The following is a 140,213-nucleotide window of genomic DNA, read 5'->3' on the forward strand; positions in this document are numbered from 1 at the left end:
CTATTTCATTTATTTTTCTCTAAAACTTATCTAAATGCACGGTAAAATAAGAAATGAAGCAACTAAAGACTCCATCGATGATGATCATATCAACTCGGAAGTGTAACTGAAGTTGCTCTAATTTATGAGCTCATCATTTTGGTGTAGTTTTCTTGATGATTTTCAAGATTCATATTTTCAAAATTTTTATTGAGGTAATTGTCATCTTACAACCTCTTTATTCCATGTCCTAGTATCATTTTTATAGATTTTCAAGCCGCATGGTGTTGTCTTTGATATTGTTGTTGTAGGAAGCCCCATTTTCTAAGTTAGTTGGATGTTATTATTGTTTACTGATAGTGTTAAGATGATGGAGGGAATGGGAGGTTGGTGTGATTCCTATTTTAGTTGCTTATTATGGTTCTTGGATTGAACGGTGTGAATAATGCATAGTTAAGTTACCTCGGGAGCTTGTCGCTCCTTCGAGATGTTGCTAGAATTTCTTTATTGGATATTAGTTATTGTTTATTGTTGTTATTGGCCTCATGTGATGTATTGGACTTAGCTATTCATTATTTTGACACAGGCACCTTAGCGATGAGTTATGGCTTGATTTTGCAGCTTTGTTGATTTTCATATTGTTGCACTATTTTATGTCGGCCAAGCTTCATGGCGACATCTTTTGAGCTTTGGTTAGAAGGTATGTTAAGTCTATTTATTTCTCTTCTGGCATGATCTTGATGGAATGAGCTTGTCATGACCTATTTATAGTCGTTATATTAATTGTAGTCTTATCCTATTGAGTTGGTACCACCGTATGATTAATGTCTATCACGGACACTCTACTACTGGCCTAGTAGCATAGAAAAGCATGATATGATTATATTTAGATCAATTATGATTACTTGTTATTGCTGTGATGTTTTATCATCTAGCTGCCACCTATGAGCTTGTTTTAATATTACCAAACACTGACACTGTAGTATAATTGAGCATACAGATTGATTGTTATACTGAGTCTACAGGTTGGGTAGACCGAGCCTACGCGCTGGGTAGCCCGAGCCTATGGGTCGGTTAGACCATACCTATGGGATGGGCAGGCTGTACCTATAGGGATGCTTATATGTGTTGTACCTTAGAGCTTCAGAGTTGCATTTTTTCATGACACATGTACATTCAGACAGTTCAAATTGGATTATCATTGGGATCCAGGTGAGGGGGCTAATATGGGTACTTAGTTATTGTTTACACTCATTAGGACTTATTTTGATTGTGTTCTAGTTGTACGTACTAGGTTTAGAGGGGCCAGGTCAAGTTATTACTTGTTATGTGTTATATTGTATTTTTATAGGTAGATAAGGTATTGTACTTTTGTTTCACCCGTTCCTTTTTATTTAGTACATATACTTTAGTTTTAGCTTTCTATTTGCCTTACATGCTCGATACATTTTCATTTAGTTACCATCAGACAAACCTGCCGAGTAGCATAGCCGAACTTTAGCGGGTTGGCAGGCTCCTTTCCTTTTAGGGGTTGCCAGAGACTTAGAGGTTTGCCTTTTTACTATATATAGTCTTTGGGTAGTTTGGAGATATGTCCCACCAAGTATTGTATTCATAGAGGCTTGTAGTCTAGTAAATTTGGTTGTATAGCTGCGATGGTGGCCATTTTGGCTTTATATGTTTATGAGTTGCATCTTGATAGCCAATTGGGGCTTGTTGTTGTCTTGATAGTAGTTAGCAGCTTATTGGCCTAATTACATTATGTATACATGTTTTCAGTTATTGTATAAATATTATGGAGGCCTTGTCGACCCGTATAGTACTTATGCTTTTCTAGATATCATGGCGGCCTTGAGGCCAAAACAAGACTTGTGTGCTACCTGCTTATTTCTTTATATGACCTATTGGGAGTAGTTATTTTATTTCTAGAGTTGTTGATAGGGGACTTGCCGAACAAGGTCTTTCTTTTAAAGTCAGATATACTTATTTTCTTTCTTGATTGTGTGTGGCTGCCACACCCTTTAGCAAGTGGCTCAGCAAGGTCTTCTTTTGTCTAAGTTTTGGCAATAGGTTTCTGTTGCACCCCATGATTTTGGGGTGTGACAACATAATTGTCAGGATCCAACCCTATAGACCATGACTGGGGTCCGACCTGGACCCTGTATACATAACTATCAGCTGTAGTCAAGTCAAACTATAAACAATGTGGTACTATACATAAGTACCATATATAAGAACCCCAATAGGTGATAATGTCTTCATATACATATAACTTCTTTCATTTGTCTCTGGAGCAGTTACACTAATCATGTCATGAAAGGGCATGCAAGCCGACAAGGCTGCCATAACATATTAACATTTATAACACATCATGTAGACACAACTGAACAAAACTTATATACAACCCATATACACATATATCTACAGACCTCTAAAAGTGTCAACGGTAACATATGGAGGTAGAGGGACGACGCCGTACCCCTGAATGAATGAACATATACATCAATAGAACAATACCAACAATTTAGGCTCCGGTACAATGGAGCTCTTCCAATATCGCTGAGTGGAAATCTGTTGATATATACTGAGTATATAAATAATAACATATCAGAAAAGGGATCAGATCTGAAATAAAGGTTCAAGAGACAAGTATGATTCTCAAGAAATCACTGTACCCTTGCTTTATGAAGTAAAATTATGCATGCTCATATCATATATCATTTTTGTCCCTTTATGGACTCGGTGATTTATATAGGACCCATCTTGGGGCCAGCACCATCATCACATCATTATGTCATTATATCATCATATATAACTATACCGAGGAACGTATGGGCCAATCCTTATATACATATAATAATATTGAGGAATGTACGGCCTGATCCTTATATAGTAAAATAATACTGAGGAATGTACGGCCTGATCCATATATACATATATCATACCCGGCCTCTAGAGAGAGACTCGGTGAACAATGTAGGAAATTGAGCACGATAACATATCCATCTCGGGACTCAATGAAAGATATGTTACAGTATACACGAGCAGAGTGGTGAGTAACCATACACAATTTAAATCATCATTTGAGACTCGATGAAGTAATCAAGTAAACCATCAATTGAAGATTAGGGTAGTAATCATCTAAAGTATCCTCTGAATGTCACTAGGGATCATATCAAATGGAGCCTCAAAAATCATAGACATGAAAATGCTAAACAACTTATTTATCAAAGGTATTTGTCATCGTAGAGTCTTTAGGGATAGGATCTTATACACCACATTATTATTCAACACATAGAAGACTCGAGGTTAGTAGCTCAACTACTTTAAGAGTTTTCATATTCAGACGTGAATAAGAGTCACAGATCATGTCCAGAACGTATGAATAGAATTAGCCAGAAATTTCATATCACACAGCACTTATCTCTAAGGCATGCCAAAAGAAAAGAAGGGATAGGCTTTACATACTTACTACTTTCCTTCATATATAAGACTTGAGAGACAATAACGCAACTATTGTTGGATTTCTAACATAAAGAAATGGGTAAGAGGCATGAATCATACTCGGAGCTTTATGAATGAAATTATCTCCACATTTCATAGACAAACCATTTATGGCTAAGACATTCCAAGAGAAAAGAAGGATAGCTTTACATACCTTGAGCGCTTATTCACCGCCTAGAACGTATGCTGCCCAATGACATTTTAATCTATATTAAGGCATTAAGCACTATAGTTAAGTTACAGAAGGGAATTGAACATGCTTCATTGTTAGTAGGTTATTTCTAGAAAATTGGACAACACCTACCCTATATTACTCACTTTCCTTACATCCAAATCAGCCACACAACTACCACAACCTTATCCGTTTATATACAAGACAATCATGTCAATATTACGGTAAGTTCCGCAACAGCCCACAAGTCCAATTCAATTTCAATTTTAACCATTCAATCCCTTTCTTCTCATTACATAATTTATGCTAATAACAAACAAATGATAATGAAAATTGGATTGCCATGTCTAACTACAACCAGTTCCTACGTGGCTTTCAACAACATTTATCAAAATAGTAATTTAAATGGATTCACCATTTCCAAGTACACAAACAGCCCTAAATGTCTTCCAACAACACCCAATTCAAACGTACAATCATTTATACTTACAATCCACATTTACACATTTGCAATATGTCTAAACCCTTACATAAAATGTGTAAAATGACGATTACATCTTACCTTAATAAGTGGGTCTCTCAAGTTGGCTGAAATGTATGGTGTACATGTTAAGCTCCTGTTGCTTCCCCAACACTTAATCCAAGTTATTAACTCCCTTCAATTGATCAGAAAATACCTTAGAAAATTAATTTATGGAGCAAGGTTCGAGGGCCTAATTTGGAGCAGCCATGGTCACTCCTCTCTTATTTTTGCTTTCTCTCAAATTTTCTCTAAGTTTCTAAGTGTGAAAGAATACCAAAATTAAATCATTAGTAATAAATTAGGTTTATATACACTTTCTTTGGGAGTGACACATGTCAGCCCCTAAGGGTGCCACGTGTCCAATTTCTAGGGAGCCACCTCATTCATGCATCCACCCCATTGCTACCACGTATCCTTGGTGGGGTCCACCTAAGCAGGTGAATCACCTACTCATGCCAAGAAGGTGCATAACCTAATTGAAGTAGGTGCATCACCTGCTTGCTTCTTTTCGTAGGTTTGAAATCTAGTTTTTTCTCCTTTTTGTAGGTTCGTAATCTTATCTCAGTTTAAGAACCTATGTAATCCTGGCTACTTAAGCTCGACATGTACTCTAGTAGATTAATTAGGTAAGACATTCAAATTAGTAGCTTACGCAAGTAAGTCTATTTCCACGACTTGTTATTTGGCCTCCAACTCCTTTCAAACCCTTACGCACCTATTTCCACCCTTCCCTACTCGCACAGAATTACTCTATGCCAAAGATGGAGCATCACATCCTCCTTTACTTAGAGTTGTTTGATATGATAGATAGTATAGATCACATTTCACTTTTAAAAAGCTTAAGAAAATGTTCCAAAGTACATAAATATGGGGTATAACATCTTTTCCCCTTTTAGAACATTCATCCTCGAATGTTAAACAAAATTTTCCTCAAGATTTATACTGATATTAGGGAAGTCTCTTTTATTGCTATAACACACAATTTCACCTAGAAATTGATGTAATAATTTCAGAAGTTTAGATTACTTGAAGACGTAGAGAACAGGTACGGATATTTCTTCTCTATCTCTTTTTCGGCTTTTAGGTCATCTCTTCTTTATTCTTATTTCACCACAATACTTTAATGGAAGCCACGTCCTTGGTGCGCAACCTTCTGACTTGGCGATCAAGTATGTCTATAGGGTGTTCCTCATACGAGAGTTCCTATGTCACCTGGACATCATCCATGGGGAATACTCTAGAAGAATTACCAATACATTTGCAAAGCATCGACATATAAAAGAACGAGTGTACTGCTTCCAAATCTGATTATAGTGTCATAACCCAATCTTATTGACCGCGACTAGGTTTTGACCTGGACCCCCGTATATGTATCTATCAGCTATAGTCAAGTTAAGCTATGTAGAATGTGATACTTCTCACAAAAACCCCAATGGTTCAACACTTTTTCATGTACATACAACCTTTTTCATTCGCACTATATCATGAAAGGGCACGCAAGCCAACAAGGCTACCATAACATAAAAACATTTACAACGCGATGTATAGGCATAATTGAAATGACTTTTAAACAACCCAAATACACATATCTACAAACCTCTAAGTATAGTAATGGTAACATATGGTGGGATAGGTCCCCTATCGTACCCCTAAACAAATAAATATGTACATAGGAGGACTAGTACCCAAGTAGCTAGGGCGGATCTCCGTAATGAACATCTGTATCTATGGGCATGAAATGCAGCCCCCTAGAGAACGGGGGGTCAGTACGATATATGTTATGTTGGAAAGTTGGGGGAAGAGTGCATTTCCATCATGAAAGATTCAATCCAGCCACAGGTTCCCCTAAGGCTACCTTGTTACGACTTCTCAGTATATAAAGCATAAGATAACATAACTGATATAACAACTAAAATAGAGATGCAGGAAACAGGTATAACATTTAACGATTCACTATACTTGCATCTTATAAAATGAGGGCATGTATATCATCCTCACATACCACACCCAGCCTGCTGTGGGACCCCGTGTTACCATATCATCGTATACGGCATAATCTCATACATGACAAATACATCATTATGTTTTAACATACATGACTATTTATTATATCCGGCCCTTTAGTGAAGGACTCGGTGAAAGAGTAGTGTACATATCATACCATACTCGGCCCTTTAGTGAGGGACCCAGTATCATTATTTCATCATATCATCGCATATCATGCCTGCCCGACCCTTAATGGGATGCGATCATGCCCAGCCCTTGATAGGATGCAGTGAATAATCATTTCATCATATATCATGCCTGCCCATCCCTTTATGGGATGCGGTTATGCCCGGCCCTTTATGGGACACGGTGAATAATCATTTCATTATATATCATGCTTGCCCGACCCTTCATGGGACGCGGAAGTGCCTGACCCTTTATGGATGAGGTGAATAATTATTTCATCATATATCATGCTTGCCCGGCCCTTCATAGGATGCAGTGAAAGATGTACTAACAGCATGCACGAGCAGAGTAGTTGTTACACCCTGCACTCTCGAGCTCGGAATGTCTTCTTAAGTTCCTTAGACACTATCATATGAGTCGGATAAGCTACAACACTATCAAATAACTCTAAGGAAAGAAGATTGTGATACCTCATGAGAAGGAAAGTTGGAAATGGAGTCATAAGAATCCGAAAGGAATTGGAGGCCAAGTAATGAGTCGTAGGACTCGATTTACCTACGTAAACCACTAAGTTAAGAGTCTTATACACTTAAGTTTCTTAAGTATATATCAATCTTACGTAGTGCGGATTACATCGGCTCTTAAGACAACACGAGATTACGAACCCACAGGGGAGAGAAGAAGGCGACACATGGAAGCAAAAGGAGGAGCCACATTGCAGCCTAGGGAAGTGCAATGTGGAAGAAGGTGACCCACCTGCTTGGGCCACCTACTTGGGGGTGGGCCCCACCAAGGACACGTGGCAGCCGTGGAGGCTAAGGGTGGATCCGTGGCCCAATAAGGGCTTGACATGTGTCACCCTTAGGGGCTGACATGTGTCACTTCCTAAGGAACCATATATGTATGTGTTAATGACTCTTAAGTCATTTGAAGTCCAAAAACATGAGCCAAACATAGAGAGAAAACGTGAGAGGAAGAGAGTACTAGGGCAGCCATGGTTCAAGAAGAATTAAGGTAAGTTCTTCACTTTTCTTCCGTGAATTAATTATCTATGGTGTTCCATAAGCACGTGGAGGTGTATATATGTATTTTACGATGTCTACAGAATTAATTCTTCAGCTTGGAACTTGAGAGGAAGCTGAAAGAACAAAGAGGAAAAATGTTAAAAACTAGTTAACAAACCCATTTTTGGAGGGGACAGTTGTTAGTAATATTGGTATAACTTCTTCTGTATAGCTTCGTTTCGAGTTATTTAATATGTTTTAGAAATTTATTTCATAGGTATATAACTTTTATTTAGACTTTAAAATCCAGTTTTGCTTTTAGCTTCTCGAAAAAGAGTGATGAAGTGTAGAGGAGGTACTGCCCAGATTTTGGTTTTGGAAATCTTACACAGACTGCTGTTGGTGTTTTGGGCATATACTTTTGTACAAAATTGATGTAGGGGTGATTTGAAATATTATTCAACCCTAAGACACATGTATATAACTTTCATGAAGGACGTAAATCCTGTTTCCCTCCATTACCCCTTCGAAACGAAGCGACAAGGTAAAATAGTAAGCTGTCCAGAATTCACGTTTTGATAGTTTTGAGTGAGTTGTTGCTGTAGGGGTGTAATGTATTGTTGCAGGGCCTAAATGCATTCTAAAAGGAATGTGGATGCTGCTGGTTGCATCCACACGACCTCTCATTGCGTATAATGAAAGGCGTTACAAAATAAAGGCTAGACGCCCTATTGTGATATCGTATTTTTGAATAAGTCGTTTGGAGTTTATGTTGTATATTATTGGTGTGAATTGCTGCAGGTTGTTATTTTTAGTTGGCTGTAGGTCTTAGGGACCTAATTGGAAATTTGGATAGGGCACATTATAGGGGAGGTGCTGCCTAATATTCGTCGATGCCTTAGCGAATAACAAAACTAGTCGGGGAAACGACTAAGGAAATAGATTCCATTAATACTAAGGTGTAACCTAGGGTGCTGGAAAGTAAAAGGGGTTGATATTCATATTAATTTCATGTTGAATAGGTTCAAAGGACGGCGAGGCAAGCAGGATAAGGAATAATTCAGACAAGGTATGTGAAGCTTTCTTTTGGCGCATTTTTGGAATAAGTATGTAGAGCTATTCTTATTTTCTTTTGGCATGTCTTAGATGTAATCTATAAATGATATGTATATGACATTTGGGATTCAATCCATTCGTAAAGCCCTGAGTATGAGTCGAGACTCTCGTTTACTTCTTGATATTAGAACTCCTGCAATAACTGAGTCATTGCCTTTAAGTCTTCTATGTGATGAAAACTAGTACATGTAAAGCCTATCTCTTCTTTCCTTTGGAATGGCTTAATTTTAAGTGAAATGAGATATGATATAGATTTGGGGAAAATTCCAATTATGATCTCTGAGTATAATTCGTGACTTGTAGTCATTTCTGACCATTAAAAGCCTGAAAGTAGTCAAACTATTATTCTCGAGCCTGCTATATAGTGAATAGTAAGTGGAGATACAAGCTCCTTTTCTTGAAGGCTCTGAAATGATCAATGTCTCTGATTGCATAACTGTGTCTCTGATTGCATAATTGTGTCTCTAATTGCAGAACCATGTCTCTAATTGCATAAACCATGTTTCTGATTGCATAAGCTATGTAGCATTGTCTTGATGCATGTCTGTGATTCCTGATGCCCCAATTGATGTAACCCCTAATGACATCTAAAGGGCACTTCGGATGAGTACCTTCCTGGTCTTCAGGTGACGGTTCACTTGAGTATTTCATTGAGTCTTAAAGGGTGACTTAGTTGCATAAAGTTTCTCATTACTCTGCTCGTGCATGCTGTAACCCTTCTTTCTTCACATCCCACGATGGGCCGAATATTATGTCGGGCGTAGCTTTACTACTTCTTCACCGCATCCCGGGCCAGATGTGTATAGTTCCATGCACGAGGAGATGATGTCTTACGTGAGGTGTGATATATGTTATATTTTATGACGATACAATTATTCACCGAGTCATGGGCCAGCTGTAATATGATAGTATATGTGGCAAAATAAGGAAGGAACACCGAGTCCCTCCTTAGAGGGCCGGGTATGATATGTATATTATGATGGTACGCTATAGACGTACACCACTCCATTCAATGAGTCCCTCACTAAAGGGGCCGAATACTTTATGTAGGCATGCATATGAGATTAGAGTGATATATTTGCGACCCCGAGCCCCGTAGTGAACCGAATGTAATACGATGACATACATGATAAGATTATACTGTATACGATTATATGATACCGTATATGATGATATGAAACCGTATATGATGATATGATGAAATAAAATACATGATGATACGATGACATGTGAATATGAGAAAATGCTTATGACACCAAATTCACTAGAGGGTCGGGCACAGCATATGATGATGTGTATGATTTACGTGTCCTAAGGTACAGGTACAGTAATTCATTAAGTTATTATACTTGTCCCCTGCATCCCTATTTCAGTTATGGCCTCAGTTATGATATTATGCTTTACATACTCAGTACATATATCGTACTTACCCCCATTTTCTCGGGGGGCTACGTTTCATGCCCGCAGGTACAGATGTTCATTCTGGAGATCCGTCAGTTTAGGAGTTCCTCTTAGTTATGTCGGAAGTGCTTTACTGTTCTAGAGCCTAATTTTTGATACTGGTCACTTAATGTATATATTTGTACATTCAAGGGTACGACGGGGGCCCTGTCCTGCCATATATTGCTGTTACTATTCCTAGAGGTCTGTAGACATATGGATGTGGGTTGTTTATAAGTTTGTTTCGACGGTGCCTATACAGCATGTTCTAAATGTTTTTTATGTTATGGCAGCCTCATCGGCGCATGCCCTTTCATGATATGATACGAATGAAAGAGGCTACAGGTATATGAAAAAGTTTTAAACTATTGAAGTTTTTATGTATAGTATCACATCACACACGGTTCAACTTAAGTGTAGCTGATAAATATGCATAAGAGGGTCCAAGTCGGACCCAAGTCGCGGCCTATGGGGTTGGGTCATGACAGTAGTAAGAAACCATACAAAATTTAAATCATTATTTGAGACTCAATGTAGTCATCAAGTGAACCGTCACTTGGAAACCAGGGTAGGAATCACCTACAATTGGATCATCCTCTGGGACTTGATAAGACAATCGTAATGAATGATCATTTGAGGATTCGAATAGTATTCATCTCAAGTATCCTCTAAATGCCCTTCGGGCCATATCAAATTGAGTCTCAAGAATCATAGAGATGTTTTAAAACTAAGCTAAACAACTTATGAAATCAGAGATATTCATCATTGTCGAGTCCTTAAGAATAGGAGCCTATGCATCCAATTATTATTTCACATATAGAAGGCTCGAGGGTGATAGCTCAACTACCTCAAGAGTCTTAACATTCAGAAGTGAATAAGGGTCATGAGTTGTACTCAGAGCTTATGAGTAGAATTACCCTTAAGCTCATATCATTCATTACTTAACTTGAAGATATGCCAAAAGAAAGGAGAGATAGGATTTACATACACTACTTTTCAGCATATAGAAGACTTCAAAGCAATACTCAACTATTGCTGGAGTTCTAATATCAAGAAGTGGATAAGATTTATGAATCATAGTTGGGGTTCTATAACAATCACTTATGGCTAAGACATGCCAAGAGAAAAGAAAGATAGCTTTACATACCAGTTATGGGTTTATCACATTCAAACTCTCTTACTACTCCTTTAACCTATTTAACACGAAAGTAATACTAAGGTTAGTGACCTTTGACTTTCCAGATTGTAATTCTAACACCAATTACCCATAGGAACCAATTGCTTATTCGTCTTTCTTGACTAGTCTGGACTAGTCTATTAGTTAGTTAGAAGTTAACAGAATTCGGGCAACATCTTCCCTATAACTTGCCCTATATGAATTTCCAATTATACCTCTGATTATTAAAGCCATATCACAACAACAACCAGCAGCCAATACACAATTATACCACTTCAACATTACACAAAACAAGTCCCAAACAACTCGCCCAAAACCATGATATCAAAATAAGGTTTTCTATCTCTATTTTGTAAAACTTTTAACCACATGAACCAGGGGGTTATGTGGATGAAACCAGCAGAAACCATACCCCTTTTACACCATGTTTCAGCCCTGCAACACACAATTAAACCATCTCCAACCACAACACCACAATCGCAATAACACTACTCAACTTTAATTTAACTAGAATGGCTCCAATTTAGTTTATTTCTCACGTCAAGTATACTTGTGCAAGTTTCCTACTTTCAGCTTCATTCAACACATGTAACATACTCCATAACAACATCATTAACTCAAACTTGAAAGGAGGGATCTTACCTTGCTGAAACTCAACTTTAGAAGCTCCTTAACATATTGAAAATTAGTGGACTGTTTGTTGCACTATCCTGCTGCCCCAGATAATTAATTTACTCTATTAAACACCATTATATCACCGTATGATACCTTAAATAATTAATTCATGGAGTGATATCAGAGGACTTACTTTGTTTTCTCTTTGCCATGGCTCTCCTCTCTCTCACACACTTTTTCTCTCTTTTTTGGCTAAGTAAAGCTGAAAATGAGACATACTTTAGAGACAATATATATAAAGATATTTATATGTACCATATCATATCACAACCATACAGGGCTCCCAATATCAACAATGGTATGAAAATAATGAACTTACCTCGTATAGTGAACTCAAACTGCACCTATTATTTTCCATGTTTACTTCCCTTTAGATCTTCAACCTTACATTTCCATCGTACTTCAATACCTTACCCGACATATATCTTTTGTACCGTTGCTTACCTGCGTACTTTGTAACTTCCAACATCATCAATCATCTTCTTCTATAGATGTCCTTTTTCTGCTGCAATCAGAGGTTAATATAAAGAATCTCATTTTCTATAACTCGGCTCTAGCTCACGATCTTAAATATGAAAGAAACGTAATATTCTAAATTTCATGTAGCCTCCTAGTTATAGATGTGATGCACAATACACCAATAAATAGGACTCGACTATACACGTTCTATAGACACTAGGATGAACTGCTCTGATACCACTTTTTTTAGGACCAAACCCCATAGGCTGTGACTGGGATCTGACCTGAACCCCCGTATATATATTTATCAGCTGTAGTCAAGTCGAACTATAAACAATGTGGTACTATACATAAGAACCATATATAAGAACCCAATGGGTGATAATGTCTTCATATACATATAACCTCTTTCATTTGTCTCCTGAGGAGTTACACTAGACATATCATGAAAGGGCATGCAAGCCGACAAGGCTGCCATAGCATATTAACAATTATAACATATCATGTAGACATAGATGAACAAAACTTACACACAACCCATATACACATATGTCTATAGACCTCTAAGAGTATTAACGGTAATATATGGCAGGACAGGGCCTACACCGTACCCCTGAATCAACTAATATATACATCAATAGAACAATACAAACAGTTTAGGCTCGAGTACAATGTAAATCTTCCAACATCGCTGAGTGGAAATCCTAAGCTAATGGATCTTCAAAATGCATGTCTGTACCTGCGGGAATAAAATGCAGTCCCCTTCCCCCCCTCCCCCAAAGAGAGGGGGTTAGTACGACATATGTACTGAGTATATAAAGCATAACATATCATAAATGGGATCACATCTGAAATAGAGGTTCATGAGAAAAGTATGATTCTCAAAAAATCACTGTACCCATGCTTTATGAAGTAAAATCATGCATGCTCATATCATATATCATTTTTAGCCCTTTATGGACTCGGTGATTCATATAGGACCCATCTTGGGGCCCAGCGCCATCATCACATCATCATGTCATCATATCATCATATACATTTATGTCAAGGAACATATAGACCGATCCTTATATACATATAATAATACCGAGGAACGTACGACCCGATCCTTATATAGTAAAATAATGATGAGGAATGTACGGCCCAATCCATATACACATATATCATACCTGGCCCTCTAGTGAGGGACTCGGTGAACATTGCAGGAAAACTGAACACGATAATATATCTGGCCCAAGACTCAGTGAAAGATGTGTTATAGTATACACGAGAAGAGTAGTGAGTAACCATACACAATTTAAATCATCATTTGAGACTCAATGAAGTAATCAAGTGAACCATGACTTGAAGATCAATATAGTAATCATCTCAAGTACCCTCTGAATGTCACTAGGGATCATATCTAATGGGGCCTCGGGAATCATAGACATGAAAATGCTAAACAACTTATGGAATCAAAGGTATTTGTCATCATAGAGTCTTTAGGGATAGGAGCTTATACACCCCATTATTATTCAACATATAGAAGACTCAAGGTTAGTAGCTCAACTACTTTAAGAGTTTTCATATTCAGACGTGAATAAGAGTCACAGATCATGTCCAGAACGTATGAATAGAATTAGCCAGAAATTTCATATCACACAACACTTATCTCTAAGGCATGCCAAAAGAAAAGAAGGGATAGGCTTTACATACTTACTACTTTCCTTCATATAGAAGACTTGAGAGACAATAACTCAATTGTTGTAGGAGTTCTAACATCAATAAATGGGTAAGAGGCATGAATCATACTCAGAGCTTTATGAATGGAATTATCCCCACATTTCATATACAAACCACTTATGGCTAAGACATGACAAGAGAAAAGAAGGATAGCTTTACATACCTTGAGTGCTTATTCACCGCCTAGCACGTACGCTTCCCAACAACACCCAATTCCAACGTACATACTTTTATACTTCCAATCCACATTTACACATTTTCAATACGTCTAAACCCTTACATAAAATGAGTAAAACAACAATCACATCTTACCTTAACAAGCGGGTCTCTCAAGTTGGCTGAAATATGTTGTGTGCACGTTAAGCTCCTCTTGCTGCCCCAATGCTTACTCCACATTATTAACTCTCTTCAATTAATCAAAAAATATCTTAGATGATTAATTTACGGACTAATATTTGAGGGCGTAATTTGGAACAGCCATGGTCGTTCCTCTCTTATGCTTGCTTTCTCTCAAATTTTCTCTAAGTTTCTCAGTGTGGAAAAAGACCAAAATGAAATCCTTAGTAAAAAATTAGAGTTATTTACACTTTCCTTGGGAGTGACATATGTCAGCCTCTAAGGGTGCTACGTGTCCAGCTCCTAGGGAGCCACCTTATTCATCCAGCTACCCCACCGCTTCCACATGTCCTTAGTGGGGTCCACCTTAGCTGGTGCATTACCTACTCTGTCCAAGCAGGTGCATCACCTACTTAAAATAGGTGTGTCACATGCTTGCTTCTTTTTGTAGGTTCGGAATCTAGTTTTTGCTCATTTTCATAAGTTTGTAATCTCGTCTTAGTTTAAGAACCTATGTAATCCTGGCTACTTAGGATCAACATGTACTCAAGTAGCTTAATTAGGTAAGACATTTAAATTGGTAGCTTACACAAGTAAGTCGAGTTTTACGACTTGTTATTTGTCCTTCAACTCCTTTCAAACCCTTACGCACCTATTTCCACCCTTCCCTACTCGCACAGAATTAGTCTATGCCAAAGATAGGGAAACACATCATCCCTTCCTTAGAGTTGTTTTATAATGTGATAGATAGTATAGATCACATGGCACTTTTAAGAAGCTTAAGAAAATATTCCAAAGTACACAAGTACGGGGTATAACAATAACTATAAGTAAAGAAATAAGTAATTTTGTATAACTCATCAAACAATACTTACAAAGATATAGAATATCAACACATGAACCCAACAATGTAAAACAAGCAATCAAAAACTTGAGTCAATTCTCAAAAAATAGCCAAGAAAAACAAGTTGCCATTTTATTTCTCTTGCTATAGTCCAGCATATTTATTCAAAGAATGAAGTCTCAATTTTTTTTTGTTTAGGTTGTGTATTAACGCATTCAAAAAAGTAGTAAAAATGTAGGGAAAGAACATATTAAACCTAGAACAAAATAGCATATTTATAGAAGTTGAATCCTAATCCTAAACCAACTAGGAAAGCTAAAGTTTCTATTGGATTCGCGTGGTCACTGGACGGAACCACCACCACTAGTAGTGAGCACCTCGGCTCATTGTGGTGTTACTTGCTATTTTACTTCGCATTTTGTGATAGGCCACCCTTCCACAGAACCCACAAAGGCTAGTGGTGAGAACCATGGCTCATGATGAGGCCTTTGGTGGACCACCTTAGCCATGTTGCTTCTTACCTTGACTCCTTATGGTTGTATTGGAAATGTTACTTCTTACCTTGGAATTTGGTGGCTGGACACACCACCACTATACCCATCATGACCAATGGTGAGCACTACGGCCAGGGGTGGTGCTTTCTTGGTTTGAGCCTTAGCCAATTTCTTCGCAACATTCTTAGGAAACAATCTTCATGACTGAAGGTACTTTTTCACAGCCAGTATTGCACACCGCAGCTCGTAATTGCTGTTTTTGTGTGTAAACTTGGTCAAGACATGATGATTCAGCCTCTATATATCCAGTACAAGGTCCTTTATGACATGGTGACATTCGTTCCTTGCTTTTTCCTCTCAAGTTGTCCAAACAACTCATAGGAAATATATATAGCCGTACAACATAAACCATAGGCCCCACTTCACTCGTGCTCTAACCAACTTACAAGGATTGCTTTATAACATCATACTATTTATAGCTAACCAAATTAATGCAAACAGTCATGTACTAGTTAATAAAGTAACCAAACAACACAATCACAGTTCCATCACCATAAAGAAATCTCTCACACAGTGTATAAAGGATAAACAGAGACTGCAACAAAACTACTTGCACTCTCAAAAGAAGTACAAACAATGCAAAAGTAAAGACCATAGGCTTGCCCTTATTTTGAACACTTCCACTCTTGAAAAACCTTTTTAGGAACACAATAAGACTTTTTAGGCTTGTAACATGGGCTCATGCTTTGGTAGGGTATATTTAAGATAAAAGTGACTACTTTTCCATTTCTAACACTACTTTGGCTTAGATATTTGTTTTCAACCCCCCAAATTCTTGTGTTCCCTTATTTTCTCATTCTTTTTTCTTTGGAGTAGTTTTCACTTTTGTTCACTCTTATTCTTTCTTTATGACTCATGTTTGCATTTTTTTACTTTTTACAATTGCGGCCACAACCCATACAGTTTTCTTTTCTTCTCATCCCACCATTCTTTTTAGACCCTAACTTTTTTATTTTTTCTTATGGTAGCCACCCTCAACTTAGGCTTTTACCTTGAGTTGAAATACATAATCTCCTAGGAGAAACCATGGCAAAGATAAAGGTTCACAAACTGATTCTTCTTATATTAGCCACCCTAAACATAGGCTTTTAGTCTGAGTTGAAGTACATATTTTCCTTGAAGGGACCAGGGCAAATATTTGGATTCACCGTCTCAAATGGAAAGTGAATTGTGTTTAATCAAAGAAAAGGTCTATTAAAGCTTAAACTTTTGGTTCAAAGGGTATAATTTCTTTTGGTCGGTTAATTTTAGGTTTAATGACTCATTATCACAAAGGCCTATGTTACACCCTATACTTGTATACCTTGGAACGCGTTCTTAAGTCTCTTGAAAGGCTCTTAAGTTTCATGGAAGGATCGTAAGCCTCTTAAGTTTCTTAAGGTTTCCTAATTTCTTAAAGCTTCTAAAAGCTTCTTAAGAGCTCTTAATCTTCTTAAGAGTTTCCATGTGAGATGGATAATCTATAATGCTATCAAACAACTCTAAGGAAAGGAGAATGCGATACCCAATAGTAGGGAACATTAGAAATAGAGTTATAAGAATCCAGAAGAAGTTGGAGACCGGATGATGAGTCATAGGACACAAGTTATTTATGTAAGATATAAACTTGGAAATCTTACATACTTAAACTACTTGAGTACATACCAAGCTTACGTAGCAAGGATTACATAAGTTCGTAAATTAAGATGAGATTACGAAGCCACGAGGAGAAGAAAAGAGCAACACGTGGAAGCATGGGGGAGTGCCATATGGAAGTAAGATGGAGGTGCCACGTGGCATCATCTGCAGCAAGGGGGTGGGCCCCACTTGCCACTTGGATGCCCCTAAGTGGAGGAGGTGGTGCGTTGGCCCTATGAGGGCTTGACACGTGTCACCACTTGGGGTTTGACACGTGTCACCTCCTAAAGTGGCCTCTATATATATAATTTATGAGTTTAAGTTCATATTTATCCAATAAGTCTCATCTTCATCCAAGAATAGTCTAGAAAAACAAAAAGAAGAGAAGAGGTACTTAAGCTAGAAAGAAGAAAGAGCTATAGTTTTGGGGGGAGAAAAAGGTAAGTTCTCCAATTCTGTTCTGTGAGTTAATTATATGGGGTATAAACCAAAGGTATTAAGGTGTCATTAATGTAAATTTATGGTTTGTAGCATCCCCAAATGGACAACAAACAGCCACGAAGTTTCAGTCAGGCTAGAAGATCTTACGAGGTAAGTTTTGGCGAGTTTTGGACAAAGTAAGGCTTTCCATTTCATCATAAAGTTTATGATGTGTTTATGGGGTCTTAAATAAGTCTGGAAGTGGAAAAATTGCATAAGGATGCTTGACATTAGAAACAAACTAAATTGAAGTCGCTAGCGTTAAATCGAAGTCGAGTAGTGTGTTGTGATTGTGGTGCTGCGGTTGTAGCTGGTTGGATGGCGTGTTGAAGGGATGTATAGTTTTTTAATAGGGGTGTGGGTACGTCTGGTTGTATCCACATGACCCTCCATTTCATATTGTTAAAGGTTTTATGAAATAAAGATTAAAAATTCTATTTTCGTATAATAGTTTTGAGCTAGTTGTTTGGAGTTGTATTGTGTAATGTTGAGGTGGTTTACTTGTATATATGACGCTGGTTGTTGTTGTTGGTATGGTTTTTGACACTGTGGATGAGTTGAAACCTTGGGGATGTTGAAGTTACAGGGGAAATGCTGCCTGATTTTTGGTTGCATCAGAACTAGTAATAAGCTAGTCGAGAGTAATGGATAAGGAAATGACTCCTATTAGTACTTGGTTGTAGAGTGGGATATTGTAAAGTGAAAGGCTATTAATCTTAGTATTACCTTCATGTAAAATAAGTTAAGTATGTGAAGCTTACCCTTTCTTTCTTTTGGCATATCTTAACCATAAGTGATTGATATACGAAATGTGGGGATAATTCCATTCATATAACTTCAAGTATGACTCATAAGTCTTATTCGCTTCTTGATAGTAGAATTCCTATACTAGTTGAGTTATTTCCTCTCAAGGCTTCTATATGATGGAGAGTAGTAAGTATGCGAAGTTATTTCCTTTCTCCTGACATATTTTTGCATAACTACTTAGAGCTACCCTTTTTTCCTCTTGATATGTCTTTAACATAAGTGTGGTTATATGATGGTAAGGTAATGCAATAATAAGGTTATGATACCGAGCCCATGATGGGTCGGGTACAATATATGTAATAATGACTCCTTGAGGAAAGGTAAAGACTAGGTAAAGCTTATTCTTTCTCTTCTTTTGGCATGCCCTAATTGTAAGTAAAATGTGATACGAGTTCTGGGGTAACTCCACTTTTAAGTCCTAAATGTAATCTGTATATCTTATTCACTCCTAAATGTCAAACTCTTGTAGTAAGTTGAACTACTTTCCTGGAAATCCATAGGTTGAGAAGTACTGGACGCATAAGCTTCTAGTTCTAAGGACTATGTGAAGACGGGTATCCCTAATTCTATGAACTATTAGTAAAACTTTAGTACATGTCTAGGTTCCCCGAGATCCTAAGTGATATAGGCCTCAATGGCATTTAGAAAGCAATCGAGATGGCTACACTACTATTCTGGTCCTCGGACGATAGCTTAATCTTCTTACATTTTCGAGTCTCTGATAATGATTTAGATTGTATATGGTTACTCACTACTTGATTCATGTATACTATAATACATGTAACACCGAGTCCCATAAAGGGCCGGGTATGGTATATGATGATTATGACACCGAGTCTCATGAAGGGCTGGGTATGATATATGATGATATGATGACACTAAGTCCCATAAAGGGCCGGGTACGGTATATGATAATGTGATGACACCGAGTCCCATAAAGGGCCGGGTACGGTATATGTATGCAATGATATAATATGATGATGTCGATCGGACCAAACATTCCGCGGCATTACTATATGATATATGGATCAGGTCGAACATTTCTCAGCATTACTATATAATATGTGGATTGAGCCAAATGTTCCTCTGTATTATTATATGATATCTAGATCTAGCCGAATGTTCCTTGGTATTATTATATGATATCTGGATCGGGCTGAATGTTCTTCAGTATTACTATTTGATAAATGGATTAGGTCGTACGTTCCTCTACATTATTATATGAGATAGAATTAATAGTATATAGATGCTTATGATAACAGAGTGATGTAGTTGTTACACCAAGTCCCCGAACAGGCCAGGTACGGTACGTGATTATAGTATGTATGACTTTATGTTATAAGATACAGCTACAGTAAATGATTGATGTCATACTTGCCCCTGCATCCTTACGCCAACTGTAATTTCCTTATCATGTCTATGTTTTACATACTTAGTACATATGTCGTACTGACCCCCCTTATGTGGTAGGGGGCTGCGTTCATGCCCAGAGGTACAGATACACACTTTGAGGATCTGTCAGCGTAGGAGTTCCACTCAACAGTCTAGAAGTGCTCCATTATGCCGGAGCCTAGTTTTGGTATTAACCCTCGATGTATATATTTATTTGTTTGGTGGTACAGCTGGGGCCCTGCCCTGGCTTATATTACTGTTCTTACTCTTAGAGATTTGTGGATATGTATGTGGGTTGTGTATGAGTTGTATATACATATATGTACGGTGGTGCCTATGATAAGCCTCACCGGCTTATATGTTATCCTGCCTATTGATGTGCTATAACTTAAATAGGGGACAAATTTATTTAAAGATAGCAGAGATATACGCGAGTGCCCAGTTTGAGCACCCATCATGGCCTACGAAGTTGGGTCATGACAGAAGTGGTATCAGAGCGGTTTGGTCCTTGAAATGTCTATAGATCGTGTCTAGTAGAGTACTATTTATCGGTGTGTTGTGCACCACATCTATAAATAGGAGACTACAAGATATTTAGGATGTTACCTTTCTTTTACATCTAAGATCGTGCGATAGATCCAAGACATAGGAAAAACTCCTTAAACTAACCTTGGATTTGAACAGAAGGGCGGCATCAAATAAGAAAGTAATTGATGATGTTGGGAGTGAAAAAGCACGCAAGTAAGCAAAGGTATGAAAGAGATATATTGAGTAAGGTAGTGAGCTTGAAATGTAAAATTGAGAATTGAAAGGAAAGTAGACAGGAAAGTATAACAAATGCGGTTTGAGTTGGACACATGAGATAAGTCCATTATTTTCATACAGTTATTTATATTGAAAGCCCCGTGTGGCTGTGATATGAATAAATATATGTTAGTCCTGTGAGGCATTGTTAGTATTTTCTGAGTACAGGTTTGGGATAGTAAGGAATATAGAGGAAACTCTGCCGAATTTGTTTTTTGAAAATAGAAAGAAAATGAGATATAAGGTTGTAATGTATCTTGAGAGATCGTATCCACGATAACGATAAGATCCGACGAAACTAGGAGTACAACTAACTTTGGGAAATAAGTTAATTGTGATATGGGTGGTAAGAAGAAGGTCAATACTTATATGGTTAGAAGGATGGTGATGGATATGAATGTCTTAAGACAGCTTGCGAGGTATTAAGGATGAGAATGACGAGAAAGGATAAGGGGTTAAGTAGGCTTGCTCTACCAGGTGGAATTAACCTAGTATAAGAGTTGTGAATAAAGGTTAAGAAATATTACCCTCTGGGATTGACCATGAACAGGATATAGTGTGAATACAATGAAGATCATCATGGAAGTACGTAGAGCCTAATAAAGAAGTAACTAAAAAAATATGATTGTGAGTAAGGTTAGGAGTTAGCATCGAGTACACGATAAGGATGAAAGCTCATAAAGCATAAAGGGGTATTGTGTATATGTACCTCCACTTTGGAAAATAGTGGGATCCCTTAAAGATAGGGAATAGAAATTGCAAAACAACTGAGGCATTGTGAAATTATCAAAGGAGCAAGTGGTATCCATTGGAAAAAAATTGTGATAAACAAAATGTGAGACATATGTCATCAAAGTATAAGTGCCCCGAATGGAGAATCGGATATGATTATAAGCACTAGTGACGAACTGGTTGGGATGAATGAAATGTGGCTTTGGCTAAACTAATACATTAGTTATATGACTCAAGTACCAGTACTTGGACTAGATTGGGTACTAGTTATTGAGAGTTCTGAGCACCCCATGGTTATATTAAGGTTTCTTATAGGGGCAACCTAAAGTATAGATGAGTTAATAGAAGGTGTAGACATGGTGCAGTATGTCAAATGTGTTGGAAAAGAATCATATACGTATGAACAGTTGAAAATAAATAGAGGATGACATGGGTACACCCTAAAGAGGGGAAGTGGACAAAAGAAATACAAGTGTGAGAGGAAGTCAACTAACACTATCAGTTGTAGATAAGACCGCTTAAATTTCAAGTGAGATCCCATACTGGCACGAGTTAGCAAGAGCTCAAGGTTAACAATAAATAGATAGAAGTTGCGGTATTTGAGACCGTGCGAAAAATCATGGGTGCCTACAAAAAGGGGTAAATACGATAAAAGAGTAGGACTGAGCAAACTAAGGGCCGCGAAAAGGGTAGTAGAGCCATGTTTGAGTAAAGATTAAGATATGACAACAGCATCATTGGTCTCTAATATCGAGACATACAAGTAGCAAGGAGAATAGAAAATCCCCTACAGTAGGAAATAAGGAAATCAAGGAATACGTAAAGGAAGAAAAGAAAGAAGTAGGACAAAATAGCATTAGCACGAGCAAGTCCGAGTGTGAAGTCGATATGTAAAGCAAGATGGGACGGGAGACGAAAAGACTGCGTTTACCTCATACCAGTGGTATAAGAGTAGTTGTGCAACCTATGAATAGTTATATACAACATAAGACTAAGTGGAGGAGTACATGATGAAAATGAGTTATGATGTTTTAGAGACGTTATAGAGAAATACGAAGAGAAGTTAAATCAAATAGCCAAAAAAGACACAATCATGGTTGAATTAAAGATCTACCTCGACACCGGTTGTAAGAGAGAAGAAGAGAAGGCAAGGCAAAACATGAAGAATAGCGAGAAGATGCTAAGGTAAATCTTGGGCTAAGATGAGTGCCTTCACACATTATTGCAAGGATAGCAAAGGAACATGACATGAGGACTTCCCAGAAGGGTCACCCATCCTAGTACTACTCTCGCCCAAACACATTTAACTTTGGAATTCTAGTGGGATATGGTGCATTAGTAATGCTATGATCGCACGAGATAGGAATCCGAACTAGCGGAGAAGCAACGACACGAGATTATGTACCTAGAGTGTTATAAGTTACGATAAGCGAATTGTAAAAGAGCTTAAGAAACATAAGCAGGATAAGCCGATTACTAACAAATGGCACACTTGTATGCCATAATTCTTCAACATAGTACCAGTTAATGATAAGGCAAACCACGGAACGGCTATATAGGTCATTGTGTGAGGGGACTTCAACACAAGTTGGTAGCCTACTTTGATGGGAAAAAAGAAAAACCCCAAAGGCGAGGGTACTAGTTGATATCATCTAAAGAAGGAAAGAAGTAATATATGAGGTCAAAGATTCCATAATACGACCTTGTCTATAAGACTCACTTTGCACTCCTTGGACATATAATTTTATATAAAATGTTATCCGCAGATTAACAATATCAGCCCATGTTCCTTCAATCAAAGACTACTTGTCTAGTCGAGATTGTGTAAAATTATACATCAAGAGGGTGGTAAGACTTTACGGAGTTCCCATAGCTATTGTCTCAGACGAAGGAGCCTGAATTACAATTAACTACTAAAGATCAGCCCAAGAAGAGATTGGGAAGACAGATAGGTCTTCGTACACCATTGTACCCTCAGACCGAAGGACAGACTAAGCTTACTAGCTAAACGCTAGAAGAGGTGTTGCGAGCCTATATAGTTGACTCCAAAGGTAGCTTGGATAATTGCCTACTACCTATCAAGAGTATTTACTACATCAACTATCATTCTAGTCTCCAGATGGCCCCAGAAGAGACATGGTATAGCAAAAAGAGTAGGTCGTCAATTGGTGGGTTGATGTTGGTAAAATGCGACTAATGGGCCAGGCATAGTTCAATAAGCCATTGAGAAGGTGAACCTTATTCAGGAGAGAGTGTTAGCAGCTCAGAGTCGACAGAAGTCATATATAGGTTATCGACATCGACTTCTAGAGTTCAAGTTAATGATTGGGCATTTCTGAAGGGACCCCCCCCACACACACAGAGAAAGTAATGAGATCTAGCAGGAAAGGGGACCTTAGTCCCGGATACATTGACCTTATCAGATCCTCTGCCGAATAGGCAAGGGTGCCAACGAGCTAGACTTACCAGCGAATCTGGAAGCGGTACATCCAATCTTCCATGTTTCAATGCTTTACAAGTATGTTGGTAATCCAACCCAGGTATATCCCGTAGAGGGTATCTAGGTCATATAGGAGTTATCCTACGAGAAGCAACCTATCGCCATCCTGGGTTGGCGAAGTAAAAGATTGTGAAATAAGGACGTAGCTTCTGTTAAGGTATTATGGTGAAATAAAAATTGTGAAGAGATGACTTGAGAAGCGGAGGAGGAAATGAACCACAAGTATCCGTACCTATTCCATATGTCTACAGGTAATCCCAACCTTTGGTACTCTGATCGTGATGGCTCAATGAAAGTATATGTTATTGCAATGGAACAGAGAAACTTTTCATATAGTCTGTATAAGATCTCGAGGAAGGTTTTGGTTCTCATTCGAGGACGAATTTTCTAAAAGGGGGAAAGATGTTACACCCTGTACTTTTGTACCTTGGAATGCGTTCTTAAGTCTCTTGAAAGGCTCTTAGGTTTCATGTAAGGATCGCAAGCCTCTTAAGTTTCTTAAGGTTTTCTAAAGTTTCATAAAGCTTCTAAAAGCTTCTTAAGACTTCTTAATAAATCTTAAGCTTCTTAAGAGTTGCCATGTGAGCCAAATAATCTATAACACTATCAAACAACTCTAAGGAAATGAGAATGTGATACCCCATAGTAGAGAAGATTGGAAATAGATTTATAAGAATCCAGAAGAAGTTGGAGACCGGATGATGAGTTGTAGGACATGAATTAGTTACGTAAGCTACCAACTTAGAAATCTTACATACTTAAGCTACTTGAGTACATACCAGGCTTACGTAGCAAGGATTACATAGGTTCGTAAAGCAAGAAGATTTTACGAACCCACGAGGAGAAGAAGAGAGAGAAGCATGGTTGCATGGGGGAGCTACACATGGCAGCAGATGGAGGTTCCATGTGGAAGAATCTGAAGCAAAGGAGTGGGCCCCACTTGCCACTTGGCAGCCCCTAAGTGGAGGAGGTTGTGTGTTTTCCCTATTAGGGCTTGACACGTGTCACCACTTGGGACTTGACACGTGTCACCTCCTAAAGAGGCCTATATATATATAATTTATGACTTTAAGTTCATCTTTATCCAATAAGTCTCATCTTCATCCAAGAATAGTCTAGAAAAGCAAAAAGAAGAGAAGAGAAACTTAAGCTAGAGAGAAGAAAGAGCTACGGTTTTGGGAGGAGAAAAAGGTAAGTTCTCTGATTTTGTTCTGTGAGTTAATTATATGGGGTATAACATGATGGTATTAAGATGTTATTAATGTAAATTTATGGTTTGTATCATCCCCAAACGGACAACAAACAACCACAAAGTTCCAGTCACGCTAGAAGAGCTTCCGAGGAGAGTTTTGGCGAGTTTTGGACAAGGTAAGGATTTACCTCTCAAATTGAAGTTTATGATGTTTTTATGGGGTATGTTACATGTCTCAAATTATGCTGTAAGTGGAAAAATTTCATAAGGATGCTTGACGTTAGAAACAAACTAAATTAAAGTTGCTAGCGTTAAATCAAAGTCGAGTAGTATGTTGTAATTGTGGTGCTGCGGTTGTACCTGGTTGGATCGATTGTTGCAGGTATATAAAGTGTTCTAATAGGGGTGTGGGTACTTATTGTTGTAGCCACATGGCCCTCCATTTCTTATTGTTAAAGGTTTTATGAAATAATGGTTAAAAACTCTATTTTCATATCATAGTTTTGAGCTAGTTGTTTGGAGTTGTATTTTATAATGTTGAGGTGGTTTAATTGTATATATGATTCTGGTTGTTATTTTTGGTATGGTTGTTGACACTGTGTCCTAGTTGAAACCTCGGGGATGTTGAAGTTACAGGGGAAATGCTGCCCGATTTTTGGTAGAATCGGAAGTAGTAACAAACTAGTCGAGGGTAATGGATAAGGACATGACTCCTATTAGTACTTGGTTGTAGTGTGGGATATTGGAAAGTGAAAGGATATTAATCTTAGTATTAATTTCATGTAAAATAGGTTAAGCTGGTATCAAGGCAAGCCGGATTTCAATTAATCCCAAAAAAGGTATGTGAAGCTTTCTCTTGGCATGTCTTTGACATAATTATGTGAAACTTACCCTTTCTTTCTTTTGGCATGTCTTAGCCTTAAGTGATTGATATACGAAATGTGGAGATAATTCCATTCATATAACCCCAATTATGACTCATAAGTCTTATTAACTTCTCGATGGTAGAATTCCTATACTAGTTGAGTTATTGCCTCTCAAGGCTTCTATATGATGGAGAGTAGTAAGTATGTGAAGTTATCTCCTTTGTCTTGTCATGTTTTGGCATAAGTACGTAGAGATACCCTTCTTTCCTCTTGATATATCTTTGACATAGTATGGTGCTATGATGGTAAGGTAATGCAATAATAAGGTTATGATACCGATCCCATGACGGGCCGAGTACGATATATGTAGTGATGACTCCTTGAGGAAAGTTAGAGACTAGGTAAAGCTTAATTCTTTCTCTTCCTTTGGTATGCCCTAATTATAAGTAAAATGTGATATGAGTTCTAGGGTAACTCTACTTTTAAGTTCTAAATATAATATGTATCTCTTATTCAGTTCTGAATGTCAAAGTCTTGTAGTAAGTTGAACTACTTTCCTTGAACTCCATAGATTGAGAAGTATTGGATGCAGAAGCTCCTATTCCTAAGGACTATGTGATGACGGGTATCAATAATTCTATGAACTATTAGTATTACTTTAGTACATGTCTAGGGTCCCTGATATCCTAAGTGATATAGGCCTCAATGGCATTTAGAAGGCACTCGAGATGGCTACACTACTATTCTGGTCCTTGGACGATAACTTAATCTTCTCATATTGTCGAGTCTCTGATAATGATTTATATTGTATATAGCTACTCACTACTTGATTCGTGTTTATTGTAATACATGTAACACTGATTCCCATAAAGAGCCAGGTATGTTATATAATGATTATGACACCGAGTCCCATAAAAGGTAGGTACGATATATGATGATATAATGACATCGAGTCCCATAAAGGACCGGATACGGTATATGATAATGTGATGACACTGAGTCCCATGAAGGGTCGGGTACAATATATATATGCAATGATATAATATGATGATGTGGATCGGACCAAACATTCCTCGGCATTACTATATGATATATGGATCGGGCCAAATGTTCCTCAGTATTACTATATAATATATGTATCAGGCTGAACATTTCTCGGTATTATTATATGATATCTAGATTGGGTCGAATGTTCCTTGGTATTATTATATGATATCTAGATCGGGCTAAACGTTTCTCTATATTACTATATGATAAATGGATCGGGTCGTACGTTCCTCGGCATTATTCGATGAGATAGAACTAAAAGTATATAGATGCTTATGATAACAGAGTGATGTAACACGCTTGTGGTGGGTAACACGCTCGTGGTGGGGCCCTTGGTTGTAGCCTTAGACATGTTTCTTCTTGCCTTGGCTCCTAGTGATTGTATTGACCATGTTACTTCTTACCTTGGCATTTGGTGTCTAGTAACACCACAACGACAAATGGTGAGTACCATGGCCATTAGTGGTGCTTCCTATGTGTAAGCCTTAGCCAATTTCTTGGCAGCTTTCCTGGGAAATAATATTCACGACTAGAGGTACTTCTTCACGGCTAGTATTGCATACCACGGACCATAATGGTTGTCTTGGTTGGTAAAATTAGTCAATATATGATGCTTTAGCCTCCATATGTCCAGTACAAGGTCCTTCATGCCATGGTGACATTAGCTCCTCGCCTTTTCCTCTCAAGTTATCCCAAAACATAAACAAAATCACATATTTGAATAGCTCTAGTGAAATTTTGCTTTCTTTGTTCTCTCTTCTCAACACTATCATTCCACCATAGCCAAATTCAATATAATTTCCTCATAATCCAGTCCAAATACCATCAACTCAAGCTCACCTGAATTTCTCTGAAAAGTAAATAAAAACGCATATCAAACTTAAAAAATGCGCTTATACACTTACAATAATTCTTATGTTTTGGCCGTCATAAATGTCATCTTTTGGAGATACATAACTTCTTACATACTTAGTGAATTCCATGTGCTAACTCATACTTTTTTCCTATAATGTATCATAATGTAGTATCAGACAATCATTACACATACTCCACTCCTGGCTAGAGCTTGAGATACCATTCTTATTGTTGGTCAGTCCTCATGTTTTAAGGATGTGACATTTATGATCTCTATCATTTTTATGAATTTATCTCATATTATGGGTGAGCTAGGAGTTTGTCTTATGCCTCTTTCTAAACTAGTAGAAGCATGTTAGATGCTATGGAGTCTACGTTGTCTTTCTTCCATTGGTGTTTAGAGTTTGATTCCTCTTTTATCGAGAATCTATGTTTAGACTTTTATTCTTTTTTATGATAATTCTTATTATGTTTTAATTACCTTATGTATGCTCATGAATGATATGCTGAGAGGCTTGGTTGGAGTTCCTTGGAATTACAAGTGTTGTGTCGCACCAAGGGCCTAGCTTGTGTCATGACAATATACATTTATTAAGCAACATGGTTTTGTTTGTCCTAATTTTTGGTATTTGAGTAGGTATTAAAAGATTGGTTATTTTGAAGGGGTGGTTGATGATATGATTTAGGTTGAACTTAATGTATGATAATGATTCTGAATATCTCTATCTTAGATTGTTATAATCATAAGTGTCTTTGTTTGAGTAGATTTGTTTGCATTGGTGTAGCTATCATGACCCAAGCTAGGTCCTAAGTGTGACATGATGATTATGATTCCTGAGGAAATCCTTACCAAGCCTCATAGAATATCATAAGCATACATAAGATAGTTAAATCGATAGTAGGAAGTAAAGTGATACTTTTGTCTCAAAATAAAGTCTAAAGATAAAGGTGAAACTTAGGCCTCATTAAACGGACTTACACATTTTATTTATCTAGACAGGCCTCTACTATACTAACAAAGGTGGGGTCATAGAACAATCCACTAGCTCACCCAAACAAAAAATTAAATGTTCTCAAAATAACAACATAATCTAGAGATAGTGTAAGACCTTGGAAATATGGAAGGTGCTAAACCAAGAACAAAGAATGAATTATCAGAAAGTGCAAAAAACTGGCACCGAAAGCTAACCATAGAAAACATCACAGTTTGAGGTTATCATCACAGACCGTGGTGAGCAACCGTGGTAGAGATTCAAAGACTCAGACATACAAGGGACGAAACACGATTGAGTACCATAGACCGTGGTGAGCACCATGGACCATGAAGCTCTCCATGGTGACCCCTTCATAAGACCCTCAGCATATTTCCCAAAGCAACGTTCATGGATGACCACCACAGATCATGGAACCCTCCAAGGATCTTGGTGTGTCTTTGTGGTGGACCCTCTACAAGTCCACCTACAGGACCTGCACCACGGCCACCTTTCATGGCCCGTCATACCCTTCACGGACCATGAAGGGGTTCCATGTTGAAACTTTAGAGACTACCCTGCAGGCTTTTCAATAATATTTTTTCCAAGTCCCTTACTTCAGGACTTCACCACGGACCATGAAGGGTCCCTGTGAAGCAAATTTTGGTCAGATTTTAAGTGGGACATTTCGGTCTTTTTCTGCATTTTATTTTGAGGGATGAATTCTTCCATCTAAAGAACTTAAACCCTCCAAAATCTTCATTCTAAACAATTAGACTTAAGGCACTCAAATCCTGTCTTCTCAAGCTCTCCAAAGAACTTCATGCCAAGCTAGAGTTTTCTCAAGGCATCTTCAAGTCTCCATTCCTTGCCAATTTATCATTAGGGATTTTGTTTCACCAAGGTATGTGGGTTTCCATCTATATGTTCTTCCACCCATGGAGCTCAAATATTTTTCTTAATTTGATGTTTCAAATTCTAAATGATGAATTCTTATGGGCTTCTACATGATGACTCTAAATGCATGGATTTTGATATATTTTAAGTTTATTCACTTATATTGATGTATATTGACCCTCAATTTCATGAAAAGAATGATTTGTTAAAGTTCTTATATGAAGGCTTGAAAGTGGTTTTAAAGTGTATATGGTGGGTTATTTTTACATGTTTAATTTGATACATTTCCATCACTCTCATGCATATAAGTATTCTTTAAATACATTTGAAGATTATGAAATGAACCCACCTAGTTTCCTTATTTTAAAGTAAATTGAAATGAAAGATTTGACTCCATATGAAAGTTTATGAAGCAAGTGTTTATGTTTAAGGGAGGCATATGAAATGATTAAATCATGAGGAAGGGGCTTCTTAGCCAAAGAAAGTATTCAATGTGAAAGGACAATTCTCATATTTTAAATCAAATGAAATATTTTAATGAGCTATTTCACCTAATGATTATTTGATGTTTAAGTTATATAAATACCTATGCTATTATGATATTCGAATGTATTCTGTGGGATTGACCTAACACTGATTAAGGGGTCCTTAAGTAAGTCTCACATTGCATTAACTATCCGCCAATATAGGAGCCCTTGTAGGCAATTTAGCTTAGTGGATCCACGTTTAGTCATTCAAGTTAAAGTTAAAGAAATGATTAAAGTTGACAGAGTTCTACTGAGAAAGTAGTCTCCCCGTTCCAACTTAGGGGGTTATGTTGGATTTCATGTATCAGCTCGCATGGTCTTAAATATTGGTTAAGGTCATCTTTCTTAAAAATAAATGACTTAAGGCTTTATATGATGATTTCTCGTGCATGCATTCACTTATGCATATTGATTATAAATGTCTTAACATTCTTCATTTTATATCATGCTACATTCAAAGTCCTAATACATATTTTTGCCTACATGGCATCACCATGTAGGGATCGGCATTGATCCACACTTCTTCCCCGTGGCTAAGTTTGTCGTTGAAGGCTAATACTAGTTGGTGAGTTCCTATATTTTGGGAACAACATCCCTATCTTTCTAACTTATGTTTTGTATAGACTATTGAGTTAATTTTGGTGCTTCTGACTTATATCTTGAGGGTGAGTTAGGTACATGTCTTAGCCCCTGCAATGTCTTAAATGAAGAAGGTATTATTGGATAAGAAAAATGTTTTGATATTTGAGATGACTTGATTCTTATTCTAGGAGTAGTCCCTTAGTCCTATTACCCCTTATACTTTTTCTACTTTTAATTATCATTACCAATGAAAAGATTGATGAGTGTTAAGAGGCTTGGATGAGGTACCTCCATATGCTTCATTCACCGTGTCTAGGCCATAATCTTGGATTATGACAAACTTGGTATCAGAGCTTGAAGTTTTGAAATTGTCCTCGGAGTTCAACATACCACATCAAATTGGGTCTTGTTCATAGTTATGAAATACACCACAACTACGAATAAGAGACTATGGGACGTTTAGGAAAGTTTTCACTTCTTTTAAATTCATGTCGTGCCCTAGAGTTTTCTAAGCTTTCCTCTAACTAATGACCCATCTTTTGTTCTCTAGATAAAGCCTTGAGAAAAAGCACCTCCAAGAGTAAGGGTTGATGATGAGGAGCAAGTTCCTTCGGTTCTTGTTTCTCTACATCATGAAGAAGTGGTAACTCGTGCAGAGTTCTGTAATATCATCACATTGTTGACTCAAGACATACCCAACCAAGGTAACCAAGGCTTCCCTCTACCTCAAATAACAAATGTGGCTTCTAGGATTTGAGACTTCCAAAGGATGAACCCAGCCGAGTTTAATAGTTTAAAAATATATGAGGACCCTATAAATTTCATTGATAAGGTGCACTAAATTGTGGCTATCATGGGTGTGCCTGTAATTGATAAGGCAGAGCTAGTGTCCTATCAACTCAAAGGTGTGGCAGAGTTTGGTATGAAAAATGGGTTGTTGAGAGGGATGAAAAAATGGGGCCTATAGGATGGGAAGAGTTCAAAGGTTCCTTCCTAGACCACTTTTTTCCATTGGAGGTAAGGGAGGCAAAAATACAAGAGTTCATTAACCTTCATCAAGGGAGTATGAGTATGAGGGAGTATGCCCTCAAATTCACTAAGTTGTCTAAGTATGCTCCTTTTATGGTCTCCGACCCAAGGGCAAGGATGAGCAAGTTCATTTACAGTGTCTTGGTGTCCAAATAATACAAAATGACCATGTTGGTCAAAGAGATGGACATCTCCTGACTAATGAGATATGCGGAGCAAATTAAAGAAGGGAAGTTGAGGAAGAGCTCGAGGGGTTCAAGAAGGCTAGAGTGAATGGTGGAGAGTTCAACCTGCTAAGGTACGGTTATGGTAACAATGGAAAAGGCCAAGGTAGGCAATGTTTTATGGGGGAAAGTTCCACCAATACTCCTCCTCCAAGGTTCAACAAGTATAAGGTGCCAGCCCAATAATACCAAGAGAGAATGTTGGTGCTCAAGTTTTCCCCGCTTGCAAGAAGTGTGGAAGTACTAACAATTATGCTTAAAATATGGCAAGTCGGGTCTTTATGCTCGGGATTTTAGAGGTGGTGTTGGTGGTTGGCCTCAAGGACAAATTGTTCATGGTCAACAAGCTCAAGGAGCTGGTCAACACACTAACTGCTTATATGCCTTGCATGAGAGGTAACATATTGAGTAAGCACCAAATGTTGTTACTGGTATGTTAAAGGTCTTTTCTTTTGATGTATATGCATTGTTATATCTGCGTGCAAACTTGTCATTTGTTACTTCATTCTTAGCTAATAGATTTGATATATTTCCTGAAATGTTAGTAGAGCCTTATTTGGTGTCTATCCTCATTGGTGTATTGGTTATGGCTAGAAAAGTCTATAAGGGTTGCCCCTTGTCCATCATTCATAAATTTGTCCATAGTGATCTTATAGAGCTTGGCATGGTAGATTTCAATGTTATACTTTGGATGGATTGATTACATGCATCTTATGCTTAAATAGATTATAGGACTCATCGAGTCAAGTTTCAAGTCCCGAATGAGTCCACTCTCGAATAGGAGGGTCATGATTCGGTGGTAAAGGGTATGTTTATCTCTTGTATTAAAGCCCAAAAGTTAATTGCTAAGGGTTGTAGTTACCACATTATGAGGGTTAGAGATATCGATTCTGAAAGTCCTCTTCTTGAGTCGGTGCTCGTAATCAATGAGTTTCCTGATGTCTTTTCTGATGACCTTCCTGGTATACCACACAAAAGGGAAGTTGATCTTTGTATCAATCTCCTCTAAAAAAAACCAATCTATCTCTATTCCTCCTTACCAAATGGCATCGATAGAATTAAAGGAGTTGAAGGAATAATTAATGGACTTTTTAGAAAAGGGATTCATAAGTACAAGTATTTTACCGTAGGGTGCTCCCATATTATTTGTGAGGAAGAAGGATGGTTTACTTTGCATGTGCACATATTACCTCCAATTGAAAAAGGTAACCATTAAGAACAAGAACCCAATCCTTAGAATAGATGATTAATTTGATTAATTGCAAGGGGCACATCACTTCTACAAGATCGATCTTTGGTCCGGCTATAACCAACAAAGGGTGAGGGAGTGTGACATTCCCAAGACTGCATTCCGCACAAGGTATGGCCACTTTGAGTTTGTAGTGATGAGGTTTGGGTTGGCAAATGCACCGGCGGTATTTATGGATCTAATGAATAGAGTATTCAAAACCTACCTTGATACTTTTATTTTGGTCTTCTTTGATGATATCATGATTTACTCATAGGGTGAGAAAGAACATAAGAACTATTTGAGATTTGTGCTTCAAATCTTGATGGATAGTTGATTGTTTGCAAGGTTTAGTAAGTGCGCATTTGGTTATAAGAGGTGGCTTTTCTTGGTCACATAGTATCCGGTGATGGGATGTAGATTGATCCTAAGATGATGAAGGCAGTCAAGAATTATCCTAGACCATTATCTTATTTGAACATTAGGAGCTTCTTAGGTCTAGTAGAATATTATAGAAGGTTCATTGAAGGGTTTTCTTCCATCTCATCTCCTATGAAAAGTTTACTCAAAAGAAGGAAAAGTTCATGTGGATGGATTAGTGTGAAAGGAGTTTCCATACTTTGAAGGATCGACTTACCTCTGCTCCTATTTTGACTCTACCGGAAGGATTAGAAGGTTTGAGGTCTATTGTGATGCTTCAAAGATTATCTTGGATTGTGTCTTGATGAAAAATGGTAAGTTTTTAGTCTATGCTTCTAGGAAATTGAAGGTGCATGAATGTAACTACCCTACCCATGATCTTGAGTTGGCGGCCATTGTTTTTGCTTTAAAGATTTAGTGGCATTACCTCTCTAGGATACAAGTAGATGTGTTCACCGATCATAAAAGTCTCCAATAGGTATTCATCCAAAAGGACCTTAACCTAAAGCAAACAAGGTGGCTAGAACTCCTCAAGGACTATGACATGAGTATGCATTATCATCCAGGTAAAGCTAATATAGTTTTCGATGCACTTAGTGGAGTGTCTATGGAAAGTGTGGCCCATGTGTATGAAAGGAAGAGATAATTGGTAAGATATGTTTACCGGTTGGCCAGATTAGGGGTGAAGTTGAATAGTACTAATGATGAACGTATAGTTATTCATAATGGTTTTGATTCATCTTTAGTGGTAGACGTCAAGTCAAAACAAGACCTCGACCCAACTTTTTGTAGATTTGAGGAGGTATATGAAAGAAAATATAGTGTAAGTCTTTTCACAAGAGGGAGATGGGTATTACACTACCAAGGGCGGTTCTGTATTCCAGAAGTTGATGGACTAAGGAGTTTGATTTTGAAGGAGTCCCATAATTCTTCATACTCCATTCATCCCAGTTTGAAGAAAATGTACAATATTTAAAGGAGTTTTATTGGTGGGGTGGTATGAAAAAGGACATAGTAAGGTTTGTGTTCGAATGTCTGAGTTGCCAATAAGTGAAGGCCGAATATCAAAGATCAGGTGGCCCAGCACAAGATATTGAAATACTTACTTTGAAATGGGAAGATGTGAATATGGATTTTGTGGTGGGTTTGCCTCATACTCGGAAATGTCATGATTCGATTGAGGTAATTGTTGATAGAATTACTAAGTTGGCTTACTTCCTACTAGTCGAGGATTATGCTAAGTTTTATATTCTGGAGTTGGTGAGGTTCTATGGTATGCCATTGTCAATTATTTTAGATTGTGACACTCAATTCACTTCTAACTTTTGGAAATCATTTCAAAGGGCCTCGGTACTAAGGTAAAGTCAAGCACAACATTCCATCCTTAAACTGATGGGCAAGCCGAAAGGACAATTCAAACATTAGAGGATATGTTAAGGGCTTGTGTGTTAGAGTTAAAAGGGAGTTGGGATGATCATCTACTGCTCATCGATTTTCCTATAATAATAGCTATCACTCAAGTATTGAGATGGAACTATTTGAGGCCTTATATGAAAGATGATGTAGGTCTCTGGTTGGCTGGTTTGAGGTAGGTGAGATGACCTTATTGCACCCCGATTTGGTTCTAGATGCTTTAGAGTAGGTGAGAGTTATTAGAGAAAGGTTGAACATGATCCAAAGTTGTCAAAAGTCCTATTCCGATTCTAGGAGAAGAGATCTTGAGATTATTGTGGACAATTGGCTGTATTTGAAGGTTTCACCCATGAAAGGCGTGGTTTGGTTTGGTAGGAAATGGACATTGAGCCTTTGAAATGTAGGGCCTTATAGAATCTTGAGGCATGTTGGCAAAGTCGCTTATGAGTTGGAATTACCTTTGAAAATGACCATAGTTCTAGACAATTCTGAGTTGGAATTGCCTTCTGATGCAATGGGGCCGAGATATTACTTATGCTTCTAGATAGTTGAGAGCAAATGAGCACAACTACCCCACTCATTACTTGGAGTTGATGGCGGTAGTTTTTATGCTAAAGATATAGAGGAACTACTTATATGGGGTCCATTGTTAGATCTATATATATCATGCAGTCTCCAGTACATTATGAGTACAGGGACCTTAATTCTAGACAGCGGCACTAGATTGGGCTATTAGCGGATTATGACATTTCTATCCACTACTATCCGGGAAAGGCAAATGTAGTAGCGAACGCCTTAGGCCGAAAAGCGGGGAGTATGGATAGTTTAGCTTACTTACCTGCTGTGGAGCGACCCCTAGACTTTGACATCCAGTCTTTGGCTAATATAATGGTCAGGTTGGAAATCTCCGATTATGGATCAATTTTGCCTTTTGTGGGAGCTCGGTCATCTCTATTGGATAAGATTCATGGCCGACAATTTGAGGATGAAGCATTGGTAGAGCTCAGAGAGATGGTATTTCAAGGCAAAGATAGGCAGGCTTCAATAGATTTAGATGGGGTACTATAGTTTGATGGTCGCCTTTGTGTTCCTAGAGTTGGAGAGTTTATTTAGTTGATTTTGCACGAGGCCCATGATTGCAAGTACTTTATTCATTTAGGCACTATAAAGATGTATTAGGATTTGCGATAGCATTACTGGTGGTGTGCCATGAGGAGAGATATAGTTGAGCATGTATCCTATTATTTAATTTGCGAGCAGGTTAAGGTCGAGCATCAATAGCCTGGTGGAGTATTTCAGATATTACCCATTGTCGAGTGGAAATGAGCTCGGATTAACATGGACTTCATGATGGGATTACCTCGGACCCCCATAGGTAATGATGGTATTTGGGTCATTTTTGATTGATTGACTAAGTCGGCACACTTCCTGCCAATACATCTAGCTCGAATGTATATTCAAGCGGTGGTCCACCTGCAAAGGGTATTGGTGTCAATTTATATCAGATAAGAGATCTTAGTTTACTTCTAATTTTTGGAGTTTTTCAAATAGAGTTGGGTACTTGGGTTGATCTTAGCATGATATGTCATCCACAAATCAATCAACACTCACAGCATACTATTTAGGTTTCAGAGGATATGTTGCGGTCTTGTGTATTGAAGTTTGAAGGTTATTGGGAGCAGTACTTTCCTTTGGCAGAGTTTGCGTACAACAACAACTACCACTCTAATTGATTGGTTTGATTCTTCACAGCCTGGGCCGTACAATACATATTTACTTCAAGATACCGCAGTCAGGTCTTAGTTATTCATGATAGGCTGCGAATAACTCAGAGTAGGCACCAGAGTTATGTTGAGCGCAGGAGCCGGCCCTAGCACTCTAAGATTGGAGATAGGGTGTTCTTGTGAATATATCCCTTGAAGAGAGTGATGAGGTTTGACAGACGGGGTAACTTAGCCTTAGGTATATTGGGCCTTTTGAGATTCTAAGGAGTGTTGGACAGGTTGCTTATGACCTGTCCTCGCCTCCAGTATTTTCAGCTGTACACCCTATTTTCCATGTTTCTATGTTGTGCTGGTACATCCAAGATGAGTCCCACATACTTTAGTATGAATCTGTTGAGTTGGATGATCGCTTGACTTTTGTTGAATAGTCGGTTACTATTCTAGCTAGAGATGTTTGCCAGCTTTGTTCTAGGTCCATCTTGTGGTAAAGGTCTAGTGGTGCCATCATCTAATCAAGGAGGCTACCTGGGAGATTGAACGGGAGATGCGACAGTAGTTCCCCAGCTTATTTGAGCCTCCTAGTATATCTTTGTCCTTACTTTTGCGAGCAAATGTTGTTTTACTAGTGGATATTAGAATGACCCTCCAGGTCATTTTCCTAATACTATTTTTGGTTCATCATTTAGAGCATTCCTATAGTGACCCCAATTCATTTGTGACCTAATGTGCCAGTAGCTCGATCACCTGGTCGTTCATTTGGGTTTTAGATCTATTTCTCTATTTTTGAGCTTTTATAACTTGAAAAGTTGACTTTGATCATAACTTAGGGAAAATAATCTCATAATTGAATTATGATGGTTCCATTAGCTCCGAAATGGCAAAATTAGGCTAGTAGCATGGCCAGCATGATTACCGCGGCAATCGGTATGAGTTTGGGGCCATTTGGCCCTTTTGCCTTGGAAATTTAGCCCATGCTTGACTTTGGTCAATATTTTTGGAAAATGCACTCGAATCAAAATTATGACATCACGGTTAGCTTTAGAATGTCGAGTTTGGTCTAAAATGACCCTTCGTTCACTTCTTGAGGCCCATTGTGGAATTAGGCTCTAAATGGCAATTGTGTGACCCACATTCAGTCGTAGAGACCTCATATGGAAATTTGAGTATGCCATATGAGGAATTTCAATTGCTCATATCTCTCTCAATATCAGCTAAAAATTGGCGATTTAAGGGTCTAAATTCAAGAGAATTTCATGGGGAATCTATTGGGGTGATCGAAAACTTATTTAGGAGCTTCGTGTGAGGAAAATTGTTAATTTAGTTTCTACATTTAGTCATTTTCGAGTGGTAATTATGTTGAATTTTGGAGGACTGTATCTTGACCATTTTAGCTCCGTTTTTAGTGACTTTTGAGGGTAAGTTGTGGGGTTTTACGCAAGGAACTTTGTGGTGTAATATGTTTTGAATGGGAGAGCTTTATTTTTGAGAAATTACTGATTATATATACTGCCATGTTAATTTTTTTGCTTGAAATATGAGAATTTCATTGCGTTACCTTCTTGTGTTGTTTTCCAACCCCGAAATGTGTTGTAATTTGATACTTGAGCTTGGGGTCCTATTTTGGACTAGTTTTTAGGGTCAATTCCAAAATTTTAGATGCAAGTCCCACATTTTCCATTTTAGACCCCAAAATTGGACCATCTCCAAAAATTATAAAATTAGTGTCCAAACAACTGTAACGACATTGTGATTTTTTTGATAGTGTGGCAATATTTTGAGGCCATTTGGAAAGGAAAAGCTTAGACATAGTGATTTGGAGCGTGCATTTTCAGCCTACAGGTGGGCTACGACTTTCCTTTCTTTAGATTGACCTGAAATATGTTAACTCATGTTGAAATAAATGGAATTTGGATTTCGTAGCTTATTTGTATTTCTCAAGTGTTAGAAATCATATTTTAGGCTTTTATTGGGTTTTTCGGGTAATTAGAAGTATGTGATTCCTCCCATTATTTGTTAGCATTGTAAGTGGAGTTGAATGCATACGATGTTGGTATTGGGGAGTATGTTGGCCTTAGTATAGGATGTAAACTTGCTTTAGTTGCCTCGGCATCACTCCGACGGGCTTAGATCCATGTAGAATGGTGTAGTAGGCTAGTGCCTGATAGTTGGGCCTTAGCTAAGTGGTAACCTTGCTCTTATGAAAACCCTTACTCATATATCGATATGATTACGACTTTTAAGATGCATCAGTCATACTAGATTTTGTGGTTATTCTGTTTCGACTTCGATTCAAGTTTTGGCGGCATATCGATTGATTCACTGGGAAGAGATTTTTAGTAAGTGTGGCATTCAGCTAAAAGATCTAGCCTATTGCAAACAGCTTCAGAGACTAGGGATCTAGAAGGGATATTTAGTTGTTTATATTAGGTTTTGGTTTTATTTCTGCTTATTTATTCTATCTATGTTAGATGTTTCCATTCATTATTAGTTTCTACCTTCAAACCCATAACTTGTCGTTTCAGGTTTAAGGGTTGGCTTACCAATTGATGGTTTATAGTAGGTGTCATCATGACTTGAAAAATAGGGTCATGACATTGTGCAACAATGAAACGTGAGGGAGATATAAGAATTTGCTATGGCAAAATGCATCACAATAGTATGCCGCGATGACTAGTGCAGTAAAGTTCACCATGGGGTGAGGTAAAAGGTGATTTGATATTAATTTTAGTTGAGTGCAAATATGAATGGAAGAGTCCATCGGGAGGTTTTTCAAACTCTATAAATATCACAACCCAAGCCTAGACGTGACACGGCGAATGAGACACCCTAAGGTACCTCACCCCAGCCTCTTAGCATTCATTTTACTTTTCATAGGTAATGAAATTTAATACAAGTATAAATAAATGGGATAATGGGACTAAGGGAAATGACATAGAATAAAAGCCAACAAAAATCTTAAATCATTATAAATTTTTATCGAAACATACCTCTAATAATAAAATTGGCGGGGGCTAAGAAATTTCCTTTGCTCACCCTCTACATAAGTGTCAAAAGTACCAAAAGGGTAACCAAAAGTCTATACATATGATTAGCTAGAAAAGGTAGGGATATTGTTCCTGAAACATGGGAACTCACCAAAGTAGTAGACTTCAACATAATCAACTAGCCACGTTGAGGTAAGTGTGGTGCAACGTCGGTTCCTACATGGTGATATAATTTAGGCAAAAGAGTACGCGTTATTACTTTGAATGTACTAAGAATGTAGGCATGGATGAACATTTAAGAAATATTAAAACCTTAATGTAGTATAGAATATAATGCAATGCATGAATAATGTCACGAACCAACCCTGTAGTCCATGACTCGTGCCCCAGATGGACACTCGTGTATACCTCATTTAATGATAATCAGACCACGTATAACTTTAACTTAACGAAATAGAATGTTGTCTCAAAACTATTGTAACTTATCAGTAGGTAACACAGTACATAAGCCGACGAGGCTAGCACTACGAGTGGGAACATCCCAAAACATACATTATATAGACATAACCGAACACATATACACACAACCCACATGCATTGTAGCATCACCTTTGGGAAGATGCCACTTACGAAGCAAAAGACAGTTTTTTTTATAATCTTAAATAGTCAACACATTTAGAAAACTTGTTTTGGAATTCTATTTCCAATTCAACACCATTGTGGGTCTATAAAGTACATAAAACTCAAACTAGTAATTATCACAAAACTATTATCTTACTTTGTGCATAATGACAAGTCAAAGTATAAACCTACCACATGGCATGACTTGAGTTAAAAGCACACTCCAAAAATAGCAAAACTAGTCACCCTGTTCAAGTTACAAGCATCTAGTTTTGTTTTCACAAGCCTTTAAAATTTCATACATAAGTGCCACATGTATCATGTACAAGTCTCCAAAATATTTACAAAACTAGATGCATATGCAAATGTGATCTTCACACAAGGGCTCCAAAAGTCTACTCTAAATGACCATCCTCACATCTCGTCCCGCACATCACCTATGATAGAAAATAACTATCACTAAGCATAAAGCTTAGTGGTGTATAAACTTTAGGCTTGGAGCCATTAAATTCTTCAACTCCCTGGTTCGTCGCAGATGGATCAATAAGGTAAAAGTAAACCTAAGTGAACAAGTATATCAAAGTATCAAATTCAAACCTTGAATAGTTTCAAAATAAATATCAATATTCGAAGGCTCAAGTATCAAGAAACTTGTAATTCAATTCGAAAGAGTTGTTAAATAATCAGTTTCGCCCAATAGGTACGTCATGCCTTCACACTAAGCACAATCATTATCAAGATGGACCAAAGCCCCAAAATCAATAAGGGCATCATCCAATATCAAGAAAATCAAGAACCATGTGGAAAGTAGATTTCCACTCGTACTCGAGAATGGACGAAACCCCATCGTCAAGACAAAATGTAAATTCAAAGTCAAGATGGGTAAGATCCGAATTGAGAGTCCTATCAATATCGATGACAAGTTATCGTATCAAGAAGGAAAAAGTCCCAACAAGAATGTAAAATGATCAAGCAATTCGTACAAGTAGGCTGTTTAGCAAAAGTTTTGCAATACTTGAGATAATAATCATACCATGATATAAGACGAAGTGTAAGGAAACAAACCATTAAGATACTTCAAATTTCAGAAAATAAAATATTCCAAGTTCAACTTTATACACAAATCTTGGCATTTTAGCACATAACAAGTTCGACCACAACTCGAGGAGTTCAATTCATCTACGCCATAGACCAACCAAAGTCCACTTTGTCAAACAATTCTGTTTAGCTTGTATAAGTGCATATACATCTTAAATACACAAGAAAATATCTACTTAAGTTTAAGAATCTCATCATATCGAAACTAAATATGAAATCAATAAAAATCATCCCAAACTATCAAAATATGAATTCTGGACAGCCTACTATTTTGTTTTGTTGCTCAGTTTCAAAGGGGTAAATGTGGGAAGTAGGCTTTGTGGCCTCAATGAGAGGTGTAGACATGTTTCTTAGGGTCGTATAAAATTTAGAATCACCACTACAACAATTTTGTACAAAAAGATATGCCCAAAATACCAATAGCAATCCATGTAGAATTTTCAAAACAAAATCTGAGAAGCACCTCCCCTATACTTCATCACCCTTTTTCGAGCAGATAAAAGAAAAATTGGATTTTAGAGCCTAAATTAATATCCCTATGAAATAGCTTTCAAAACATCTTCAATCACTAGAAACGAAGCTTTACACAAGGATTTATACTAATATTACTAACAGCAGTCCCATCAAAAAATGGGTTTGCAAAACAAGGTTTATTCCCCAACTTTAGACAATAACATCAACAACAATATCATTAACTTCAACTCGAAAGGAAAAACCTTACATTGTCAAAACTCGACCTCGAAAGCTCCTTAATTACGGTTGAAAATTGGTGGTTGCTCATTACCCTTGCTTGTTGTCCTTATCAATTTATTTACATTATTAAACACCTCCATTTGATTGAAAAACACCTTAGATGATTAATTCACGGAACAAAATTGGAAGGCTTACCTTTTTTCCTTGTTGCTGTCGTAGGTACTCTCTCTTATTCTCTAAGTTTTCTCTCAAACTCTAAGTGTAATTTTGCTGAAAAAATGACTTCTTAGTCATCTTAACATAAATATATATGCTCCTTTAAAGTGTGACATGTGGTATCCCCTAGGGGTGACATGTGTCCATCCCCTAGGGCGCCACCTCATCCATGCGCCCAATTTAAAGCTGCCACGTGGATGCATGGGTTCCACCCCAAGTAAATGTGTGTAACCTACTTGGTCCAAGTAGGTGCATCACCTAATTAGTCCAAGTAGGTGCATCACCTACTTGTTTCAAGTAGGTGCATGACCTACTTGTTTCAAGTAGGTGCTACGCCTCTTTTCCCGTCTTCCGTGCTTTGTAATCTCGTCTCACTTTAGGAACCTATGTAATCCTTGCTACTTAAGCTCGACATGTATTCAAGTAGCTTAATTATGTAAGACATACCAATCAATAGCTTACGCAAGTAGGTTGATTACCATGACCCATTATTTGGCCTCCAACTCCTTCCAAATCCGTCGACCTATTTCCAACCATCGCTACTCACATAGAACTTCATAGATAACATGGATCACATGGCAATCTTTTAGAAGAAAACATAAAAAGAAAATTAGGGTATTACATTCATGTCTACATACCTCTAGGAATAACAATAGTAATATATGGTGGGACAGAGCCCCCACCGTACCCCTGAATAAATGAATATATACATCAAAAGGTCAGTACCAAAATCTAGGCACCGACACAATGAAGCACTTCCGAATCGCTGAGTGGAACTCCTAGCCGGCAGATCCCCAAAGCACGTACCTGAGTGTACTGAGTGTTAGTAAAATATATGAACTAAAGTAGAGGGTCAGTAAAATATATGTACTGAGTGTATAAATCATAACATATCATAAGTGAGATCATAACTGAAGTAGAGATTCAGCAGATAAGTATGTTACTCAAGGAACCACCATACCTGTATCTTGTGAAATAAAATCATGCATGCTTATTTAAAATATCATATCCGGCCCTTTAGGGTCTCGGTGAATTTTTCATATATATGTAGGACCATCATAGGGCTCAGCGCCATCATCACATCATCATATCATATTATCATATATATATATATCGTACCCAACCCTATAGTGAGGGACTCAGTGAGTTAACTATCTCATTGCATCATCATGTCATCATATAGCATACCCAGCCCTATACTAAGGGACTCGGTGGACAATGTAGTGAACTGTGCATGAATACATACCCGGTCCGGGACTCAGTGAAAGATGTGTTACCGTATGCATGAACAGAGTAGTGAGTAACCATATGTAATTTAAATCATCATCTAAGACTCAATAGACTAAGTAGAATAAACTCACCTTGAGTATTAAAAGTGATAACTATATTAGATACTTCTTGGATGTCCCTATGGACCATACCAATTGGAGCCTCAAGAGTCATAGACACGTATCATAATAATGCGAAATAGCTATATGGGATCAGATACATTTGTCATTGTAGAATTCTTAAGAATAGAAGCTTATATATCAAACTACTATTTAACCCTTAGAAGGATCGAGGGTAGTAGTTCAACTACCATAGGCGTTTTAACATCAAGAAGTAATTAAGAGACATGAATCATATTCGGGACTTGTGCATGGAATTACCCCAAAGCTCATACGCATATCATTTCACTTACATTTAAGATATGCCCAAGAGAAAGAAGGGATAGCTTTACATACCTTTTATGGATCCACCGTAATCAAGCCCGCCTCGTTACCTCTTTAACCTATTTAATACAAGATTAAAATAAATAGGATTCAACTTTCCAGCTTGTAAATCTATAAGCAATTATCTATAGGAGTCATTTCCTCATTCCTACTTCTCGACTAGTATATTGACTAGTTAAGAAGTTAATGGAAATCGGGCATCATCTCCCCTATAACTCTCCCTATCCGAACTTCCAATCTAACCTCTGATTGGTACAGCCACACCAACAACAACAACCAGCATCCATATATAATTAAACCACCTCAATACTACGCAATACAAGTTCCAACCAGCCCAACCAAAATCACGACTTTAAAATACGGTTTCCAATCTTTATTTCATAAAATCTTAACCATACGGAAGGGAGCGCAATGTGGCTGCATACGGCAGAACTTATACCCATTTTCAACCACGTTCCCAGCCCCCCAACATATACAACCCACCTTAAAATACAACACCATAATAACGACAACCCTAGCCAAACTTTAACTCAACTAAAACGCCTCCAATTCTGCCCGTTTATCACGTCAACAATAATGATGTAATTTTCTTACCTCCAACATCATTTAACACAAGTAATCTTCTCACTACAACAGCATTAACTTTAATTTGAAAGGAAGAAACCTTACCTTATCAACTTAACTCTTTAACACGGCTGAAAGTTGAAGAATTTCTTGTTAACCCTCTTTGTTGCCCCAAAAATTAATTTACATCATTAAATACCTTCACATGATCGAAGTATACCTTATATAATTAATTCAAAGAGATAAATTGGAGCCTTACCGTGCTTCCAAGCAATAGTCGTAGCTCTCTCTACCTTTCTCTCCAAGTTTCTCTAAATATTTCTAAGTAAAAAGATGAACAATGAATTCCTTAGTCATAACTTCAGCTTATATACCCTTTTTTGGAGAGTGACACATGTCAGCCCCTAAGTATAATACGTTTAGCCCTTAGGCAGCCACCTCATTCCAGCAGCCACTCATATGCTACCATATGGCATGGTGGGGTCCACCTCGGTAGGTGCATCACCTACTTACTCTTTTTCCATGGGTTTGTCAGCTCATCTCACTTTAAGAACCTATGTAATCCTTGCTACGTAATCTCAATATGTACTCAAGTAGCTTAATTATGTAAGACATCTAAATTGGTAGCTTACATAAGTAAGCGAGTTTCACGACTTGTTATTTGGCCTCCAACTCCTTTCAAATCCTTATAACCCTATTTCAAACCTTCACTATTATGGGGCATCACATCCTCCCTTCCTTAGAGTTATTCGATAACGTTATAGATAATCTGGGTCATATGGCAACTTTTAAGAAACTTAAGAAAATATTTTGAAGTACAAAAGTACGGGTCATAACATCCTTTCCCCCTTTATAACATTCGTCCTTGAATGTTAAACAAAACCCTTTTCAAGTTCTTATACAGACTACAGGGAAATTTCTTTGTTTGTCGACTCTAGGCTGGTAATAATCTCTCCTGAATGAGATTCACCTTCTCCACCGCTTGCTGAACCATGTCTGGGCCTATTATTCGTATTTCACCAATATCAAACCAACCAACAGGTGACCTGCACTTCCTGCCATACAAAGCCTCATACAGTGCCATTTAGATGCTAGAGTCATAGTTATTATTATAAGAAAACTCAATAAGTGGAAAATGATCATCCAAGCTGCCTCTAAAATCAATAGCGCAGACCCGCAACATATCTTCTAGTATTTGAATAGTACGCTCAGCCTGTCCGTCAGTCTAAGGGTGAAATGTTGTACTAAGACTCACTTGTGTTCCCAAACCTTCTTGGAATGATCTCTAAAAATTAGTTGTGAATTGGGATCCTCTGTCTGAGATAATTAATGTGGGAACCCTATGATGTTTTACTACTTCCTTGATGTATAATTTTGCATAGTCCTCAACTGAATACGTAGTCCTAACTAGAAGGAAGTGGGCTGATTTTGTCAGCCTATCTACAATAACCCATATAGAATCATACTTTCGAAGAGTGCGAGGTAAGCCTGTAATGAATTCTATATTGATTGCTTCCCATTTCCATGTTGGGATTTCTATCTCCTGTAGTATCCCACCAGGCTTCTGATGTTCAATTTTAACCTATTGGAAATTTGGGCACTAGGCTACGAACTCTGCTATATCTTTCTTCATGCCATCCCTCCAATATAGACATTTGAGGCCATGATACATATTTTTTGACCCAGGATGAACAGAATAACGAGCACAGTGTGCCTCTCCCATCAGTTGTTGCCATAGCCCTGCAATCATAGGTACACATATTTTGCCTTCATATCTCAGCACTCTGTCAGGTGTGATCTTGAATGGAGTCTTTCCCTTTTGAAGAACTGCATCCATATACTATGCTAGAACCGGGTCCTCGTATTGGCAATGCTTTACCTCTTCCATGATAGAGGACTCAGCAACTCCTCTAACAGAAATTCTACTATCATTCGAATCAGCCAAATGGATTCCAAGTTAGGTAACTGGCCAATCTCGCGGACTATCTATTTCTGTTCTGGTGGTACATCTGTTGAGCTACCCATCGATTCATGGAAGAGTGCATCTTCTACAACATTTGCTTTTCTTGGGTGGTATAGAATGTCAACATCATAATCCTTTAGCAACTCTAACCACCTTCTTTGCCGTAAATTCAGCTCCTTTTGCTTGAAGATGTATTGGAGACTTTTGTTGTCCGTGTAAATATCAATATGCATGCCATATAGATAATGTCTCTATATTTTCAATGCATGAATTACTGCTGCTAACTCCAAGTCATGGGTAGGATAATTTTTCTCATGCTTCCAAAGCTGCCGGCAGGCATAGGCTATGACTCTACCATGTTGCATTAGTACATAACCTAAGCCAACACGAGAAGCATCATAATAAATAACATAGCCATCTGATCCTTCAGGAAAAATTAGAATAGGGGTCGTATTCAACTTATCTTTCAATAACGGAAAGCTTCGTTCACAAGCTTCGGTCCACTGAAACTTAGCCACCTTCTGAGTTAGCCTTGTTAAAGATGCTAAAATAGAAGCAAACCTCTCTACGAACCTCTGTAGTATCCTTCTAGCCTCAGAAAACTACGTACTTTAATAGGTGTTGTAGGTCTCGTCAAAGCCCTCACGGCTTTAATTTTTTGTATATCTACTCGAATACCGTCATTTCCAATGACATGCACGAAGAATGCTACTAAAGTCAACTAGTATTCACAATTAGAGAATTTAGCATACAACTTCTGGTGTTGGAGAACCCCAAGTACCATCCGCAAATGATCCATATGTTCCTCTTTCGATCGTGAATAGACTAGAATATCATCAATAAAGACAATCATAAACGAGTTTAGGAATGGTTTGAACACCCAGTTCATTAGGTCCAAAAACACTGCTGGAGCATTCGTCAGCCCAAAAGATATTACTCTAAACTCATAATGTCCATATCGGGTTCTGAATGCAGTCTTTGGAATGTCTACTTCCTTTACCCATACTTGATAAAAACATAACCGCAGGTCTATCTTCGAGAACCACTTGGCGCCCTGCAACTGGTCAAATAAATCATCAATCATGTGGAGGGGATATTTTTTCTTTATTATTACCTTATTTAGTTGCCTATAATCAATGCACATTCAAATTGACCCATCTTTATTTCTCACAAATAGTATCGGTGATCCCCATGGTGATGTGCTGGGCCTAATGAAGGCCTTTTCCAATAAGTCTTTCAGCTTCTCCTTTAGCTCCTTCAATTCTGCAGGTGCCATTCTATATAGAGGGATAGATATGGATTGAGTATCTGGTAACACATCTATAGTGAACTCTATCTCCTATTTAGGGGGAAGATCTTGGAGTTCATCTGGGAATACATCTGGATATTCATTGACTACTCGTACTGACTGAAGAGTCGGTACCTCTGCTTCCAGGTTGTGTACATGAACTAGATGGTAAATATACCCCTTTCTAACAATCTTCCTGGCCTTGAGGTATGAGATAAATTTACCCCTCGGCGATACCGTGTTCCCTAGCCACTTAATAATTGGCTCATCTGGGAACTAGAACCAAACTATTTTGTTTCTACAATCTACGTTAGCATGACAAGAAGCTAATAGTCCATACCCATAATAATATTGAACTCCATCATAACTAATTCTATTAAATCAGCCAAGGTATGACGACTATATACATCCACCGAGCAGTTTCTGTATATTTTCTTTACTATAATAGAGTCTCCTACCGGTGTGGCTACCTCAAATAGTTCTATTAACTCAGGCTTTATTCTAATTGTACTAGCAAAAAAAGGGGGATATATATGATAAGGTGGAGCCTGGATCTATAAATGCATACATGTCCCGGGAAAAGATTGATAATATACTTGTAACCACATTGGGTGATGCCTTCTGGTCCTTTGTACTAGCCAAGGCATATATGAGATTCAAAGGGTCGTTAGAACTGGAAGCTCCACCAGGGCCTCAACCACAGCCTGTTGGTATTTGAATACCCCTCCCCAAAGGGCATATAGCGGCCGAAGAAGATGAACTAGCAACCTACCCAGTAGGCTGAGCTGCCCCATTAGAAGTACCCCTGAGTGGACATTTCCTCATAACATGGCCTTGATGGCCGCAAGAAAAGCAAGCACCTATAACCAAATGACATTTTTAAAAATGAGTTCTACCATAATGGAGACACTGGGGCAATGGTGGTCTTGACTAGCGTGAACCCTGGTTCATCTTGAACCTAAAACCTTGGAGCTCTAACCGGCTCTTGAATATCCTCTGCTATCAAATCTTCTACCTGTAAACTGTAGAGGTGCACTCTGAGCTGGCTGGGAAGGATATCTACTATACTGCTAAGGTTGTTCGCCTCGAAACTCCCCTGAATAACCAGCCAACCTAGCCCTCTTGTATTGGCCTCTATCATACCCTCTATCAAGCTGATACCTTCTGTGCTGCTCCTCTACCCCTCGGGCATATTCCTTTACCCGGACAATATCCATGCCTAGCTAAGAAGCCATGGCCATACAACTATCAACCAAATAGAGATCCAAGCCCATCACATAACGATGCACCCTCTCAGCCATATCGGCTATAATAGTAGGCGCACGTCTCGCCAATGAGTCAAGCACAAGGATATAATATCTAATGCTCTTGCCATTCTGCCTCAACTATAAGAATTTATCAACTCTCACTCATCTCATTTTTGGAGGTAGAAAGTGGCCAAAAAAGGCTTCTATAAACCCATCCTATTCTTCTAGAGGAGTACCCTCGCCCCTCGATAATTCCTAGGACTCATACCAATTAACGGCTACATCACGCAGCCGATATGAAGCTAATTCAACAGACTCAGTCTCCAAAGCCCTTATGATTCTTAATGTACGCTGCATCCATTGAATGAACTCCTGTGGGTCATCCGCAGGTCTCGACCCATAAAACTCTGGCTGGGTTACAATCCAGGAAGTCATGGACCCTCAAATAATGTTGTCTATTTGCATCATCTAGCCCATGCCTCCGAGCTTGCCCTGCCATCATTCTGGTAAGAAATTAAATTTCATCTCTCATAGACCTATCCTCCGCCCCTGGCTGTAGAGCTGGAGGCTCAGGTACTAGAGCTTCAGGATCTGCAGTTGTTGCTGCCCTAAGCTCATCTTGAGGTGGCGGCATAGTAGAGCTCACCGACTAGAGCATAATCCCTGGCATGGACTAGGAATGGGCCCTAGCAACTCTCGGGGTCTGACTTGTTTCTCCCGCTACTGACTAGCCCTTCTAGGCAGTTGTCACTTTCCTTGGAGGCATTGCTGTAGACATAATAATCTATTAGGAAGGAATTATTTTCATGACCCAACCTCATAGGCTGCGACTGGAATCCAACCTATACCCCCATTTACTTAATTACCATATGTAACAATCAATATGAGAACTATACATAAGAACCCTAGTGGGTCATAGAATTTTCATATGCCTGTAGCCTCTTTCATTTGTATCTTGTCATGAAAGGGCGTACAAGCCGACAAGGCTGCCATAATATCTTGATATTTATAATACATCACATAGATATAACTGAACAGAACTTACACGTATAACCCACATACATGTTTACAGACCTCTAAGAATATTAACAGTAACATATGGTGGGACGGGACTCCCATTGTACCCCTGAATAAATAAGTATATACATTAGAAGGTCAGCACCAAAAGCTAGGCTCCAGAATAGTGGAGAACTTCCAATATAGCTGAGTGGAAATCCTAAGCTGGTGGATCCCTGAAATAAACATCTGTACCTTCGAGCATGAAATGTAGCCCCTCGAGGAAAGGGGCGCCAGTACGATATATGTACTAAGTATATAAAGCATAAAACATTATAAATGAGACAACAACTGAAATAGGGATACAGGGGGCAAGTATAACATTTAGTTATCTACCGTACCTGTATTTTATAAAATAAAGGCATACATGCTATCATCACGTACTGTATCTAGCCCATTCGGGGACTCGGTGTAACAAATGCATCATTTTATCATCGTAAGAACATATATACCATTAGTGCTGTGGAAAGTAAAGCCCAATCCATATATATACAAAGTACATATTGAGGAACAACGGCCTGATCCGTATATCATATAACAATGCCAAGGTACGATGGCTCGATCTGTATATCATGTAACAATGCCGAGGAATGATGTCCCGATCCATATATCATATAAAAATGCCGAGGTATGACGGTCTGATCCGTAAATAGCATAACATGCCGAGTACGTTTGGCCTGATCCATATATATCATAATATATATACATGCACGTAAAACTCTATAACATGTCAAATATCACTTCAATATCACCATAAAGCATGTTCAAGAGCCCCTAGGTATAGGAGCTTACATATTCCAATACTATTCAACCTATAGGAGGCTCAAGGGTCGTAGTTCAACTATTTCAAGGCCCTTATCATTCAAAAGTACAAGTCATGAGCTACATCCAGAATCTATAGTACCTATAGTCCAGTCTTCCTAGAAGTAGGAAAAGACAAGCTTTACATGTACCACTTTCTATCACATGGAAGACTTGAAAAGTAATGACTCATTTTTTTACAGGAGTTCTACTCAGTAGGAAGTGAACAAGAGCCCTTAACTCACACTCAGAGTTTTAAGAGTGGAATAACTCCCAATTTCCTAGACATAATACTTACATCTAAGTCATGCCAAAAGAGAAGAAAGGGTAGCTTCTCATACTCATCCCTTTCTAATGTGTGGAAGGCTTGAGAAGCCCTGGTTCGATTACTGTAAGAATGATTTCATCAAGGAGTACATAAGAACTGTGAATTACACTTGGTATTTATGAGTAGATTTACCCTCAAGTTCATATCATTTACTATTTAACTTGAAGACATGCCAAAAGAAGGCATTAGCTTTACATACACTACTTTTCAGCACATAGAAGACTTGAGGGATGGGAGCTTAACTACTTTAAGAGTCTTAACATTCAGAAGTGAGCACGAATTATGAATCATGAATCATGTTAAGAGCTCATGAATAGAATTACCCTAGGCTTCATACACATATTATTTGTCACTTAAATTTAAGACAGGCCCAAAAGAAAAGAGAGACAGGCTTTACATACCTCTTACGGGTTACTCTTTATCCCATTCGCCTCATCGTTCCTTGAACCTAGGTAACATGAAAGTAATGCAAGTATAAACAACCCTTATCTTTCCATCATCTTAGGTTACATATGAGTATTCATAGAACTCAACCCCTTGCTCTCCTTCTCGACTAGTTCCTTAACTAGTTAAGCAGTTAATGGAAATCGGGCAGTACCTCCCCTATAATATGCTCTATACAAATTTTCAATTACACTCCTAATAACTACAGCCAACCAACAACAACAACCTTCAGCACATGTATAAGCAGTTCACACCAACATAATACAACACAAACTACAAATGACTCGCTCGAAACCACGATATCAAAATAGGGGTTTCTAGTTTCCATTTTGCAAAACCTTTAACTATACGAAATAGAGGGTTGGGTGGATGCAACCAGAAGCTCCCACACCCCTTTTAGAATACTTTTAGGCCTTTAACACAACACTACACACCTGCAGTAGCACCTCACACACACAACACCTTATTTTGACTATAATTTAACTATAGCGACTTCAAATTAGGTTATTTCCAACGTCAAGCATCTCTATGATATTTTTACATTTCTAGACACTTACACAACATATAACACACTTCATAAAAACACCATAAACCTAAATTTTAATGAAAAGTTTCACCTTACCCAAAATTGGTCAAAGCTTGCCAAAACTCGCCTCGGAAATTCCTTAATTGTGGCTGAACTGTTGTGGCTATTTGATATCCATTTTGTGCAGCTCCAAATCATAAATTTACATTATTAGCACCTTAATATCATTTCCAAACCCTAAAAAACGTGGGAGAGAATAACCAAGCCATACCTTAACAAACGGCTTCCCAAACTTGCTGAAAATTAACTTCGGAAACTTCTTTATATGCTGAAAGTTGTGGACTATTCATGTCCCTTCTTTGATTCCCCAAATAGTAATTTTACACTATTAAACCCTGTCATGTTTCCGTGGGATACCTTAAATAATTAATTCAAGGAATGAAATTGGAAAGCATACCTCAAATTGGCCAAAGCCATGGTTGCCGTAGCTCTCTCCCTCTCTACATTTTTCTTTTCTTTTTCCAAATTGAAAGATGAAGTCTAAATAAAAGAATAGTCATATTTACATGTATTAATACACTCCCTTAGAGTATGACACGTGTCAACCCCTAGAGGTAACATGTGGTAGCCCATTAGGGCGCCACCTCAATCATACATCCAATCCAAAGCCACTACATGGTAGCATGGGGTCCACCCAAGCTACTGCATCACCTACTTTACCCTAAGTAGGTACATCACCTGCTTGTCCAAGTAGGTGCATCACCTACTTGCTTCGAGTAGGCACGTCATTTCCTTACTTATCTTTCGATAGCTCGTAATCTCATCTCACTTCAAGAGCCTATGTATTCCTTGCTACTTAAGCTCGACATGTACTCAAGTAGCTTAGTATGTAAAATGTCTCAAGTAATAGATTTCACAAGTAAGTCGAGTCCTACGACTCACTACTTAACCTCCAACTTCTTCTAGATTCTTATAACCCTATTTCCAATCTTCTCCCTTATGAAGTATCTCCTTCTCCTTTCCTTAGGATTATTTTATAGTGTCATAGATTATCCGACTCACATGATGACTTCTAAGAAACTTAAGAGACTTCCCAGAAACTTAAGAAGCTTAAGAAGCATTTTAAGGTACCAAAGTACGGGATGTAAGAATTATCTTAATAATAAAGCTCTATCGCACGATCTTTGATATGAAAGAAAGATAATATCCTAAATGTCCCATAGCCTCCTGTTTATAAATATGGTGTATAATACACCGATAAACAATTCTCTACTATACACGGGTTGTAGACACTCCGAGGATGAACTGATCTGATACCACTTTTGTCATGACCCAACCCCATGGTCCATGACTCAGGCCCAAGCTGGACATTCGTGTATACCCCTATTATGATAATCAGACCACCTATAACTTGAACTTAAAGAAATAGAATGTTGTCTCAAAACTGTCGCAACTTATCAATAGGTAACACAGTACATAAGACGATGAGCTGGCACTACGAGTGGGAACATCCCAAAACATAAATTATATAGGCATAACCGAACACATATACACACAACCCACACGTATGTCTACAGACCTCTAGGAATAGCAATAGTAACATATGGAGGGACAGGGCCCCCGTCGTACCCCTATATAAATGAATATATACATCAAAAGGTCAGTACCAAAATCTAGGCCCCGGCACAATGGAGCAGTTCTGAATCACTGATTGGAACTCCTACGCTGGCGGATCCCCAAAGTATATATCTATACTTGCGGGCATAAAATGCAGCATCCCAAAGAAAGGGGGTCAGCACGATATATGTGTTGAGTGTATAAAGCATAACATATCATAAGTAAGATCATATCTGAAGTAGAGATTCAGGAGATAAGTATGTTACTCAAGGTACCACTATACCTATGTCTTGGGAAATAAAATCATGCACGCTTATATCATATATCATATCTGGCCCTTTAGGGTCTCGGTGAATTTGTCATATACATGTAAGACCATCATAGGGACAGGTGCTATCATCATATCATATTATTGTATACATATATATCATACCCGGCCCTCTAGTGAGGAACTCGGTGAGTTAACCATCTCATTGCATCATTATGTCATCATATAGCATACCCGGCCCTATAGTGAAGGACTCGGTGGACAATGCAGTGAACTATGCACGATTACATACCCAGCCCAAGACTTGGTAAAAGATGTGTTACATTATGCACGAGCAGAGTAGTGAGTAACCATATGCAATTTAAATCAACATCTAAGACTAAATAGACTAAGTAGAATAAACTCGCCTTAAGTGTTAAAAGCAATAACCATATTAGATACTCTTTAGATGTCCCTATGGACCACACCAATTGGAGCCTCAAGAGTCATAGACACGTATTAGAATAATGCGAAATAGTTTTATGGGATCAAAGACATTTGTCATCGTAGAATTCTTCAGAATAGGAGCTTATATATCCAACTACTATTTAACCCTAAGAAGGCTCAAAGGTAGTAGTTCAACTACCATAGGCGTTTTAACATCAAGAAGTAATTAAGAGACATGAATCATATTCGGGACTTGTGAATGGAATTACCCCAAAACTCATACGCATATCATTTCACTTACATTTAAGACATGCCCAAGAGAAAGAAGGGATAGCTTTACATACCTTTTATGAATCCGCCATAATCAAGCCCGCCTCGTTACCTCTTTAACCTATTTAATACAAGAGTAAAATAAATAGGCTTCAACTTTCCAACTTGTAAATCTATAAGTAATTATCTATAGGAGTCATTTCCTCGTTCCTACTTCTCGACTAGTATATTAACTAGTTAAGAAGTTAACGGAAATTGGGCAGCATCTCTCCTATAACTCGCCCTATCCGAACTTCTAATCTAACCTTCAATTGGTACAGCCACACAACAAAAACAACTAGAAGCCATATATAATTAAACTACCTCAATACTACGCAATATAATTTCCAACCAGCCCAACCAAAATCACGACTTTAAAATACGGTTTCCAATCTTTATTTCATAAAATCTTAACCACATGGAAGGGAGCGTAATGTGTCTACAACGGAAGAACTTATACCTATTTTCAACCACGTTTCTAGGACCCCAACATATACAACCCACCTTCAAATACAACACCATAATAACGACAATACTAACCAAACTTTAACTCAACTTAAATGCTTCCAATTCTGCCCGTTTATCACGTCATCAATAACGATGTAATTTTATTACCTCCAAACTTATTTAACACAAGTAATTTTCTCACTACAACACCATTAACTTCAATTTGAAAGGAAGAAACCTTACCTTAGAAACTTAGCTCCTTAACGTTGGTGAAAGTTGAAGAACTTCCCGTTAACCCTCCTTGCTTCCCCAACAATTAACTTACATCGTTAAATACCTTCACGTGATCGAAGTATACCTTAGATAATTAATTTATGGAGTAAAATTGGAGCCTTACCTTGCTTCCAAGAAACATCCGTAGCTCTCTCTCCATTTCTCTCCACATTTCTCTAAATTTTTCTAAGTAAAAAGATGAACAATGAATTCCTTAGTCATAACTTCAGCTTATATACCCTTCTTTGGAGAGTGACACATGTCATCCCCTAAGGTTGACATGTGTCCATCCCTTAGGTAGCCACCTCATTCTATGTAGCCACCCATATGCTGCCACATGACATGGTGAGATCCACCTCAGTAGGTGCATCACCTACTTTGTCCAATTAGGTGCATCACCTACTTAGTCCAAGTTGGTGCATCACCTACTTGCTTCTTTTCCATGGGTTCATAATCTCGTCTCACTTTAAGAACCTATATAATCTTTGCTATGTAAGCTCGACAAGTACTCAAGTAGATTAATTATGTAAGACATCCAAATTTGTAGCTTACGCAAGTAAGTCGAGTTCCATGACTTTTTATTTGACCTCCAACTCCTTTTAAATCCTTATTACCCTATTTCCAACCTTCACTATTATGGGGCATCACATCCTCCCTTCCTTAGAGTTATTCGATAACGTTATAGATAATCTAGGTCACATGGAAACTTTTAAGAAGCTTAAGAAAATGTTCTGAAGTACAAAAGTACGGGGCATAACAAATAATCCATCATAAAATATGACATTTAAAACATTCATTTTATAGGAAGATGGCCATAATCAATATTTAAGACCATGAGAGCTATTAAATGGAATCCAACATAACCCCTACATCGGCACGGGGAGATTACTTGCCGAGTAGAGCTACATCAACTTCATTTAGTTCTTTAACTTGAAATTTGAAGGCTATTTGTGGATCCACTAGCCTAAGTTTAAAGGGCTCTTATGTTGGCGCATAGTTAATGAGACAAGGGGTTGCTACTTGGATTCTCTTACTAAATCCCACCTCAATGTCCCATTTGGTACTAAGTCAAATCCTATGAAAAAGTTCATATGGCATAAGAATAATCCTTTACATAACTTTAAACCATCAAAACATCATTCGGTGGAATAGCTCATCAAAAACCTTTATTGATTCAAATATGTGAGAATTGTCCTTATCACATAAAGAAATTCATTCTTTATCTAAGAAGCCCCTTTCATCATCATTCATATCATTTCATAAAACTCCTTTGTCATCATAAACATTCATTTTGTAGTTAAACTTTCAATTCAACTTCCTTGTAACATAGTGAAAACTAGGTGGGTTCTATTCATTCAACCTTGTAATCATTTAAAAATCCATAATAGCAAGCATGAGAGTAATGTATGCATCAATTAAAACATCTTTAAAGAAATCCACAAATATACTTTAAAACTCCTTTTCATGCATTCATATAAGGGGCTTCGTCAAATTATCTATTTCATGAAATTAAGAGTCATTATAAGCTAAAATAGGTAAATAAATTTCAAAAATCCGATAATCTATACATTTAGGATCATCATATAAAAACCCATAAGATTTTATCATTTAAAATTAAATTGCTAGGTTGAGAAAATATTTGTGCTCCATGGGTGAAAGAACCCATGAATGAGACCCACATACCCTAGGAAAATAAACCCTTGATGCAAGCTTGAAAGTGGGGACTTCAAGTTGTAAGGAAACCCTAGTTTTTCTCGGTGAAGGAGAAGACCTTGAGAGGATTTTAAGAGGTTAGGGTTTTTGTTTAGAAGAGTAAATGTGAGGAATGACGGCTTTGGAAGGTTTAGAGTCTTTAGATAGAGTCAATTCAGTTCCAAAACAACCACACTTTGATGTTAAAACACAGAAAAGACCAAACTACCCCTTTTTAAATAGGTCAGACTAGTCTTCACAAAGGATCCATCACAGTCCGTGGTACTCACCACGGCCCGTGTTGATGTCCCGTGATGAATGACTTGGAGGGGTAAATCTTGGAGTTTGCAGCAATGTCTCTGAACTTCCTCTACAGAGACTTTCACGGTCCGAGGAGGGCATCACAGCCCGTGAAACGTGGTCGTGTTGCAGGACCTATAAGAGGACCTGCAGAAGTGACCACCACAAAACACACCATGGTCCGTGAAGTGATTCAGAACCTTGGTGGTTGTCGTGGTCCCTGCTTTGGCAAGTTTTTTGAGGTAATTAGGGGAGAGTTCATTAAAAAGGGCACTATAGTCCATGGTGCTTACCACTCACCATGGTCCCTTCCCTATAGGGTTGGGTCTTTGAATATCCATAATGGTGGCTCACCATGAGGCGTGGTGCACACCACAACTCGTGATGGCCTTCGTGGTCATCACTTGGTGCTAGTTTCTGCATTTTTCTAGAATTTCATCTTCTGTTTCCTCGTTTTAAATCTTTCCAAGTTTCTGGGGTGTTATAATATATAGATCCCAAGGTCATTTTGAAGGGATTCAGATGTATTTTGCAAGGATTAGAACTTGTAGCATATAGGGCAACAAAATATTTTGGTTTTTTACTTGTTTTCATATTTCTTAGATGGTTGTATGCATAATAAATTTCTATTGATTGTTTTAATGAACATGAGCACCCAATACCTTTTTTCTTAGGTTATGGTAGCGGCATGATTGTTGTTGTATGAGATTTAATTTACTTCTTATGATATTTATCGTCGTTCTATAGCTCGTGTGGTTGTTTACTTAATCATAGGCATAATTATTTTATTGCTTCGTGACCAATAGAGCACATTTTTGAATCCTAAATCGGACTCGAGTGAGGGAGTCTACTGCAGTTTATTAGTTTTCGTAATCTAGACAAACCACAGTTGTCAAAAGGAATTCAAATTCATACTCATTGTCTTCATTCTCCATCAACATCACCATCTTTCCTTTCAGCTAGGATTTTTTCTTTAGGAACACCCACATATTCAATATCAATCCCCCTTCTTCATTAGAATCCTCATCTCCCTCTCCATCTATATTTTTCACTCTTTCTGTATCTCCAGTGTCACCACCAACTCCAACTTCACAGGCTCTGGTACATCCATCCGTAGTTGTTTGAAGGAAAGGGTAGCCAACTCCTTCCCTAGTGTCTTTTATGCTCCATCTCCTAATTAAAAATTTAGAAAGGTGTGAATAACTATGAGGATGAGCCAGACATCTTGCATCTTTGGAAAGTTCACACCTTTACTTGCCTAAAGTATGTTATGATAAAAATTGTGATAGAAATATCAATTCCACAACATTTGTGTAATGTGTCAATAGCATATATCTTCCAACTTTTTCTTCTTGGCCATTAATAATGTCAACACTTTGTCGCATTATAGTTAAAAAATATGAGCATTTCGACTAGGGCATGTGGTAGCGGATTGGTATGGGTATGACATACCCCCTCGATTACTTGCACCAGCTTAAGTTATAAGTTTACCATAGAGATGTGCAATCCACTTGTGTGCACCTAACAGAACACTATGCAGCAAAGATATCAAATTTCCACATCTAAAATGGAGCGGTTTTAATGTGTCCTTGTACAAAAAGATTTACATTTTCCACTCTTAGATTAGTCTTTTTAAAAAAAGGAAAAGATAGCTATGGAACAAATGAAAACAGAGGTAAGGAGGAGAAATTATAAATGCAAATTGGTAGTTTTATAAAGTCAACCTCTATTTTTTTCAAGAAGTTGAAAATCGCTTGGAAATAATGGAAGAAGATCCAAACATCTGGTCAAGAAGGATAACAAGGGCCACGAAGATTGAGAGATCAATTCACTCAGATAGAACACGTCGATACCAAAAGCTACCCTAGTTACAACCTCCTTATGCTAGATCTCAGTCACTCGTCCCCCCTTGTCATCGTAAATAGCACAACAACGCATCATGTAGGATCCTTAAATCTCATAAACCACTTTCTTCTTTGGGGATACAACTTTTCCGTGATCGTTGAGGGAAGTAACCTGAGCCAAGCTCTTTTTATTAAGAAGTTTGTTGTTCCTCTTCACTGAAAACAATGGATGGACGGCCGTCTCTTCATTGAACACCAACCAGCTGTCCGATAATTCAATCAATCACATAGTAGGAATACGATATAATAATGATTTAAACAAATATATAAATACAGGTATAGTTGGATTTGGTTCATTAATTAGTTCAACAATATTTCAAGAAATGATCATTGTTGTTTAATCTAATCTCTACGTACAAAATTCATGTGTGTTCACATTTAGGATCGGAATCTTGTTGACTCCTTTGATATCATTTGTAAATCTAAGTGCATATCATATAGCATTATCATATCATCATATCATATATAACTAAAAGTAGGAAGATCATAACTTCAAAGTTGAATTACTATTTTGCCCTAGTACTAAATTAAAAATGATATCATATCATCATCATATATTACTAAAAGTAGGAAGATCATAACTTCAAAGTTGGATTACTATTTTGCCCCTGTACTAAATTAAAAATCATATATATTTTACCTTAAAAGTGAAAAGTCCTTTAGTTAAAAGTTAAATTACTAATTTATCCTTTAATACACTTAAAAGTCCTAATAATTAAAATTAACTTGCTACCCATTGGCACATCATCCTGAAGAGCCGCAAGAACCTTGGCGTTATTCCCCTGTTAAATGGCAACTCTTCCATCAGCCCCAAATGTAGCAAAAACAATAGCCGCTTACAAATATCTAGCCCCCGCTTCATATTTCATTAGAAGACACAACTGTTAGTGGAGTTGACAAAGGACGTCGATGCCATGAACCTTTCAAAGTATAGCAAAACATAGTCCCTCAAGTGTCACAGATGCATTCCATATTTTCAGGTTTCATTGACAAATGATTTTTCTCATACTGCATATTCATATAACCTTTCAGATGATCACGATATACATGTATGGGTCAGGCTTGATTCTATTCGTATGTGTCGCCTAATGGTATTATAACTTTTGCATGCTCTGTTCTAATGATAGTCTGTAAAGTCCGAATTAGATTACTTGAATTGATAGTAGTTAAAAACAATTATAATTATTAATTATCAAAATAATCAATACAAATTGAAGTTTGGAATATGTATAGATTTAAACACAAACAGGTGGTGTAAATAATAATATATATAGTCATTGATTTATGTGAGTCTGTATGCCTATTTTCTCCTAGGACTACTAAAATGGAGTGGATAGTTAGGACTATTAAAATGGAAATTGTTTGATTTTCTCCTAATACACAGTTTCTTTTAGGTTTTCTGTGTAACATTTTATTATTCTACATAAGTTATTCCGCAAAATATTATATTCGTAGGAAAAAAAACACCTACAAATAATTCCACGTACAATTACCATTATAAAAAAAAATTGTGGTTGATATGGTTGTTACTGAAATTGTGGTTCCATTAAATGATGAATGTTTGTTTTTGGTTTTACTGAGGATTGAGATTTCTGTGTTTGTTTTCAATTGAGACCTATATTTTTATTGTAGAAGCATATGACAGTTTTATATTTGATCAATACAGCATTGTATATTGTTTTCTTGCCTATTCTTGAGGGATAGTTTAGGGTTATTCTACTAAGATATGATATGGAATCATTAACATCTATATTACTTATCCGTTTTAATTTACACATCTTACTTTTAAAAGAAGATTACTTTTTGTATTTAGTAAGTCTTGAAATTGCTTCACTTGAGTCGAGGGTCTTTCAGAAATAACTTCTCTACCTCCATAAGGTAGGATAAGGTTTGCATAGACTTTATCTTTCCCAAATCACACTTCTTGGGATTTTTCTTGATATGTTGTTGTTATAGTAACTCTTTAAATTCAAGACTACTTGACATATTTAAGATCACAAGATTGAAATATTTTTCTTATTTTCTTAAACTTTGTATCCAATTAGGTTAAGACACATAAAATGAGTCAAAAGCGTCTTGTGAAAAAAATCCTTTAAAGATGCTAATGATTAGTCAGAATAAGGACAAATCATATGTATTTAAATAAACTTTTATTGTTCATCTCTATAGTTCAGATTATAGTCAATCATCGGGACCTCAGCAACGAAATACGATACAACGATTAATATTGATCAGTTATATAAACTTGTACTAATTCTTTCATGTGTAATTATTTTACTAATATTAATAGTGTTTTATAAAATATATACTAAAAGTGGGAAGATCATAATCCAAAATTGGATTACTATTTTGACCCTACACTAAATTAAAAAGTTATAAAATATATAATTAATTAAATATATATATATAATAAGTTATAAAATATTTAATTAATTAAAAATATATATAATTAATTAAATATTAAATAATAATCATATATTACTAAAAGTGGAAAGATCATAACCTCAAAATTGGATTATTATTTTGCCCCAACACTAAATTAAAAAGTTATAAAATATTTAATTAATTAAATATATCTAATTAATTAAATATTAAATAATAAATAATTAAAAAAATCCAAAGCTCACACCTTATTCATTTTCATAACTTATATTGCATTAATATTCATTATTAATCTTGTGCCTTTAACTCAAACATTCTCATCTTCATAACTCATAGTTTTAATAATCTCCATTGGTTCTATGCATTTTCAAATTCACAACCCCGAGTGTTATAATATTACAAAATTCCTTAAATTTAATAGGTGATAAATGTAACATGCATGCAATTAAAAAAAAGTGACAGGAAAGCTTACTACATTCGTATGTCTTGTGGTGTATATTTGTTATTTTTAATTAGGTTTTATAAAATTTATACTCTTTCATTTATTTATTATTTTATTACTTGCTTTAAATATTCATTTTTATATCTCATATTTAATTACCTATTCATTTGTTACTCTTAATATCTATAACTCTCATACTTTTTATATTCATAACCTCCAATATTTAATTTAATATTTTAAGATATCATTTTGTATTCCTCTATTTTTATCTGTATAAATTCATCTTTTTTATTTCATGTGATCAATAGGTAAGGTTATTCTTTAGTTAAAGTAGTGTGGTGTTTATATGATTATTGTACTATTTGATCTTTATTTTAGTTTGACTCGATGAAAAAGATTATTGAATTTTGATTGAATATGAAAGGAGTTGATAAGAACTCAAAAAATTATGTGTTGATTCTATATTTCTTTTTCATCTGCATTGTTATGATTCAAATCTTAAGAAGGATGTGTATATTATAATTTTTCTTCTTTATCTTTTTTGTATTTTCTCTCGATTAGACGTTTCAAATTTATGATTTTAGTCGGGCTCAAATTAGTCATTTGAGACTTTAACTACTAACCAATGTTCAAACTTTACACTTGGTATTTTAAAAAATATAATATGCCCCTCATTTGATTTTTTTGTTATATTTTTAAAACATTATTTGTAGTTATTATATTGTATTACTCATTACATGCATGTTTTCATAGAATTTTATATATAATAAAACTAAATAGTGAATGGGGCTAAGCTTTTCCCGCCTTCCAAATCTCATCACGCCCTTCATGGGCGACACACGGAGGAATACTTTGTCACAATGGCAAATCTCAACAGTCGACTCCTATGATCTTCATAGCTCCGGTGTCTACTTTGAGCTGTCCTGAGCCTATCTTGAATCACCCTCACATGATCAAAGGCCTCCTGCATCAAGCCTGTACCGCATAGCCTGGAATCTGTAGACTCAAACCAACCCACTAGAGAGTGAGAATGCCTACCATATAAGGCCTCAAATAGGGTCATTTGAATACTGGAGTGGTAGTTATTGTTGTATGCAAACTCTACCCAGTGAAAGAACTGATTTCACTGATATCCAAAATCCATGACATAAGCCTGCAACATGTCCTTGAAAACTTGTACAGTGCGCTCCGACTGACCATCAGTCTGCGGGTGGAAAGCTATGCTAAGGTCGACACGGGTGCCCAACTCCTCCTGAAAAGTCCTCTAAAAAAAGATGTAAACTGTGAGCCCCGGTCTGAGATGATAGAACCAGGCACACCATGAAGGCAAACCACCTCTTGAATGTAGATATGAGCTAACCTCTCAGTACTATAGGAAGTATGAATGGGAAGGAAATGTGCTCACTTGGTCAATCGGTCCATAATGACTTAAATGCTATTAAGACCGCATAAAGTACGAGGCAACCCCACAATGAAATCCATGGTGATCCACCAGGCCTCAAATTCTCGGCCATAACCTGCGTGCTGACAACTCAGACAATGCGACACATAATCTATAATGTCTCTCCTTATGCCACTCCACCATTAGTGCTGCCTCAGGTAATGGTACATCTTAGCGGTTCCTAGATGGATAGAATATCTAGAGTTATAGGTCTCACTAAGATCATCTGAATCAAACCCTTAACCCTCGGGAGACAAATATGACCACCAAACCTCAAACCCCATCTAAATCTAAGGTATTCAGACCGGCGTCACCTCCCAAAACCAGATCTCGCAGCGTAACTAACTCCTCATCCTCAAACTGACGGTTGCGAATCTGTTCCAATAGAGATGAATGAGTTACCATAAATCTAACACATACCAAGAATCAAAAATATCAAGTTAAATCATTTGGTTAGCTATGGAATGGATGTCCCAAGCTAACAGTCTCTCCACAGTAGAAAGGAAGGCTAGACTACCCATACTCACTGCCTTCCATCTCAAGGCGTTGGCTACTACATTTGTCTTGCCCAGATGATAGAGAATAGAGAGGTCATAGTCCTTTAGGAGCTCAATCCAGTGGCGCATCCTCGTATTAAGATCACTTTGGCTCATAATATACTGAAGGCTCCTGTGGTCAGTGTAAATCTTACACCGATCTCCATATAGGTAGTGCCTTCAAATCTTAACCGCAAATACTACTACCGCCAACTCAAAGTCAAGAGTAGGGTAGTTGCGCTCATGTAGCTTAAGCTACCTCGATGCATAAACAATAACCCGGCCTTGCTACATCAGTACACAACCCAAATCAAATCCAAATAGGCATTCTCACCCATAATATAAGAAAACCTCATTGGTGATAGTCTAAGGAACACCCCGAGCATCTTCTTCTCTCTAAGTGGAATGACACCCTCCAAATCATCCAGGTGAGCAGAAGGTACCGATGGCTACTGATTGACTGGTGCCTCTGGTGCAGGATGGTCCTGCGGCACTAGAGAGATGGGAGTTGGTACATGAATGGAAGCCAAAATCTAGGTGAAAATTACCCTCAATGGGTGAAAGAAACTAAATATATACAAACCAAAAAGATCCCTCCTAGAACCTGAAAGTCACATGTACAAAGCTACTAGTAAAAGAGTACAAGTCTTAAAATTGGACCACAGAAGCAGAGGGCTATATCAAAAAGCAAAAGACAAGGAAAATAGATATATAGAGGGAGACGAGTAAATCCAGGACGCAATATGCTCACCCTCGCATCCGATCACGACCGCTGGTGGTTCTAATCAACACCTGTAGCTATTACTCAGACCTAGTAGGTACCATAGGCCGAATGAGTAAGATAAGCAAAAGTAAACTAAAATGTGAGTAAAAAAATATCACAACCAAAGACAGAGCAAGATGTTAATGTAGGTATGTACAAAAGCGTTCTAAGAAATAAAGAGAAAGAAACTAACTAAATCTACTAGACTCCCATAAAATCGACAGGTATGCTCGTGCATAAGTAAAGAGTAACTACCTACATGTACTCCCATAAGCCCGATAGATGCAAGTATAGCTGAAGGAACAAGAACAGAGCTAAAAATGATTTCAACAATATCACCATTTCCCAAACTCAAACTGAAACCTTAAAAAACTCTAAAGCCTTAACCCAAGGCTGAGAATAGATGAAGACATTGAACTGAAGATTCATCAAGAAATTAGGAATTGATCTACGTGTAAGCTGGATGATTGACTTCAACCTAGTAGCTATAGCTAGGGGAGTTACCTGAATTAGAATTAGCGACCAACTGTGCATCACGGGGAGTACCCCCTAAATCGAGTGTCATCAATGCACTACTCTAGCCCAAACCAAATATAACCCGAATCATCGAGAAGACTCCCAAGAATCAAGAACCAAGCAATACAAAACCGATAGAAGAATATAACATTATGGAGGTAAGGTCACAGTTGTGTTACTGCCTAACTAAATATCAGACTATCAGACTCAAGTCTGCTATATTAGTCTATAGGGGGATAACCATCTGAAACTATGTCAGAGAAGTCCTAAGGCCCAACGGCACCAAACTCGCACAAGTCTAAGGTAATCACTAGTCTAAGCCTAGACTAAGGCCCAACATGCTTCCAATATATAACCACAGGCACGACATCCACCACAAGGCATGGATAATCAACATTAACAAGAGTCATGCTTACAGAGTCCAACAAATTTTCCCAAAAATAACATCTAGGGCATAGAATCTAGGAATTTAGCATGCTCAACACCCAAACCCCTCCAAACTCAGACAATTTAATATATAATTGCCTAAATATGCTCAGTCTAATGAAGGGAAAACCGTAGCCTGCCCGTAGTCCGATCGTCATGCTACAATTCACAAAACTGGAGCTTTTCCCTTCTAAGAGGTCTTCGAATGCAGCCACGCTATCAATAATTGAATCACAATATTAAGACAATCGTTATGACACAAAAATTATCGACTTTAGAGATGGGATAATTTTCAGAGTCAAAAATCAAGAATTATGGGACCCGTTTTATAACCCATAGAATTGACTCCGAGAATAGGCTCCAACTACTAGCCCCAGCTCATGTTCCAACAAGAAAATCAATTCACACACCAAGCACGCCCAAAAAACCTAACATGCATTTATAATTAACTAAGAGCTCAAAGGGTTGGTCCCTTTTCTGAGCACCTAGCCTCTTAACCGGCACTCGCTTTAGCGACCATGAGTCACTTAAGCGATGTCACCAGAAACTACTAGTGCAAGAAAGAGCTTCTCATGCCAAATCCTCCGATAAGGTGCTCAGGATTCATTCGGAACTATGTAAGAAAATGAGATATGCTACCCCACTAAATTCGATATTCTGAACTCAATGACGCATTTGAAATTCCCATACAAGGTTATTCTAATGAAAAGTAGGTTCCACACCCAAGTACCATTCTAGTCTTATTCCTACAATGGTTCTCGCGATTAGACCAAAAGCCGCAGGAAGAAAACGAAGGGTCGTTCTAGACCAAACTCAATATTACTGAATAAACTACACTGTCAGAATTTTTATTTAAATTTGTTTTCCAAAAATGTTAACCAAAGTCAACTAAAGGCAAAATTTCAAAGGAAAAAGAGCAAAATGGTCCTAAGTTCGTACTGATTATCTTGATACTCGTGCCGACTATGCTACTAGCCTAATTTGGCCATTTCGGATCTGATGAAACCATCAGAATTCTGTTATAAGGTAGTTTTCCTAAAGTCATGACCGAATTAAATTTTTTAAGTTATAGAAGCTCCAAAATAAGAACATGGGCCTAAAACCCAAGCGAACGATCAGGCGATCGAACAGTCAGTGCCTACAAGTCATAAATAACTTGGGGTTACTATAGGAATGCTATAAACAATGGAATGAATGCTTAAATTCAAAAATGAGCTGGAGGGTCATTACACTATTCTTATAGGTAAAATTGATAAGCGGTAGATGATCATTCCAACTCTCTTTGAACTCTAACGCACATGCCTTTAACATATCCTCTAGCATTTCAATTGTCCTTTCGGCTTGCCCATTGGTTTGAGGATGGAATATGATACTTAAATTTACTTTAGTACCAAGGCCCCTTAGAAATGATTTCCAAAAGTAAGAAGTAAATTGGGTACCATGATCCGATATAATTGACAATGGCACCCATGAAACCTCACCAACTCCTGAATATACAACTTAGTATAATGTTTGTCACTATAAGAGGTCTTGTCTGGTACAAACTAAGACGACATAGTTATTCTATTAATATTTACCCAAATTGAATCATGATGTTTCTGATTATGAGGAAAACCCACTTCAAAATCCATATTCATATCTTCCCACTTCTAAGTAGGTATTTCAATATATTTTGCTAGGCCACCTAACCTTTGATATTCAACCTTCATTTGTTGGCAATTCGTACATTTGGACACAAACTTTGCTATGTCTTTTTTCATGCAACCCCACCAATAGAGTTCCTTTAAGTCTCGATATATTTTCATCGAACCGGGATAAATTGAGTATGAAGTATTATGAGCGTCCTTCAAAATTAAACCCCTTAGGCGATCCATATTCGGAACACATAGCCGACCTATGTAGTATAGTAACCCATCTCCCCCTTGCATAAAGACTTATGCCTTCTTTTCCTTCAAAAACTTTTTAGCTCAACAAATGTCGGGTCAAGATCTTGTTTTGACTTAACATCCACCACCAAAGAGGATTCAGACCCATTATGAAAAACTATACCACCATCCTTAGCACCACTCAACTTCACCCCAAACCTAGCCAACCAATGAACATCTTTTACCAAGTCTCTCCTTCCTTTAATGACATGGGACACATCTCCCATAGATACTCTACTAAGTGCATCGGTAGCCATATTGGCCTTACCTAGTTGATAATGCATACTCATGTCATAGTCATTGAGGAGTTCTAGTAACCTCTTTTTCCTTAGATTGAGGTCCTTTGTCACGACACAAGCCTAGGGCCTAGATGTGATACGGAGAATAAAGCATCCGAAGATACCTCACTCAAGTTTCTTAGCATTTCATTAAGCTTTTCATCTGTAATGATAAAAAAATCAAGCAGAAACATAAAGGGATATCGGGACTAAGGAATTTCATATTTCAATAAGAATCAAATCATTTAAAACATCATGCATTTATCCAAATATACCATCTACTTTAAAGACTTGGCTGGGCTAATACATGTCTCTAGCTCACCCTTATTACAAAAGAACAAGTACTAAAAGGGAATTCAATGTTTAGACATAGCATAAGCTAGAAGGGAAATAGGAAGGTTGTTCCCGAACCATGGGAACTCACCAAAAGTGGTAGCCTTCCATGATCAAACTTAGCCACGGGGAGGAGAGTATAGAGTGACGTCGATTCCTACATGGTGATATCATATAGGCAAAAGTATGTGTTAGTACTTTGAATGTAGTAAGTATGTGAGCATACTATATAATGAAGAACATTAAGATAATTATAATCAATATGCGTAAGTGAATGCATGCATGAGAAAAATATCAAATGAAACCTTAAAACCTTCATTTTGTTGGACGATGACTGTAATGACATTTAAGATCATGCAAACTATTACATGGAATCCAATACCCCTTATGCTGGCACAAGAAGACTACTTGTTGGGTAAAACTCCGTCAACTTTAAACATTTCTTTAAGTTTAGCTTTAATGGAAAATCGTGGATCCACTAGCCGAAATAGCCGACAAGGGCCCCTATGTTGGCGTAGTTATTGAAACATTAGACTTTACTGAAGAGCCCCTTAGATCGAGTCACCAACTCCATGCTACATTTGGTGCTAGGTCGATCTAATGGAATACATTTAGATATCATAATAACATATGGATCATATAACATAATCATCAAATCATCATTTGGTGGAATAGCTCATTAAAACATTTTATTTGACACAACACGATAATTTTCCTTTAACATTGAAACCTTTTTTTGGCTTAGAAGGCCTTTCATCATTCAATCATTTCATCATGTCTCCCTTATTATAAACATTTACTCCATAACTTTCATTTGGAGTCAAAAGTTTTCATTTCAACTTCCCTTTAACATAAGGAAACTAGGTGGGTTCATTTCATAAACCTTCAAATGTATTTAAAGAATTCTTCTATGCATAAGAGTGATGCAAATACATCAAAATATACACATCTAAAATAACTCACCATATATACTTCAAAACCACTTTCAAGCCTTCATATAGGCACTTTAACAAATCATTTATTTCAAGCAATTGAGAATCAGCATACATCAATATATGTAAATAAACTAAAAATATATTATTATCTATGCATTTTGAGTCATCATGTAAAAGCCCATGAGGATTCATCATTTTGAATTTGTAATATCAAGTTAGGAAAATCGTTTGGGCTCCATGGGTGGTAGAACCCATGAATAAAAAAACTCACATACCTTGGGAAAAACAAATCCCTAATGCAGATTTGAGGAGGAATAGAGACTTGTACAGGTCTTGAGATGAAACCCTAATCTTGCTTTGGAATTATTGGGAGGGCTTGAGAAGAGAGGATTTGTAAGTCTTGAGCCTAAGTGTGTATAATGAGGTATTTTTAGGGTTTAGGGTCTTTAGATGGGTGGATTCTACCCTCAAAATAACACCTCTTTGAATATAAATACATGAAAAGACCAAACTGTCCCTTTTTCAAACCTGAGCAAAGCTGGCTTCACGGGGAATCTTCACGATCCCTGGTGCTCATCAAGGTCCGTGATGGGGTCCCGTGGTAAGTAACTTGGAAAAGTATTTGGAAAAACCCTATAGGGTAGTCTCTGAAGTTTCACCATAGAGCCCCTTCATGGTCCGTGAAGGGTACTATAGGTCATAAAAGGTGGTCCTAGTGCAGGTTCTGCAAGTGGACTTGCAGGGTGTCTACCATGAGGACACAGCTCAATCCGCGGAGGGTTCCATAATCCATCGTGGTCATCCGTGTACCTTGTCTTTGGAAATTTATTGAGGGTCTTGGGGAGGGATCACCATAGAGGGCTTCATGGTCCGCGGTGCTCACCACGGCCCATGGTCCTACATCGTGGATGCTTCGTTGCAAGTATGAGTCTTTGAATCTCTACCATGATTACTCACTATGGTTCATAATGCTTACTGTTACACCCCACACTCTCGAGCTCGGAATGTCTCTTAAGATCCTTAGACATTATCATGTGAGCTGAATAAGCTACGGCACTATCAAATGACTATAAGGAAGGGAGAATGTGTTACCCCATAGTAGAGAAGGTTGGAAATAGAGTCATAAGAATCCGAAAGGAATTGGAGGCCAAATAATGAGTCGTAGGACTCGATTCACCTACATAAGCTACCAACTTAGAGGTCTTCCATACTTGAGCTACTTGAGGACATACTAATCTTACGTAGCATAGATTACATAGGCTCCTAAAATAAGATGAGATTATGAACCCACGAGGAAGAGGAAAAGAAGACATGTGTTAGACAATGGAGGAGTGACACATGGCATCACATCAAGCAAGAAGGTGACCCACCTGCTTGGGGGAGGTGGGCCTCACTGCCACGTGGCAGCCCCTCCTTCAATGCATGGATACGGTGGCCTAATAGGGGATGGACACGTGTCCCCCTTAGGGGATGGCATGTTTCACCTCTTGGGACCACATATATGTATGTATATGTAACCTAAACTTCAGTTCCTGCACCTAAATCTGCAGCAAGACAAAGAAAACAAACCCTAAACTTGGAGAGAAAAGTGTGGCGGCTAGGAGGAAAAAAATAGGTAAGTCCAAATTTCATTCCGTAAATTAATTATCCAGAGTATACCATGATTATATGGAGGTATTAGAAGTATAAAATCATGACTTGGTGCAGCCAAAATGGACAGCAAACAGTCCACACAGTTTCAGCGTGACTAGAGAAGTTCCGAGGTGAGTTTTGGCGAGTTTTGGCTAATTTCGGATAAGGTAAGACTTATACTTTAAATTTCGAATTTATGGGGTTGTTATGTAGGATATTATATACCTTTTATACTTCTGTAAGTATAAAAAAGGTCGTGTAAATGCTCGACAAAAGAAACAATCGAAAGTGAAGTCGTCGTAGTTAACTTGTAGTTGAAATGGGGTGTGGTGCGTGTGGGGTGATGTTGCAGGTGTGTGGTGATGTGTTTCAGGGACTAAATGTATTTTAAAAGGGGTGTGGGTGCTTCTGGTTTCATCCACACGACCCATCATTTCGTATAATTAAAGGTTTTGCGAAACAAAGACTAGAAACCTTATTTTGGTATTACAATTTTAAGCAAGTCGGGTGGAGTTTATATTGTCTAATGTTGCCATGTTTTACTCGTATATGAGCTGCAAGTTGTTGTTGTTGGTTGTATGTAGTAATTAGGTATGTAATTGGGAATTAGGATAGGGAATATTATAGGGGAGATGCTGCCCAATTTCTGGTAACTCTTTAAACGAGTTAAGGAACTAGTCTAAGAGGCGTGCGAGGAAATGAGTTATCTGAATACTAAACTGCAACCGAAGGCGCTGAAAAGTTTAAGGTTGTTGATACTCGCCTTTCTTCCATGTTAAATAGGTTTGGAGGATGATGTCGTGGATGTGATTAAGAGAAGTCCATACGAGGTATGTGAAGCTTTCTTTTAGCACGTTTTTGGAATAAGTATGTAGAGCTATCTTTCTTTTCTTTTGGCATGTCTTAGATGTAAGTTATGAATGATATGTAAGTGATATTTGGGATTCAATCCATTCATAAATCCCTGAATATAAGTAGAAACTATCGTTTACTTTTTGATGTTAGAACTCCTGCAATAGCTGGGTTGTTGTCTTTAAGTCTTCTATTTGATGAAAAGTAGTACATGTAAAGCCTATCTCTTCTTTCCTTTAGAATGACTTAATTTTATGTAAAATGATATATGATATGGGTTTAGAGGTAATTCCATTTATAAGCTCTGAGTGTAACTCGTGACTTGTAGTCACTTCTGAACATTAAGAGTCTGAAAGTAGTCAAACTACTATTTTAGAGCCTGCTATATAATGAATAGTAAGTGGAGGTACCAGCTCCTCTTTTTAAAGGCTCTAAAATGATAAATGCATCTGATTGCATAAGTTGTGTATTTGACTAGATAAATTTTGTTTTTGATTGCATAGACTATATTTTTGATTGCATAAATTGTGTGGCATTATCTTGATGCATGTTTGTGATCCTGAAGCCCCAACTAATGTAAGCCCTAATGACATCTAAAGGGGTACCTCGGATAATTACTCCCCTGGTCTTTAGGTGACGGTTCACTTGACTATTTCATCGAGTCTAAAATAATGACTTAGTTGCATATGGTTTCTCACTACTCTACTCGTGCATACTGTAACCCATCCTTCCTTGAGTCCCACGATGGGCTGGAAACATTATCGTGCACAGTTTTACTACTTCTTTCACCACGTCCTGGGCCGGATGTGTACAATTCCATGCACGAGGAGACGATTTTATATGTGAGGTGTGATATAAGTTATATGTTATGACGATACGATTATTCACTGAGTCCCGGGCTAGCTGTAATATGATGGTATATATGGCGAAATAAGGAAGGAACACCGAGTCCCTCCTTAGAGTGACGGATACAGTATGTATATTAAGATGGTACGCTATAAACGTACACTACCCCATTCACCGATTCCCTTACTAAAGGGCTGGATACTTTATGTAGGCATGCATATGAGATTAGAGTGATACATTTGTGAGCCCGAGCCCCGTAGTGAACCAGATGTAATACGATGACATACATGATAAGATTATACCATATACGATGATATGATGCCATATACGATGATATGATGAATTAAAATGCATGATGATACGATGACATATGAATATGAGGAAATGATTATGACACCAAGTTCACTAGAGGGTTGGGTACATCATATGATGATGTATATGATTAAGTGTCCTAAGGTACAGGTACAACAAATCGTTAAATTATTATACTTGTCCCCTGCATCCCTATTTTAATTATGGTCTCAATTATGATGTGTTATGCTTTACATACTCAGTACATATATCGTATTGACTCTCCTTTTCTCGGGGGGCTGTGTTTCATGCCCGCAGTTACATGTGTTCCTTTTTGAGATCCGTCAGCTTAGGATTTTCTCTCAGCTATGTTGAAAGTGCTCCATTGTTCTGGAGCCTAATTTTTGATACTAGTCATGTAATATGTATATATTTGTATATTCAGGGGTATGGCAGGGGCCTTGTCCCATCATATGATGCAGTTATTACTCTTAGATGTCTGTAAAAATATGTATGTGGGATATTTGTAAGTTCATTTCAATTGTCCTCATATGACTTATTGCAAAATATTTTCATGGTATGGCAGCCTCATCGGCTTGCATGCCCTTTCCCTTTATGATACAAGTGAATGAGGCTACAAGTTTATGGAATTTTTTTTGACCCATTAGAGTTGTGTATAGTATCACATCACACACGGTTCCACTTAAGTGTAGCTGATAGGTACATATACGGCGGTCCAGGTCGAACCCCAATCGTGGCCTACGAGGTTGAGTCATGATAGAAGTGGTATCAGAGTAGTTCGTCCTTGGAATGTCTACAGATATGTCTAGTAGAGTCTTGTTTATCGGTGTATTATGCACCACATCTATAAACAGGAGGCTACAGGACATTTAGTATGTTACCTTTCTTTCATATCTAAGATCATACGATAGAGCCGAGTCATAGGGAATAAAATTCCTCATACTAACTTGTGATTTCAGCAGAAGAACAATATCTATAGAAGGAAGTAACTGACGATATTGGAAGTTACAAAGCATGCAGGTCAGCAAAGGCATGAAGGACCTATGTCAGGTAAGGTGTTGCAATACAATTGATATATAAAGTTGGAAAATAAAAGGAAAAGTATATAGGAAAGTGCAATAGGTGGAGTTCGAGGGGACATACGAGGTAAGTCCATTTTCATACTGCTAATGTAGGCGCCCTGTGTGGCTGCGATATGAGATGATATGAATATATATATGTGACTTGGGTGGCTTCGATATGATACGATATGAATATATATATATATATGCCCTGTGAGGCATTATTGGTATTTTCTGCGTGCAGGTGTTGAGATAGTAAAAAATACAAAGGAAACTTTGCCCAAATTCTCTTAGAAATAAGAAGAGAATTAGATACAGGGTTGTAGTATGTGTTGAAAGGTTGTGCTCGCAAAAATGATGAGATTTGACTAAACGAGTATGGTTGACCTCGAGAAATAAGTTAATTGCTGAGTTAATGGTAGTAGAAAATAGGAGGTCGATACTGGTATAGTAGAACAAAGTTAGAAAGGACCTATAAGCCAAAGAAGATGACTTAAAGAAGACTGACAGAGCTGGATAGAACGATATAATAAGGCACCAACGGAATTGATACACAGGGATAAACTATGACGAGTTATGGTTAAAAGAAGTTACAGTATGGTTAAGACAAGAGTGCAAGGGAAAAGAATTGTGACGGATATGAAGTGTTAATAAGACAGCTTGTGAAACATTAAGGATAATACTAACTAAGAAGGGTAAGTAGCCCATAGTAAGAATCGTGAAGAAAGTCATGTGGTGTTATACTATGGGACTGAATGCGAACAGGGTACCAGGTGAATATAACAAAAATCGTTATGATAATAAGTGAAGCTTAGTAAGGAAATAACTAGAAGGTATGATGTGGTCCATGCGAATGGAATGTAAAGATAGGTATGAAACGGAAAAGGAAGCTATGGAACAAATAAGGAAGATTTATCAAGTTCTGTAAGGAAAGTTTCAAATAAAGATTGTGTGATGACGAAAAGGATAGCTAGTGCAAGGAAATAAAGAGTAATATGGAATTTCTTGCGCCCAACCAAAAATGGATATGAGCTGGAGGAATAATAGAGAAGTTCTAATATAGGCGTTCAAGATAGATGTGATTAATTATGAGTACCGAACAAAAAGGGAAATAGATAGTTACAAATTGAAAGTATAGTATGATGAAAAGGTAATAAGATAAGGCCCCTACTACAATGAAGTTAATATGGTTATAAACAGGATCAGAAGTGAGCCTTAAGCACATGAAAAAGATGAAAATTCAGGAGACATAAAGAAGTATTGTGTATACGTGACTCCACCTTGATGATTAGTGAGATCCTGCAAGGAGAGAGAATGTCAATTTGCAGAACAACTATTTTATTATGAGGTTATTAAAAGAATAAGTGGTATCCACTAGAATAAGGTTAGTATAATGACGGAGCTTGAAACACGAATCATCAAAGTATAAGTACTCCCGAGTGGAGAATTTGAACCAATTATGAGCATGAGCTAATTACTGATTGGGATGAATGGAATGTGGCTTTGAATGCACTGCTACATTACGGATATTACTCGAGTATCAACCATTAGATGAGATTTTATATGATACATTGTGAATATTAAAGCACCCTATAGTTGTTCTAGGGTTTTCTATAAAGGCAACCTAACCTGGGGATGATTTAACATAAAATGTAGATAAGGTGCAGCACGTTAAATATGTTGAAGTAGAATCATTCACGTGTGAATAGCTGAAAATAAATGGAGGGTGACATGGGTACACCCTAAAAGGGGGGAAGTGGACAAGAGAAGTACAAGCGTAAGAGAAAATCCACTGACGCTATCGTATATAAATAGGAACGCTTAAACTTCAAATGAGACCCCATAAGGGATAGACGCGATCATACCTGCACTAATGCACCGAATTCCATCAAAACTCCAAAGTTAAGTGTGCTTGGTTGAGAGTAGCACTGGGATGGGTGACCTCTTGGGAAGTGAAAAAAGCAACGAAACAAGAATAAAAAAAAGAGATTGTAAGTGCGTGTTAGTGCAATGGCACATATAGAACATAGTAAGCCAAGAGCAGAAAAGATTATGACTAAATTGGAATGCACCTCGTGCAAATGGCACAAGAATAATTGTGCAGCCTATGAGCATTGCCATACTAAGAGTAAGATCAAGTGGTTACTCGATAAAAAAAAATCAGTAATAGCAATGTGATTTCCATACTTAGAATCTATTCAAGGAAAGTGTAAGATGGATCGAGGCAGAACTATTAAGCTATAATTAGTATTAAGGAAAAAAGACATGGAGGATCCCTGACCTTGACTGAAGGAGGTGAGCCTCTAGTATAGCGACGCTAAGGCATTTTCTGAATTGCTTTAAGTACATACACACATTTGGGTAAGAACTAATACATAATGTATGGTAATTAAACTGGAAAAAGGAGGAGTTGGCTAACATACCTAAAGTGTTACAAGTTGGATTAAGAGGAGTTGTATAATAGCTTAAACAAAGTGGAGCATCAGAGGCTTGATAGTCTATTATGGGGAATGGGAATTCCGACTCAGAAATGGAAGGCAATTAAGGTAGGTTATAGTGCAAGATGACCTCGCACTCTACAAAAGTATAAGTTTATATGGGTTATGATAGATAAAGGTGCCTAAAAGTGGGACCTATCATCCAGTTTAAAACAATACATTTAGTTTTCACAGATCAATGCTCCGCAAGTATATAAATGACCCTCCCAGAATATTTCCCATGGAGGAGGTCTATGTAATAGGGAGTTATCCTATGAGGGGCAACCTATTGCCATCCTGGATCGGCAGATTAAAAGGGTTGCGAACTAAGGACGTAGCTTTTGTCAAGGTGCTGTGGTGGAATAAGAATCATGAAGAAATAACTTGGGAAGCTGAAGAGGACATGAAACACAGGTATCCGTACCTATTCCCAATGTCTACAGGTAAACCCCCACTCCTGGAACTCGTATATTAATTACTTGGATGAAAATGTATGTTATTGCAATAGAAAGGAATCTCCCTACAGTTTGTATAAAGTCTTAAGGGAAGTTTTATTCAACATTCGGGGACATGTTCTAAAGGGGGGAAGGATGTTACACCCCACACTCTTGAGCTCGGAATGTCTCTTAAGTCCCTTAGACATTAGCATGTGAGCCAGATAAGCTACGACACTATCGAACAACTCTAAGGAAGGGAGAATGTGTTACCCCATAGTAGAGAAGGTTGGAAATAGAGTCATAAGAATCCGAAAAGAATTGGAGGCCAAATAATGAGTCGTAGGACTCGATTCACCTACGTAAGCTACCAACTTAGTGGTCTTACATACTTGAGGTACTTGAGGACATACTAATCTTACATAGCATGGATTACATAGGCTCCTAAAATAAGATGAGATTACGAACCTACGAGGAAGGGGAAAAGACGACACGTGGCAGCCAATGGAGGAGTGACATGTGAAATCACCTCAAGCAAGCAGGTGACCCACTATTATGGGGTCAAGTAGGTGACCCACCTGCTTGGGGGTGGTGGGATCCACTGCCACGTAGCAGCCCCTCCCTCAATACATGGATACGGTAGCCCAATAGGGGCTGGACACATGTCTCCCTTAGGGGATGACATATGTCACCTCTTGGGACCACATATATGTATGTATATGTAACATATACTTCAGTTCCTTCACCTAAATCTACAGCAAAACAAAGAAAACAAACCCTAAACTTGGAGAGAAAAGTGTGGCGGCTAGGAGGAAAAAATAGGTAAGTCCCAATTTCTTTCCGTAAATTAATTATACAGATTATACCATGATGATATGGAGGTATTAGAAGTATAAAATCATGACTTTTTGCAGCCAAAACAAACAGAAAATAGTCCACACAGTTTCAGTGTGACTAGAGAAGTTCCGAGGAGAGTTTTGGTGAGTTTTGGCTAATTTCGGATAAGGTAAGACTTCTTCTTTAAATTTGGACTTTATGGGGTTTTTATGTAGGGTATTATATACCTTTTATACTACTGGAAGTATAAATAAGGTCGTGGAAATGCTCGACAATAGAAACAATCAAAAGTGAAGTCGTCGTAGTTAAATTGTAGTCGAAATGGGGTGTGATGCTGTAGGTATGTGGTGATGTATTTCAGGGACTAAATGTATTTTAAAATGGGTGTGGGTGCTTCTGTTTTCATCCACATGACCCATCATTTCGTATAATTAAAGGTTTTGCGAAACAAAGACTAGAAACCCTATTTTGGTATTACAATTTTCAGCAAGTCGGGTGGAGTTTATATTATCTAATGTTTCCATGTTTTACTTGTATATAAGCTGCAGGTTGTTGTTGTTGGTTGGATGTAGTAATTAGGTATGTAATTGAGAATTCGTATAGGGCATATTATAGGGGAGATGCTGCCCAATTTCCGGTAACTCTTTAAACGAGTTAAGGAACTAGTCGAAGAGGCGAGCGAGGAAATGAGTTATGTGAATACTAAGGTGCAACCGAAGGCACTGAAAAGTTTAAGGTTGTTGATACTCGCCTTTCTTCCATGGTAAATAGGATTGGAGGATGACTTCGTAGACGTGATTAAAAGAAGTTCATACGAGGTATGTGAACCTTTCTTTTGGCATATTTTTGGAATAAGTATGTAGAGCTATCTTTATTTTCTTTTGGCATGTCTTAGATGTAAGTTATGAATGATATGTATGTGATATTTGGGATTCAATCCATTCATAAAGCCCTGAATATAAGTCGAAAGTCTCATTTACTTTTTGATGTTAGAACTCCTGCAATAGCTTGGTTGTTGCCTTTAAGTCTTATATGTGATAAAAAGTAGTACATGTAAATCCTATCTCTTCTTTCCTTTAGAATGACTTAATTTTATGTAAAATGATATATGATATGGGTTTAGAGGTAATTCCATTTATAAGCTCTGAGTGTAACTCGTGACTTGTAGTCAGTTCTAAACATTAAGAGTCTCAAAGTAGTCAAACTACTATTCTCGAGCCTGCTATATAATGAATAGTAAGTGGAGGTACCAGCTCCTCTTTTTAAAGGCTCTAAAACGATAAATGCGTCTGATTGCATAAGTTGAGTCTTTGACTAGATAAATTGTGTTTCTGATTGCATAGACTATATTTTTGATTGCATAAATTGTGTGGCATTATCTTGATGCATGTCTGTGATCCTGAAGCCCCAACTGTTGTAAGACTTAATGACATCTAAAGGGGTACCTCAGATAATTACTCCCCTGTTCTTTAGGTGACGGTTCACTAGACTGTTTCATCGAGTCTCAAATAATGACTTAGTTTGATATGGTTTCTCACTAATCTACTCATGCATACTGTAACCTATCCTTCCTCGAGTCCCATGATGGGCCGAGAACGTTATCGTGCACAGTTTTACTACTTCCTTCACCGCTTCCTGGGCTGGATGTGTATAGTTCCACACACGAGGAGATGATTCCATATGTGAGGTATGATATATTTTATATGTTATGACGATACGATTATTCACCGAGTCCCGAGCCGACTATAATATGATGGTATATATGGCAAAATAAGGAAGGAACACCGAGTCCCTCTTTAGAGGGCTGGATATAGTATGTATATTATGATGGTACGCTATAGACATACACTACTCCATTCACCAACTCCCTCACTAAAGGGCAGGATACTTTATGTAGGCATGCATATGAGATTAGAGTGATACATTTATGACTACGAGCCCCATAGTAAACCGGATGTATTACGATGACATATATGATAAGATTATACCATATACGATGATATGATGAAATAAAATGCATGATGATACGATGATATGTGAATATGAGGAAATGATTATGACACCGAGTTCACTAGAGGGCTGGGCACATCATATGATGATGTATATGATTAAGTGTCCTAAGGTACAGGTACAGTAAATCGTTAAATTATTATACTTATCCCCTGCATCCCTATTTCAATTATGGTCTCAGTTATGATGTGTTATGCTTTACATACTCAGTACATATATCGTATTGACCCTCCTTTTCTCGGAGGGCTGTGTTTTATGCCCGTAGGTACATGTGTTCCTTTTAGAGATCCGTCAGCTTAGGATTTCCTCTCAGCTATGTTGGAAGTGCTCCACTGTTCTAGAGCCTAATTTTTGATACTGGTCATGTAATATGTATATATTTGTATATTCAGAGGTATGGCGGGGGCCTTGTCCCGCCATATGATATAGTTATTACTCTTGGAGGTCTGTAAACATGTGTATGTGGGTTATTTATAAGTTCATTTCAATTGTACTCATACGACTTATTGCAAATGTTTTCATGGTATGGCAGCCTCATCGGCTTGCGTGCCCTTTCCATTTATGATACAGGTGAATGAGGCTACAAGTTTATGGAAATTTTTTTTGACCCATTGGAGTTGTGTATAGTATCACATCACACATGGTTCAAATTAAGTGTAGCTGATAGGTACGTATACGGCGGTCTAGGTCGGACCCCAATCGCGGCCTACGGGGTTGGTTCATGACACTTACCATGACTCGTGATGGCTTCCATGGTCAACTCCTGCTGCCAGTTTCTGCAAATTCTGAGATTTCCTCCTTTATCTGTTGGGCTAGAACCTTCAATATTTCTATGGTCTTACAATATCTCGCCCTTGGAAATATTCATCCTTGAATAAGAATTATTAGCATAGGAAAAGATCTGGCACGAGGACTAGCAATCCAACATAAATACAATGACACTTGAAATGCATCAACATAAGATCTTTCAACTTTAGTATAAATCATAACTTTAAAACTAAACTTCATGAACGTGCATGCATATGAAGACTTTAGAAAACTGAAACATAGGAGTTTTAAACACTTGAGAATGAATAACTTAATATGTTATGCTTGAGTAGAATGAAAGAGATGAGGGTATCGTTTCATCATATCCGCTTGCACTTCACTTGTGGCACTTTCGAGTTGTTGATTCCTCCAAAAGACATTAATGAATACAACTTCTTTGTTCCTCAATCTCTTGAATTGCCAATCCAAAATGTCAACCAGACCCTCTTCATAGGTCAAGTTTTCTTCAACACTTACTATCTCCAAAGCCACAATGGAACTAGGATATCCTACACATTTCCTCAACATGGATACATAAAACACCGGATGAACCATGTCCATACGCATAAAGATCCTATAAGGCCCTACATACCTAGGGATCAATTTCCCTTTCTTACCAAACCGAACCACGCCCTTCATGGGTGAAACCTTAAAATACACTTATTCATCTATATTAAATATAAGATCTTTTCTCCTATTATCGGAATAGGACTTTTGATAACTTTGAGTCATCTTCAACCTTTCTCTAATGACCTTCACCTTCTCTAAAGAATCAAGCACCATGTTGGGATCCAACAAGGTCATCTCACCTACTTTGAACCAACAGACCAAAGTTCTACACCATCTCCCATACAAAGACTCAAATGGCGCTATCTCAATAATAAAGTGGTAACTATTATATTAGGCAAAGTCAATGAGCAGTAGATGATCACCCCAACTAGCTTTGAAATCCAACACAAAAACCATTAAAATATTCTCTAGTATTTGAATTGTTCTTTTGGCTTGCCCATTGGTTTGAGGATGGAATACAGTGCTTAACTTTACCTTAGTACCAAGGCCCCTTTGAAATGACCTCCAAAAGTGAGAAGTGAATTGGGTACCACGATCCAAAATGATTGACAAAGGCATACCATGCAACCTCACCTACTCCCGAATATACAATTTGGCATAATCTTCGGCACTATAAGAAGTCTTGACCAGTAGGAAGTTAGTCGACTTAGTCATTCTATCAATAATTATCAAAATCGAATCATGGTATTTTTGGGTATGAGGCAAACCCACTACAAAGTCCATATTCATACCTTCCCACTTCCAAATAGGGATTTCAATATCTTATGCTAGACAACTTTAATATGGCCTTCACTTATTGGCAATTCGAACATTTGGACACGAATCTTGCTATGTCCTTTTTCATGTCACCCCACCAATACAACTCTTTTAAGTCTCGATACATTTTCATCGAATCGGGGTGAATAGAATATGAATAGTTATGAGCCTTCTCTAAATTAAACTCCTTAGGCTATCTACATCCAGAACACATAATCGACCATCTAGTATAGTACTCCATTTCCCCTTTGTGAAAAGGCCTCTACCTTCTTTTTCTTCACCAATTTCTTTAACTTTAACCCTAACCTAGCCAACTGCTGAACATCTTTTACCAACTCTTTCTTCCCTTCATCCACATGGGACACACTCCCTATAGACACTCTACTAAGTACATCGACAGCCACATTAGCTTTACCCGAATGATAATACACACTTATGTCGTAGTCCTTGAGGATTTCTAGCCACCGCTTTTGCCTTAGATTGTGGTCCTTTTGATTGAACACATGTTGGAGACTTTTATGATGGGTATACACATCCATACATACCCCATAGAGATAGTGCCGCAAATTCTTTAAAGCAAAAATAACGGGCGCCAAGAAAAGTTCATGGGTAGAGTAGTTACATTCATGTAACTTCAATTGCCTAGAAGCATAAGCTATAACTTTGCCATTTTACATCAACACGCAACCCAACCTAATTATTGAAGCATCACAATAAACTACAAACCCTTCTAATCCTTCTAATAGGGTCAGAATAAGAGCGGAGGCAAGTTGATCTTTCAAGTTTTGGAAACTCCTTTCACACTCATCCATCCATATAAACTTTGCTTTATTCAAAAAAACTTCATCATAGGAGAAGAGATGGAAGAAAATCCTTCAATGAACCTTCTATAGTACCCAACTAGACCCAAGAAACTCCTAATATTTGAAGGAGATAATGGTCTAGGACAATTTTTGACCACTTCCATTTTCTTAGGATCAACTTATGTGACCAAGAAAGGCCTCCTCCTTCAACCAAAATTCGCACTTACTAAATTTTTCAAACAATTGCCTGTCGCTCAAGGTGTAAATCACAATCCTTAAATGGTTCTTATGTCCTTCCTCACCACGAGAATAGATCAAGATGTAATCAATGAAGACCATAATAAAAACATCAAGTTAGGGTTTGAACACCCTATTTATTAGGTCCATAAACACTGCCGGCACATTCGTCAACCCAAAACTCATTACTACAAACTCAAACTGACTATACCTTATTTGGAATGCCAACTTGGGAATGTCGCACTCCCTCACCCATAGTTGGTGATAGCTAGAACGAAGATCGATCTTGGCGAAGTGACTAGACCCTTGCAATTGATCAAACAAGTCATCTATTCAAGGGATTGGGTACTTGTTCTTAATGGTCACTTTATTCAATTGACAGTAGGTTATGCACATTTGAAGCGACCCATACTTTTTCTCTATGAATAATGCAGGAGCACCCCAATGGTCACCTTACAGTAGGCTATTCCATCTTGGGAATGTCACACTCTCTCACCTTTAGTTGGTGATAACTAAGCCGAAAATCGATCTTAGAGAAATGACTTTCTCCTTATAATTGATCGAACAAATTATCTATCCTAGGAATTGGGTAAATAATCTTAATAGTCACCTTGTTCAATTAAAGGTAGTCTATACATATTCGAAGCGACACATCCTTCTTTCTTAAAAATAGCACAGGAGCACCCCATGGTGAAATACTAGGCCTTATGAACACCTATTCTAGCAAGTCCTATTATTTTTCCTTCAACTCCCTTAATTTTGCCGGGGCTATTCAGTAGGGAGGAATGGAGATAGGCTGGGTATCGAGGAGGAGATCGATACCAAAATCAACTTCCCTTTCGGGAGGGATACTGGGAATGTCATTGTGAAAGACATTGGAAAACTTATTGACTATGAGAACTGACTCAAGAGGATGAATTTCAGAATCGACATCCCTAATCCTTATAATGTGATAAATGCAACCCTTAGCAATCAACTTTCATGCCTTAAGAAAAGAAATGAACCTACCTTTTACCACTAAATAATAACCCTCCAACTTGAGAATAGAATCATTTGGGAATTAGAACTTGAATCAACGAGTTCTACAATCTGTGGAGGCAAATGATGCATGTAAGCAATCCATCTCAAGTACAACATCAAAATCCACCATGTCAAACTCTACGAGATAACATAGAAAAACTTTATGCAAGATAGACATGGGGAAACCCTTATACACTTTTCTAGAAATAACCGACTTACCAATAGGGGTAGATACCAAATAAGGCTCTACTAACATTTCTGGCAGTATATCAAACCTATTAGCTAAGAATGGCGTAACAAATAACAAATTTGCACCCAGATCTAATAATGTATACACATCAAAAGAAAAGACCTTTAACATACTAGTAACCACATTGGGTGCTTCATCAACCTCTTGCCTCTCATGTAAGGAATAGAAGCAGGTTGTGAGTTGGCTACCTCCTTATGCTTGCTGACCATAAGCAATTTGGCCTTGAGGCCTACCACCACCACCATCTCTATAATATCGAGCATGATGACCCAATTTTCCACACTTGAAGCATGTATTGAAGCCAGCTAATCATTCCCCTTTATGAGTCCTTCCACACTTCTTACAAGCGGGGAAAGCTTGAGCACCAACATTCTATCTTCGAGCCATTGGGTTAGTACCCTTATCCTTGTTAAACCTTGGAGGAGGAGTATTGGTGGAACCCTGTCCAATAAACCATTGCCCACCTTAGCCTTTGCCATTAATACCATAATCGGAATATTGAGAGATGAAGCCTCCACCATCCACTCTAGCTTTCTTGAACCCTCTTGACCTCTCCCTCAACATCTCTTTGTCAATTTGCTCTGCATATGTCATTAGTCGGGGGATGTCCATCTCTTTGACTAACATGGCCATTTTTCATTCCTTTGACACCAAGCTTGAGACACCAAAAATGAATTTGCGCATCTTTGCCCTTGGGTGGGAGACTATGAAAGGAGCATACTTAGATAACTTAGTGAATTTGATGGCATACTCCCTCACACTCATATTCCCTTCATGAATATTGATGAACTCTTGGATCTTGGCCTGCCTTAGCTCTAATGGAAAGAAGCGCTCTAGAAAGGTACCTTTGAACTCTTCCCATTTTATTAGCCCCATTTCTTAATCCCTCTTAACAACACATTGATCGTACCAAACTCATGCCAAACCTTTGATTTGATAGGACAATAACTCGGCCTTCTCATTTGGAGGCACACCCATGATAGCCACAATTCAGTACACTTTATTGATGAACTCCACAGGTCCTCATCTATTTTAGAACCATCAAACTCGGGTGGGTTCATCCTTTGGAAATCCCAAATCCTAGAAGCCGAATTTTGCACTTGTGGAGGAGGAACACCTTAGTTCCCTTAGTTGGCTACGGCTTGAACCAACAACAGATGATGTTTTGAAATTCTTCATGGGTTACCCCTTAAGGTTAATCCTCATCATCAACCCTTGCTCTTGTAGGTGATCATCTTCAATGCATTATCTAAAGAACATAAAATAGTTTGTTATTTAGAGGAAGGCTTAGGACACTCTAGGGAAAGACATAAATTTGAAAAAGGTGAAAACTTTCCTAAATATCCTATACTCTCTTATTCATAGTTATTGCACGCTTTACAACCATGGATAATACCTTATTTGACATGGTATATTAGACTCGAAGGACTATTTCAAAACCTCGAGCTCTGGTACAAAGTTTGTCACGACCCAAGCCTAGGGCCTAAACGTGATGGAAGAATGAAAAACCAAGAGGTACCTTATCCAATCCCCTTAGCATTCATTTAAGCTTTTCATCGATAATGATAATCAAAAGCAAGCAGAATTGTAAGGGATACGGGATTAAGGGATTCCTCATAGAATAAGAGTCAAGTCATTTGTACATCATACATTTTATCCAACCATACCTTCTAATTTAATGACTTGGCGGGGGATAAAAGTACCATAAGTAACTCAATAGTCTATACATAATATAAGCTAGAAAGATAGTGTCACGACCTAACCCCATAGGCCATGACGGGTGCCCGAACTAGGCACTCGCATATATCCCTGCTATTTGTAAGTAAATTTGTCCCTTGTTTAAGTTATAACACATCAACAGGCAGTATAACATATAAGCCAGAGAGGATTATCATAGGCACCACTATATATACATGCATATACAACCCATACACAACCCACATACATGTCCATAGACCTCTAAGAGTAAGAACAGTAACATAAGGTGGGACAGGGCCCCCACCGTAACTGTGAACAAATAAATATATACATCGAGGGTTAATACCAAAACTCAACTCTGGCACAATAGAGCTTTTCTAAACTATTGAGTGGAACTCCTATGCCGATGGATCCCTAAAGTGTGTATTTGTACCTGCGGGCATGAACGCATCCCCCCCGAGAAAGGAGGGGTCAGTACGACATATGTACTGAGTATGTAAAGCATAGCCATCAAAAGGAAATTACAGTTGGCGTAGGGATGCAGGGGGTAAGTATAACATTTAACCATTTACTGTACTCACATCGTATAAAAGAAAGTCATACATATTACCATCAAGTATTGTGCCCAGCCTATTTTGGGGACTCGGTGTACCATCTACATCATTCTATCATCATATGAATATATATATTATTAGCGTTGTGGAACGTACAGCCCGATCCATGTATATAGTACGTACATGCTAAGGAATATACAGCCCGATCCGCATATCATATAATAATGCCGAGAAATATTCAGTCCGATCAAGATATCATATATACATACGTACCCGGCCCTCTAGTGAGGGACTCATGAATCATAACTATAGGACCATCATAGGGTCCGATTCCATTACCACCTTATCACATTAAATCATCATACATATATATATACATACATACCCGACCCTCTAGTGAGGGACTTGGTGACTTTTTCATATAATTGCATTATCATTTCCTCATATAGCATACCCGGCCCTTTAATGAGGGACTCGGTGGATAATACAGTGAACTACGCACGATTACGTACCCAGCCCAAGACTCAGTGATAGAAGGGTTACCGTATACATGAGTAGAGTAGTGAGTAACCATATGCATTTTAGATCATATTTGAAACTCAATGGAATACTCAAAATATGCTATCACTCAAAAACCAAGACAAGAGTCATGTCAAGTACCTTTTGATTGCCACTATGGATTAGGTCAAAATAGAACTTTTGAAATCATATTCCCGTATCAAGTCATCATCAAATATCTTTTAGGAATCAAGAAGTTGGCTATCCTACTGGCTTTAACAAAAGGAACTTCCTTGGAATCGTATACACTTTATCTATTTGTTTCATAAAGATCAAGTCAAAAAGAAAGGAAGATTAACTTTACTTACTTATTATTTCCCAATGTATAGAAAAACTTGAGAAGTAATAGCTCAATTATTAAAAGAGTTCCAACATTAGAGGATGAGTAAGAAACACTAAGGAATGGAGTCACCTCCGAGATTGTATAATCTTTTACGTACATCTAGGACATGCCAAAAGAAGAGAAAGAATAAGCTTTACATACTCTCTAATGCATATATCATACTCGTCCTGTCATGACTCTGTGAATAATTATAGCATAATAGCATCATACTTATATCAAAATCATACCAAGAGGAAAGAAGGATATCTCTATTTACTCATGCCAAAGACATGCCAAGAGAAAGGAGATAACGTCATATACTTACTATCTCCATCATATAGAAGCCTTGAGAGACAATAACTCAACTATATTGGAATTCTACCATCGAGAAGTGAATAAGACTTATGAGTCATACTTGGAGTTATATGAATGGAATTATCCCTACATTTCGTATATCAATCACTTAAGGCTAAGACATGCCAAGAGAAAGCTTTACATACCTTTTTGGGATTAATTGAAATCCGGCTTGCCTTGTACCTCCTTAACCTATTTGACATTAAATTAATACTAAGATTAATAGCCTCTCACTTTCCAATATCCCACTCTACAACCAAGTACTAATAGGAGTCATTTCCTTATCCATTACCCTCGACTAATTTGTTACTAGTTTCGATGCTACGGAAAATCAGGCAGTATTTCCCCTGTAACTTCAACATCCCCGAGGTTTTAACTTAGAAACAGTGCCAACAAACATACAAACAACAACAACCAGCAGCATATATACAAGTAAACCACCTCAACGTTACACAATACAACTTCAAACAACTAGCTCAAAACTATGATATGAAAATAGAGTTTTTAATCTTTATTTCACAAAATCTTTAACCATACCAAATGGAGGGTCATGTGGATGCAAACAGAAGAACCCACACCCTTTTTAAAAAACTTTAAATCCCTGCAACACGCAACCCAACCAGCTGCACCCGCAGCACCATAACGACAACCCACTACTCGACTTCGATTTAGCTATAACCACTTCAATTTAGTTAGTTTCTAACGTCAAGCATCCTTATGAAATTTTTCCACTTCCAACCTTATTTAAGACATTTAATATACCTCATAACAACATCATAAGCCCCAATTTGAAAGGTAATCCCTTACCTTGACCGAAACTCATCAAACTCGTCGAAACTTGTCTCGGAAGTTCCTTCAGCGTGACTAAAACTTTGTGGCTGTTTTCTATCCTTTTGGGGATGATTGAAATCATAAATATACATTAATAACACCTTCATATCCTCTTGGTAAATACTATATAATTAATTCATAGAATGAAATTGGAGAACTCACCTTTTTCTCCCCAAAACCGTAGCTCTCTTTCTCTAGCTTCAAGTTTTCTCTTCTCTTCTTCTTTCTAGAATTTTCTTTTGATAAAGATAAACTAAAAGATAAGGATGGGATAAAATTCATCAAACATACATATATAGGCTACTTTAGGGGGTTACACATGTCAAGCCCTAAGTGGTGACATATGTCAAGCCCTCAATGGGCCAACACACCCCTTTCCTCCAATCACAGGCTGCCACATGGAATGAGGGCTCCACTATCCTTGCTCCTTCTTTTTCCACATGGTACTCTCTCATGCTGCCATATGGCACACTCTCATGTTGCCATATGGCACTCTTTTTTTCCCCTCATGGGTTCGTAATCTTGTCTTACTTTATGAACCTATGTAATCCTCGCTACGTAAGATTGGTATGTACTCCGGTAGCTTAAGTATGTAAGATTTCCAAGTTGGTAGCTTACATAAATAAGTCGTTTCCTACAACTCATTATTCGGTCTCCAAATTCTTCCAGATTCTTATAACTCTATTTCTAATCTTCTCTACTATGGGGTATCGCATTCTCCTTTCCTTAGAGTTGTTTATTAGCTTTATAGATTACCTGGCTCATATGGTAACTCTCAAAACGCTTAAGAGTTCTTAAGAAGTCTTAAGAAGCTTTAAGAAGCTTTAAGAAACTTTAGGAAACCTTAAGAAACTTAAGAGGCTTACGATCCTTCCAAGAACTTAAGAGCCTTTCAAGAGACTTAAGAACGCGTTCCAAAGTACAAAAGTACAGGGTGTAACATCCTTCCCATCTTTAGTAAATTCATCCTCGAATGTGAACCAAAACCTTCCTTAAGATCTTATACAGATTATATGGAAATTCCTGTCTATTGCAATAACACATACTTTCATCAAGCCATAACTATCAGAGTACCAAAGGTTGGGATTACTTGTAGCGTAAGGAGTAGGTACGGATACTTGTGTTTTATTTCCTCTTCTGCTTCCTAGGTCATCTCTTCACGATTTTTATTTCATCACAATACCTTGACGGAAGCTATATCCTTAGTTCACAATCTTCTACTTCGCCAACCCAGGATAGTGATAGGTTGCTTCTCATAGGATAACTCCTCTGTGACCTGGATACCCTCTACGGGATATACCCGGGTTAGATTAACAATATACTTGCAAAGCATTAATACATGGAAGACTGGATGTATCGCTTCCAGATTTGCTGGTAAGTCCAACTCATAGGCAACCTTGCATATTCGTCAGAGGAACTGATAAGGTCAATGTATCTGGGACTAAGGTCCCCTTTCCTGCTGGATCTTATTACTTTCTCTGTTTAGGACACTTTTGAGAGTGCTTAATTATAACTTGAAACTCTAGAGATCAATGTCGATTATCCATGTATGACTTCTGTCAACTCAGAGCTATTAATAATCTCTCTCAAATAAGCTTTTCTATATCGCTTATTGAACTACATCTGAGCTTATTAGTCGTGTTTTACTACCATCAAACCAATCAATTGGCGACCTAAACTGTCCGCCATACCAAGTCTCATACGGGGCCATCTGGATACTATAATGATAGTTAATATCGTAAGTACTTTTAATAGGTGGTAGGCAATTGTCCGAGCTACCTTTGGAGTTAACTGTATAGGCCCAAAATATATCATCTAACGTTTACCTAGTAAGCTTAGTCTTTCCATCAGTCTGAGGGTAAAATAGTGTACGAAGACTTATCTATCTTCCAAATCTCTTCGTAAACTGATCTTTAGTAGTTAACTGTAACTTAGGCTCCTTCGTCTAATACAATAGTAATGGGAACTTCGTAAGGTCCTACCACCCTCTTGACCTATAATTTCACACCATCTCGGCTGAACAGGTAGGCTTTGATTAGAGAAACATGGGATAATCTTGTTAATTTATGGATAATATTGCATATAGAATTATCTGTCCAGGGAGTCCAAAGTGAGTCTTGTAGACAAGGTCGTGTTGTGGAATCTTCGACCTCGTATATTACTTCTTGCCTTCTTTAGATAACATCAACTAGTACCCTTGCAATTTTGGGTTTTGCTTTTTGCCCATCAAAGTCAGCTACCAAGTTGTGTTGAAGTCCCCTCACATAATGACCTGTATAGCCGTTCTGTGGTTTTTCTATCATTAACTGGTATTATGTTGAAGAACTGTGGCATAGAAGTGCGCCATATGTTAGTAATCAGCTAATCCTTCTTGCTTTGCTTAAGCCCTTTTATAATTCCCTTAGCGTAACTTATAACACTCTAGGTACATAATCTCGTGTCGTTGCTTCGCCGCTATTTTAGATTCTTCTATCTCGTGCGATCATAGCAGCACTAACACACCGGATCCCACTGGAATTTCAAAGTTAAATGTGCTTGGGCGAGAGTATTACTAGGATGGGTGACCCCCCCGGGAAGTCCTCATGTCACGTTCCGTTGCAATCCTTGCAATAATGTGCGAAGGTACTCAATCTAGCCCAAGATTTACCTTAGCGTCTTCTTGCTAGTCTTCATGCTTTGCCTTTCCCTCTCCTCTTTTATCTTACAACTGCTATTGGGGTAGATCTTTAGTTCCACTACGACCATGTCTTATTTCTCCCTTAGTACTAATTCTATTACGGTAGTTTGGCTTAACCCATCTTTGCATCTCTCTATAATGTATCCAAAACATCATAACTATATTATCCTTCTTGAACCCTTACCCCTTTTATCATGTACTTACTCACTTGGCCCTATACGTAATACATACATATTTGTAGGTTTCATAATCATTCTAATACAACTTGTATGAGGTGGATGTAGTCTTTTCGTTTCCTAGATCATTCTGTTGTATTTATCTTATTTATTTTGAAACTCGCTCGTCCTATCTGATCATACTTCTTTCTCTTTCTTTATTCACTATTTGCTTTTCTCTCCTCCTATCATCGGAGGTTTCCTATTCTATTTTCTTGGTTATTTATCCATCGCAACATCATTTGCGACCAACTATATAGCCAACATCTTCGCTTTTGACCTAGTATGGGATCTTTACCCTTCATATGATCTCTTGAGTTATTCAATATTATTTCCTAGTCTTACCTTTTCCTTTTTATACACATATGTCTTCTAAGGTTATGTCATGCATGGTCTTGCAAAAAATATCTTAACACTTTCTTAAATACCATGCTGACTTCTACCTGATTATTGGTGGTTTTCAGACCTTCCTAACTGGTTTCAGCAAGGGATCTTATTGAAGTTTAAGGTATCCTTATCGGTCCTTGCATGACCTGGTGCAAATGAAAGAGGCTATATGCAGATGAATTTACTATCACCCTCTGGATTCTTGTGTATAGTTCTTATAGTTGAGATTTATGTCTATGGGGGTCCAGGTCGGACACCAGTCATAGCCTATGGAGTTGGGTCGTGACAGATAGGAGTATTGTTCTTGAAATATGGGAACTCACCAAAATAGTAATAGCCTTTAACAATTGAACTTAGCCATGAGGAGGAGAGTGTGGAGCAATGTCGGTCCCTACATGGTGATATCATGTAGGCAAAAGTATGTGTTAGTACTTTGAATGTAGTAAGTATGTGATCATGTTATACAATGAAGAGCATTAAGACATTTATAAGAAGTATTCATAAGTGAATGCATACATGTGAAATCATCAAAAGAATCCTTAAAACACTTATTTTGTGGGAAGATGACTGTAACTGATATTTAAGACCATGCAAGCTATGGAATCCAACATAACTCCTATGTTGGCACGGGGAGACTACTGGCAGGGTAGAACTATCAACTTTAATCATTTCTTTAACATTAACTTTAATGGCTAATCATGGATCCACTAGCCTAAATAGCCTACAAAGGCTCCTATGTTGGCGCATAGTCAATGCAACATGAGACTTTACTTAAGGACCCCTTAGGTCGAGTCCCTATATACATGATACATTTGGTACTAGGTCAATCCCACGGAATATATTTAGATATCATAATAATATAAGAATTTATATAACTTAGATAGTAAATCATCATTCGGTGGAATAGCTCATCAAAACATTTTATTTGATTCAAAAATGTGAGAATTGCCCTTTCGCATTGAATCATTTCTTTGGCTAAGAAACCCTTTCATCATCATTTAATCATTTCATAAGACTCCCTTAATCATAACTTTTGGTTTCATAGACTTTAATTTGGAGTCAAAGCTTTTATTTCAATCATAAGGAAAATAGGTGGGCTCATTTCATATATCCTTCAAATACATTTTAAACCATACTTGCATGCATGAGAGATAGAAATACATAAATTTAACACATCTCAAAACAACCCACCATTTACACTTTAAAGCCACTTTAAAGTCTTCATATAGAAACCTTGGTAAATAATGCTTTTCATGAAATTGGAGGCCAACAAATATCTATATAGGTAGATAAACTTCAAATGAGTCATAATATATTCACTTAGAATCATCATGTAAAAGCCCATAAGATTTCATCATTTAAAATTTAAAATATTGAGTTAAGAGAACATTTGGGCTCCATAGGTGGAAGGACCCATGAATGAAACCCACATACCTTGGGGGAAACAAAATCCCTAATGAAAGCTTGAGAAGGAAAGGAGAGTTGAAGATGCGTTGAGATGAAATCCTATCCTGGCTTGAAACTCTTGAGAGAATTTGAGAAGAGGGGATTTGTTTGTCTTGAGCTAATTGTGAAGAATGAGGGTTTTGGAGGGTCTAGGGTCTTTAGAAGGGTGAATTGTTCCCTCAAAACAACCTTATTTTGAGTTAAAATAAAGGAAAAGAACAAAATACCCTTTTGAAAATCTGACCAAAACTGGCTTCACAGGGACCCTTCACGGTCCATGGTGCTGACCACGGCCCGTGGTGGGGTCCTGTAGTATTTGACTTGGGAAAATATTTTTGAAAAGCTTACAGGGTAAGTATCTGAACTTTCTCCATGGTGAACTTTCATGGTCCGTAAAGGTCATCATAGCCCGTAGAACGTCGACGTGGTGCAGGTTCTGTAGGAGACCTGCAGAGTGACCACCACAAGAATACACCACGGTCTATGGAGGGCTCCACGATCCATGGTGGTTTTCCGTGGCCCTTGCCTTGGGAAGGTTCCCGAGGGCCTTGGGGAGGGGTCACCTTGAAGGGCTTCACAGTCCTTGGTTCCTCCATCGCGGTTCCTTCTCTATAAGTATGACTCTATGAATCTCTACCACGGTTGCTCACCATGATCTGTGGTGATTACCACAGTCCGTGAGGGCTTCCATGGTCAACTCCTGCTGTCAATTTTCTGTAACATTCTGAGATTTCCTCCTTTGTTTCCTGGGTTTAGGACCTTCCATATTTTTGGGGCCTTACATAAAGTATTAAATCCTTCGATATAATCCCATCCTTATATGCACTTTGTGAATGCATGGTAAATTTCTGCCAAAACTATGGCACAAGAGTTTTGTTGAGCTTCCGCTGAAAAACTAGAAGAATTACAGCCAAATTCTGGTCAATCTGCTCTCCCTCTTTTGTTGGTATCACTATAATTCTCAAGAAAGCACTACAAATTCTTCATAATGATAATCTTCCCAAGTCATGCGGCACCCACTGTTGCGGAGTTGTTTTTCAAATGGTCGAATCATCTTTCCGATCATACCTTTGGTAAAGAAAATCCAAATGCACCCAACCATTATCAAGAAAATCCATCTCAATTTTATTGATATGCAATAGTTCTAAAAATCTTCCACTGCTAACATGCTTAGGTATTATAGGTTCTCCTTTGTTTAGGTTTTTACCCTTATTCATGAATACTCCTATTTCATCCAAAGTTGGGGTGAGTTCGAAATCAGCAAAATGGAAGACATTATTCAATAGATCCGAAAAGGAGTACCCTCAATCACATCCTTGTGCGGCTCAACATACATGAGACTTCATAAAAATCCCAAACATTTGAACACCACTCCCTTTCCTTGGTTTCATAGACCTTCATACCATGTCCGCAGACATAGCGGAGCCTTACCCAGTACCATAGACTAGGGTGTCTTGTCATCTCTTGGCCTTTTGTCGCCTCTTCTTGCATATTGTCCCTATATGATACTGAAAAATTCGAACTTGTCTAGGCACCACTTGGTAAGAAAAAATTTTACACCTTGAATATTAAGAGAAATATTTTTCATTATTTATTATTATTATTTTTTGAAAGAGAGGTTATAAAATAGTAATAACAATTATTAACACAAATCATGAAGTGGAACTCGATTCTAAGACAACAAATGAAAAAAATGAAAATAATAAAATAAAATGAAAATGAGAAAATACGATAACATAGCATAATTATCAGGGTCATTCCTAAAGTTTAATAGAGTAGAGGCAAAATCACTAGTGACAATTAATTTTTCCAGTGGGGATAGGCGACTTGACCACGATCTGATGAGTTAATTTTGAGAAACAAATACTCTATAATGCTCATAAAATTATTCAGGAATGTTTTGATAAAAATGATTGACTCTATCTTTTTAAAATAACTATAATTAATATCTTAATAGCGATTGGAGGTTTATGATAAAATACATTACTTTCGTTTTATATCTCCTCCTTTTTAAAATAAACAATAAATGAAGCTTATTATTTTTATTTTTTATTTCATGTTTCAAAAGGAAAGAAATCTTTTTTTAGATAAAATATATATATAAGAAAATCTTTTTTATGTTTGAACGAAGGAATAGGAAGAAAACAAAGTCTTTTAGAGCGAGAAAAACTTTTCTTTGAATAAGGATAAGTTGGATCTTGACAAAGAAAAAGTGGTTGATCACTCATTTTCTGTTAGTTAATTCATCTTAAAGTGGTCAACATTTGATACAACCATCCTAGTGATGCAACAAGTAGCACATAAAATATACATAATGGTCTCAAAAGAAGGTATCTTTCCTAGCTAACTCGACCCCTCTGCCGCTTCCTGCCAAGTCAAAATGCTCATGATTCAAATGAAGCGTATCCAACTTGGGATAATCATTATATGAGGCTTGTTCGACTAGGTTTCAAAGGACTTATGGAGTTGGTGTTTAGACTGGCTGTAAAATGAGTGGAGAACTCATGTCGGAAAGGGACAACTAACCATTACAAGGGGTTTCCAGCCTTACTGCTAGTCCTTCCCATCCTAAAAAATGTGTTACTATAGAATTCTTATCAGAAACGTAATCACATCTCTGGTATATCAAAGAAAGGTTCGTGAGCGTAGATCGCGTCTCTGAATATAATGTATTTTTCAGAAGACTCAAATGGGTCAGATGGGTGCTCGAGGGGAGATAATTTATATCAAAGTAGTAAATAAGCAGGCAAATAGTACATTACGTGAACAAGTGCAATATCCAAAAAATAAATAATACATAAATGAATAAAAGTGCAATATACAAAAAAAATAAAAAATAAATACTACATAATGAATATATAATAATAAAGCCACATACAAGTCAATGTTTACAAGCTCGAATTCTGGTTATTCCCAAGAGGAGTCGTCAGATATATCACACCCCTTTTTTGACATGTTTTTCCAATTTAAGTGACTATTTTGAAAATGAGATTATTTTTTATTCAGAGTCACCACTTAAAATTGAGTTTTTGTATTCCAAGACACCTTATTATATCCCTAATCAAAAGAAAAATTGATTCCACATTTTGTGGTCTACGAACTAGAAATCCAGGTAAAGAATTATGTTAACCAAGGGAAAGGTGTGAGGCACCCCTCGAGTTCCATGGTTTTAGCATGGTCTTCTTATTGACTTATATATGGCTTGAACTAATTTAAAATGTATTATACTTATTAACCTAAGAATAAAAATGATACTTACCCACCTTCTTTGATTTATTATAAATTACTAAAAAATCAATTATCTGATTTTATTAATGTGTGGGGTACTGGCAGCATCGCTTTCTAGCCTTACCACAAATTATTGATTTATTTGTATGTCGCGCCTAAAACTTACTTAAAGCTCTTTGAGTCGTAAATTTTGGCTATTATTATTATTGTCCTAAAATATGCCCCTAACGATTCCATTTAAAGAAATTTAACAATCAATTTTTATATAAAATTATACAAGTCTTCTTATAAAAGTGGAAAGGCTCTAAATTATTTTTTAGTAAAATGACTCACTAAAGGCATAATTTAAAAAATCAAATGTTTTGAACACAACGTCGCCCTTAAATGCCTCTATATGCTTAAAAGAATGGATGAGTGCTCTCATCAGTACGATTTCCTCATGATACTATCTAAGTGATCCTAATTATATTCGATTTACTAACATTAAGAAAGAATTACAGATATGGATTTATCTAAAATGACAACTATAACTTTAAGGAAGCATCACAAAACAAGCTAAAAGACACATACATATGCATACACTAATGGAAAATCTTCTACCCATTTAGTTTCAAAATTTAGTTAATAAATACAACACGAATGTACATATTAAAAATAATAACTTCAAAAAAAAATTAAAACTGGATACATAGCTAAAAGGGAAGAAAGAAGAGGAAAAAGAAAATAAAGAAAACCAAACTTTAATTTAAATTATAAAACTCCATAAATTTATCAAGTGGTGATCTTTTATGTTGAAAAAGTAACATTTGCGCATAGTTGCATAGACAAAAATTTGAGCTACCTCAATTTCTTTCTTCTTTAAGTATGATACATATATCTTTCAACCATTTTTATGAGCCATTGGTTCGTAAAAAAGAGTAGTGGGGTAAAGGAAACACCCGGCAATCTTACTTGTTGGGATTTTAATGGCTTTCTAAGTTTATCAATTTCAACTTGATGCAACTATAGGTTTAATTTTACAATCACACCGCATGTTGTAATTACAATACTCTTCGAAAATATTAAGTTTGCAAACCGATAATGATAGAGTACGCCCCGAAGATTCATTAGGAGTATAACAACACAAAATTAAATAACTTTTCGAGAAAGTAACTATATTCAAAGAGGAAAATAATTTTTATCAAATAAAAAGAAATGAAAGATGAAAATGCAAGCAACATAATAGAGAAAACACATAACGTAGCAGCAGAGACAATCACGTAACTAACCAAAAAACAAAGCCAAAACACAAGAGTAAAATAAAATCATATTGTTCGTTCAACACCATCTTCAACTAAGGGAAAGGTTCAAGGTTACTTCATCAAGAAAAAAACAAATACCACTACTAAACTACTGATTTCCAAGAGCTAGCAGATGCTAAATTCTTCTACGAGATCCAAAGCTGGAGCCAACGAACAAGAACTCGAAATCATCAACGGAAGCACAAACTCAACTTATTTCTCTCTTCTTCTCTCATTTTTTTTGTTCTCAACCTATTCTTATTTTTCTTTTTTTCCTCTTCCTCATGCTTTTATGTTTCTTTTTGTTTGCTCTGCATTTTTTTACCTTTTCTTCCTTCTAGTTTCTATCCTCTCTTTCTTCTGTGTTATGTGTGTTTTATATATAGAAGTGTATAGTCGTGCAGGTGTGTTCGTTATAAAAGAAAATGAACTTAAGGAGTGGGTTGTTCTGTTTGGGAGTTTTAAGGAGAGGGAGAGACATGAGGAGATTTTTTGTCCTGCGTGCAAATGGGATTTGGGGGAGGGAAATAAGGGGGAAAAAGAGTAGTATTAGGTTGTGGTTGGGTGGTTTTGGGTAGTTTAGGTCATTCGTTTATTGTTTTTCTCTTTTTTAAACAATGAAATAAATAAATACAATAACTAGTTATATTATACTAATAAAATATAGAAAAGTTAAATGGCTAGTCTAAAATAAAAATATAACTAACAAAAGTATAAAAATAACTAGCCTATTTATTAAACCTAAATTTTAAAAAACATATATTTCTTTTTGTAAATTTTCCTACTTTTTGAATAAACTAAAAGAAAATCTTACCCTAAAATATGACTCTATTTTTTGTAGTTTTCAAATCTATAAAATAAACTTACTAAAATAAGATAAAAATTAAAATATCTCAAAAATTATGATAAAATTATTAAATATAAAGACAAGGGATGGTTGAGTAAAAAAGGTAGCCAATGGTAGTTGTGACGAGAACACCCTCATAGAAAGAGTGTGACATAAAAAATAAATTTCTTGAAAAAATAATAAAACATTCTTGATATGATGAGAATTACGTGTTCAAATAATTGAAAAACTGACTGAAAAAAAGTGGTGAAAATAATGGGTGATAAAATTAAAAAAAATGCAAATTGCTTAGAGAATTTTAAGCCACTATTATAAAATCTCCTCTCCATCCCGTTAAAGTCCTATTTTATTCTATTCAAGTGACGACCCGATTCTTCCTGTCATGATGACACCTACTACAACCCCCCAGTAGGTAAGCCTAACAATTAGCCTGGAATCAGAAGGAATGGGCTATCAACTGGAAGAGGTACCAATGAAGCAACAAACGATAATAAAGAGATGAAAGAGGAAACAACATTAATATATCTAAGGAACAATCACCAAGACCTAACATCAGTTAGTAATTGAGCATCTAAGAAACAAGTATAGATAACATATAATAAGGTAAATACAACAAAAGTAATTAATCAGGAGCTTACACAAGATAATAGAAGAAATAAGAGAAAAGAGATAGGATACATAGAGAAAATAATAGAGTTAAGAAACACAACTGAAAGTACAAGCCAACAGCCCATATAGAATAAGAAGGCACTATAGGAGTCAACTAAATAAGAATGTGATACTAACTGTCATAGCTAATCCCATAGCTATCTAGAGACGAACCTAACTCAGTGTTGCAAGGATTGTCAATCAACAAGCCTAGACTAAGAACGCCCATGTAACAAACTGCATATACAATAATGGATAAGTAGAAGTATAATTAGACAATATCCGATTGGATGCCCATACCCCCTGAAGGTACACAAAATGACAAACATATCCATCCACCATAAAATTGCAGGACCAAACAACAAATAAGTATGATGGTGATAGGCGATTCTAATGAATTCAAATCTTTAGTAAAAACCAATAACACCATCGGTGGCTCTCATAGGTCGTTAAAAACAAATGTATAGACCCACCTTAGACATCGACCTACCGGGGGAACCCATGCAGCTCCCTCTTCCAGTTCAGTAGTGCACCGGCCAAAAAGGCCCATACAGAATGTGAGAAATTTATATATACTTCCTGAGCCCAAACCAGTTCTTATACAAAACATATAGCATTATCGTAGTAGTACTAGAGAGTGAGTAGCCAAGTCTATGTAGAAATGGGTGACGTTATTGTTACACCCCACACTCTCAAGCTCAGAATGTCTCTTAAGTTCCTTATACATTATCATATGAGCCGGATGAGCTACGAAACTATCAAACGACTCTAAGGAAGGAAGAATGTGTTACCCCATAGTAGAGAACGTTGGAAATAGAGTCATAAGAATCCGGAAGGAATTGGAGGCCAAATAATGAGTCGTAGGACTCGATTTACCTACATAAGAAACCAACTTAGAGGCCTTACATACTTGAGTTACTTGAGGAAATACTAAACTTACGTAGCATGAATTACATAGGCTCCTAAAATAAGACGAGATTACGAATCTACAAGAAAGGGGAAAAGACGACACATGGCAGCCAATGGAGGAGTGACACATGGCAGCACCTCAAGCAAGTAGGTGACCCACCTACTTGGGGTCAAGTATGTGACCCACCTGCTTGGGGGAGGTGGGCCCCACTACCATGTGGCAGCCCCTCCTTCAATGCATGGATACGGTGGCCCAATAGGGGCTGGACATGTGTCCCCCTTAGGGGATGACACATGTCACCTATTGGTAACACATATATGTATGTATATGTAACATATACTTCAGTTCCTGCACCTAAATCTGCAGTAAAACAAAGAAAATAAACCCTAAACTTGGAGAAAAAAAGTGTGGCGGCTAGGAGGAAAAAAATAGGTAAGTCCTAATTTCATTCTGTAAATTAATTATCCAGCGTATACCATGATGATATGGAGGTATTAGAAGTATAAAATCATGACTTGGTGCAGCCAAAATGGATAGCAAATATTCCACACAGTTTCAGCGCGACTAGAGAAGTTCTGAGGCAAGTCGGGTAAGGTAAGACTTCTACTTTAAATTTGGACTTTATGGGGTTTTTATGTAGGGTATTATATAGCTTTTATACTGATGTAAGTACAAAAAAATGTCGTAGAAATGCTCAAGAATAGAAACAATCAAAAGTCAAGTCATCGTGGTTAAATTATAGGCGAAATAGGGTGTTGTGTGTGTGGAGTGATGCTGTAGGTGTGTGGTGATGTGTTGAAGGGCATAAATGTATTTTAAAATGGGTGTGGGTTCTTCTGGTTGCATCCATATGACCTCTCATTTCGTATAATTAAAGGTTTTGTGAAATAAAGACTAAAAACCCTATTTTGGTATTACAATTTTCAGCAAGTTGGGTGGAGTTTATATTGTGTAATGTTGTCATGTTTTACTTGTATATGAGCTGCAGGTTGTTGTTGTTGGTTGGATGTAGTAATTAGGTATGTAATTGGGAATTCGTATAGGGCATATTATAGGGGAGATGCTGCCCAATTTCCGGTAACTCTTTAAACGAGTTAAGGAACTAGTCGAAGAGGCGAGCAAGGAAATGAGTTATGTAAATACTAAGGTGCAACCGAAGGCGCTGAAAAGTTTAAGGTTGTTGATACTCGCCTTGCTTCCATGTTAAATAGGTTTGGAGGATGACGTCATGGACATGATTAAGAGAAGTCCATATGAGGTATGTGAAGCTTTCTTTTGGCGTGTTTTTGGAATAAGCAGGTAGAGCTATCTTTCTTTTCTTTTGGCATGTATTAGATGTAAGTTATGAATGATATGTATGTGATATTTGGGATTGAATCCATTCATAAATCCCTAAATATAAGTCAAAACTCTCGTTTACGTTTTGATGTTAGAACTCCTGCAGTAGCTGGGTTGTTGCCTTTAAGTCTTCTATGTGATGAAAATTAGTACATGTAAAGCCTATCTCTTCTTTCCTTTAGAATGACTTAATTTTAAGTAAAATGATATATGATATGGGTTTAGAGTTAATTCCATTTATGAGCTCTAAGTGTAACTCATGACTTGTAGTCACTTCTGAACATTAAGAGTCTGAAAGTAGTCAAACTACTATTCTCGAGCATGCTATATAATGAATAGTAAGTGGAGGTACCAGGTCCTCTTTTTAAAGGCTTTGAAATGATAAATGCGTCTGATTGCATAAGTTGAGTCTTTGACTAGATAAATTGTTTTTCTGATTGCATAGACTATATTTCTGATTGTATAAATTGTGTGGCATTGTCTTGATGCATGTCTATGATCCTTGAAGCCGCAACTAATGTAAAACCTAATGATATCTAAAGGGGTACCTCAGATAATTACTCCCCTGGACTTCAGGTGATGGTTCACTTGACTGTTTCATCGAGTCTCAAATAATGACTTAGTTGTATATGGTTTCTCACTACTCTACTTGTGCATACTGTAACCAATCCTTCCTCGAGTCCCACGATGGGCCGGGAATATTATCGTGCACAGTTTTACTAGTTCTTTCAATGTATCCTGGGCCAGATGTGTATAGTTCAACGCACGAGGAGATGATTCCGTATGTGAGGTGTGATATATGTTATTTGTTATGATGATATGATTATTCACTGAGTCCCGGGCTGGCTGTAGTATAATGGTATATATGGCGAAATAAGGAAGGAACACTGAGTCCCTCCTTAGAGGGTTGGATACAGTATGTATATTATGATGGTATGCTATAGATGTACACCACTCCATTGACCAAGTCCCTCACTAAAGGGCCGGATACTTTATGTAGGCATGCATATGAGATTAGAGTGATACATTTGTGACCCCGAGCCCCGTAGTAAATCGCATGTAATAAGATGACATATATGATAAGATTATACCGTATACGATGATATAATGCCGTATATGATGGTATGATGAAATAAAATGCATGATGATACGATGACATGTGAATATGAGGAAATGATTATGACACCGAGTTCACTAGAGGGCTAGGCACAACATATGATGATGTATATGATTACGTGTCCTAAGGTACAGGTATAGTAAATCATTAAATTATTATACTTGTCTCCTGCATCCCTATTTCAATTATGGTCTCAGTTATGATGTGTTATGCTTTACATACTCAGTATATATATCGTACTGACCCCCCTTTTCTCGAAGGGCTGCATTTTATGCCCGCAGGTACATGTGTTCATTTTGGAGATCCGTCAGCTTAGGATTTCCTCTTATCTATGTTAGAAGTACTCTACTATTCTGGAGCCTAATTTTTAATACCGTTCATGTAAATGTATATATTTGTATATTCAGGGGTACAACGGGGGCCCTGTCCCGCCATATGATGCAGTTATTACTCGTAGAGGTCTGTAGACATGTGTATGTGGGTTATTTGTAAGTTCGTTTCAATTGTGCTCATATAACTTATTGCAAATATTTTCATGGTATAGCAGCCTCGTCGGCTCGCATGCCCTTTCCTGTTATGATACAGGTGAATGAGGCTACAGGTTTATGGAAATTTTTTTTGACCCATTAGAGTTGTGTATAGTATCATATCACACACAGTTCAACTTAAGTGTAGCTGATAGGTACGTATATGGAGATCCAGGTCAGACCCTAGTCGCGGCCTACAGGGTTGGGTCATGACAGAAGTGGTATCAGAGCAGTTCGTCCTTAGAATGTCTACAGACCATGTCTAGTAGAGTCTTGTTTATCGGTGTGTTGTGTACCACATCTATAGATAGGAGGCTACAGGACATTTAGTATGTTACTTTTCTTTCATAACTAAAATCGTGCAATAGAGCCGAGTCATAGGGAATGAAATTCCTCATACTAACTTGTGATTTCAACAGAAGAACAATATCGATAGAAGGAAGTAACTGACAATATTGGAAGTTACAAAGCATGCAGGTAAGCAAAGGCACGAAGGACCTATGACAGGTAAGGTGTTGCAATACAGTTGATATATAAAGTTAGAAAATGAAAGGAAAAGTATATAGGAAAGTGCAACAAGTGCAGTTCGAGGAGACATACGAGGTAAGTCCATTTTCATATTGCTAATGTCGGCACCCTGTGTGGCTGCGGTATGAGATGATATGAATATATATGTGTGCCCTGGGTGCCTGCGATATGATATGATACGAATATAGATATGTGTGCCCTGTAAGGCATTGTTGGTATTTTCTGCATGCAGCTGTTGAGATAGTAAGAAATATAGAGGAAACTCTGCCCAAATTCTTTTAGAAATAAGAAGAGAATGAGATACAGGGCTGTAGTATGTCTTGAAAGGTTGTGCTCGCAACAATGATGAGATTTGACTAAACGAGTATGGCTGACCTCAAGAAATAAGTTAATTGCTGAGTTAATAGAAATAGAAACTAGGAGGTCGATACTGGTATACTAGAACGAAGTTAGAAAGGACCTATAAGCCAAAGAAGATGACTCAGAGAGGACTGATAGATCGGGATAAAAATATATAGTAAGGCATCGCCTGAATTGATACATAGGGATAAACTATGACAAGTTATAGTTAAAGGAAGTAACAGTATGATTAAGACAAGAGTACGAGGGATAAAGAATTATGACAGAAATAAAGTGTTAATAAGACAACGAAACAAGAATGACAAAAAGAGATTATAAGTGCGTAATAGTGCAATGGCACATATAAAATAGAGTAAGCCAAGAGCAGAAATGATTATGACTAAATTAGAATGCACCTCGTGCAAATGGCACAAGAATAATTGTGCAGCCTACGAACATTGGCATACTAATAGTAAGATCAAGTGATTACTCAATAAAAAGAAATCAGTAATAGCAATGCAATTTCCATACTTAGAATCTATTCAAGGAAAGTGTAAGATGGTTCGAGGCTGAACTATTAAGCTATAATTGGTATTAAGGACAAAAGCCATGGCGAAGCCCTGACCTCGACTAAAGGAGGTGAGCCGCTAGTATAGCGACGCTAAGGCATTTTCTGAATTGCTCTAAGTACCTTCACATATTTGTGTAAGAACTACTACATAATATATGGTAATAAAACTGGGAAAAAAAGGAGTTGGATAGCATACCTAAAGTGTTACAAGTTGGATTAAGAGGAGTTGTATAATAGCTTAAATGAAGTGGAGCATTAGAGGTTTGATAGTATGCTACGGGGGATGGGAATCCCGACTCGGAAATGGAAGGCAATTAAGGTAGGTTATAGTGCAAGTTGACCTCGCAATCTACGGAAGTATAAGTTTATATGGGTTATGATAGATAAAGCTACCTATGAGTGGGACCTACCATCCGGTTTGAAATAATACATTCAGTTTTCACAGATCAATGCTTCGCAAGTATATAAACGACCTTCCCAGAATATTTCCCGTGGAGGAATTCTATGTAACAGGGAGTTATCCTACGAGGGGCAACCTATTGCCATCCTGGATCGGTAGATTAAAAGGGTTGCGAACTAAGGACGTAGCTTTTGTCAAGGTGCTGTGGCGGAATAAGCATCATGAAGAAATAACTTGGGAAGCTGAAGAGGACATGAAACACAGGTATCCATACCTATTCCCAATGTCTACAGGTAAAACCCCACTCCTGGAACTCGTATATTAATTACTTGGACAAAAATGTATTTTATTATAATAGAAAGGAATCTCCCTATAGTTTGTATAAAGTCTTAAGGGAAGTTTTATTCGACATTCGGGGATGAATGTTCTAAAGGGGGAAAGATGTTACACCCCACACTCTCGAGCTCGGAATGTCTCTTAAGTTCCTTAGACATTATCATATGAGTCGGATAAGCTACGACACTATCAAATGAGTCTAAGGAAGGGAGAATGTGTTACCCCATAGTAGAGAAGGTTGGAAATAGAGTCATAAGAATCTAGAAGGAATTGGAGGCCAATTAATGAGTCGTAGGACTCGATTTACCTACGTAAGCTACCAACTTAGAGGCCTTACATACTTGAGTTACTTGAGGACATACTAATCTTATGTAGCATGGATTACATAGGTTCCTAAAATAAGACGAAATTATAAATCCACAAGGAAGGGGAAAAGATGACAAGTGGCAGCCAATGGAGGAGTGACACATGGTAGCACCTCAAGAAAGAAGGTGACCCACCTGCTTGTGGGAGGTGGGCCCCACTGCCACGTGGAAGCCCCTCCTTCAATGCATGGATACGGTGGCCCAATAGGGGATGGATACGTGTTTCCCTTAGGGGCTGGACACGTGTCTCCCTTAGAGGCTGACACGTTCACCTCTTGGGACCACATATATGTATGTATATATAACATATACTTCAGTTCCTGCACCTAAATCTGCAGCAAAATAAAGAAAACAAACCCTAAACTTGGAGAGAAAAGTGTGGCGGCTAGGAGGAAAAAAATAGGTAAGTCCCAATTTCGTTCTGTAAATTAATTATCCAGCATATACCGTGATGATATCGAGGTATTAAAAGTATAAAATCATGACTTGGTGCAGCCAAAATGGACAGCAAACAGTCCACACAGTTTCAGCGCGACTAGAGAAGTTTCGAGGCAAGTTTTGGCTAATTTCAGGTAAAGTAAGACTTCTCCTTTAAATTTGGCCTTTATGGGGTTGTTATGTATGGTATTATATACTTTTATACTTCTGGAAGTATAAAAAAGTTCATGTAAATTCTCGACAATAGAAACAATCGAAAGTGAAGTCGTCGTGGTTAAATCGTAGGCGAAATAGGGTGTTGTGCGTGTGGGGTGATGCTGCAGGTGTGTGGTGATGTGTTGCAGGGACTAAATATATTTTAAAAGGGGTGTGGGTTCTTTTTTTTGCATACATACGGCCCCTCATTTTGTATAATTAAAGGTTTTACGAAACAAAGACTAGAAACCCTATTTTGGTATTACAATTTTCAGCAAGTTGGGTGGAGTTTATATTGTGTAATGTTGCCCTATTTTACTTGTATATGAGATGCAGGTTGTTGTTGTTGGTTGGCTGTAGTAATTAGGTATGTAATTGGGAATTCAGATAGGGCATATTATAGGGGAGATGCTGCCCAATTTCTGGTAACTCTTTAAACGAGTTAAGGAACTAGTCGAAGAGGCGAGCAAGAAAATGAGTTATATGAATACTAAGGTGCAACCAAAGGCGCTGAAAAGTTTAAGGTTGTTGATACTCGCCTTGATTCCATGTTAAATAGGTTTGGAGGATGACGTCGTGGACGTGATTAAGAGAAGTCCATACGAGGTATGTGAAGCTTTCTTTTGGCGTGTTTTTGGAATAAGTAGGTAGAGCTATCTTTCTTTTCTTTTGGCATGTATTAGATGTAAGTTATGAATGATACGTATGTAATATTTGGGATTCAATCCATTCATAAATCCCTAAATATAAATCAAAACTCTCATTTACTTTTTGATGTTAGAACTCCTGCAGTAGCTGGGTTGTTGCCTTTAAGTCTTCTATGTGATGAAAATTAGTACATGTAAAGCCTATCTCTTCTTTCCTTTAGAATGACTTAAATTTATGTAAAATGATATATGATATGGGTTTAGAGGTAATTCCATTTATGAGCTCTGAGTGTAACTCATGACTTGTAGTCACTTCTGAATATTAAGAGTCTGAAAGTAGTCAAACTACTATTCTCGAGCATGCTATATAATGAATAGTAAGTGGAGGTACCAGGTCCTCTTTTTAAAGGCTCTGAAATGATAAATGCGTCTAATTGCATAAGTTGAGTCTCTCACTAGATAAATTATTTTTCTGATTGCATAGACTATATTTCTGATTGTATAAATTGTGTGGCATTATCTTGATGCATGTCTATGATGCCCTAATGATATCTAAAGGGGTACCTCAGATAATTACTCCCCTGGACATCAGGTGATGGTTCACTTGACTATTTCATCGAGTCTCAAATAATGACTTAGTTGTATATGGTTTCTCACTACTCTACTCGTGCATACTGTAACCAATCCTTCCTCGAGTCCCACAATGGGCCGGGAATGTTATCGTGCACAGTTTTACTACTTCTTTCAATGCATCCTGGGCCAGATGTGTACAGTTCGATGCACAAGGAGATGATTCCGTATGTGAGGTGTGATATATGTTATTTGTTATGATGATATGATTATTCACTGAGTCCCGGGCTGGCTGTAGTATAATGGTACATGTGGCGAAATAAGGAAGGAACACTGAGTCCCTCCTTAGAGGGTTGGATACATTATGTATATTATGATGGTATGCTATAGACGTACACCACTCCATTCACCAAGTCCCTCACTAAAGGGCCGGATACTTTATATAGGCATGCATATGAGATTAGAGTGATACATTTATGACCCCGAGCCCCGTAGTGAATCACATGTAATAAGATGACATACATGATAAGATTATACTGTATACGATGATATGATGCCGTATATGATGGTATGAGGAAATAAAATTCATGAGGATATGATGACATGTAAATACAAGGAAATGATTATGACACCGAGTTTACTAGAAGGCTGGGCACAGCATATGATGATGTATATGATTAAGTGTCCTAAGGTACAAGTATAGTAAATCGTTAAATTATTATACTTGTCCCCTGCATCCCTATTTCAATTATTGTCTCAGTTATGATGTATTATGCTTTACATACTCAGTACATATATTGTACTGACCCCCCTTTTCTCGGGGGGCTGCATTTCATGCCTGTAGGTACATGTGTTCATTTTGGAGATCCGTTAGCTTAGAATTTCCTATCAGCTATGTTGGAAGTGTTCTACTATTCTGGAGCCTAATTTTTGATACCGGTCACGTAAATATATATATTTGTATATTCAGAGGTACGGCGGAGGCCCTATCCTGCCATATGATGTAGTTATTACTCTTAGAGGTCTGTAGATATGTGTATGTGGGTTATTTGTAAGTCCGTTTCAATTGTGCTCATACAAATTATTACAAATGTTTTTGTGGTATGGCAGCCTCATCGGTTTGCGTTCCTTTTCCTGTTATGATACAAGTGAATGAGGCTACACGTTTATGGAATTTTTTTTTACCCATTAGAGTTGTGTATAGTATCACATCACACACGGTTCAACTTAAGTGTAGCTGACAGATACGTATATGGAGGTCCAGGTCGGACCCCAGTCGCGGCCTACGAGGTTGGATCATGAAAGTTATAATGACCCTCTAGGTCATTTATATATTAATGCCTCATTTTCACCATTTTTAGAATTCCTACAAGAACCCCAAGTCATTTGTTACTTTATGGCACTGACTGTTTGGACACTTGCTCGTTCGTTTGGGTTTTATGCTCGTATTCTCATTTTGGAGGTTTTGATACTTGAAAAGTTGACTTTTAGTCAAAATATCAGGCTAATGACCACAAAATGGAATTCTGATAGACTCTTCCCAGGAATGAAGAATTTTCTAAAAATAAAAGATTCCATCAGCTCTGAGATGGGCAAACTAGGCTTGTAGCATTATCGATTTGAGTATTGAGGTATTATGTACGAGTTTAGGTTCATTTAGCATTTTAGCCTTTGAAATTTGGCCTAAGGTTGGCTTTGGCCAACATTATTGAAAATGTGCTTAGATGAAAATTTTGTCTGTTTAGTTAGTTCTGAAATATCGAGTTTGGTCTAGAACAATCCTATGTTCTCTTTGCGAGGCGTTCAATCTAATCCTGAGCCCCATTGTAGAAGTTAGCAAAAAATGACACTTGAGTGTAGGATCCACTTTTTGTTCAACTGATATCGTATGGAAATTCCAACTGTGCTATTAAGTTCAGAATGTTGAATTTAGTAGAATATCTATTTTATTTTTATCGGGTTCTAAACAAATCCTGAGCACTCTGTCGGAGATTTTAAAGTTGACAAAAAAATTAGCTTTTCAGCTAATATATATAGCTGGTACAGGCCAATTTCAGCCTTATATTTTATCTTCAACTCTTGATAACTCTCTTATTTGAATTCCGATGTTAGTGGTTCGAGGTCTATCTTGTGGTGTTTTATGTAAGGAGCATGATGGTGAGCTCAGAAATTGATTTGGGGTCTCTATTTGATGTAAATATTGTGAAATACCTACAGCCACAACCCTTTTTGTGAGCTTGATTTTGGAATTTTCTGAGAGTTGATATCTCAGCAATTTTAGGTCTGATTTCGGTGATTCTTAAGGCAATCTAGAGTGGTTGTTTGAGGAGAATGCATTGGGGTGGTTGGAATTTGTAATTGAAGCTTCATTGGAAATAAGAATTATGTTTTAGCTACTGTCATAGCTCATTTTAGAGCTCAATTTTTGGAAATATTTGGAGGGTGATTTCCTTGCCATTTTAGGTCCCAATTTGGTGATTCAAGAGTCTAGATTATGGAATTTTCATGAGGATCATAATGGTGTGGTTGGTTTTAGCAGTTGGGAACTTGTTTTTTTTAATTTCTTGGTTATAACTGCTTCCATATCTCTTTAATGGTGATAAATTTATGAAATTGTTGCACGTGCTTATATGGGATGTTCCAAGAAAGGAATTGTATTTCATTTTGGACACAAGTTTGGGGTAGTGTTTAGGACCTCTTGATGAAGTCAAATCTAGAATGATCGAAGCAGGTCCTACATTTATTTTTCCTCCAAAATTGGTTTGTGTCCGTCTTATGTGTATTTAATGTCTAAATGACTATAATGATATTTTGATTTTGTTTTTGATAGTGTGGCAGTGATCCAAGGTCATTATGAAGGAAAAAGCTCTAGCAGAGTAGTTTGGAGTGCGCTTGTTTGGCCTACGGGTAGGCTATGACTTTTCTTCCTATAGATTGAGCTTGAGAATGTGATTGCATGTTAATTATTAGGAATTTTGGTTGGGTAGCTAGTGAACAAGCATAGGTGTTTAGAATTCATGTGTTAGTTCTATTTAGGGGATTATCGGTTAACTGTGAGCATGTCTTGTACTATTATTTGATCCTCTATGCTATGTGAAGTATTTGTATACTTGTTTGTTATTTATTAGAAGTATTTTAGGCCTTATCCTAGGTTTTACTAGTGCTTGCCTTAGAACTGCATTATTTGAACCTGATAGTTTGATCTTTAGCTAGGTGATGCGCTTGTTTCGATGATAGTCTTACCATATTTCTTTGATTCTATGGTTTTGTGAGTTATCACGGCAACACCAATTTCATTCCGCAATTGGAGGTTAGATGTGTATTCACCCTCAGGAATTACATTGATGGGCTATGTGTGGATGATTTTCCATGGATGTTATGAATATGGATCGATTAGTACCCATTCAGCAGCTACATTGGCACTTTAGTTGGGCATCCAAATTCATGCTCCAGCCCCGACCTTATTGATATTTCAACAAATAATTAGATTTAAGCTCCGACCTCGATCACTCAAAAGATTATATAGAGCATCCGGTTGGAGATCTAGTCTTAATTACTTGGTATTTGCATTAGGTTACATGGATACTTTTATAGAGAATCTGATGCGAGGTTCGGCCTCCGTTTAATCAGATTATACTGGTGTTGGTTGAGGTTCTAGTTTGGTACACTCTTGTTTTGAGTCTTGAGATTTAGTTCTCTTTATTCATAGCTATTATGTGTACTCGTCGAGCTTATAGGGGTCCATTCGTGTTTTTATTTAAACTTGCGCAAAAGTGTACCTTCTGGGATTATGGGAGTCCAGTCAGGTGTAGTTTAGTTTGTAGATTACTTCAGTTATTCCTTTATACACCCATGTGCATCATATTATTAAATTATAATTGTCCTCTCTTGACCTCTATTATGCTCTATTCCATCTTTTCATATTGTCTTTACTTTTAAAACTCAGTCGGCCTATGATGCCTACTGGGTACCTATTTTTTTTGTACTCAGCTACATCTGTATGTTTTTCATGATTCTGCTCCTAGCATTAGTGGTCAGCGTGGATATCGAGCCTGCAATAATCTAATATAGAGATGGGGTGAGCACATGGTGTTTTGTACTATTTCAGTCTCCATATATATATATATTGACTACTCTTTTGCTTTTTGAGACCATCCAATTTCTGTTGTCCAATTTTTCGACTTGTACTCATTTTGTTAGTGGCTTTATTCTTGTGACCACCAGGTTTTGGGAGGGATCTTCTTTTGTATATATGTGTTTTGGACTGCTTCTGCTTATCTATTCTACCTATTTTAGACTTTTCTATTCTTGTTAGTTTCCTCCCTCAAATCCATTACTTGTCATTTTGGGTTATGAGTTGGCTTACCTACTGGTGGGTTATAATAGGTACCATCATGACCTAAGAAATTAGGGGTCATGACAAGTTGGTATTAGAGCCCCAGGTTCACCAGTCTTACTTGTAAGACATAACGTCTAGTAGAGTCTCGCGGATAGGTGCGTTGACGTTCATAACGTATCTTTAAGAGGCTACAAGATGTAATTAAGAACGCTCTCTATGTTGTATTATTTCGTGCAGTTTTATGTCTTATTGGTTTCATGAAATCTTATTTGTTTCACTTTTTTGTAGGGATAGTTCATATGCACGGTTCTACTAGTGGTGATGACCCATAAGGGTCGGGTAGGCCTAGAGGCCGACCTCGTGGCATGGGCAAGGGAGCCACACTAGCTCCTGATGCAGATATAACTCCTGAGTATGTGGATGCACATTAGGATGCCCCTATTCCTCCTCAGCCAGAGGGGCCACCACTAGCAGTAAAACCTCCCGCTATATCAGTTATGACCTCAGCACTACAACTAGTGATTGTACAGCTCTTCAAGGCTATTAGGGTTATACCATAGTCCCCATCTTAAGCTGTGAAAATACTCGCACCGCGGGATCCGCCTGGTGAGCCAGCATTTGAGGTTCAGCTACCTCCACCAGTTGTTGTACCCCCACTATTATTTTTGGAGGGTGTGATATCATTACAACAAAAAAGGATGTTAGGGGTCTTTCGGAGGTTATCACCCCCAATATTTTTTTGGAGCCATTAGCGAGGATGCCTTGGAATGTTTGACTACCTGCTAGGATATGCTCCACTCCTTGGGTCTTATAGAGTCCAAAGGCACCAACTTTACTTCTCACTAATTTCGTGGATTAGCTAGGCAGTGGTGGTGTTCTTACTTGTAGGCTAGGCCAGTTGGGTCACCATCATTGAAATGTGCCTAGTTCTTAGAGGCCTTTTTGGCTCAATACATCCCTAGGAGCATCAGTTTACATGATTGGAGAAGGGTCAAATTGTAATTGATAAGTACGAGGCCAGATTTCACTAGCTACCCACTGAGGAGGAGCGGGTACAATATTTTATGCGCGGGTTGAGGCCCTAGCTGAGGTTGGGGACTAAGTACTTGGTTTCTACGGGCCACTTTTTTCTTGATGTGGTGGATCTTGCCCAAACTATCAAGATTATTCATCGACAGGCCTTAGGGCACTATAGTGGGTCACAGTCTAGGGGGCATGATATTTATGACAGACCTCGCCAGTAGTTCCAGCAGGATTGGTACTAGTAGGGTCAGTCCAACCAGCCAGTTTAGGCCGCTCTGCCAGCAACTGAGGGTAGTCAGCCCCATTTGGGGGGTTCCACTGTAAAGCAGAGCTCGAGGGGAATGGGTCTTCTTTCTTCCTATTGCGGATAAGTTATCATAGGACATTAGGCTTCAAGATTCTTTAATTATGGCTCATTAGAACATTGGGCTAGAGACTTCCCCAGTTTGTCTAGACCATTGGCAGTAGTTGCACCTCTACCCAGAGGTAGAGATCGGGGCCAGGGATGTGGTAATGGTCAGGATGGTGTTCGGGGAGGTCCTTGGGAAGGCAAGTCAGGTGGCAGGGCAGCTGGTCCTAGGGGAGCCCGGTAGGGCCATTTCTATGCTGCTCCAGTGAGGGTAGAAGCTGAGGCATCAGATGATAGTATCACAAGTACTATCCTTATTCATCAGCAGACTGCTTCAACTTTATTTTATCCAAGTTCCATGTATTCCTATGTGTCTATATATTTTTCTCCTCATCTGGGTATTGTTTATGAGTCACTTGAGGTGTTATTGTATGTTTCGACCTCGGGAGGGGATTCTTTAGTAGTGGATTAGATTTGTAGATTCTTTATGGAGACTATTCAGGTGCGTGAGATCCAGGCAGATCTTATTTTGCTTAATATGCTGGATTTCGATGTTATTTTGGGCATGGATTGGCTATCCCCTCACCATATGGTTTTGAACTATTATGCAAAGATTGTTACATTAGCCATGCTTGGCATTCCCCCGATCTTGTGGTAGGGTGATTATAGTCCCTCACCGACTGGGATCATATCATTTATGCGGGCCTGATGGCTAGTTGTGTCCTATTGTTTGGCGTACTTAGCATATATCTTTGATGTGTCCAGCGAGGCCCCTATTATTGATTTAGTTCAGAGCATTTTTAAACCCAAATGGCATCACAAGACATTAATACAACCTAAACTTTGTTTTGAAAGCCATCTTCCACTCATCACCCAATTTTATTCAAAATTGATTATACCCACTTTGAAGATCAATCTTGGAGAATACACTTGAGCCACATAGTTCATCAAGCATGTCATCAATCCTAGAAATTGGATGTCGATACTTCACCATGGTCTTGTTTATGGCTCTACAATCAATACATATTCTCCAAGTGCCATCCTTTTTGGGAACAAAAATTATCGGTATGGCACAAAGACTTAGGATTTCTTTCATCAACCCCTTTTAAAGATATCTTCCACTTGGCTTTGTATCTCCTTGGTTTCTTTCAGATTAATCCTATAGGCTAGATAGTTGGGAATTTGTGACACCGGTAAAAAATCTATTTGGTTCTCAATTCCCCTCAAAGGTGGTAATTCCACTGGCATTTCTTCCGAAATAACTCATCATAGACCTTAAAAAGAAAAGAAACAATACTAGGCAAAGTGCTAGTATCTTGGTTAGCATGCAATAAAAGATTGGTGTTGACAAGGCACACTAGAAAGTGTTCCTCATCCACACCCTTTAAAATTTTCTTGGCTTTGCTATCATGCACATGTTCTTATTATTTTTAGCCAAGGCACTTCCCTCCTTTGGAACAATAGTGGAACTTTCACCTTCACTTTTTGCTTCCTCCACCCTTATCCTCTCCTGAAACTCCTTTATAGCCTGATATTCCTCACTCACTTGATATGGAGTGAGAGGTGCAGGCACATACTTTTTACCTTTAATTAGAAAAGTGTATTTGTTGGATCTCCCTTGATGTAAAACATCTCTATGAAACTTCCATGACCTTCCCAACAATATATGTCACGCCAACATGGGTACAACATCACAAACCATTTCATCATTATACTTTCCCACACTAAACTGAGTACTTTCTTGTTTGAGGACCTTCATTTCTTATCTCTCATTAACCCATGGTATCTTGTAAGGATTAGAGTGCTTTATTGTTGGTATTTGCATAAGCTCCACTAAATAACTACTCACCATATTAGTGCAACTTCTACTATCAATAATCAAGGAATACACCTTATCTTGGATTTTGTCCTAGCATGAAATAAATTCTCCTTTTTATCAAGTTTTTCTTTGGACAGGGCTCCCATAATTCTCCTACAACAAATGAAAGAGAGGTATTCACTTTCAATTCATCACCTTTATCAAGCAAAGGTTTCCTTTTCTCAATGAAGCAAGAAATATTTACCCTCTCATCCAACCTCTCTTCTTCATCTCCCTATCTCGCCTCCACTTCAATCTCTCTCTCCCTCATTCTTGTCATCACTCTCTTCTTCATCATCCATCTTATACCCATCCTAAAAAACAATAATTGTCCTCCTATTAGAACACTCACTAGTAACATTTCCCCTCCTTTGATATCTAAACCATTGAATTGTAGAGGGGCGAGGAAAATTAGGTTTAACATAGCTACCTTTTTGTGGTTGCTAATTTGTCTTGGATTTGAAATCAATCTTGATTTGATTAGCTTGATCACCTCTCTTAGGTTGCTCTCGAGAAGATATTGCCTTCCAATTATCTCTACATTTGTCCCATGTGGAAGTTGAAGAACTTTTGGTCTTGTATGACTTTTCTTCTTTCAAATCCACTTCTACCTTTGAGACATCATGAAAAGCCGCTTCAAGAGTCTCATAGTTTTTAAGCTTCAAGGGATTTAAGATATCATACCTTAAGTTTTCCATGAATCATATCACTATGCATGGCATGTTTTCTTCTATTTTAGACTTCATCTGCAAGTTCTCAAACTCATCATAATATTCTTCAACACTTTTAGTATCTTGCCTCAACATAACCATCTTCTTGAGCACCTTTCCGTAGTAGTTTGGAGTCAAATATCTCAACTCTATAAGTGCAATTAACTCTTTCCAACTAGGTAACTCATAGTTATGATGGCTCTCTCTTTCCCTCCTCTTGGACTCCTACCACGTACATGTGTACCCTTCAAATTACATGAGAGCATACTTTTCCTTCAAATTTTCTGTGATATTATTCGTGAGAAAGATTTGCTCACTTTGAGTTTTTCGTTCTAAGAACTCATCAAGGTCACTACTCCTTTTAGACTTTGGAAGTGTGACTTTGATAGTGTTCAAGCCCTTATCTTGATCATTCCTTTCCGCAAACCTATTTCCTTTATTTTCCATCCTATCACCTCTATATCCCATACTATCGTATCTATTAACCATCCTGTCTTTTCTATTTCCATATTCTTGATCTTTCATGCCTTGTTTCCACCCCAAGTCCTGAGGTCATACTCCTTCCCTTGGTACTCCATACCCATCCCTACCGCCATGTTCCCGAAACTCATCATTATTGAGCTCCTCATGCTTTTCAACATAGAAAGGATTTTGGTATTGGTAGTCTTGGTAGGTCATTTGTGGGGGATTTTGTAGAGGTGATGTGTGGTTTTCATGAAAGGTTGAATTGGAAGAATTGAGGAACGAAGTTTGGTATTGGACTTGGTTTGCAACAAAAGGAAGGTTTTCTTATAGGGGGTGATAGGGTTGAGGGTTTGGATGTGGTGTAGGTTGTCATAAGTGGTTTGGAGGGTTGTTTATTTGGAAATTGTGGCGTTGGTAGTTTAGGATTTTATTTTGTGGAGGGAAACGTAGAATATAAGCTTCTCCCTGGGTAATGGTGGTGGAATGCACCGACGCCCTCCTTATTCCTCATATTCAGGTTGAATTGATTTTCCTCTATTCTCATTCTCCACCCGTATCAACCTTTCTTTCATACCTCCCGTCCTTCCATTCAATCCGATATTTTCTTGGAAGTGTTGGTGAGAGACTCCATGATGTTCTTCGATCCCTCTCCAATTGGACATGTATTAGACATGATACCTATAAAACTCAACATACGAGGTTACTAGCTGCGTTCAATCAATTCATGTCAACTATTCTTTGTGGCGGAGTGGATTCTCATGACTCTTGAAAGAAGGATGACCCAAAGTAAAGCGAATGGACTTGAACCTAGAAGTTATCTATGAATTAAGATAAGAAAAATAGAAGAAAAGAAGTACAAAAAAATGGAGTACAAAAAACTAACAAAAGTAGAAGAAATTTCTTATCGTTAATTAATTTGAAGAATAAAAGAGATGATTTGATGTTTAGAAACTAGTTAACAAGTAATTAAAGTTCCTAATTAGTTGTTAAATAGTAGATAAATGAAAATAAAATGAGTGTAGAAGAAGAAGAAGTGAGTTTGGACACTTGGTTTTTTTTTGGGGGGTCCCAAAATTTGAGACCCAAAATTTGGCCAAGTATAAAAATGTTGCACACCTGCACGTTTTACCCTCTTGATCTGATACACACGCGCGTCAGATGCGATTGGGATTGGCAGCTGATGTGGCATTTTTTTTCTTTCAGATTCTTCTTTCTTTCCTTAAAATTCCACTGGTAGACCAATAAACATCTTGACCAACTTTGACTTCATAATATTGGATCAACTATATTTTCTTCCTTCTTCTTTAAGAACTGTTTGAAGATCACCAAAAACACCAAGAACGCCTACTAAATCCCAATACCCTCAAATCAACTCGAAATTCAGTCAAAATTTAGGATTAGTTTCTCCTTGACTTAGAGAACAAACTTCAATGGTTAGCAACCTGCAATTCCTCTTCAATCACAAGACCCACTTTCAAAATTTGAAAAGTTTGAAAAATCTTTAACAACAACTTCACTTCTACAATTCCAAATTCAATGAAATTTGAAATCTACACTTAAAAAACACTGGGGAACAAGGATCTAATGTCAAGAACAACAAATCAAAACAAAAAAAGGATTTTTTGGATGAATTTGTTTCTTTTTAAAATTTTTTGAATAGATCAAATTCCAAGACATAGATTTGTGAAAACAAACCTAATCCTACGCTCTTGATACTAATGATAAGAATCAAAACAAGGAAAGGAAATAAAAGAAAAAAGATATGTGGATTAATATTCAAGCTATTAAAATTATGGGTAACAAGGAGCTAAAACGCTCACCTCCGAATTGATTTCAACAACCCAAACAAAATCCTAGCTAGAAAAATCAAAGAAAACCAAGAACCACAAATGGGTAACACTTTGATTAATCAAACCCAAGATGTTAACTATCGATTCTAAGAGTTCACCCTAGTTACTCACTAAGAAAATGCTACAATTTTAGAGTTCAATATTCAACATAATCTAAATCTTCCAAAATGAAAAACTACTATTTACACTAAGAAAAATAAAGAAGACAATTTCTTTTACAATTTTACCCTTAAAGAGATAAGGGACTTGTTTGGTTGGCTTTTTTGTGAGTTCTTGAATTTATGACAAGATCATTTGCACACATGGTCTCTTTTCTTCTTCATCTTCACTTTGATAGACCTTTCACACATTGTCTGTCTTTCTTTGGTGATCTTCAAGCTTCCCTAACACTTCCTTTTTCATGAACATCGCTTGTAGGTCTTGGAGATCCTTTTCTTGACTCCTTGTGAATGGTCTTTAGGGGTATATGCCACTCATGTTGGTGTCATCTATGCTACCCATGATATTTTTTATTTTTATTTATTATTATTAATATTATTATTATTATTATTCTAGTTATTATTATTCTTGTTATTATTATCGTTATTGTTATTGTTATTATTATTGTTATTATTATTATTATTATTATTATTATTATTATTCTAGTTATTATTATTCTTATTATTGTTATTATTGTTGTTGTAATTATTATTATTATTATTATTGTTATTATTTTTATTTTTATAATTATTCTTTTTATTATTATTATTATTGTTATTGTTATTCTTTTTATTATTATTATTATTATATTTCTTGTTATTATTATTGTTGTTGTTCTTATTATTATTATTATTTTTATTATTATTGTTGTTGTTGTTGTTATTATTATTGTTATTTTTATTATTCTTATTATTATTATTATTATTGTTGTTGTTGTTGTTATTGTTATTATTATTATTATTATTATTATTATTATTGTTGTTGTTGTTGTTGTTGTTGTTATATTTCTTGTTATTATTATTATTGTCATTATTGTTATTATTATTGTTGTTATTATTATTATTATTATTATTATTATTGTTGTTGTTGTTGTTGTTGTTGTTGTTGTTGTTATTGTTATTATTATTGTTGTTATTCTTATTATTCTTCTTCTTATTATTATTATTGTTATTGTTGTTGTTGTTGCTATTATTATTGTTGTTATTGTTGTTATTATTATTGTTATTGTTATTTATAATTATTATTATTATTATTATTATTATTGTTATTATTATTATTATTATTATTATTATTATTGTTATTATTATTATTATTATTGTTGTTGTTGTTGTTGTTATTATTATTATTATTGTTGTTGTTGTTGTTGTTGTTGTTATTCTTATTATTTTTATTATTGTTGTTGTTGTTGTTATTATTGTTATTATTATTACTATTATTATTGTTATTATTATTTATTGTTGTTTTTTTTTATTATTATTATTAATAATAATAATAATATTCTAGTTATTCTTATTCTTATTATTATTATTGTTATTGTTATTATTATTGTTATTATTATGATTATTATTATTATTGTTGTTATTATTGTTGTTGTTGTTATTATTGTTATTGTTAATGCTATTGTTATTATTATTGTTATCATTATTATTATTATTATTATTATTATTATTATTATTGTTTTTATTATTATTATTATTATTGTTGTTGTTGTTGTTGTTGTTGTTATTGTTATTATAGTTATTATTATTCTTGGTATTATTATTATTATTGTTATTATTAATATTGTTGTTGTTGTTGTTGTTATTATTATTATTATTGTTGTTGTTGTTGTTATTATTATTGTTATTATTATTGTTTTTATTGTTATTTTTATTATTATTGTTATTGTTATTATTTTTGTTATTGTTATTGTTGTTGTTGTTGTTGTTGTTATTATTATTATTATTGTTGTTGTTATTGTTGTTGTTGATATTATTATTGTTATTATTATTATTATTATTGTTGTTGTTGTTATTATTATTTTTATTATTGTTTTTCTTGTTGTTATTATTGTTAATGTTGTTGTTATTATTATTATCCAATTATGATATAATAATAGAAGGTTTAACTAATAATATTAAAAGAATTAAAGATGAAACTAATACTCATTCCTCTAGCTTTGGATACTGAAAAGATTGCCTTTCTTTTCTGTAATAAGACTAGATTATCTTTTATGTTGGACATTTTAGAAAAAATTAAAAATAGTTAAGACAAAAGAAGAATTTTATCAAAGATATTTAGAAAAATTAGATACTACAATGATTGAACAAATAAAGAAAACACAAGAAGTAATGATTGCTAATAATGAGGAAATATTATTAGAAAAAGATAATATAAAATTACTTAGTAGTTATTATTTTAAACAGCATCCAGCTAGTATATGATAAAATGGACAAAAAAAACAACTATAAATTACTTAATGAACAAGATCCTCTAAAGATAGAGCAAAATTTATATGAAATATAGAGGACGATAATTTACTTTGAAAATTTAATAATTAAAGAAATTCAAACTTTGAAAGATATACTAAATCAAAAAGAAATAAAAATTGATAAAGAACCTATAAGTAAAACCTCCTCTTAGAAAATTCTGAAATAGATAATCTTATAATAAAAATAAAAGAGACCAAGTTAAAAAATGAAGGGGATATGATAAACTTAAAAATGAATACTATCAAACCAGAAGAAGTAGATTTTAATCCTAATATTACTGAACTCCCTACTCAGGCTGAAACTAGCCGAACAAGTTTTAATAAACCCACCGGGGCTTATGTAGGTATAAACTCTACATCAAGAACAAAAGATTGTCATATACACATAGGGTCAATAAAAAGTGAAGCGATTAATCTGTTTGGAATATATCTCGATTTAAATTGTATCAATAATATTGAAGAAGCTATAAATAAATAGAAAACTTCATTAAGAATAGCAGTAACAGTAAATAAAATGGATTATGACACAACTAAATAATTTATAAAATAAAGTCTATTAAATAGTGTGCTAAGATTTTGGCAAAACTTAAATGACGCCACTAGAAATGATATTTTTGGTACCGATGATAATATTGCTAATTTAATTACAAGGGCACAAAAGCTATAAGATTAGAATTTGTCGAAGAAGATAATATTTTAAAATATCCTGCAATGATTAAAAATTATGAAATTGCTTTATTACGATTACAATTATATGATATGTGTGAAATAGATAAATATATTTGTATCTTTCAAGATTATTATTACTATGTTTATAATAGAGTAAAAAATATAAAAATATATTTACCAATGTTTTTCACTAAGATACCAGACCCTTGGGGCAAAAAGTTAATAGATACTTATAATTCTGGTACAGTTGATACTTTAGGAAAAAGAATAACCCATTTAAAAGATAAGCTTATTACATGGTGTGAAGACGTCATATTAGCTAATGCAACAAAAGGATTAAGAAAGAAAATAAGTCTATGTTGTGATAATCCAAAAATGCCTATAATGATTAGATGTGAAAGTTCCTACTATTACAAAAAAATTAAAAGAAAATATAAGAAAAAGAAACTCTTTAAAAAGAAATATTTTAAAAAGAGAAAAGCTAGATATTACAAAAAGAAAGGATATACTAGATATAACAAACCGTTTTTCAAAAGAAATAATAAGAGAAAAAATCCAAAGGAATGCAGATATTATTACTATAAAGGATAGGACACTATGCCAATAGATGTCCAAAGAAGTTTGCCAATAATACCAAGAAAATAGAAATTGATAAAGATATTGAAGAAATGATAAATTCAGAAGAATTTATACAATTAAATAATTTTGAAGAAGTTGAGTCTGATGACACAATTTTCATATTAACATATACTGATTATTACTCCTCTTCAGAAGAAGATAGCCAAGATGAACAATGAAATAGAAACAGTCCAAGATATAATAGAAGAAACAATAGAACAAACTCGAGAATATAAACAAGATATACTTGTATATAAAAGAAAATTAAAATAAATACAAAATGAAAAGTTTTCTTTAACTAATTACTCGGTATTTAAAGTAAATACCTTTGAAAGATTAGGATTAAGAAAAACAATATTATTTATTTTACGGATTAAATATCCAAGAAAGAGCTTTAGAAGTTGCAGTTACTTCTAATAAAGTAATGATACCGTTATTATGTAAAAGAGATATTTAAGATAAATTATAAAAAATAAATATAGAAATTCGAAATACACTTGGATGGATACTTATAAGAGCTATCCAGATAATAATAAAATCTATATTTAGAGAAGTGTTAGATACTGTTATACCCCGTACTTTTGTACCTTGAAAGGTTATTAAGCTTCTTAGAAGTCATCATGTGAGCTGGATAATCTATAACGCTACCAAATAACTCTAAGGAATAGAGAATGTGACACCCCATAGTAGGAAAGATTGGAAATATGGTTATAAGAATCCAGAAGAAGTTGAAGGCCAAGTAATAAGTCGTAGGACTCGACTTACATACGTAAGCTACCAACTTGAAAATCTTACATTCTTAAACTATTTGAGTTCATACCAAGCTTACGTAGCAATGATTACATAAGTTCGTAAAGTAAGACGAGATTACGAACCCACGAGGAGGAAAAAAAGGTGACATGTGGCAGTAAGAGGGAGTTCCACATGGAAACAGCTGGAAGTGCCACATGGCAGCAGCTGAAGCAAGGGGGTGAGACCCCACATGCCACGTGGCAACCCCTAAGTGGAGGAGGTGATGTGTTGGCCCACTAAGGGCTTGACACATGTCACCACTTAAGGGATGACACATGTCACCCCCTAAGGTGGCCTATATATATATATATTTTATGACTCATTAGTTTCATCTTTATCCTTTAGTCATTCTTATCCCTAGAAAAATTCTAGAAAAAAAGGAGAAGAGAAACTCTAGCTAGAGAGGGAGAGAGCCACGGTTTTGGGAGGAGGAAAAGGTAAGTTCTTCCATTTCATTCCATAAATTAATTGTATAGGGTATACCATGAGGGTATGAAGGTTTTAGTAATTTAAATTTATGGTTTCAAGCATCCCCAAAAGGATAGCAAACAGCCACGAAGTTTCAGCTTTGCTATAAGAGCTTCCGAGGTGAGTTTTGGCAAGTTTCATGCAAGGTAAGGCTTTCCCTTTTAAATTGGAGTTTATGATATTTTATGAGGTATATTACATGTCTTAAATGAGGCTGGAAGTGGAAAAATTTCATAAGAATGCATGACGTTAAAAATAAACTAAATTGAAGTCGTTAGAGTTAAATTAAAGTCGAGTAGTGTGTTGTGATTGTGGTGCTGCGGTTGCAGCTGGTTTGATTGAGTGTTGTAGGTCTGGAAATTTTTCTAATTAGGTTGTGTTTACTCCTCGTTTCAAACACACGACCCTCTGTTTCGTATGGTTAAAGGTTTTATAAAACAAAGGTTAAAAACTCTATTTTGGTATCGTAGTTTTGAGCGAGTTGGTTGGAGTTTATATTGTGTAATGTTGAAGTGATTTTACTTGTATATATGCTGCTGTTTTTTTTGTTAGTTGTCTTTGGTAATTAAGGATGTATTTGGAAGTTTGGATAGGGCAAGTTATAGGGGAGATGCTGCCCGATTTCCGGTAACTTCGGAACTAGTAATAAACTAGTTGAGAAAAATGGATAAGGAAATGATTCCTATGGATACTTGGTTGTAGAGTTGGAAATTGGAAAGTGAAAGGTTATTAACCTTAGTATTTCTTTCATGTTAAATAGGTTCAAAATACGACGAGGCGAACGTGGTTAAGAGTAATCCATAAAAGGTATGTGAAGCTACCTTCTTTCTCTTGGCATGTTTTGGCATAGGTATGTAAAGCTGTCCCTTCTTTCTTTTGGCATGTCTTAGAATTAAGTAAGGATTAAGATGAGCTTTGGGGGTAGTTCCATTCATAAGTCTCGAGGGTGATTCATGATTCCTGTTCTTAGAGATTCTCCGATAGTTAATGTCCTTGGCTTTTATAAGTTACTTTGTATCATCTTGATTCATGCCTATGATTTTTGAGGATATTTTGATATGATTAATAGTGATATTTTAGGGGTGATTGATATGACTATTGTCCTGATTTTCAAATAACAATTCGTCTTTATTACTTCATTGAGTCTTTGACAATATTTTAAATTGCATTTAGTTTCTCAATACTCCACTCGTGGATGCCTCAATGCTTCTTCCACTAAGCTCGGGCCAGGATATGTGATCAAGCGTACTTCTCTTCATTGTTCATCATGCCCTGACGTAAGGGGGCAGGTATGACATGTACATGGGTTGTGGTGTATGTTATTCCATGTACACATATGCTGATGTCTGATGATATGATATGATATGGTCATCTGATATGATATAATCTGTTACGGAGATGTTCCCTACTCTGGAATATGTTGTGTTGTGGTGCTAGTGATGGGAGGGTGTGTTACACCCCAGAAAATTTCGGGTTACTAAGGCTACAGATGGCTTAATGTAAGCCAGAGGGGGAGAAAATATTACAAGTATAAAGAATAAAATTCTACCGTAGAAATATGAGGATAGCATGAGTATAATATTTGGATTTTGTATAATACGATTGGAATGATATGTTAAAAGATATATTGCCCCATAATCGTGAGTTGAGGTGGGGCCCATATGATGCTATTTTATAAAGGGACATACGATAAGTTATATGGATAATAGATGTGAAGTTAAACACAACTCAAGAAGGAACCTTGAGCCAAATCCAAGTGTAAGCCATCCAAAAAAAGAAGAAGGTGTTTTTACGCTATGTTTTCGGGTGATCTAATTTGGGGAGACCATAACGATATCATTTTTTGGTAATTTTGGAAAACTCCTAAATTAAAAGTTATAGATAATTGGATTATATTTCCAACCATAGGTTGTGGGAATTTATTCGGTATCGGAATCAAGAGATATGACTATTTTACTAAACAAAGGCTCTGGCCATGAATTTTTAATTCCGAACTTTAAAATGGCTCGACTTGTTTGCAAATTTCTATAAATATAGAAATATTAGTTGAGATTAAGGATTAATTAATTATGATTGGATTATTGATTGGTAATTTGATATTAATTAAGATAAATTAAGTTAATATTGAGATGAAAAGTGGTCCCCCACTGCTACATGGCCAATTCCTATTGGCCCACGTTTTTGAAGGGGACAATAAGACTACTTGGGAAGCACACTTGTCCATATGTTGACTAAACATCTGCATCAAAATTATTTTTCTCTTCAACTCTAGAAGGCTCCCAATAAGCAAGAACTTTCATCTTCAACAAAGGGAGATAGAGAAAAGTAACGGAAGAGAGAAAGAGAGAGTGAGGGAGAGATTAAGGGGTCAAGGGTGGCGTTTTTCTTCAAGACCATGGCAGCAGCTACAGTGACGCGAAGAAGCCATGGAGCAACTAAAAATCTTCATCCTTTCAATCCTCAAATTTTAGCAAACTAAGGAGCTAAGTATCAAGGTAAGACTTGAACATTTTCTATGTGTTTTAGAGTGAGTTTGGACGTTTTGTGAGTCTATAAATGTATGAAATAGTATGTGTTGATGCTGAAATATTGGTGAAGTGTTGGGGACTGTTTTGGTATGAAAATGATAAATCAATTTTGTTTAGTATTTGATTGTTATGGGTATGAATTAAGTGATGAGAATAAAGGAAAGTAAATGGTTAAAGTTGAGGTTGAATTTGTTGTGGGCTATTTTGGGTGTGTTATTGTTCTTGATGATTTGAGGGATTAACAGTTAAAATTTGTATTATGTTGATTGAAGATAATGGGCTGCTTTAATTTGAAAATGATGGAATTAATTATAACTATTATTGATGTTATTGTTGTGGTTGATTATATAACGAAAATGGAAGAATTTGATATTTCGAGTTGGAGTGGTAATTGGTTGTGGTCTATTGTAAGAGTTAAATGATATTAATATACTTTTCTTGCATATAATAAGGTGATGTTGTTAACGTGTAGCAGCTGCTATGTCTCACAAAAAATTGGAAAAAAAAGTTAGTACGACATAAGGTGTAAAATCATATGTAGTCTAGTTGGTATGTTCACAAGGCGTCACAAGGTTTTGAGTCTCTTTATGTTGTGAGTTAGGGGATGCTTTGATAGATTGTTGTTATTCTTGTTGAGCTTGGAAAATTAATGATAATTAAGGTTTTATGTTGCATCATATGTTGGTTGGGCTGTTTTAGGATTGTCTCGATAAAACGACAAGACTATGGATCATTAAGGATAATTGGAAGATGTAGTACTTGTATGTGGATTGGAATTGTTGTTGAGTGTTATGAATGGGGGATGCCTTAACTTACCAATTATGTTATGATGAAGATATTAACTTGTCTTAAATGGAACTGGAAGCAAGAAAACCCCATGATTAGTGTTGGTATTAAAATGGACAGATTTGGAGTCATTTAAATTAGATTGGATTGATTGTCGTTGTTGCTATTATTGTCATGAATTATGTGTTAAAAGTGAAGGGATTGTATATGTTAATATTTGGGACATATTGGGGTTGTTCTAAACTAAATAATGGATGAACATCAATTAATGTGGTGGTTTTTATTGTTGCTTATTACAAAACGAAAATGAAAGCATACGACATGTCAAGTTGAAGTTTTAATTGATGTAACGGCGGCTTATAGTGTGTGGCTGCTTGTGTTAAGTTGAAGTTATGATTATACATTGCATGGTTGATCGTTGGGCTGTTATAGATCATTTTATTAAGGTGTGATGGCTTCAACTTATTAGAAGTAATTTGATGCATTGTAGTCGTCATGTTGGTAATAAACGAAAGTTAAATGTTAGGTGGGTTGTTTGGAGTATTTTTCAATATTGTCTTGGATTGTCTTGACATGGTATTTAAATGTGTGATTAGTGATGTTTCTTGGTGATTGTATGGCTGATTTGGGAAGTGAGGAAAGTGGGTAGTATAAGGGAGTTGCTGCCCAGAATTTTGTGTTTTGCAAACCCATTTTTGGATGGGACTGCTGTTAGTAATTTTAGCATAAATCCTTGTGTAAAGCTCCATTTTGAGTGATTAAAGATGTTCTGGAAAGATATTTCATAGAGATAAAACTTTCATGTAGGCTCTAAAATCCATTTTTGCTTTTATATACTCGAAAAATGGTGATGAAGTTCAGGGGAGGTGCTGTCTATATTTTCAGAAATAACTTAACGACGAAGTACGTTTTATGCCTTTCTATAGCCTAATCATAGTTCTTAACGTATTAATATAGGTTGAGATCCTATGGGGCAGCATATACATATTGTGTACGGATAAATGCTAAAGGTATGTAAAACTAACCTTTCTTTCTTTTGGCATGATCTTATGAAACAATTGGACGACGAATGTATAAAATTCCAACGAAGCTCTTATTCTTAGATATACTAGAATGGCGAATGTTCTCAATTTTCAGAATTTTATATCGATATTTCTTGATTCATATGTATGATTCCAGCCATCCAAATTGGTATAAGTCGTATTTTAGTATAAATTATTTTAGTATAAATCATACTTCTGTATAATTCATATTTGGAATAATTTATAAGGTCAATCGGAGGTTACTTGAAATGAATATTGTCTTGATTTTTAAATGATGGTTCATTTGAATTATTCTATTGAGTCTCAAATGATGATTTAAATGCCTATGGTTACTCACTACTCTACTCGTGCATGCCTTAATGTATATTTCACCGAGTCCCGGGCCGGATATGTATTCGTGCATAGTTTCACTGCATTATTCATCGAGTCCCTCACTAGAGGGCCGGGTACGGTATATATATATATATGATGATATGATATGATGATATAATGATGTGATGATGGCACCGGGCCACATGATGGGCCAAATATGATACATGTATATGATAGATTCACCGAGTTCATAATGGACCGGATATGATATATGATATAATCATGCATGATTTTATTTTATAAGGCATAGGTACAGTGACTTCTTGAGTATCATACTTGTCTCCTGAATCTCTACTTCAAATATGATCTCGATTATGATATGTTATGCTTTATATAATCAATACATATATCGTACTGACCCCCTTTCTTCGGGGGGCTGTATTTCATGCCCACAGGTACAAATATTAATTTCGAGAATCCGCCAGCTTAGGATTTCCACTCAGCTATTTTGGAAGTTCTTCATTATTCCGGAGCCTAGAATTATGATATAGATATTTTGATGTATATATTTATTTATCCATGGGTACGGCGGGGCCTTGTCCCGTCATATAATACTGTTGATATTCTTAGAGGTCTGTAGACATATATGTGGGTGGTATATCGATGTTATCCAACGGTACTAGTATGACTTATATTTTGGGAACGTTCCTATTTATAGTGACGGCCTTGTCGGCTTACATATATGCATATGATATATAGAGGGATGTTCCTACATGTAATGATAGCCTTGTCGGCTTATGTACTACATTAACTTTGATGTTATAACTCCTCAGGAGACAGGTCGTATTATATATATAAATATGGGATAGTATTGAGATAACATCCTATTTCCTTAAGTCCCATATCATGTTTAGTTCTTGATTGATTATAGATAACAGGTGTGTACACGAGAGTCCAGTTTGAGCTATAGTCACGGCCATGGGATTGGGTCGTGACATTACTCTGTTGTGACAGTCCGTATTCTGAAGTCATTGGCATTATTTGTTACTTTCTGACTTTCTCTTGAAGGTCTTTGACTATCATTTGCTTTTACTTCTTGATCTCGATCTTTGGGTTGGCTATCAATTAGCGCTAGGGTTTCCTCATATTATGACCTTACCGTCATCCAGTAACCAATAAACCACTTGTTCTGATTATCTTGGTTAAATCATTTCATAATTTCCTTTACCTTAATTGGCAATATTTTAGGCATATTATCTTGATTCGTTTCTCTATTTGTTACTCAAACTTTTCCATTGCCCCTTTACTCAAATTTGCTCTTAGCTCTCTTGCCACGCATCCTATTGCAATATTTATGCAAACATGTGTAGGTGCTTAAATCAGCCCATAAGATAACTTAACATCACCACACTAGTCTTTAGGCAGACCCTATATTTTTTCTTACCTCTTTCAGTTGATATTAGGGCTCACCTATGACTTTTGCCCTTATTACTAATTATATCCTTGTAGTTTTGTCTCAAACCATCTTATACTTTTCTTTGATGTATCCAAAATACTGCAACCATATTGTTGCTACTGAATTCTTATTCTTTTTATCAAGTAATCACTTAATCTCACCCTTATCAACTTCTTCATTCGGTAGCACTTATATTCTGATGATAAGTTGTCCAAGCTTTGTTATAACATTATCTTTATTCCAATGGATGTCAATTGTTACTTTAATAAGTTCACAATGCATCAGTTGTTTCACAAATCGACAGTCTTTGTCCTTTAAGGATCTCACTATTATTTTTTTTGAGGTGAAGTCATCTATACACAATACTCCTTAATGCTTCATGCGCTTTCACCCTTTTTGTATACCGCACGCTAACTTCTAATCTTATTCACAATCGTATCAAATTCGTTCTAATAAAGGTCTTATCTTATCACCTTATACCTATACTTAATTAATTATGTCTATCTTGAGTGCTTTCTTTAGTATTCCTTTCATTTCTCCAATCAAAGTCTGTCATTTATTTTGTGCATGAGGAATTTCATGCTCCCCCTAAATCCTTCGAAAGAACTCTACTTTTACGTAACCCCTTTTTCTCTTTTTCAAGGCATATTCCATTCATCTCTATTTATTCTTATCATATCATTCATTCTATCTTGTTGCTCACCTTCGTCACCACTTGAATTTCTATTATAAATTTTCCTTATAGAAATTTGTAATCCTTTCTTATTCATTCTTCACTTGCTTTTCTGTTTTTCACAAATCACATCATGTTCACATTATATTCACATTATATCATGTTCTTATTCAATCCCATTTGTAACACTTTTTAACCTTATTCACGATTCTTACTATGGGTTAACTATACTTGGTGGAGTAAGCGTACTTAATCTTTTTCTAAATCATCCCTTAGTATCACAAGCCCTTTCGAATCATCCGAACACTTCATCAACAACACATGAAATACATGACCCTGAATAGCCCACAAGTTTATGTTTTCCATTCACAAGTTTTATCTCCAATTAGTTGGTTAAGAACTAATAAAATATTATCATAAGACATTCTCCAACCATGACCAGAAGGAAACTAGAATCCGACAAGCACCACCGGACATCTTAGTGCTTGATTTACATAGTTTACCCCTAGGTTTATTCCTAGGTCATAAAAGAATTATCTAATTCATCAATTGCTTGTTGTATGCTTTGTATTTTCAACAAAAGTGAAACTTAATTACCGAAATTTTTTTCCCTTCAACATAAGGTTCTTTTAAGGCAAAATTGTGGCTAGAAAGTATCTTGGTTCGTTCAAATGAATTCCAAACTTTGTTGATCATATAGGCTTTTTCCGAAATAAAATTTCCCAAATCAGAATGATGCCCCTTACAAATGACATGGAGGGTATCTCTTAACTATTTACTTCAACATACTAAATTTAACTTGTCGGTATCAACTTCTAAGATATATTACGAACTTATATCCCACTTTCTCTTTATTTCTTCTTATTTCTGGGAAAATTTGGGCAGAGTTTCCTCTGTATTTTTAATATCCCAAAATATACACACAGAAAATACCAACAATGCCTCACAGGGATAACATATATATATATTCATCTCATATCATATCTCAGCCACACAGGGCACCCAATATCAACAACAGTATGAAAATGATGGACTTACCTCGTATGTCCAACTCAAACTACACCCGTTATACTTTCCTGTCTACTTGTCCTTTATATTTTCAACTTTACATTTCAATCATATTTCAATATTCTTACCTTATCCAACATACCTCTTTTGCACCATTACTTACCCGTATACTGTGTAGCTTCCAATATCATCAATTGCTTTCTTCTATTGATGTCGTTCTTCTACTGAAACTAAAGGTTAGAAAAGGAGTTTCATGTCCTATAATTGGGCTCTATCGCACGATCTTAGATATGAAAGAAAGGAAACATCCTAAATGTCCTGTAGCCTCCTATTTATAGATGTGGTGCACAACACATCGATAAATAAGACTCTACGATACACGGTCTGTAGACACTCTAAGGATGAACTGCTCTGATACCACTTCTGTCATGGCCCAATCCCATGGCCGTGACTATAGCTCAAACTGAACTCTCGTGTACACACCTGTTATCTATAATCAATCAAGAACTAAAAATGATATGGAACTTAAGGAAATAGGATGTTATCTCAATACTATCCCATATTTATATATATAATGCGACCTGTCTCCTGAGGAGATATAACATCAAAGTTAATGTAGTACATAAGCTGACAAGGCTATCATTACATGTAGGAACATCCCGCTATATATCATATACATATATGCAAGTCGATAAGGCCGTCACTATAAATAGGAATGTTCCCAAAATATAAGTCATACTAGTACCATTGGATAACATTGATATATCACCCATATATATATCTACAGACCTCTAAGAATATCAATAGTATTATATGATGGGACAAGGCCCCGCCGTACCCATGGATAAATAAATATATACATCAAAATATCTATATCATAATTCTAGGCTCCGGAATAATGAAGCACTTCCAAAATAGCTGAGTGGAAATCCTAAGCTGGCGGATTCTCAAAATTAATATTTGTACCTGTGGGCATGAAATACAGCCCTCCGAAGAAAGGGGGTCAGTACGATATATGTACTGATTATATAAAGCATAACATATCATAATCGAGATCACATTTGAAGTAGAGATTCAGGAGACAAGTATGATACTCAAGAAGTCACTGTACCTATGCCTTATAAAATAAAATCATGCATGATTATATCATATATCATATCCGGTCCATTATGAACTCGGTGAATCTATCATATACATGTATCATATTTGGCCCATCATGGGGCCCGGCGCCATTATCACATCATCATATCATCATATCATATCATCATATATATATATACCATACCTGGCCCTCTAGTGAGGGACTCGGTGAACAATGCAGTAAAACTGTGCACGAATACATACCCGGCCTGGGACTCGGTGAAATATACATTAAGGCATGCACGAGTAGAGTAGTGAGTAACCATATGCATTTAAATCATTATTTGAGACTCAATAGAATAATTCAAATGAACCATCATTTGAAAATCAAGACAATATTCATTTCAAGTAACCTCCGATTGACCTTATAAATTATTCCAAATATGATTTATACTAAAATACGACTTATACCAACTTGGATGGATGGAATCATACATATGAATCAAGAAATATCGATATAAAATTCTGAAACTTGAGAACAATTGCCATCCTAGTATATCTAAGAATAAGAGCTTCATTGGATTTTATACATTCGTCGTCCAATTGTTTCATAAGATCATGCCAAAAGAAAGAAAGGTTAGTTTTACATACCTTTAGAATTTATCCGTACATAATATGTATATGCTGCCCCATAGGATCTCAACCTATATTAATACGTTAAGAACTATGATTAGGCTATAGAAAGGCATAAAACGTACTTCGTCGTTAGGTTATTTCTGAAAATTTGGACAGCACCTCCCCTGAACTTCATCACCATTTTTCGAGTATATAAAAGCAAAAATGGATTTTAGAGCCTACATAAAAGTTTTATCTCTATGAAATATCTTTCCAGAACATCTTTAATCACTCAAAATGGAGCTTTACACAAGGATTTATGCTAAAATTACTAACAGCAGTCCCATCCAAAAATGGGTTTGCAAAACATAAAATTCTGGGCAGCAACTCCCTTATACTACCCACTTTCCTCACTTCCTAAATCAGCCATACAATCACCAAGAAACATCACTAATCACACATTCAAATACCATGTCAAAACAATCCAAGATGATATTAAAAAATACTCCAAACAACCTACCTAACATTTAACTTTCATTTATTATCAACATGACGACTACAATACCATTAAATTACTTCTAATAAGTTGCAGCCATCACACCTTAATAAAATGATCTATAATAGCCCAAAAATCAACCATGCAATGTATAATCATAACTTCAACTTAACACAAGCAGCCACACACCATAAGCCGCCGTTACATCAATTAAAACTTCAACTTGACATGTCGTATGCTTTCATTTTCGTTTTGTAATAAGCAACAATAACAACCACCACATTAATCGATGTTCATCCATTATTTAGTTTAGAACAGCCCCAATATGTCCCAAACATTAACATATACAATCCCTTCACTTTTAACACATAATTCATGACAATAATAGCAACAACGACAATCAATCCAATCTAATTTAAACGACTCCAAATCTGTCCATTTTAATACCAACACTAATCATGGGGTTTTCTTGCTTCCAGTTCCATTTAAGACAAGTTAATATCTTCATCATAACATTATCGGTAAGTTAAGGCATCCCCTATTCATAACACTCAACAGCAATTCCAATCTACATACAACTACTACATCTTCCAATTATCCTTAATGATCCATAGTCTTGTCGTTTTATCGAGACAATCCTAAAACATCCCAACCAACATATGATGCAACATAAAACCTTAATTATCATTAATTTTCCAAGCTCAATAAGAATAACAACAATCTATCAAAGCATTCCCTAACTCACAACATAAAGAGACTCAAAACCTTGTGACGCCTTGTGAACATACCAACTAGACTACATATGATTTTACACCTTATGTCATACTAACTTTTTTTCCAATTTTTTTGTGAGACATAGCAGCAGCTACACGTTAATAACATCACCTTATTATGTGCAAGAAAAGTATATTAATATCATTTAACTCTTACAATAGCCCACAACTAATTACCACTCCAACTCGAAATATCAAATTCTTCCATTTTCGTTATATAATCAACCACAACAATAACATCAATAATAGTTATAATTAATTCCATCATTTTCAAATTAAAGCAGCCCATTATCTTCAATCAACATAATACAAATTTTAACTCTTAATCCCTCAAATCATCAAGAACAATAACACACCCAAAATAGCCCACAACAAATTCAACCTCAACTTTAACCATTTACTTTCCTTTATTCTCATCACTTAATTCATACCCATAACAATCAAATACTAAACAAAATTGATTTATCATTTTCATACCAAAACAGTCCCCAACACTTCACCAACATTTCAGCATCAACACATACTATTTCATACATTTATAGACTCACAAAACGTCCAAACTCACTCTAAAACACATAGAAAATGTTCAAGTCTTACCTTGATACTTAGCTCCTTAGTTTGCTAAAATTTGAGGATTGAAAGGATGAAGATTTTTAGTTGCTCCATGGATGCTTCACGTCACTGTAGCTGCTGCCATGGTCTTGAAGAAAAACGCCACCCTTGACCCCTTAATCTCTCCCTCACTCTCTCTTTCTCTCTTCTGTTACTTTTCTCTATCTCCCTTTGTTGAAGATGAAAGTTCTTGCTTCTTGGGAGCCTTCTAGAGTTGAAGAGAAAAATAATTTTGATGCAGATGTTTAGTCAACATATGGACAAGTATGCTGCCCAAGGAGTCTTATTGTCCCCTTCAAAAACGTGGGCCAATAGGAATTGGCCATGTGGCAGTGGGGGACCACTTTTCATCTCAATATTAACTTAATTTATCTTAATTAATATCAAATTACCAATCAATAATCCAACCATAATTAATTAATCCTTAATATCAACTAATATTTCTATATTTATAGAAATTTGCAAACAAGTCGAGCCATTTTAAAGTTCGGAATTAAAAATTCGTGGCCAGAGCCTTTGTTTAGTAAAATAGTCATATCTCTTGATTCCGATATCGAATAAATTCCCACAACCTATGGTTGGAAAGATAATCCAATTATCTATAACTTTTAATTTAGGAGTTTTCCAAAATTACCAAAAAATGATATCATTATGGTCTCCCCAAATTAGATCACCCGAAAACATAGCGTAAAAACACCTTCTTCTTTTTTTGGATGGCTTACACTTGGATTTGGCTCAAGGTTCCTTCTTGAGTTGTGTTTAACTTCACATCTATTATCCATATAACTTATCGTATGTCCCTTTATAAAATAGCATCATATGGGCCCCACCTCAACTCATGATTATGGGGTAATATATCTTTTAACATATCATTCCAATTGTATTATACGAAATCCAAATATTATACTCATGCTATCCTCATATTTCTACGGTAGAATTTTATTCTTTATACTTGTAATATTTTCTCCCCCTCTGGCTTACATTAAGCCATCTGTAGCCTTAGTAACCCGAAATTTTCTGGGGTGTAACAAGGCGACCACGTTTTATTCATTGAGTCACCTAATGGGGCCGGATATGACATATATTTTTCCGCATGCATTATCTGTGTTTGTGATAAGTATTTTGACATTCTGGATATTTCGCTTATTTTTTGTATATTCTGTTCTGGTTATGACTTTATTTATTATATTCCATGCTTTAAATATTCAGTACATTTTCATACCGACCCCCTTTCCTCAGGGGATGCGTTATATGCCCACAGGTACAGACGTTTGAGTTGCCGATTTGCTTGCTTAGGACATCCACTCTGCTGTTTGACAGTGCTCCTTTGTTGGGAGCCCATATTTTGGTACTGACCTTTTTATAGCCTATATGTATACGTTGGTCAGGGATACGACGAGGCCCTATCCCATCATATGATTATGCTATCGTTCTGTAGATGTTTGTAGATATGTATTTGTGGGTTCTATATATGTTTTGGGCTTTTGTGTTCCGTGACAGCCTTATTAGCTTTTGTGAGCTACATCTGTTTTCATGCGCTATCTAGTGACCTTAATTAATTTCTATATTTGTTTATTTTTCTAATATGCTAATTTGGGCTAAGGGTACGTATGGGTGTCCAACTCGGGCACGAGTCGTGGCCTACGAGATTGGGTCGTGAAAGATACATCAATAGATTTAGCTATTATAGATAATAGAATAATAAATAGGGGAGAGGCCTACTTAGGAATATTACGAGGAAATATACAATACGGAAAGATTAAATTTAACATATATCCAAGAATTTCATACCATCTTCTAGATAAAGACTTTGATAAAATTCTAAGCTTAATACAAAATTTTAAAAGAAAAGATTTCTTCCATAAATACAATAGACCATATTCGATAACTTATGTAATCTCATATGTTATTTCAAATACACATTATTCAGAGTGTTTTACTATAGAAGATACAATAGACTATCCTCACCTATTCAAGAAAGTCTGTCAGATACAAATGCCTAGTATATCATAGATACAAGAAATAGAAGATAGACCATTAAACTTAGATTTAAAACCTAAACTCTTGTATAATCAACAAGATTCAACGTCTCGATTGTCTTTTGACGAAACTCGAATCATAAACCCTGTTGCAATAATAAGAAAAATGCAATCAAAAAGATTTATACAATCTTTTTTAGAAGCGAAAAATGATGAAATAAAAAATATTAAGATAAAGGGAGAATATTTTAATGGTATGAGATTTGTTCCCATAAATATCTTACTAGATACAGGTGCTAGTGGAAATTACATTAGCCTTAGGCTTTGTAACCATCTCCAACAATATAGATTAAAAGATAAACATCTTTATATTGATTTCAACGGAACAAAACATGAAAATAATAAACATGATAGAAACTATTTTAAAATTCGAAGACAATACCATACCTATAAGATTATTGGTTGAACCCGAAGGAAATAGTGATACATTAGAAATCCTATTAGGAACTACGTTCCTAGATAGTGTAAAGCCAAATGATATACTTGATCAAGGTATCAAGATTACTTACTATGATAAGATAATATTCATATCAAAATGATAAGCCAATATAGTATATATATACCTATAAGAATAACGTATAAAAGATTATAAAGCAGAATATTTTGCCACTTATATAGACAACGGTTCGGGAAAATATTGTTGTAGACCAAAAATATTTTCCAAAGAATACCACCAAGATTTACCTATTACCAGAGAAAGAGATATATTAAATAATATTATAACAATGTCTAGAGGCATTGCTCAACCAATTATATTACTAGGATATTTTCTGATAAAATATCCCCCATTTTACTTTTACAATACTGGACAAAATGTATTATTAGGAAATAACTTTTTAGAAATATTTCATAGTGTATTATATGATAGAGTTCTATTTCAAATAAGATTTAAGACACCTTGTAAACACATGATTGTTGTAAAACATTTTAAAACTGCTTATTCGAAAAGATTGCCTATTCACTTTAAATCCCACACAGCCCACCGTGGTGATATAGGATACCAAAATAAATCAATTTTTTTCAAAAAGCACTCCTTTACTACAATATGTTACTGATTTGGACAACCCTCAGCTAATAAATTAGCAATATCCCTTGCTAGAATATCATATAACCTTTAATAAATTAGAAGAAAACATAGATATAATCAAACAAAAATTAGAATAGTATTTTTCTGAAAATCCCTTAGAATTTTAGGATAAAAATAAGATAAAAGCCAAGCTAGAAATGAAAGATAAAGATAAAATCATTAGAGTAAAACCAATGCGATACAGTCCTGAAGACCAAGAAGAATTTCAAAAACAGATTAAGAAATTATTAAGTCTTAGAATAATAAGACCTAGTAACTCCCTTCATAGTTCACCAGCCTTTATGGTAAGAAACCATGCTGAGATAGTACGAAATAAACCAAGGATGGTTATTAATTATAAAAAATTAAATGATAACACTATATTTGATGGATATTTCCTACCACATAAAGAAAGTCTAATTAATAGAATTACTAACAAAAAGATATTTTCTAAGTTTGATTGTAAAAGTAGATTTTGGCAGATAAAAATGAATAAAAATAATATTCAATATACTGCCTTTTCTACCTCTCAAGGACAGTATGAATGGTTAGTTATGCCGTTTGGATTAAAGAATGCACCTCAGATATTTCAAAGAAAAATAGATAATATCTTTAAAGATTATGACTATATATTCTTCTATGTTGATGATATTTTAGTTTTATCTGATAGTCTTGAAGAACACTTAACACACCTAAACAAGTTTACAAACTTATGTTTAGAAAATGGATTGTCTCTTTCTAAAAAGAAAGCAAGCTTAATGTAAAATGAGATAGAATTCTTAGGAATGATAATTCACAGAAATGGTATAAAGTTACAAAGTCATATCGTTGAAAAGATATCTATTTTCCCAGATAAATTAGTCGATAAAAAGCAAGCACAAAGCTTTTTAGGAATCCTTAACTACGCCTCAGATTGTATTCAAAATTTGGTTGAACTAAGAAAGTCATTTCGAGAATTATTAAAAAAGAATAAAAGTTTTGAATTCAATGAAGTCTTAATGAAAAAAGTAAAATATATTAAATCATCTACCAAAATTACAATTACCAAAGGATAATGATAATTTAATACTAGAAACAGACGCTTCAGAATATTATTGGAGCGGTGTATTAAAAAGGATAGATTATGATCTTAATAAAAATAAGGTTGGAGAAAGCCTATGTAGATATTGTTCTGGAACTTTTATGGACACCCAAACTTGATATCATATTAATAAAAAAGAATTACTAGCAGTAGTAAAAAGTTGTCAAAAATTATATTATTTCTTACTACCAAAAATGATTTACCCTCAGAACCGATAATACATAGGTAAAAGCTTTTATTCATAATAATCTTCCATCAAAATCAGAATATAAAAGATTTATTAAATGGCAAATGAATATTCCTTTGATATTAAAATTATTCGATCTAATAAAAATATTGTAGCAGATTTTCTCACTAGAGATGGAAAGAATTAAAGACCATCTTTAAGATATTGATAAAGGATTCAAAGATATTCAAACAACAGTTTCAGATATTATCGAAATTACTAATTTCGATTGTGAACAACAGATTGCTGATAAATTAATCAGTGTATGTGCCCAGATAACATCCAAAATCAGATAATGCAGTGATTCATACGATATTATCAATAGTCTGATAAAAATCCAAAAAGATGATAACACTTCGTCAACTATGGAGATACAAGATAAACATGAAAAACTATATTTCAAACCCCAAATACCTCAAAAGGGCATTACCTTGGGATCTATGAAAGACAAATTCGAGTTAATCATCCCAACACAAGATCAAGAACAAATTATGAGAGATTTATTTTCTTTAAAACTCTCCCAAATAGATATATTGATTGCTCGGAAATATATCCTCGAATTAATTATTTACAAGATACATCTTCTTAAGAAATTAGATATTGGTATGATTTTAGAGCAATAAATTACATTCATCTTACTTCTCCAAATTTTCCAGAGATTAGTCGACTACCGTCATGGGTATAAGACGGAGTTAAAGATTGTTATCTAAATAATCCAACGATTACAGTCAAAAATATTTTGGTCCTCAAGTTTATTTCTGCCAGACTAGATTTTTACAAAGAAGAAGATATCCTGCCTCCCATTTTATGGAGATAGGTAAGGCTGATGACTTCAATATTATTAACAATTTTGAAGAAAAG

General features: G+C 36.5%; 2 long non-coding RNA genes and 1 pseudogene across 2 annotated transcripts; 1 reads left to right on the forward strand and 2 right to left on the reverse strand.

Moving 5' to 3' along the window:
- Positions 1–59,807: 59,807 nt before the first annotated feature.
- On the reverse strand, positions 59,808–119,870 carry LOC129883542 (uncharacterized; annotated as a pseudogene).
- A 6,023-nt stretch (positions 119,871–125,893) lies between these two features.
- On the forward strand, positions 125,894–128,886 carry LOC129881618 (uncharacterized). The gene is made up of 3 exons (XR_008765640.1): positions 125,894–126,053; positions 127,830–127,882; positions 128,683–128,886. It is a non-coding gene; the product is annotated as an uncharacterized LOC129881618 (long non-coding RNA).
- Positions 128,887–132,015: 3,129 nt separating this feature from the next.
- LOC129881619 (uncharacterized) lies at positions 132,016–135,178 on the reverse strand. Its single transcript, XR_008765641.1, has 3 exons — positions 134,926–135,178; positions 133,096–133,148; positions 132,016–132,330 (listed from the first exon to the last, which is right to left on the reverse strand). It is a non-coding gene; the product is annotated as an uncharacterized LOC129881619 (long non-coding RNA).
- Between the last annotated feature and the right edge of the window lie 5,035 nt (positions 135,179–140,213).

The sequence above is a fragment of the Solanum dulcamara genome, chromosome 3 (genome assembly GCF_947179165.1).
Source record: "Solanum dulcamara chromosome 3, daSolDulc1.2, whole genome shotgun sequence".
Classification (NCBI taxonomy): domain Eukaryota; kingdom Viridiplantae; phylum Streptophyta; class Magnoliopsida; order Solanales; family Solanaceae; genus Solanum; species Solanum dulcamara.